Source organism: Notechis scutatus, chromosome 1, assembly GCF_049901735.1.
Source record: "Notechis scutatus isolate UNSWTSFEM ecotype Mainland chromosome 1, rNotScu1.2, whole genome shotgun sequence".
NCBI lineage: Eukaryota > Metazoa > Chordata > Lepidosauria > Squamata > Elapidae > Notechis > Notechis scutatus.
Window position 1 is genome coordinate 319,931,853 of NC_142009.1, and position 144,179 is coordinate 320,076,031.

At 38.5% G+C, this 144,179-nt stretch overlaps 5 protein-coding genes and 1 non-coding gene across 15 annotated transcripts; 3 read left to right on the plus strand and 3 right to left on the minus strand.

Annotated features, from left to right (window-relative positions):
• Window positions 1–6,523: 6,523 nt before the first annotated feature.
• On the plus strand, window positions 6,524–21,918 carry FKBP3 (FKBP prolyl isomerase 3). 3 transcript variants are annotated; one of them, XM_026670882.2, is made up of 7 exons: window positions 6,524–6,737; window positions 8,002–8,103; window positions 9,509–9,616; window positions 10,298–10,433; window positions 10,991–11,058; window positions 11,719–11,841; window positions 21,877–21,918. In XM_026670882.2, the coding sequence occupies exons 1-7, from the start codon at window positions 6,636–6,638 to the stop codon at window positions 21,901–21,903; spliced, it is 666 nt and encodes a 221-aa protein (XP_026526667.1). In that variant the 5' UTR covers window positions 6,524–6,635; the 3' UTR covers window positions 21,904–21,918. The 3 variants fall into 3 exon arrangements, with proteins under 3 accessions (XP_026526667.1, XP_087808604.1, XP_026526666.1); XM_087952478.1 differs by lacking the exon at window positions 21,877–21,918 and adding an exon at window positions 20,912–21,023; XM_026670881.2 differs by lacking the exon at window positions 21,877–21,918 and adding an exon at window positions 12,841–13,050 and having other exon boundaries at window positions 11,719–11,816.
• Window positions 13,602–40,167, minus strand: PRPF39 (pre-mRNA processing factor 39). 2 transcript variants are annotated; one of them, XM_026670880.2, is made up of 14 exons: window positions 40,012–40,167; window positions 35,777–36,140; window positions 32,706–32,831; window positions 31,928–32,046; window positions 31,146–31,313; window positions 27,548–27,716; window positions 25,995–26,102; window positions 23,532–23,696; window positions 23,084–23,210; window positions 19,625–19,893; window positions 16,751–16,935; window positions 16,411–16,485; window positions 15,009–15,123; window positions 13,602–14,284 (listed from the first exon to the last, which is right to left on the minus strand). In XM_026670880.2, the coding sequence occupies exons 2-14, from the start codon at window positions 36,104–36,106 to the stop codon at window positions 14,228–14,230; spliced, it is 2,013 nt and encodes a 670-aa protein (XP_026526665.1). In that variant the 5' UTR covers window positions 36,107–36,140; window positions 40,012–40,167; the 3' UTR covers window positions 13,602–14,227. The 2 variants fall into 2 exon arrangements, with proteins under 2 accessions (XP_026526665.1, XP_087808603.1); XM_087952477.1 differs by having other exon boundaries at window positions 39,783–40,112.
• LOC113414235 (small nucleolar RNA SNORD127) lies at window positions 19,482–19,565 on the minus strand. Its single transcript, XR_003371150.1, has one exon. It is a non-coding gene; the product is annotated as a small nucleolar RNA SNORD127 (small nucleolar RNA).
• A 6,080-nt stretch (window positions 40,168–46,247) lies between the features above and the next one.
• On the minus strand, window positions 46,248–78,944 carry TOGARAM1 (TOG array regulator of axonemal microtubules 1). 7 transcript variants are annotated; one of them, XM_026670884.2, is made up of 22 exons: window positions 77,604–78,881; window positions 74,698–74,749; window positions 72,760–72,894; window positions 71,602–71,898; window positions 69,772–70,034; window positions 69,079–69,311; window positions 66,481–66,581; window positions 65,901–66,068; window positions 65,108–65,206; window positions 62,773–62,948; window positions 61,546–61,702; window positions 61,062–61,139; window positions 60,247–60,406; window positions 59,869–59,974; window positions 57,233–57,468; window positions 54,881–55,039; window positions 53,790–53,916; window positions 52,970–53,085; window positions 51,824–52,013; window positions 49,182–49,401; window positions 47,976–48,062; window positions 46,248–47,405 (listed from the first exon to the last, which is right to left on the minus strand). In XM_026670884.2, the coding sequence occupies exons 1-22, from the start codon at window positions 78,747–78,749 to the stop codon at window positions 47,152–47,154; spliced, it is 4,560 nt and encodes a 1,519-aa protein (XP_026526669.1). In that variant the 5' UTR covers window positions 78,750–78,881; the 3' UTR covers window positions 46,248–47,151. The 7 variants fall into 7 exon arrangements, with proteins under 7 accessions (XP_026526669.1, XP_087808598.1, XP_026526671.1 ...); XM_087952472.1 differs by having other exon boundaries at window positions 60,247–60,385; window positions 77,604–78,875; XM_026670886.2 differs by having other exon boundaries at window positions 60,247–60,400; window positions 77,604–78,875.
• KLHL28 (kelch like family member 28) lies at window positions 78,888–88,858 on the plus strand. The gene is made up of 5 exons (XM_026670887.2): window positions 78,888–79,373; window positions 81,011–81,909; window positions 83,423–83,866; window positions 86,592–86,800; window positions 87,647–88,858. Exons 2-5 carry the CDS (start codon window positions 81,011–81,013, stop codon window positions 87,808–87,810), a joined length of 1,716 nt encoding a protein of 571 aa, XP_026526672.1. The 5' UTR covers window positions 78,888–79,373; the 3' UTR covers window positions 87,811–88,858.
• An 8,003-nt stretch (window positions 88,859–96,861) lies between these two features.
• TMX1 (thioredoxin related transmembrane protein 1) lies at window positions 96,862–107,761 on the plus strand. The gene is made up of 8 exons (XM_026670888.2): window positions 96,862–97,064; window positions 98,171–98,286; window positions 99,903–99,948; window positions 100,983–101,111; window positions 102,607–102,652; window positions 102,819–102,920; window positions 103,009–103,078; window positions 104,661–107,761. Exons 1-8 carry the CDS (start codon window positions 96,877–96,879, stop codon window positions 104,819–104,821), a joined length of 858 nt encoding a protein of 285 aa, XP_026526673.1. The 5' UTR covers window positions 96,862–96,876; the 3' UTR covers window positions 104,822–107,761.
• Window positions 107,762–144,179: the final 36,418 nt, after the last annotated feature.

Genomic DNA, 144,179 nt, shown 5'->3' on the forward strand with positions numbered 1-144,179 from the left:
CCCGTTTATTACTGAAGCGCCTGCAGACATGCAACTAAGACGATGTCTGTTTCAACGAATCACTTGCAAGACTTTGTCAAAGAACTGTTAGGAATATCACAGGCGAGCATTTGGCTTTTTAACTCTCCAGAATCTTTTTCCGCTATGTATTCAAAATATAGTGTGATTAATATATATGTGTGTGTGTGTGAGAGAGACAGACAGACAGACAGACAGAAAGAAAACGTGTGTGTTCATGCCCTCTCTCAAAAGAATATATATATATTCTTTTGAGGGTGAGCATCAGAATTTCATTTTTAATGTGTGCCAGTGTGCTCACAGAAAAAAGTGTCAATAAAGGTTACGTTATCTTAAATCTCCATTTCTGACATTAAAAAAAACCTCAGCTATTAACATCCACGCTTAAGTTTTCTTACAAAACTATTGCGCAAGTCTTGACGGGAGTCAATGCAGGAACGGAGTACGCTTCCTAGCATACCTTGCGAAGATTCCCTGTTATTGTTGGGGCGATTTCTCTGGTAGCTTGGTTTTGCGTTTTTGATGCCGTGTACCGCGCAGTCCCCCTACAACAGAAACCAAGAAGTAGAAATATAAGGTATGTGGAAAGGGAACTTCACGAGGACAGTGGTGACACTCAAGCAGGAAAAGCCCGAGGGGAACATCAGGCCAGCCATAGAACAAACTTGCATAGGAAAAAAAATTTAATAAAAAGTATTGAAAGGAGCCCCCCAGACAAAAGCCAAGTAGTTAAGAAAGCTAGGGAAACAAGGAAAAGAAAACCCTTACAGGCCCAATCAGCAAAACAAACAGACAAAAGACACAGAATAAATTACATAGGAAACAGACAGGAGATTGCCAGGAAAACAAATAGAAAAACCCATTATAAAGGTAAAAGAGATTAAGAAAGAACCGATAAGGCAATCAAGCCGCCCCGCAGAGTTATTTTCCACACCTTGCTAAGTATGCCTTCCGGGGAAAATTAAACTCTGACAGGATTTTAATATCTAAACATTAAACACTAAACGAACATTCACACACAAAGGGAGAAAAAAGGTATAAAGAACCAGGAATTCACCATTCAAAGTTAGCTAGCTAGCCCCGGGAACGCAGACTTCTTGCTGTCTCTTGCCTTCCTGAAAAAAATAAAACACTCAGCTTTCAAGCAGTTTGTCTGAATCCTTGCATTAGAGTGCTCTCAGCAGGAAAAACCGAATCCTCAGAAGAAAGGCATTTTCCAGCCTTTCAACAGGTAGAACTAGGATTTTTTAAAGGGAACAACCAACCAAGCGAAAGATAAAGATCAAGCCAGCCCGGAGACAGCCCGGAGGCGCAAAGGAACAAAGCAAGAACAAAGGCAAGCGGGCGAAGGCCGGGAGTGGAGGGGGGACGCCATTTTAACCGGGACGAGCCTCGCAGACAAAGAAAAATCCAAGCGGCGGATCCGCGTAAAAGCAAGGCTCGTTCTTGCAAGGGATCCGCTGTAAATCCAAGTTAGAATTTTCTGTCCCGAAGTTGGTTGGGGAGACGACGGGCAGTGAGGGAGGGAAAAATTCGGAGGAGACACCGCTGCCGCTACCACTGCTACCGCTTCGCTCCGGAGAGAGAAGGAGGAAAGCCCGAGGAGCGCCAGAAGGAGGAAAGCCCGAAGAGCGCCGGCCGGGTGAATCGCTCCCTGAGCGAGAACGCTCCAAACGTGGCTTTTTCCCCAACTTTGAGAGTTTTCCCCAACTGCTGAGAGAGAACACTGTGTTACAACTTCCTGTTTACAGAGTAATAGCGATCTGCTATTCAAAAAGCGATAAATTCCTCTCATCAGCTGCTAGTAAAACAATCAACCCGTTCCTTGCAGACTCCTAATACTACCTCATTACCTCAAAACTTACAACTTCTCTACATCACCTATATCAACGATTAGATAATCAATTTCTATAAAATATTTTATTAATGGTTTTATTAATTTATTGTTTTTAATTGATTAGTGTGATTAGAGTGTTTAGTGCAAACAGTGTGATTACTGACTAGATTAAAATATCAAAATTCATGTAATTTAATTGAATAGCAAAATCATTGATTTAGTGAATTTAAATGAACAGTGTGATTAATAATTAGTGTAATTAATTGATTAGTGATTAGAGTAATTAATTGATCAGGCTGATTGTTGCTCAGGAATATTATCTGACTTGAGAGATTACTACAATTGATTGTTTGATATTGCTTGATGTAATATTGGCTATATAGATTACCCAAAATTGTTCCTTTAATTAATTCAATCAACGTACTATTTTACCAATCCTACCATGCCAAAAAGTAAATCCTACGTCAAACCACAACCTAAAGAGAAGATAATCCCCACCAATGAGCCACAAGACTCCTGCACATGCCTTAAATGCTACAAAAGTCTAAAGGATAATAAATACTCCATCATATGTTCTCTGTGTAAAAAATACACTCATCATGACTGCTTGGGATTACCTGAGCAAATGATTAAATACCTAGAATCATCCAATGAGTATCCATATTTCTGCAAATCATGCATACCCAAACTGGATCTGTCTGAAAGAGATGATACCATCGAAACCATTGAAACATCCCCAATCATCGAAACCATTAAAACATCCCTCAACACCATAGTAGCATCCCTGGACGCCGTAAAAGAAAGAATAACCAACCTTGAAAAAAAAGACACAACGCAAAAACCTGAACATCAAATAGCTACAAACCACATCTCCACCCATCAACCACAATCCAATCCAAAACCCAATCCACAAATAAACACAACCCAGACAAATATTGATATCCCAATCCTCATCAGAGAAGCTGTTGAGCGTGAACGGAAACGTCCAAACGCCATCTTATTTGGACTAGAAGACATCAATGTCGATGACATCACAACTGTCCGAAACATCATCAGAGATTATCAAGCATCAACCATCTCCGCTGATGAAATACTTGACATTTCCCGCATCGACTGAGAGCTCAAAAATAGAGACGGCTCTGTGGCCCCACGCTTGTGCAGGGTCATTTGCAAAACGAATCAAGCAAACGTAAATTCATTTATACTATAAACTCACTCGCCAAAACCAACACCAACCACAAGAACCTCCGTTGCCGCCCTGACCTAACCATACAGCAACGTGCCCGCTCCCGTGTACTCCGCATCGAACTCAAAAACCGTCTAGACAATGGAGAGAAGGACCTGTACATTGACTACCATGCTGACTGTATCAAAAGTAAGCCACGCAACCCAATTCTCAACTTTTACCCTCAACCACAACCCTACCTCAACCCATCCACCATCACCCAAGACTAGGCACGCGCGCCCCCAACTACCTCAATTCTAACTACTGCCGGACTTAAATGCAAACTACTCAATACAAGAAGCCTCGTGAATAAAATACCTGAATTTCTCATCCTCCTTAATACGGCTAACTTCGACATTATATTTGTCTGTGAAACATGGCTCAATGCATCTCTCCCCGACTCCATTACCACAGTAAGAGACTATCATGTTTACCGATCAGATCGTGAAAATCGTCGAGGAGGTGGTGTTGCTATATTCTATAAAAAATCCTTACATCTAAAAAATATCCAAGTTACCCAGGAGCTTGCCCTTCCTGAAACCATCATCTGTGAACTATCCTTAAATATCACAATTCGATTCTTACTATGTTACAGAGCACCTGATTATGACATCGAACATGTAAACAAGCTAAATACATTACTAACATGGGCTACATCCTGCCCATACCCTTTTATCTTTCTTGGAGATTTCAATCTACCTCATATCGACTGGACCCTAAATAATTGTACAACTGAAATCATACACACAACCTTCTACAATGCTATTACAAATCTGGGACTGGAACAACTAGTAACCAACAACACTAGACTAAACAACTGCCTCGATCTCATCTTCTGCAATAGTTTGAATTTAATTTACGGAATACAAACTAAAGAACCCTTTTCCAGCAGTGACCACAATATGATTGACTTTTGTCTCAACATATGTCCACACAAAAATCACCTCAATGATGTAATCCCCAATTATAACTTCAAAAAAGGCAACTATGATCTTATAGACAACGACCTCTCATCCCTTGATTGGCAATCTCTATTCTCTGGATGCAATACCGTTGAAGACCATTACAACATATTCTTACTTGAAATCAAAAGAGTCATCATACTATATGTTCCAACAACAACTCCCGAAACAGAACAAAAAAGAAGATTACCCATATCAATAAGGAAACTTCAATCCAAAAAGAGATCACTCTGGCGGAAAAACAAATCTGGTCACGTTGCCAATTTCAAAAACCGATACAAAAACTTATGCCACCAGATAAAGACCGAATGCACCAATTATCACATTAAACAAGAAGAAAACCTTCTAAGCACCAATTCCACCCGTGCTTTTTACAATTTTGTAAACAACAAACTAAAAGACTCAAGGTCCATCCCTCCCTTGATAGGACCTGATGGTAAAGACTGCAACCACGACACCATTAAAGCCAACATCTTTAACACATTCTTCGCTCAGTATTTGTAAACAGCAATGGATCTTGCCCAGTATTTCCTAACCGTACCACAGATAACAACAATGACCTAATACATATCGATTTCACAGAAGACAATGTTGAAAAATCACTACGCAATCTAAAACCATCCCTATCTATTGGACCGGATGGAATATGTGCCTACTTCTTAAGAAAGCTATCCACTGCCATAGCCAAACCTCTAAGCATAATCTTTGAAAAATCTTTCAGGACCAGCTCCTTGCCTAACCTATGGTCACAAGCCACAGTCATCCCCATCTTCAAAAAGGGAGACCCAAGCCTAGTTGAAAATTACAGACCAATCTCCTTATGCTGCGTCACCTGCAAAGTCATGGAATCAATTATTAACCAATCCATCATCCTCCACTTAGAGACAAACAACCTACTCTCCAATAAACAATTTGGTTTCAGAAAAAAACTATCCTGTAATCTGCAACTCTTACACTGCAAAAACATATGGACGACACAACTCGACCAGGGCAAAGCAATAGACGCAATCTACATAGACTTCTGTAAAGCCTTTGATTCAGTGGTACACGACAAACTACTCCTAAAAATAAAATCCTATGGTATATCTGGACAACTGAATAACTGGATAGAAGCATTCCTATCAAACAGACAACAAATGGTCAAAATCGGGAGAGTCCTATCAAATCCAGTACCTGTCAATAGTGGTGTCCCTCAGGGCAGTGTTCTAGGACCAACTCTCTTCATACTCTACATAAATGACCTCTGTGATCATATTAAGAGCAATTGCGTTCTTTTCGCTGATGATGTAAAGCTGTTCAATACTACAGACAATACTACTACCCTACAAAAAGATCTTGACTATGTATCCGAATGGTCAAACAAATGGCAACTTCAAATCTCAACAAATAAATGCTCTGTCTTACATACTGGCAAAAAAAATCAGAAAATAAAATACAAGCTGAATAGTCAAGACCTTGTTGATGACCCAAGCTCTGTAAAGGACCTTGGAATACTCACCTCTAATGATCTGAGTGCTAGAGCCCACTGCAACTACATAGCCAAAAAGGCATTAAGAGTTGTTAACCTAATCCTACGTAGCTTTTTCTCTGGCAATATCACACTACTAACCAGAGCATACAAAACATTTGCTAGACCAATACTCGAATACAGTTCATCAGTCTGGAACCCTCATTACGTATCTGATATTAGCACAATTGAGAAAGTCCAGAAATATTTCACGAGTTCTCCACTCTTCTACTCGTTTTAGAATACCTTATGCCACCAGACTTGAAATTCTAGAACTAGAAAACCTTGAATTACGCCGTCTTCGGTCTGACTTAAGCATGGTATATAAAATCATACATTGCAATGTCCTACCTGTCAATGAATACTTCAGCTTCAACCATAACAACACAAGAGCACACAATAGATACAAACTCAAAGTAAACCGCACCAAACTTGATTGCAGGAAATACGACTTCAGCAATAGAGTGGTCAATGTCTGGAATACTCTACCCGACTCTATAGTCTCTTCCCCAAACCCCAAAAACTTTAACCTTAGACTGTCTACCATTGACCTCACCCCTTTCCTAAGAGGTCTGTAGGGGGCGTGCATAAGCGCACCAACGTGCCTACCGTCCCTGTCCTATTGTTTCTCTATTCTTTTATTTTTCTTATATGTACCCATCTCATGTATTCACAACTATGTATACACTTATACTTATTATCTTGTAAACAATTGACAAATCAAATAAATAAATAAAATAAATAAAATAAACTTTCAACGAAATTCCGATGCCGATTAGTGTACATTCAAAGTGACAATAAAGTTCTTCTGTCTATCTAATCTATTTTAAATTACAATCTAAATGCATCGGAAATTGCTCGGTCTGGTCTGGTCCAGCCAATCACCGAACAGGAGCCTCTGCTTTCTCCGGTAAACTACGCTACCCAGCATGCCCAACGGGAAGAGGCGAACGGAACCGCGTATGGATGGAGGTGGCGGGGCGCGCCGAGTGTGCTGCAATTGTGTTTCGTGCTGTGGGCTTGTGAGGAGCAGCTGAAGAGTTCCCAGACGTTCTCCGAGTAGGCGCCCGCGCTTGAGGCGATGTAATGGCGGACCGCGCGCGCCCTTGGAGCCTGGAGGAGCTGCGGAGCGAGGAGCTGCCCAAGCGGGAGATTGTCCACTTTCTGCAGGACCAAGCGGCGCATAGGGTGGGGGATCCGAGGCGCGATCTGACGGGTGGGCAGGCTCCACCCATGCGGGTTAGCCTGGAGGCGTGTAGCTTTAATGTGGCCAGAAGATGTGTGCAAAGTTGCGAAGTCCCCTCCTCTCCTGCCTTTTTTAGCCCTCGTTGCCCAGTTTCTTTTAGTCAGGGCTCCCTCTTTCTTTAACCCTGTCCCGCTCTTGGAAGCGAACCATATAGATCTCTCTTCGGTTGTGATGAGAGCCTTTCGGTGGGACTGAGTTATCTTACCTCCCCTTTTTCATTTCACGTGGCTGCGGCATTTCCACATGCCAGCTTGGGTTGTGGTCGTAAGCATAGGGGGGAACAGCCTTCCTACGCTTGAGGGGGGCGGTTGGGTGGGGATAGGGATTGCTGATTCCATTACTGACAGGCCAAGATAAAGTAATTTATAACCATAGATTATAATTCATTCTTGCAGATTTTAATATATTGATTTTTTTTCCTTGTGATTTGTTGAGTGATCATTGGATGCCATTTGGCATACTTTGCTTTGAATATCAAAGCATAGCAAAACATTAAAATAATGCTGTTAAAGGCAATAGTCTTTTTTTTTTTTTTGAAATGCAAGAAAGCTGCCCTTTGGATTATGTATCAAAAACAAGAAGTAGGCCTTGGAGAGGGCTTCCAGTAGCCATTCATCTGTTATCTGTGTTAATACAAAAGGAATTGCTAGTGGATAAAAAATAACCTAATTTTTTTTCAAATTGAAATAGTTTAGATGAATCCAAGAGCAAAGGAGAAGGGCAGTACCTTATATTTTTAATTTAAGCTGATTTAGATTTATGGAGATAAGATCATAGATATTTTTATTTGGAATATTGTGAAATTGTGATTTGTTTTTAAATTTAAAGCTGATCTGCAATTTCATGGTTTACTTACATTGCAAATGAATTTGTTTATCTTCCATAAAATTGTCAGATATGAAAAATCAAGAGGAAGAGAATAGTATTCTTTTCAACTGTGTGTTTTGCTCTTTTTCTGTCTTATGATTGGGTTCTGTTCTGCAGTTTGCTGTGAATTAAATCCCTGAATGGATTTCTTGGTATAGGAATCACATGATTTTGGATTTCAGGAGCAATAATTGGATTTATTTGATGTTATCAGAAACTTTATATAGACTTCAAGTTTCCATTTTGTAAAGTGTAGGTACTATTCCAGTTCACTTTGCAGTATAGGAAAACTTGTCATTTATTACAGGTAGCTGAACTAATCTTAAGTTTTGTTTGTAGTTTCTTGCAGAGCACAAGTTGCTTGGTCAGATAAAAAATGTGGCTAAAACAGCTACTAAGGATCAATTAATAACAGCATACAATCAACTCTTTGAAACCAAGGTAGGTCTTACTTTACCAGTGCTTTATTTGTAAACTGAAAATGAATGAAAAACTCAGTGGATAGATCTAGTATTTTTTAGACAAAAGGTGCTTGAGAATCTCTACTTAAAAAGACTGCTGTGCTGAAGAAATCGTCTTTGGTTTTTTTATTGTTGAACTTTCTGTTTGAAAGAAAAAATAAAACTGATTTGGGTTTTGATTATTCAGTAGATTTTGATTATAGAAGTGACTGGTATTTTCTATTTTAGATAAGTAAAGAGTTGATATTATAAATATGTATCTTACTGCACTGAAAGAAGTTGGAAATCACTTTTTGTTTTCTTTCTTCACTCTTTCCTTTTCTTCCCCCCTTCATTTCCCTCTTTTTGTATTGTCTTTATTTCTATTTCTATTTTATATTAAGTAAAAACTTTTAATAAAGATATTTTTTAAAAGAAATTTTTGTTTAAATACCTATGTGTACTGCTTCCAGTCAGACTAGGTTGAGTACATAAATATGGTCAAACTAGCTTTTAAAACTTGTGTTACATGAATGTTTTCTGCAAAAGGTTATTTTAATTAAATGTCATCATTTTATCTTGGACCTGCTATATAGTATTATACATTTTATATGGCAGAACTATGACATTTTAGAGAAGGTTTTTAAGATTGCACCAAGAAAATGTAAGTGAACATTCAAAATATAATAAGTAGGATTACATTCATATTATTCAATATTATAATAATATACCAGGGGACAATAGAGTAGAACAGGGGTCCCTATCCCCCAACCCACACCCTGGTATCAGGTCCTGCTGCTTCCGGCTGTCTGCAGAGGAGAAGTTGGGGATTGCTGAAATAAAAAACAAACAGTTGGCAAAAATCACAAAGTATCAAGTTCTAAAAATTGACATTGAAAGGTTCCAGTAAATGGCTATCGTGGTCCAAGTGGCTATAGTCACACTGTCTGCAATATTAAAAAAAAAAAATCTTGGTTGGCACTTATACAAACTATATATTGACAAAAAACCCATCTGTCAATTGCAAATGGCCACATTACTTAGCTACATACATATACTAGGACGATACATTACAACATTCTATATTCTTGGTAAGAACTTGATGTTTGCAAAGGACAACATCAGCTAAAGAACTGGCAGCTGTGACTTCATATTGTTGTGAACAGATATGCTCAAATGGCTCCTTTGCTAGATGTCCATTCTTGATCCCCTTTATCTAGAGTTGTATAATTGTTTTTATCATATTTACTTTTTAATCTGGATTTTATATATTTATTGTTTGATTGTTGTACAGAACCTAGAAATGTGTTTTGTGAAATGGGCAGTTGTAAAATTTGATTAATAAATACTTTTCATAGCACTATTATAACTTCCTTAGGTAGATCACTAAAATGTATATTTCCCAGAGCTTTAAAGACACAGAGAACACTGAACAAGTAGCAGAACAGCTAAAAAATATCAAGATTGATGAAAACCAGCCCAAAAAGACAAAATCTGAAGAAGTTGCTGATGAGGTAAGTTGGGAAGTACCTCAATCATGTTTTTCAATTTCTGCTAGGTGAATAAATTAAAAAAAAAAACATATACAAATTAGAAAAGACATTAAAGAATAACAATACATCTACCATAGCCAAGATATGTAAGAGACAAGTTATTTGGTCTCTTGAAAATGTTGCTGTAATTATAAAAATATTCTGCAAAATAGGTCAATCCTATATAGCTGCTTAAAGTTAAGTTCTCTGATAGTTGTGTCTGATTTTGAGCTGGTAGTGATTCTATTATGCTCATTCGATCTTTTGGAGTTCTGACTTCTGAAATTAGTTGCATTTTCCATATATATAACAACATGATCAACTCAAGCTTGAACACATAATTATTTTAAAATAAACTTTATATGATCAAGCTTAGTGGTATATGTCACAAACCTCCATACATATTTTTAAGAATAAAGTCTATTATAGAATACTTTTCTGGATATGTGCGACCAAAATGATACAGTTTATATATAGTTTTACCCTTTTGGGGACCAGCTACAAAGTTACTTGCAAAGAATTTTCAGTTCAATAGTGAACTGAATGTATGAAAAGGAAAGTGGACTGTTTATATCCTTCTAAAGATGTACCATATAGAACTCTGAATATCTGTATTTTTAAAATAGCGAAATTTAGTGTTTTGTTTCTCCATTTTCATTGTAGGCTTCCCCAAAATATACAAAGTCAATTCTGAAAAAGGGAGATAAAACCAACTTTCCAAAAAAGGGTGATATTGTTCATTGTTGGTATACAGGCAAGCTGCAAGATGGAACTGTTTTTGACACTAATATTCAGTCAAGTAAGTGCTTAGATAGCTTTTTAAAAAAAGCTGGCGAAGTTTTTAAAGAAGTTTTTAAAGTGGTCCTCATTGAAGGCAGGGTAATGGGAGCTGCAGTGTCTCTCAAACAATAAATTGGAGCCGAGTAAGACTGTAAATGTTCTACATTTAGCATTTGTTCAAGCCATGTTGGAAAAAAGATGGAAAGACTTTTTTAAAGTGTTTTATTCCAATATTTTTATAAGTATAATTCAAGGTGGCAAACACACCTGATATTCTCTCCTATTTTCACAACAGCAACCATGTAAGGGAGTTGGGCTAAGAAAGAGTGGTCCAAAATCACTGTTGGCTTTCATAACTAATGTAGTATTAGAACTGAGTTTCCTGATTTTTAGCCTGGTGCCTTAACAATCTACAGCAGGCTTTAGACTTTACTAGAAATCTTGTGAATCAAGTCTGGTCTTCCTTAGAGTGTATTTTGTACCCAGAAAGGAGAAAAGATGCAAATACTCTGTTAAGATTTGAAATTGGTAAGCATTCCCTGTTAAACTGAGTTTGCAACCAAATCTATTTTTCAGGTTCGAAGAAAAAAAAAGCATCTAAACCACTGAGCTTCAAAGTTGGTGTCGGAAAAGTGATTCGAGGTGTAAGTGTGCTAATGTGGGTGGACTGAGTGTATCAGGTTCTCATACCCTTTCATTATTAGAAAATAGTTTTGGCTCTGCAGCTGTTCAGCCATCTGTTTCTTTCAATAAGACGAGGCATTGGTATATATGATCCCATGAGCCCTTTAGATTCTTCTATCCTTCCAGGAATGAGAACACCGTTGGATGTCTGCCCATACATTTTCTGCAGATCTTGGGCCAGTGTCCAACTGTCATAGAGGTTTTGGAAGAGGGCTATGTATCATACATATATACATCACATGCATGATGTATATCATGTTTGCAGATGTCACTTCTGATGCTTTCCTTAGTTCTAGTTTTGGGTTGTAGGAAGATTGTTTACTAGTTCTGCATCTCTACCAAGACAAGAGACTGCAATCTTCAGGTTTGTAGATCTGTATTCGTGACCTGTGATATTGCAGTCTCTGGGTCCAATTAATCGAGTCCAATCTACTTAATTTTCAGAGGAATTTTGTAGGCCTGATGAAAGTATCTTGTACTATTTCTAAATAATATCTAAATAATGTGTTGTGTGGGAAATGTTAACAGAAAGGCTTCAAGCAGCAGTGGAGAATGAAAAAGGCTTTTTATCTGACCTTATTGATACTGTAACCAGAACAAGTTTCTTTTCTATTTTTCAGTGGGATGAAGCCTTACTGACAATGAGCAAAGGAGAAAAGGCTAATTTGGAAATTGAGCCAGAATGGGCTTATGGGAAGAAAGGACAACCCGATGCCAAGTATCCTGCTGACATTTCTCATTATGTAAATTGCAAAAACCATTTTTCCTATACAATAGAGATTGATGACATTCCCCCACCATTTTACAGTATTGCAGAAGTCCCCATTGTTGTCCATAATATTAAGTGTCTTAATTGACATCAGTGGGATGGATCTTCATTGACATATCTCTAATTGTAAAAGACCTGGAAAGATTTCTCAGGGGTGGGGAGGTAAGGTGAGACAGAATAAGGCAAAATTCAAGTGGTAATCTTCAGTATTCTCATCTAATATTGGATGCAAAGCAGAAAGGGGGAAAACTTGTTGCCTGATTTTTATCACTAAGTTATCTTTGTCTACAGTAATGATTTGACTGGGGAGAGGGAGGGAAGACTCCTTAAATTGAAACATCTAAGGATTAAAAGGTAGAAAAGGAAAAATGGACATTGGTGGGTGGTTAGAATATTTCATATTTTCAATTTCATGCTTACATCCTCTGAGGGGCATTGCTTACACAATGTCTAGGTACTTTTCATTTATGAGCATTCATTACAGGTAGTCTTCAACTTGGGACAATTGAGCCAAAATTTGTTGTTAAGTCCATTCTACGACGTTTCTTGCCATGGTTAAGTGAATCACTGTAGTTATTAGTCAACTGGTGTTTAGTGTTTCTGGCTTCCCTATTGACTTTGTTTGTCAGAAGGTTGCAAAACGGGATCATGACCTCGGGACATTGCAGCCATCATAAATGAGCCAATTGCCAAATATCTAAATTTTGATCATGTGACCATGGGGATGCTACAATGGGTGGAAGTGTGAAAAATGGTCATGTCACTTTTTTCAGTGCCTTTGTAACTTTGAACAGTCACAAAATTGACTTGTTAAGTCAAGGACTACCTGTACATGGTTGCCAAAGTTCCCATCAGAGTTAAACACTGAGTAAAAATAACTTGCAACTTAGAAAACATTACACCAGCTTTTCGAGTATATATACATTTGCAACCACAATCTACTATATAAGAATTTCCTTAACTTCTATTTCAGGATTCCACCCAATGCAAAACTTTTCTTTGAAATTGAACTAGTAGATATTGAATGATATATTGTCTCCTCTTCAGTCTTGAATATTTGTGAAGACACAATACTTCCAATTTCAGGGAAATGCAAATGTGGCCTTTTATCAGATGGAGGAATCAAGACTCTTATTGCAATTATAGTACAATGTCTGTATTACTAAAAACTACTTTATATGTGGCTTTGACTGATGTTTTGTAGCAAGGACTTGAAGAAAATTCTCTATTTAAGTATTTTGTGCTGTCTATGGAAAGACATTTTAAGATCAGGGTTCCTGATTTGCTGCGTTAAAATTTCTATCCCTTTCAGCCCAAATTACCGCATTTTGCTAATCTATTTTAGTCTACACAAAGAATGGGAGATTGTATGTTTAAATCAGTTATCTTAATCTCGCAGGCATACAATATTGGAATAGCAGGGAGTAGGGTGGTTAATTCAGCTGGACAATACATATCCAAAATAGATGTACATCATGCTGTATTTCAGCAAGGATGTTCTTATTTTGAAAACAGATTAATGTAAAAGAGCAGTTAAGGATTTTTGGACCAAATATGCACCTTGGCTTTTGCAACGCATTGTAATACAACTTCCCTACATGCAAAGTTTCAAAATCAACGCATAAAGGAAACATGGAACCGAATAGCAGTACAGGTAAAACCATCAGAAAGAAACTATGTTCCAAAATAAATTTGATAAACAGACCCCTAAGGAAAAGCTACTGTTCAGAAAAATTACACAATTTGATTTTATTACAAAAAGGCATTTTAAACAAAAAACTAAACCTACACATGAAAATTCCAATACAAAATCCATCCTAAGACAGAACATGGTTCTAGTAACACACTTCATTTTAGTCACTCAAAGAGATACCCTATTCATTATGCATCCTCATCAGTTAACATTTTTCTAAAAGCAGCTTTTGGGTGCTGCAATTGTAAACTGGTAAAAAAAACCCCAAACAGATGCAGGAAAAGAGATATGGAACTTTGAAAATATTCAAGCACATTTTACTGCAGAAGAAAAGGAAAGTATCTCCTGGCTTGGATGTCTGAGATTGCTGGGGTAAACGTCGGTATTAATACATGTTAATTGTTGCAAATTAACTTTCCCAATTAATCATCAACACTACTTCATATAATAATTTGATAATTTTACTATTGAGAAAGTTAATAGCTCAGTAGCTATAGAATACAGCAAGATACCAATGAGTTTGTCACAAGAAAAATGTGAAAATCAACTCATCATACATGCAAAAGACAATCACGTGACAGTTTGTTCACATCCCTATTTCTTTCTCTTTTACAAAAGAAAAGCATTAAAACATTGTGAAACTCCGTTTGTCATTAAATTGTTCTGCTCAGGTTGAAGATGACTGATAATATTGTCCATAATTCCATGCATTTGAGTAATTGTACTAAAAAGGGAAAAAAATAAGAGAAAATTAATACCCTCTATAGTTAATGGGGTAAACTCCAGTACTACCCAGTATGAAGCAGCTAACAATTATTAAAATAACTTGAAAACTAAAATTCTCAAGGTGTAAAATACACGGCCCTTTCTTAATCAAATTTGAGAGTTGATAACTCACTTAAAGCTTATGTCAAAGCAGTTCCAGCTGCCATTGTTAACTGAATTGTGCATAGTCACAGTATCCCAGGATTCCCATTTGTGACCTGTCAGTTTGCCCATTGAGTTTGTTGGAAACTGGCAGTGAAGATTGCAAATGGCAATCACATGACCTTGGAATGCTTCAGTCGTGGTAAATGCATGCTAGTTGTCAAATGTCCAAAGTACAACCAGAAGGAATGGTTTTAAGTCCCCCCATTCGGAATTGTTTTGAAAGGTTGCTGAATGAATGATTGTTGAGCAAGATTACTACCACAACTGGGCTGTAAATCTCCAGGGAGCCATAGATGGCAGCCATGTGATACAAACCCTCTGTTGCCATCTACTGGTCATACATATTTTTGCATGCTGGATTTGGGAGCTCTCAATTGTAAAGCCTGTACTAAGGTATACAGACCCACTCTTGTAGTATAAGATGGGCTACATTTTTAAAATTAAATAACTTCAGTTGAGAGGAAACAGGCAGAATTTTAAGTATTTAGTCCAAAAACCTCCGGATAAATGATGCTCACCTGATACCAGGCATTGTAGTTGTAGGCTGCCTGATTTGCTTGCATATCCCCATCTGCTGCTTGTCCAGACATTGCTTCATCACTGTGAATTCGTTTTTCATCTGGTTCTTCACAGCTGCAAAAATAGTTTGTGTCACTTCTTTATGAAGCAAGACCCTTGCAGAAATTTTTGATTTTTTTCTACCAATAACTATGAGGAAATGTTATACTTTCCTACATGCTGAACTTGCCCATACATTTCCTATCCTATTGTAAACTCTGAAAAGCACAGTCACTTTTAATCAAAATGTAATCTCTCAGCAGTGGGTGCCAAATGCGGAGTTCATCACTTAAGCCTTTTTCAGGGCCCTTCCTGCAATCTTGAATAGAAAGATGGTGACTGTATTTTTAGGCAGGTTTATTTGGCACAACATTCAACGTTTCCAGAGTGCTACGGCATTACTGAATAACGAATTTTAAACTGAAGACTGGAATTCAATATACCACTTTACACATAAACTTTGTACATTAAATATGTCATGCAACATTTAAAGTCTTAAATGGATGCATGGGTCAAAACAAATTTTCCTTAGTTTTCTTCAAGACAATAGATCATTATTACCAATTCATTTGAAGAAATTATGGGAGGCCTTTTGAGCTTCCTGTTTAATCTTAAATGACATCTGTAAACAAGTCCCAATTATTTTTTTCCTTCGACAGAATTAAAGATTGCTTATGTAAAGGGCATGCAAACATATTTTAGTACTGCTGCCTATAAATTATTTACTTAATTAAGTAAAAAGTATATTTAAAATGTGAATTGTTCTATTCATATCAAAAATGATTATAACAATCTATGATCACATCAAGGAAAAGTATTTTTCTTGCTCTTGTTTTCTGGAAATATGATATAGTTCTTGACTTGTGACAGGTCACTTAGCGAGCAGCCAAAGTTCCGCGGGACCTACTTATGGACTATTTACAACCTAGATTCAAAGTTCTGACAGCGCCCCATACCTGTGTTCAGTTGAGTACACTTTGGATGCTGGGCAACCAGCCTACATTTACAACCATTTGCAGCGCCTGCAATCATACTACATTTTATAGCAGCTTTTGTCAAAAACCAGCATATCCGGTTTTCAGCAAGACCACACCATAGCAAACCACTGATTAGTTTTAATGATTGCTGCAAGAAAAAAATCATCTGGTTGTTTATGTGACCAACTTGTTTTATAACTATCACCAAGTTATGACCATGCTCAAGGACCACCTGTGCACAATTCCTCTCAATATATAATTAATTTACATTTAATCAGCTCGGACATGTACTAGCATTAGTAAGGGTTCAAAAATATAACAGTAAATAACAGTTATATTTAAAAAAGCAATCCAGTACTTGTAGCTAGAAAGAAAATGTGTGTACCCATTCTCTGCTTTTCTTTTTAAACATTCTTGTTCCTTTAGAAGGGCTTGATGTTCTTCATAAGCATCTAAAAGTCTACCAAAAGAAAAAAGGAAAACTATGAGATTCCTACTCCAAACATACTATGCAACAAACGTAACTCCCGACACTGGTTCCACTTTGTCAATAATAGCTGGTTTTTGAAAGTACTATTATAATCAGAGTAAAATGGAAAATAAATTTTAGGATTGGAATTTCTGGGACAATTTATAAAAACTAAGCTTGATCATCTTGATCTCTGTATATAAACCATTCTTGAACCCAAAAATCAAAGGCTGCAATCACTAAAAATAAACCTTACTTGTTCACATCCAGGCCAAAATCTTCAAGAAATTCTACTTTGCGCTGAGAAAATATAATCCTCATTTTTATAGGCAATGTTCCATTAATAGCGCTGTCAAAACACAGAATGATGTTCTCCTCATTCTGCTTTAGATCTCCACTGTATTCAATTTCCAACAAATTGAGATACAGTTTTGGATTATCCTGTGCAAAAAACAATACAATTCAAGGTTAATTTTATGTTTACACGTGTTAACCGACCATTATTTGAGAACTATTTTAACAGTTATGCTTAATCTACAGGTTTCCTCAAATTTCTAAATGTACATCAGATAACAAACCTAAATAAACCTAAAAATATGGTTTAAATTCTGGCTTACTATGTATGAATGAGAATCTAGAGTAACATAGTATTTTAAATGATTCCACAACTCTGAAATTGACATAATATATCTAATTACTTTATGCAATTGAAACCACAGCTTGAGTTCATAAATCTTATCATGTATTAATTAAATTTCTATGCTAACTCCCAACAAGTGGGGCAGTTCAAAATTAAAAAACAAACACACACCCCCCCAAATCCAAAACAATAATAAGGAAAAAAGAATAGCAAAAACGACACCTTCAACACCCAGAATGAGATTTCAATCATTTTTATCGAACCGTTCTTCAAGGCCCTCAAAACGTTTTACAAATTTGGGCCATATTTTATGCTATGTAAAACAACCATGTTACAACCATGATTTACAACTTAACTATATATAAACTCAGTGTGGCTGTTCAGTAAATCATGACTTAGTATATATGAACTCAGCCAAAGTCTCTGAGGTATGTAAATCCATTAGTTGTGCTCTTTGTGAAACTGCTTGCTCTGTTCCTGAAGGCTTCCTACGCAATCTACATTTTAAGACAAAGTATACAAAAGAGATGGATTTCCTAGTTCAGTTTCTCCAGTGTGAGGAAAGTCAGATCAGATGCCAAGAAAACAGAAGGGCAAATAAAGTTTATGCAGCCCTATACTTCTTACTAAGTGAAATCATTAGAGGATCCAATGCAAGACAACTCGTTATCTCCTTGTGTCAGCACTGCACAAATATGCTTTTTGCAACAGGTTTCAAATTACAGCAACAACTTGAGGCTAAAATATTAGGTGTTTTAATAGTAGGAATGCTTCTTGACAGCTGACCCAATGCTTTGGGAATATGTATCATTACAAGCCCTCTATCCTACTTCCATCAAAGAAATTATCAGCAATTTTACAATACCTAGAAAATTAAATGGCTAAACTCATCAGAATATACTTCAGTAAGAGAAAGAATACCGTAGCAGAAAGTCTTTATTCATCATAAATATACGCTTGCAAGAACTGGTTAATGTCTTGCACCATAATCAAAACATTTTTTTTTTTAAAAAAAACCTCCCTTTTTATAATCCTGTACTGGATAGAACTGAGCTTTTACTGGTTGGATGCCCTGATGCCTATGTGGAGTTTGCATTAGATTTTTTTTTTTTTTGGCATTGTAGGAGAAAATCTGCTGCTATGTATGATTGAATTCTCAACCTTCTGAATGGGAGGTGAGCATTTTCACCACTAAGCCACTATGCTGCTTTCGATCAAAACATGGTACATACTGAAAATATAAGGCCTTGGAAGCTTATATGTTTTGTCCATGTATGGCCACATGTATTGTAGCATCTGAATGGAATCTTGTGGATTAAACAAGCTCCACGATATTCAACATTCTTCTCTAAAGATAAATATCAGAGGAACTACCTCAAATATGGTCTCAGGTAAGGGAACACATATCTCAGAATAGAAGTGTAGGGCTGAAAGGGATGTTAGAGGCCCTCTAGTCCAGCCCCCTCCTCCCTCTGCAACCCAGACAAGAGTCCTTATATTATCCTGCACAAATGGCTGTCCAATCTTTTCTTGAAAATCTCTAGTGATGGAGCACCCACAACTCTGAAAGGGTTCCACTGATTAATTGCTGTCAGAAAATTTCTAACTTCTAGGTTGAATCTCTCTGATGAGCTTTCACCCATTGCTTCTTGTCTTGTCCTCAGATGCTATGGAAAATAAATGAGTGCCCTCTTCCCTGTGGCAGCTCTTCAAGTATTGAAAGACTGCTATCGTGTCTCTCCTAAGCCTTCAGTTAGGCTAAACACCCTTGTTCTTAGCATTTAGACTTTAGACCTCTTATCTTTGTAGATTTTCTCTGCACACTTTCAAGGGCCTCAGCATCCTTTTTGTATTGTGGTAATCAGAACTGGATGCAGTATCCCAATGGCCTCACTGGTGCAGTATGGAGTGGTATTATCACTTCCCATAATCTTGATGCTATCCCTCTGTTGATGCAGCCTGGAAGTGCACTGGCTTGTTTGACAGCTGCAGCAGTGATCCATCAAGATCCCTCTCAATTTCTATTATTGAGCTAGGTATTTCCTATTCTATGCATTTGGTTTATCCTGCCTAAGGGCAGGAACTTACTTTTCTTGCCACATAATCCCACTCTCTCCCAGGAACATTTCCTACTGTAATATGGAAAATTTGCATTTTTATCTAAAAATCTGCACTGCTTATTTTAAACACAACCAGTTCAAGTACAGTGACCTACCATTTTGGCCACATGATACTACCAAGATATGATATCACTATGCTTTCAATGCCAGGTAGTTCCCCATGCCAGAATAATTTTCTTTGGAAGGGAAGCCTGAAATTTAGGGACAAACCAAATAAATGGTAAGCCAAGCAACATCAGGTTAGAGGGACTGTTGTCTCCATACTGCAGCTACGTGCATTGCAGACTTTAAAGGAATCATCACAGTTGCCAGCTATAATTACTTCTTCCTAAGATAAGACATATAAATGAATAGTCGGGAAATTACATACCCTGTCTCTATCAATGGCCTCCAAAAGAACTTTCCTGGCTTTTGGAAGATTCTTCTGAATTTTGAAAAGGTGTCGAGCAAGCTTTACAGCAAAGAACGAGGCTTCATAATTTGATTTGGCATTTTTCACAGCTTCCTCAAGCAGGTGTTCAGCTTCTTCCATGTTTCCATGTCTCCGTTCTAAACTAACTCTTCGTAAGCGAATCATGGCCAATCCTGAAACATTCTCCTCAAAGATCTTCAGAATTCTTCTGGCTTCATTGATATTCCCTAAAAGTAAGAGAGAGAGTATGTGAGAACTTGGAACTGCAAATTGATACGAGCTCATCAAATCTTTTAGGATATCTCTCCACCCTTCTTTTACTCTTGATGGAGTATATTATATAATTAATATTACTTGGATTTTCAGCAATCAAGAATCTCTGCTTCACAGAGCCACAGGGGGCGCAGAAAGAAGGTACACAGATAAAAGAAGCAAATAGGTACTCCAATTTAGCATCAATACAGAACCTCACTTCATTTGTTAGTTTCAAAAATCTAATTGACAGAAATAGCCTTAACTGAAGCAGAATTTTAAGCAGCCAAGTACAGATGATCCACAGCTTATAACTATTCATTTAGTGATCGTTCAAAATTACAACAGTGCTGAAAAAGTGACTTGTGACTGTTTTTCACATGATGGTTGTGGCATCCCTGTGGCCACGAGATTGAAATTTAGACACCTGGCAACTGGCATGTATTTATGATGGTAACAGTGTTTTGGGGTCATGTGATCACCTTTTGTGACCTTCTGACAAGCAAAGTCAATCCGGAAGCCAGATTCACTTAACAACCAGGTTACTAATTTGACAACTGCAGTGATTCACTTGACAACTCTGGCAAGAAAGGTCATAAAACGGAAGAGAGTTCACTTAACTGTGTTTCTTAGCAGTGGAAATTGTTAGTTTTCGGCCATTTGAGCTCAAATTGGGTTCAGTTATGGTTGTAAGCTGAAGATTACCTGTAATGAACTTTCTATGCAACTCTTTTTTCTACCCTGAAGGGTATATCTTTGTCTAGGTTGCTCTTCCCATTGGTTCCGGGAATAATTTTTTGTTGCACCATATGGTGACAATAAGAGAGCAATTCGTAGCAAATTTAAAGAAAATATGTCTTCAAGCTAAGTTGATTTCTAGTGAGTGTGTCTATGTATTTTTCTTGGCAATGATAACAAAAGTAGTTTGCTGCTACTGTAGCCTATATTGTCTTTATAACTTTATAACCTAACCTAGAGTCCTGAAATTTCCAGATTACTCTCCATCCAACCATACCGATCCTATTTAGTTTCTGAGATCAACCAAGTTTCGCTAGGACCTCCCACATCCTGAGCTTAAATACTGGCAAGCAATGGAACAGGAGACGCTTATGGGAAGGACAAAAGATATCAAACACAGAAAAGATGGTTTCATTCAGTAAGTCCCGTGTTCCATTTCCCTACATTGTCTGAAGAGCAGCCTCCACAAGTAGTTCTCAACTTTTGGGAGTTGTCTGGGAAGTTCTACTTACTTGTGGAGCAGAAATTGGAATGTGGTTCTGTTTCACATAGAATTTCAGTTTCATAGGAGGTTTCAGCTGAGTTCTATGAACTAAACTTGCAGGGCTTAGAAAGGAATTGATGGAGGACCATCTTGCCAATCTGTGCATGTTGTTCAGTGGCATCGATAAAAAAAAAGACTACATTTCTTGTGGAATCAGCTATGTTACCCGTTGTGGCCACCTTTTATCAATAAGCTAATCAGGTACAGGTTCGCCTGGTACTCACAGAAGGTACCTTAAAACCAAAGACAAGTGACTGGAATGAGGGTGCCAGTCCTTAGTTCTCTTGAAGCAGAGACTGACTGTTCTCCAGATAAACAACCTGCAATACCGTTTCTGTGACAGCACGGAAGATTTAGAGAAAGCAGCTCTGCAGGATATACTATAACTTGGATGTGAATCTCTATGGAGGCCTATGGATTAGAGAGGTCTGTTTGAATTTATTGCCAAGAGGAAAGCCATTTTCCAATGAACACAGTTACTAAGCAGAGGGGTTTGAAAGGCCAATACACTAGTTTTGTAGGGTTATGAACAGTTAAGTTAATCCTGAGAATCTGAAAGGATCAAAGCCACCACTGAAATCTGTGCTGTAACATGCTAAATAATTAATACCCGTTTAAAAAAAAGGCCAATATCTCAAGAAATGATCTTTGTGCCACTTCCTTTTCTCTTTGGCAGAAAATGTGCCAGGTGTTTCAAGCTTGAATATTGATGTTTCATGGGAGGCCAGAGTGGTCTGGATGGAGACTGAGTCACAATCTAGAGTCTAAAAGAACTGTTTATTTCCAGATGGGCAGTTATAACCAGCTCAAGTCTGAATGAACCTGGCTCCTTGGCTGAGATTTACTCTGAAAGGATGCAAGACTTCAATGACAATCAATAGTTCTATGGAGTTGTATTTTAGAAAGTGTTTGGACAATGGAATTACTGTCAGGCAAAAAGTGGTGGCTGTTGCCTTGATTATTAAAGCACCAGTCCTTGTGAACATGGATCATTGTTTGTCACAATGTGTAGATGATCTCCATCTTTTGAGATCATAGTCTCTAAGATGAATGCTTACGCATCCACTAATGCCATCCTTAAGCCAGGTCTTTAGTGCGTTAGACTTAGGAATAAAGCCTGCCAAACTTCAGAGAGAAGGGGTGTCTTAGGGCAGGGGCTGGCACAGAAAAGACGTGCTTCCTAGCTCCCATCAGATGACAATATTTAAAGAAAGGGACTAGGAGTGTGCTCACTCCATTTAACCTGGTAGGATGGGTAGATGTCCTTAAGGAACTGCAGCCACACAGATAACCTGGCATTGTGATTAATTTAATTGATGCAAATCAAAAACAATGTTCAGCAGGACACTGAGGTATGTGAGACAAGATATTATGTAGACATATGCAAACCACTCTATGCATATAAAATTCCATGCACAGATCAATTCATGTCAGATACTGTGCCTGAACCAAAGTAGATTTGTGTTTGTCGAGCAATGGATCCAGAATATGTGCAGTACATGAAGTTATCTTTTGACGACAACTTTTTCCAAGTGCTGGTGGGAATTTCTTTTCTTTGGAAAAAAAGAATTTGGGGAGGGGGGGTGTTGCACTGTGCCTATGACACTGGAATGCTAATAGTCACTCAAAGTAATTCAGACAAGTGAGAAAAATCAAATTAAAATATTTCTAAGAGCTATTAATATGTGAAAGGGTGTTTTATATGGGGAGGTGATTGTTTATTTTTGTGCTTTCAAATGTGTTTTTTGACTCCTGGTGAAAGCCTGGATTAGCAGTATTTCTAACATCTGCCTTGTTACATTTTGGGCAATAAGAAAGGGGAGATGTACGGTATGATCAGAGCATTGTGCAATTAGACCCTATATGCCCAGTCTACTCCTCACCTTGCTGTTCTTCAAAAGCAGCCCAGAGCAAGTGCACCATTGGTTTCTTGGAGAGGTGTATCGTGCAGGCCCGGCTGTATACGTGCCTCACCCCTTCAATGCTGTGGTTCTCCATATACTTGGCATACTGCATTTGAAGACAGAGCAGAGACTGAATGATTCCCAGCTTACTCTGGGTTACTAAATACTTGAGAGAACTGTAAAATTCTTGTGTTTTAAACCCATTCAGCACCTTTATTGAACCATTAGACTAGTTTCTGTAAGGAAGGACGAAGAGAGGCAACGAAGTTGGCATATGCAGCTGTCAAATCTGGTTGCAAGCAGACCATCTCCTAATGCAACAGATATAGTTATACATGAACAACATTCAAACAAGAGTACAGAAGGTTAGTCACTGATCATCAATGTTTGCAAAGAGTAGAACTGGCATAGGAGAAACGCCCCTTACCTTGATCCAGAATTCTTCATAGAGAGCACAGGAGATCACGCAACGCTCAAAAAGAACCACTACTCGTTCATGAGTTCCATTTTCAATCTCAAAGTCCAAATACTCCTTCCAGTTCTTCAGCTGGGTTTTCTCCAAAGGTTTAACATGAAAATAAGGTCGTTTTATCTGAAAACGGACATGACATGGGAAGTCATGAAAACATGCTTCATTTTACATAGTGTTCCTCAGTTATTAAGAAGCTGAATCATCTCAGCAAACCATATTTATTTTGATCCCAACTACAGTAGTTTTTGTCATTCTTGAGATCTTTATTCTTTGTCCCTTATTCCTTTAAACTACCCAGTCTCTGGAGTCAGGGAGCACGTACATTTAATATTTTTTTTAAATTATTACTTTCATAACCTTATATATTATCCTCAAATGAAACCAGTTTCTTTTTTGAATATATAATATCCAAATATATCCAATTTGGATATAGCTTTCTAAAAATAAAGGAAAAACAAGAACTGAAACAAAATATTGTGTAAAGCGACATGTGTGGCTCCTGGACATGTGTGGTTTTTTCACAAGATTGTAAGCATTTGCAAGGTGGTCAGTTGTAAGAATTAGCTAAGCAATATAAGCAACTTGTAGACAAGCAAGGAAGTCATTCAGAAATAAAAAGGTCTGTGTAGATACAACAAAATCATTTCGTCTAAAGAAGCACTGAACTTTCACAAGATTGTGTGTGATGGCAAGAATAAAAACTCCAACCTTACAGAAAAAGAGAAGATATCTTCTACAAGACAATGTATGCCCAAATTTCCTCTATCTGGTTTTGTGCTTATTCTGGTCTAGCCAAATATTCTGACAAACAGTCAGAATTCTCTTCTTCCTTGAATTTCTTCTGTTATAACAAAATCCTTATTAGACAGAAATAGTTGGGAGTCATAAATGAAAAGCAACATGCAAATAAATAAACATGCTTGCTGTGTGGCCCCAGTTTAGTAATTTAGCACACACAGTTGTGAGAAGAACAGAAAAAATGTTGGATAATTAAGATTTTTTTTAAAAAATGAAATATGCAAGTAAAATATAATGATTCAAGAACCCAAACTTGTCTTTACTGTAAAGCCATTAATTAATATGTGCTGACTGCAAGAAGGTAAACGGAATACAAAAGGATTTGGAACCACACCTAGATCACTGAAAATTATTTGTAGTATATATTTGTTCTGACTCGCCCATTTTGAAGGATCAGGCAGACTGTAATGAATCCCATTCAGTTGATACTTTGAAACCTCAAGCATGTCTTCAAGCAACATTTATGCAAGAAGCTACAGACATAATGCCTTTTGAAAAAAGCATACTACTAGGGCTAGAGATGCCAGGGATAGAATAAGAGTTGGAAGGGATCTTGGAAGTCTTCTAATATAACCCTTTGTGCAGGCATGATCTTATTCCTATCTGAAATACGTCCTATATGGTAGACAGCATTTTAAGGGAGAAAAATCACATTGGGGCCTTTGTGGTTATATGGAGTCACATCTGATAAATTGCAAACAGTAGAAAATGAGCAAAGATGTATGCTCTTCCAACAAAATCCCATATTTAATTAAATTCTTGAAGTGACCCTAAAATTATAGCATTTTAGACTTCTCTAGCACTGGAAAACAGATAAGCAGCGTGTGCTGAACTTTCAAAATGTTCAAATAGATTGACAGGTGTGTAAGGGATCCCATATATGGGAAACAGATTTCTAACTTCTCTCTCACTATAGTTCTTATCAGCAGAACAGCTGTCCCTGTCTGATTACCTCCATATATTTTAGGTCTAACTCAATACTGTACTATAGGCCATTTTGCTGGGAATTGTAGTATTTCTAGTACAAATACATTTCTATGGTATAGACTGAAGAATTGGCCTAAAGATAAATATGAAAACTTGGCAAAGTCCTGTATTTTCTTAAAATACTTAGAAAGAAGTATGAATGAGGAGACAGTAATTATTAACTATCTAGCTGCAACCTCTAATTTTGCAAAATGAGAACAGATTATTTTTCCTCCATGCCCCATTTCAAATGCAGTTTAATGTACAAAATGAAATACCTACGTACATTCAACTTTGGCATCCAAAAATATATTCAATGTTTTCACTAAAGTTGGCACATTTGTTAATTAGCAATGACCAGATATTGTTTTGTGAAGCCACAAACATGCAGCTAGCAGCTTCCTTTATAACAAATGCCAATGTGTTACTATGGAAGAGCCAAGGCAATGTCCCATCAACTAAATAGCATAAGAACATTGTTTTCACTGATGTGTAGAAAACAGAAATAGATAAACCTAAAACTTTTTAAAACTTCTGCAAAGCCACTAACAAGGGGGCAGCCTAATTCCTAGAGGAAGGTTTTTAAAAAATGCAATGCCATGACAGAAATTGTATGAACCTCCAAATTTGACAAGATTATTCAAATGAACTTACCCCTTCTTCAAAAGTCCACCGCTTGCTAACTTCATGCTCATTGTGATTGAATATTTCTTGATGAATTTCAATGATTCTGTGACGCATGTTTTCTATTTCAGTGATAAGCTAAACCAGACATTGGAAGAGTATTAATACAATTCAGGCAAGGGGGCATTTTTTTTAGACATTTCTGAAACAAGTACCTACTCTGGATGGGAATAATAATAATAAAATTCTAGTGGGGCTGTGAAGTATGATGTATTCCAATAGAACTGCTGGTATATATTATAGTTTAATATGAATAAAAACCCTAAAACTAACAATCTAGTCCCACAGCCTTTTATCAAAATCCCCAATCACATATAGAATGGAAACACCTATAATGCACTTTAAGAATCCTAAAGAATGATTCACTTTATAGTATTGTGCTGGACCATTTGTCTGTGGCTAAAGTATACCAATAGCGAAACAAAATGTAGTTTTCCTTTGAGTCTTAGTGTGCTTCATGGTTCATGGCTTTACATGTTTTGGAAACCCAGCGACATATAGCTTATTCAATATACCATGTTAATATCCTACTGCAATATCTAAAACAGGTGTGCAAAAATATAGGGAAGATGTTTTGAACTTGAACAAACCATCAGGTTCCAAATGTTTTGCTGATCAAAAATTATCCTGTAGTTTTATCACAATTAATCCAATAGGAAGAATGAAAATGGTACAGTAAAATCAGTACACCCTACCACCCAGAATGGGACAAATTGTCATAGCCAACTTGCCACAGCCAATTCAACAAATAAATTTAATTATTCAAAATAAATAAAAAATGATTTTATTTTTTGTCATTCACATTCCACTTTGTCTCTCCTTTTGCATCCTTTCTTTAATGATTCTATTCCACATTTTCTCTGATATTAAGTGTTGGCTGTGGCGAATTGTCAGACACCTTCCATTTCATATTCCATATTCTACCTTTCCTATTCCATAGGAAGTAAGTGACATGTAAGCATAGGGAAATGAAACTGCATACCTCCACCTAAAGGTACTTTCAAATAAAGTACCAAACTAGGCAGAATTATTAGCTTTACCTCACAGAGTTCTGGTTGTGTGTATGAGTGTGTTAAATACTGAACTAATTTACCAGAACAAAACAAGTGTTTAAAAATATTTCCCTGAACTATATCTACAGTAGTGTTTGTAATTGATAAGTTTTTACAAAAATGTGGGAAAATGACAAGCTGCTTAAAAGATTGTGCACTAAAGCAGGACACTAAAATCATTACATGACATTTCAGAAACATCCAGTGAAAAGTATGGAAAACCAAAAGCACCAACCGATTTTGAAGGCAGAAAGACAAAGAAAAAGAACTGGCATACACAGAATGTGTGAGTAAATGTGCATACATTGGTGCTTCTGTACAGAAACAATTTTCTGAACACAACTTTTAATAGCACTTTCAACAAAAACATTTCCAAATAGCTGACTAAATTATAAAAAACTGCTAGCCCCAGAGAAATTGTCCACTGTACATTCCAAACTGCATACTTATTCAAAAATGCTGATTGCTTACTTTAGCAGGGTCAGTAATATCTTCAATTCCAGTAGGTTGGTTATCCTCAGGTGTTTCATCCTCTCCATTATGATTATTGGCAGTGGAAGCAAGTTCTCTACGCAGCTGAATAAATTGTTCAGTGGTAAGAATGTCTCGAGGCAGATTATTTTGGACATGATCTTTGAACCTGCAATATATCAACAAAAACAAGGAATAGAAAATCTTACTATTTTAGCTTCCAGTTTGCAGGGCTTCGGCGGCAGCCAGGAATCCGCGATCTTGCGCGGTTTCTGCCTGGGCTCGCCGCTGGAGCGCCCCAAGCCAGCTGGCTTCGGGGCTAAGCCACCCTGTAGAGGTGGTGAAGAGGGGGGAGATCGCCAGCAGGGTCGAGGAGAGCTGCATCTCTCCTCCTCAGCTGGTCAAACTCCCTTTCCTGAAGGCGGTAGGAGCAGTGGTCAGAAATGGCCACCTCAAAGAAGCACTCAACCTGAAAAGAAAGTGTAGGACGAAGATAAGAAGTGAAAGTTTTGGCTGACCGGGATAAAAAGCAACAACTAAGGTACCCTGGAATTTAAATTTTATAAAAGATAACATCGCTCCCAAAGAAGAGTCGGAAGCAGCGAAAGAAAGTGAAACGGGAAAGTTTTTTTTCTTTTCTTCTCTCTCCTTCCTCACATTGACAACGAAGAGAGCTGAATAAGAAATCGGAAAAATCCGCTTTGGCACCAATAGGTAATTAAGCTGAAAATATAATTAATGCCAGATGGACAATAAAGATTTCTGGATATTAAAAAATCCTTTTTTTCTATAAGCAGGAAGGGGGAGGAAAAGAATAAGGGCAGGATCTGGAAGGAGGAGACTGCCTGGACTTCAAAATAATCTAAAGTAAAATCTCAATAAGACTTCTAAAAGATACATTTTAACTGGAACTTTGTAACCAAATAGTAACCCCAGGAAGAGAAAGTGAAAAAAGAAGAAAGTGTAAAACGAAACAACTTGTGTGTATTTGGATTGCTTGGTGACTTTTGGATTTTTGGATATTATATTTGAATGACTAAAAACAATTGGGTGGTTGTTTAAAAAATTCTACAATGGCATCACCCCTGGATGAACTGAAAATGGAATTTAAAAAATATAAAGAAGAGGCACAAGAAGGAAAGGGCTCCTTTGGCTCCGTTTTTCAATTCTTAGAAATGGTGATCTGTAACTACAAGAAACTACAAGATTGTGCAACAAGAAGATTGGGACAAAGAAGAAGCCATCTTTGAACAAGTAGCTCTATCTAGGGAAGAAAGGGGAAAGGGGGGAAAGAGAATGGAGAATTTAAGACTTAAAAAAACAGCCAAAAAAGGGAAAAATAATTTGAAAAGTGGATATAATGTTGGAAAGCAACAGAAAAGGGGAATACAGAAGAGGGAAATGGAGGTGGAGAGATGGGGGGGTGTAAAAAGGGGAGAGAGAAGAAGAAAGGGAAGAAGGAAAGGAAGTTACAAAGGTTTAGAGCAAGATGTAAAGAAACAGGACCTATTCAGAGATAATGGGTGAAAATTTAACTGAAAAAGGGATTCTGTGAAGGTACATAAGATTGTATTGTTATATCTGTAATAGAAATAATGTTAGAAAATTGGAAACAACATATGATTTAAAAGAGGGATAAAACAGTCAGTGTAACTTAGTGAAACTTTTGTGAACAAAATAAATGAAATAAAATAAATGAGAGAATTGAATTAAGAAGGAACGGGAACATTTTAATTACTCAATGTTCTATAAAATATAAGTGAAGTGGGGGGGAATTAACTATGGAAAGTTTATAAGTGTTCCCGTAGGAATATTGTATTTATCTGAAAAGTAATGTGTAAAATGTTAAGATTTAAATGAATATTAATATTAATGATAGAATTGAATTGGAATGGATTGTTCTTTTAATTATATTGTACATTTATATTTTTTTCTTTTTTCAAAATAGTGTGTAGCTTTAGAATGTACCAAGCAGAATCCGAATGGAAGTTATGTATTATATTAAGTGTTATAATTTTAGGGGAAATATATAAAGGCATCATACTCCAATCAGTGATTACAGGAGAAATTTTGTTTAATGAGAGATAGTAGACAGTTGAAACAGGACAGACAAAGAATATAAGTATAATGATTTGAATTGAGATGAAATAAATAAAATAAAATCAAGAAAGTTAAAAGAGGGGAGAAGCTATATAGAAAATGTAGAATAGTAATAAGATAAGGAATGGAATATAAAAATGAGCATAAACTTGAATTTGTGTCTGTACGAAGAGATGTAACCCGGGATTATGCTGCTTTCAAAAAAGATATTTTATGTTTTGTTTATGTTTGTTTTTAAAAATCAATAAAAATTTTCAAAAAAAGAAAAAGAAAATCTTACTATTTTGTTCACTTCTACATAATACAGGGGTCAAGGTGAAATATTAGCTATTCCAAGCTTACTATATACACCCCTGAATTTCCAACAAGGTTTCCAAACCTGTTAGAATATTTTGGGGGAGAATGGAATGCAAGGGTGCTTAGAAAAACAAGATATTAATTTCAACAATCTATGAGTGGACAAATATAGTTAGATATAACACTCCACCAGTCCTTCAGATCCTTCTATTGAGTCTAAGAACAACTTAACCCTCTACAAGATTTCAGAACAGGTCTGGTCAATCTGAGACCCTACAGATTTTCTCATGTAATTTACTGCAAATGTCACCCAAATCTACTCATTAGATAATAGGGATAACATCTTTGGGTACATTTTCAGCAATACTAGCAACTTCTCAAGAGCTTGTCCAACAATTGATATACAGGCTGCTGGAAGTAAATTCCATTAGAAACTAGAACACATTATGAAATTAAGATAATTTTTTATGCTCTTTCTTTGACAAAATGAGTTATTTTTTATCTGTTTATGAAACACAAAAATAAGTGTTCCTGGATTAGCACCACATCCTATGCCCCAAAGTCAAAAGTCTTAAACAGTTAACAGTTCTTAAAATTGCTTTGGTAAGAGTCGTAAAATGGTACTCTTTTGAAAAGCACAAAAGCATTTTAAAAATGATTTGGATAATACTTCAGTGTGAAAACACAGCTCATTACAGCTCATTTATTATTATATTTTTATTCTGCCTATTATATATTTGGCCCATTTCACAGCAATGAAGATACAGTAGAACCTTGGGTCGCAAACGCTCACAACCAAATTGGGTAGCAAACAAAAAATCCACCCATTTGTTAATTCAGGTCACGATTCAAAAATCAGGTGACAAGACCAAATCGGATTGTGACTGGAGTCCGGGAACAGATTATTGTCATGACCCGAGGCTCCACTGTACCTAAAACTTACAATTTCCACAGCAACCCTGAGAGGTGGATTGGTCTGAGAGAGATTTTCAACTCAGGAAAAATGTACAGAACAATATTGTAGAATATGGTTCTCCTTGTAATGTTGCAAAAATATGACTGGAGAGAAGTTCAAAAGCCCCCAGGAAAGGAATTCTGCCTTGTTCTGTAGGTCAGATTATAATGCCATGTAATTGTAAAAAATGTACCATACAATTATACAAACAGAAGAACACTACCCAAACAATTACAATCCGTATACCTTTGGAAGTGATGACTATATAGCTGTGTTGGAATCCCAAGAATGCGATCAAATATAGTAGTCACTGCTCTCAGGTTGCCTTCCTCATTTTCCCAATTGATATACATTTCCCAGAGTTTGTCTGAGCGGAAATCTGTCCCTGCAGCAAGCACAGCATGCTCATATGTCCTAGGTTGTAAACATAATCAAGGAAGTTTTTCATTAGTACAAAATACATCACATAACAAATTAGCAATATTTAGAAAAGAATGAAGCCACTGAGATATGATTTTTGATTATTTAGCACAGAATACCTTTTAAAGTGGAATACAATAGTTAGTACCTGCATTGTAACTGGAAAATTGGCAGTCTTACAACAGACATCTTTCCTCAAATTTAATCCTTTTAGTGTTTTGGAACTTCTTTCAGTCCCAATCAGGATATCAATGGCAAGCATGGATATGAATTATAATCTGATGCTATGGTATATATTAGGCTGTTAATTATTTTTATAAAACCACATATATCATGCATAGGAATTCTATTCACATGTATATATGCTAAGGTGTTCTGAAATCTGAGCAGGCTTTTAAATCCCCCATCTGGCCTTCAGTAAACTAGTAAACGAGTACACTTCAACTTTATACATCATCAGTTTTTGAAGACCCTGCTATGGCATTTCTAATTTCAAGCTTCTCCTTCAGGCCGAATATTAAGGTGTCTTTTTGTATGATCAAGTACAGCCCTAAGTACAATTCCACTACACAGGATGCACACATTAAGGTTCTTTTCAACCAACTTACCCTCTAATGGTCCCAATGGTTTCTACGTCACTGAAATCCAGTGTTTCTTTGAGGAAATTTATATAATGAATCCAGAGATCAACGCTAAGAGGTATCGCCTGGAGTCCTCTCCGATACACCTAGAAAAGAGAACACTAAATAGCTAGACTTTGAATCTCTAGATGGGTTACATGAGAGAGGCAACACTGTGTTATCCGGTGAACCTTATGAAATACTAATGTACTGGAATTTTGTTTAAATAATCTACCATTACCATTTGGGTGGAGGTTGGCTAGAACATGGCAATGCTCTGATCTCCACGTGCGGAGTCTTGATCTTCAAAGCGCAGCAGTCCCTGCATCTGACCAGGCTGTGTGGGCAGGCTTTGGGGTACAGATCATAGGGCACAGACCCTTTAGAGCATCAATGTCAGCGTCTGACCAAAAATGTAATAAGATGTAGCAATGGTGACCAGCAAAACCAACCACAGCGTTTGAATTTTGTGAATAAATGTATAATGTAAGTGACAGAAAAGCCCTGCCCTACTTGTTAAGCTGCAGTGTAATGCAGACGCTTGCACTGCAAAGCTTGACAAACTGTAGTAGAGGTTTAACGCACCTGCCAACAAAGAGAGAAGATATTAGCTCCAAAGGCCATAAGGAGTGACAAGTGTAAATAGAAAACCCTGAATGAAAGTGGCAGGTACTGGCAGCCAAAGAATTTCTTACAACGCAGTGGTTTGGTCATCATTTGGCTCACAGAACCCAAGGGCAACAACTGCATGCGTCTATATACATACCTCATCTGACTGCTTCATGTTACTGTGCCGCTTCTCAAGGTCTGCATATTTCTTCCAGTAGCCATAACAATAAGGGTAATGTGTGAAAAAACTGTCAAAGGCTTTCCTTGCAGCTGGTAAATTGTTCTGTGAAAAAATATAGAGGGCAGGATTTAGTACTTTTAGACTCTGCAGTAGATTGGAAGGGGAGGGGGACCTAATTTGTACATCATCTGCCTTAATAATAGAATCAAATTACAAATCTTGAGAAGGAAGTGATTGCAAAATCTATTTAAAGTTCAAGAGCCCCAAATCCAAAGCACTGCTACAGGTAGTCCTTGGTTTCTGACAGTTAGGACAAGAGCCTCAGTTGTTGAGCAATTCAGTTGTTAAGTAATTGTTTCATTGAACAACCATAATCCTGGCTCTCCCTGCTACAATTGTGAAGTGGCCACGTAGGTCATAAAGTAGACAGAGTGAAAGAGCTCCTTGCCAAAGGAGGGCAAGCAGTCCCTCCATATGTATAAGGGAATTCCTGTGGCAGAGAAATAAAGCTGGGATCTTTAGGATCCCAGCATCATTTCTCCACCTTGCCATGAGTTCCCCTCCCCTCTGTGAGTTGAAACTTCTCTGGTGGGATGCAGAAAAGAAATTTAGATCTGAAGATCTAAGCTTCATTTCTGTAGCTTGCAGAAGGATGTCAGCTGTCCACCATAAGCAAAAAGGGAACTTCTCCCATGGGGTGGAGATGAATCTTAAATCATGAAAATCTTAAGGCCCTTTCTGCACTCCACCAGAAGACTTCCCTTCAATGCATGAAGAAGAGCTGACATCATTCAGTGGAATGCAGAAAAGAAGCTTAAATAGTGAAGATCTAAGATCCCTTCCTTCACCCCACTGAAAGAGTTCCTTTCTGTGTATGGAGGACAGTTGATGGGGTGCAGAAAAGTTTAAAATCATGAAGATCAAAGCTCAGATCTTCACAATTTAAACTTCTTTTTCTGCATCCCAAAAAAGGATATTAGTTCTCCTCCATGCATGGAAAGGAACTCCTTTGGTTGGATGCAGAAACAAAGTTTACATCATGAAGATTCCAAGCTCCATTTCTGCACCTCAGCAGAGTAGTTCTTTTCTGTGCACACAGGAGAGCTCCACAGGGTACTAAAAGGAAACTTTGATCTTCATGAGTTTCACTGAGTAGGGAACTGAAGTGATTTACGAGATTGAGGAGTGCTTTGGTCAGAAGTAAGAACAAAATAAAATGCAATCATGTGGTGGATTGTGGTGCTGTTGAAACATCTGATAATAACTGGAAGTCTTCTCTACATGTTATAAATCAACAATTCTGAAGCTATTGTAACTATGTAAATGACAAGTCATTTTACCAGTTGTAAATAGAAATACATTTTCTCTGAAGGAAATTTTGTTATCAGCAACCAGAATTAATTGGTTCAATTAAGGTAACATTAGACAAACTAATTACTCTGATAATTTTTATTCTTATTTTTGAAGAATATGGGATTGGATTGGCAAGCTCAATCAAGAATTATCTGCTATCAAGAGGCAAGGCTTTAAATTCTAGATTCCACATGGTTCACCAAACTATAATAAAGCCTCACTTTATTACATTAGGAAGTATTTGCTATTGCCTATTATCCAATAAATAAGTATTAAATAATTTATAGCATTTGAATTTATGTCATAAGAGCATTACATAAATAGGTGCAACTGACATGACTCACATTATTTGCATAAAAGTCTTCATACATAACACTCGTTATAACATTAAGGAAAAGTTAATATAAATTTAAATGTGTCTCTTGATCTACTGTGAATGCAAAGGACTAGTCTGCAATTTCTGAGATGTCTGTACAGAAATCCTGAAGTTTGCTAAATATGGAGTTGGTTAAATCAAGATCTCACTGTATTTTAAAATACACATATTTCATTATTCCAAAATATTAACAGTTTTAGTGTCCTATTTTCACATATGTGATGAAGAGGATTCAGTAGCTTAAAGCTTTAAGCATATTAAACATCAAACACGACCTTGAAACTTCAACAGATAAATTAGATTCCTGGGATTCATAAAACATATTGTAGCAGTACGCCTAATTTCTATACTTTTGCACTGTGCCAAATTCTTTCTTAAATCTTGGAGTATTGTACATATTTTTAATTCTATGTTGTTGTTTTTTACTGCAAAACATTTCACAAAGAAACCATGCAGGTTTTCAGGGACAGCAATTGTTTAACTTAACACTTGCATCACCAACACCCATATATAGAAACTTATTCTCCCTTCATACATATGGGAATATTTTATTTCAATTCAGTTTTTCCCAGTTACAAATGAAGATAGTTGAACTCCAACAGAATGGAGGACCAGAGACTTAATGCATGTATCCTAAGAGCCACAGGCAGTTACACATTTAATGGTCCATTCACAATTGTCTTCCCTTTCTCCACACTTCTAGATTACCTTATCCACATCGTTGTTATTGTCACCACTACCACTGCTGCTACTGCCACTCCTTTGTCCTTCCATATCCCTATTCTTTGCTATTATAGACATTAACGTTTTGCCCCCCAAAACAGTTTTCCTACACTTTGATAAACTGAAAGAGATACAGCCACAATTATTCTGCCTGTAAGAGAAAAAAACTGCTGCTCTAGGACCCTTTCCCATACTTTCTAACCCACCCACCCCCCCAAAAAAAAACCTATCACAAGAATTTTTGAATGAATACTGAGAACATTTTAAGAGTGCTAGAACGTTCACTCACAATGTAGGTGAGTGGAAGAAATTGTATACTAAAGGTTATCTTCTGGGGAAATGATGGGAAGAAAATAAATATTTGAAAGTTGAACAGCCCTCAATTGTATATTCATTTTCCACTCAATTCATCCATTTCTTACATGTGGCACACAAAGCATTTTACAATATTGAATATGATGTGTTAACATGACTCCATTGAACCTGAGGGATGATATAATGGCTAGAAGCATGAAGTTTAGAATTCATACATTCAAGTATTGGACAGCAGAGGAGAAAAAACACTACCACTGGTCCAAAGTATATAATTACTTACCTCTTGTTCTACAAACTGAAGGAGGTAAACCCAACCTGTAAAATCTTGTGGGTTAGTTTCAACTACTCTCCAAAACTTGTCAAAATCAGCAGGGAATGAATTTTCAGGATCAGATGTCTTTACAGTTTCTGTAACTGGTATTTCAGTGTCCTGAACAGTCTCTTCCTGGGAATTGGCAGCAGGAGAATTGTCAGGGGACTGCTCCATCTCCATGACACTCATGATCTCTGTGCTAAAGTCAGCTGGCTGCTCATTCTTGGCCTCCGTGTCCTTACCCATGTTCTCACTTTTCAAGTTGCTGTTGTCTTCTGTATGTTCTGAACTCTGCATAGCGACTGATACCTTTTTATCTTTATGAAATAGTCTGTAAATGCAGAAAACGATTAGCATCAGTACTGTCCATTGAATTTTCAAACAGTACATAGGCATCTGACTTTTTTAAAATAAATGTAACATTTGATAAGAGTATAATTATTAAAAATAATTAAAAATTAAGATGAATCAAAACTGAATGAGTCAAGTCTTTCTAACATATAGATTGACAGCAAAGTATAAGGCAAATATCAGAATAAAACCATTTTCCAGCCCATTTTAGCCCAACTAAACTACCGAGTGGCTAAAATTCTAACTGAAGTAAACAATTATGAATAATTAATATACTACTTTAGCATATCTCTATTCTGCACAAATTCCAAGAAAAGGGGAAATATTTGCATTGTATTTCATAAATTAAAATATCCAAATAAAGTGCTACATTAATATAACTCAGTGGTCCCCAACCTTTTTTGTACCAGGGACCAGTTTCAAGCACAAACACTTTTTCAAGGACCGGGGGGGGGGAAGAATCCGAGTTTGGTGGTTTGCTTGCAGACGTTTCATTACCTGACTAGGTAACACCTGATGTTGTTACCTAGTCGGGTAATAAAACGTCTGCCAGCAAACCACCAAGTTCAGGGAGCGCCTCGGCCCTGCCTCCCTCAGCCCCATCCCTCAGGTGTCTCCCTCCCTCCCTCAGGTGTCTGCCTCGTTCCTCTCTCAGTCGCTCTCTCGTTGCTCCACCAGCCCAGGAAGAAACTGCTTCAAAGAAGCCGGGGGGGGGGGGTGGCTTTCCTGTCGCCGCAGCTCCTTCGAAGCGCCCGTTTACCCCCACCCCGCCCGCCCACGCACGGTTCAATCCGGTTCAATCCACAGTGCTCCGTTCTGCCTGCCTTCTTTGTTTCGAAGCAGCTTCGGCTGATAAAAAGAGGTGAATAGTTATTATTCTCAGCCGAAGCTGCTCCCAAACAACCAGACAGGCAGAACGGGGCACTGAGTTGAAGTGCGCACGGGCGGGCGGGGTGGGGGTAAACGGGCGCTTCGGAGGAGCTGCGACAACAGGAAAAGCCCCCCCCTCCCGGCTTCTTTGAAGCAGTTTCTTCCTGGGCTGGTGGAGCAGCGAGAGAGCGACTGAGAGGAACGAGGCAGGAGGAAACCGAAGCCGCTGAGCCGGAGAGCAGGACAGGCTTTGGTTGCTTCCTCCCTCCCCTTCTTTCATTTGTGTCCTTGATCCCCGATCCCAGCAGCATTCACCGAAGGCGAAGAAAGGCGCCATTTTTTAAAAAAATTTTTTATTTGCGGCCCGGTACAGAGTGCTCCACGGACCAGTACCGGTCCGCGGCCCGGTGGTTGAGGACCCCGATATAACTGATAGTACTGCTTTAATTTTCCATCTCTATTTCAGAATTTCAACAGAGAAGCCAAATATTTTTATCTAAGTATCACCTTCTCTAGTCTCAATTACCAATCAAAACAAATGAATGAATTATTATTTGGATCCAGTTTCCTCAGTCAACTGAAACAAATTCCAAAAAATTCAACTGAATGGGGAGGGAGGGACAAGTGGCAACTAAGCCTGTCATACAAGAGATAACTTGCTCATTCAAATCATTGGCAGCAGCTTTCATAACAAATTAAGATACAAAAGGGCAAATCAGGTGCCCTAATTTACAATTAAAAAGTGGCAAGAAGTCCAATCACATCTCACTCCTTAAAGATCGTGCATCAGCTCTGATAATCCCTAACTGGTATACAAAGGCTCAAGGGAAGCATTACCTGCTAACTTCAGTCAAGTTGGAACTACTTGATAGACTTTGATGTGGTATCCTCCCACAATGCTTCTGAGTTTGTTGATACTAGTTAACAACAATAAAATCAAGATCTTTCTAGATGATAAATAGAGCAGTCTATAATTGGGATAATAGAATTATCTAAATTCCCAAAATCATTCTGTAGGAAATGGATTTTAAGTATAATACTTTTAGAACACAAAGAAACCCAAAAGCTTTTTAAGATGTCTATGTCTGCAGAGAGGTACTTGGTACTGAAAATATACATAACCAAGCTGAATGGAAATACACACAGAGTGTGAGCTTGGTTATGTATATTTCCAGTATCAAGTACTTTTCTGCAGACAGACGTTAAAAAGCTTTGGGACCCCAAGGACGCTTCATATTTACTTACACACACACACACAAAATGCATACATATATACACACGTGTGTATATATATAATTTTTGTATAGTATTTGTGTGTGTAAATCTGAGGAGTTGCTTTCTGAGCTCGGTTATTTTGTTGCAGATGTTTCATTACCCAAATTTGGTAACATAATCATCATATAAAAGTCTGTCAAGATTTAGTCACAAGAGAATTCAGATAGTGAATCTATTCACTAGAACTGAGATTTCACAGGAAATTACAGTACTTATGAAGAGGTGCGAAGCGTTGCCTTTTAGAGAAATATTTTGGCTATTCAAAGGCTTTCCTCTCAATTCCTCCAAAATAGGAAAAATGTAAAATATTTCATGGTTCACAGAAAAGGTGAATACAAATAACCATAATTCCCAAGTTACAATTCTCACTCAGTATGTCAGAAGTAAAACCACCATTTTTTGAATTGCACCCAGAAGCTGATATGAGGTGTAGTAGAGAGCAAGAATGAAAACCCAGTAAATGAATAATACAAGTTTCTTCCACGCTACTTCTTTTTTTTAAAAAAAATCCCTTCTCAAAGCCGATTTTTTTTTCATGACGTCTTTCCAAACGCCCAGTTCCTTACAAGTCATTTTAGGCATCTGCAGTTGAACAAACTCCTCCCCCCCCCCTTTAACTCTCCATATCGTTTCGTTTTCAGTGGCAAACCCACCGGCCACGACGCCCGTTCTCCTGAATTCCTTACTGTAACTTTGACCGTTGAAAACTGTACCGAGTTCAGGGTTTAGAAAGTTATGTATCCAACCGCTCTGATTAGGAGGAACGATGCAAGCGAACTCTGGGCATAATTACGCCCCCCCTTTTCCCCCATCAGGCCCTCAACCAGCTTTTTCCCTCAAAGCTCCTTTTTTTTTTAAGAGAGAGATCACAACCCAAAAAGCCACATGGTTGGAGATCAACCCGCGCGACGTAACACACACACACACACACACACACGAAAAAGCGCCAATTCGGGGCGAAATATTGACCTCACCCCATTCCTAAGAGGGGCGTGCATAGATGCACCATCGTGCCTGCCTTCCCTGTCCTATTGTCCCCATTTAATCGTACCCATTTTCTGTATTCTTACTCATGTTTATACTTACACCTATTATTTTGTAAGCGATTGACAAATCAAATAAATAAATAAAAAGCAAAGCAATCCTAGTTAAGAGAGAAATAAGGCTGGGAGAAAGTCGCTAGATAGGCAGAGAGACTTCTTGACTGAAGCTCCGTCAGTCATTCCGTCCCGAAGCCTACAAAGAAAAGGGAGCTTAAGAGTCGGCCGCCCTCTTGAAGGAGTGACGACGCCAGCAAATTCCTTCCTTGGTTCGCGCTGCTCCTTCCACCACAAAGAGTAGCCGAGAAAGAGCAGATTCCCCCACCTCCTCCACACTCTCTTTCGCTCGCTCGCGCTTGGTTCCCCCTTCCCCACCACCACCACACGCGCGCGCGCCCTCGACCACCGGAGGCCGAGGGTTGGGGGGGCGTTTTTACCTCAGGCCGCGCCAAACTCGTGGGGAGCGGGGAAAGAAGCCAACGGTGTGGAGGGGCGTGGGTCGGAAGGAGCGAGTTCCCCTCCTTTTTTTCCTCGCTGCCCAACCGCCTTTGCCTCAGAGAGAGCGTGGCTGGGGAAGCGGGATTTTTTTTTAATTTGTTTTAATTAAACCTTTCCTCAGACCTCTTAAAACGCAACACCAGTTCTTTCGCCCGTTTCCCTACAGACCTGGCTCGTGTTCTCTGCCATCAGTCCCGCTCGGCCGTCGCTTTGACTCTCTTGAGCGGCCTCCGGTCTGCCCGCCGTCCGAAAGAACGTACTACGCAAGCGCGTGGGATCTAAGGCCTCTCTTTTTGGCCCAATCTGACTTGCGCCGCCGGCGGGAAGAAAGAGGCGCATGCGGGGTAGCGCGCCCAGCCGGAGGCCCGGAAGACAACCAGTTGAAAGAGCATGCGCCGGAAGGAGATGCGCTCGGCCTTCGTTGCGACGTGGCCGTTGCGTGTCTCTCAGTGAGAGACGGTCTCGGTCTGTGAGCCTGTTCTGGGGCTCTTTTAGAGTTAATTCCTAAGTCCTTTCTTATGCGTTACTCCAAATGTGGACGCTGTGTCGTCCTAATCATCTTTAACTAAGATGGCGGCATAACCAGACATGAAAGTTCATCCAAACGGCACCTCTGTCACTCTACCCTGATAACAGCTTAATTTCTTTGGGAGCTGCAAACGGGCGATTATTTTGGTTGGTGCAAAGTGCAGAATTGGAAGGCGTAGCTGACATGGGAAAACACCATAATTTTGATGCTATTGGCTGAGTAGATGAAGGAAGGCGTCCTAAATCCTCTGTGGGAAGCCCACCCCCACAATAATGAAATATTTTGGGAAATATTAAAAAGGTAAGAGTATTATATTTCCCCCAAAGGGAGAAATGGAGAAACATGCTCTAAGACAGAAAGCAGACTCAGTCTTTCTTAACAGCTCCCAGCAAATATTTTGTGCCCATTGAAAGATTGTGCCAGCTTATTCACAAGAGAAAAGAACTTCAGCTCCAGGATGATGGGATAAAGGACAAGACATTGAGAAAAGTGGAAACAATATCTGTCCATTAAGAAAGGCAGGTTAGAGGCAATAGATAACAAATCAAAAACACATGCCTGACAGGATTAGGACTAAGGAAATGATAATTAAGACCCATCATGAGCAAGTAAAACCAACCAAATAATAAAAACACAAGGCAAGCCTCCAGATTACAAAATGCTGTAAAAACTATAAAAAGCCCATGTAAAACCAAACCAGTTTGCCAGCTGCACCAGAACCACAAATCCTGGTGGTTCTGTTCATCAATAAATGGACGTTCTTTCCAGTCAGCTTCCAGCCTCTATGTTGTTTCCAGCATCTTTCTCCAAGCTTGAAACTGAACCAGATGGATTTTTCTTCCAACACCTATGAAGGTGTAACTGTTTCTAGCTTGTAACTAGAAACGTGATTCTGATCATCTCTTGAGCTACTGAATAAATACATTGGAAAAACTAAGAAGTACCTCTGCAAAGTTCAACCACTGCCAGAACAACTGTGCTCTTCAAAGACTTGTTCCTGTCATTGTAATGTGCCAATTCTGAGTTACTGAAGAAGGAACCTAGCTGATCATCACTTATATTTATTACAGTAAAATAGTCATTTTGCTGGAAGTTATCAAACTCTGTACCAAACAGTCTCATCCAATCATGGCTAACCTTTTCGTCGCATGCCGAAAGTGTACACGCGCACAAGTGCCTGCACCCATAATGCAATATGTGCATAACACACACACACGTGCCTCTGTGCATGTGTGCGCATCCCCCCTGTGCATGCGTGGCAGATACCTGACAAGTTGACAAGGTGGCATGCGCAGTGTATCTGTTCCAGGTGACAGCTCGCATGCTGGCAAAAATGGTTCTGTGTGCCACTTCCGTCATCACAGGTCTCATCTGTCTCCTATGCTGAGTGACTTCAGTCACCTTTGGTTTCCATTTGCAGGGGTGTCAAACTGGCAGCCCATGGGCCAGATGCGTCATGCGCAGGACACATCCACCTCAGCTCCGCAAAGGCAAAAAATGTGATACATTGCAATGTTACGTGAGGCAATCAAGTTTGACACCCATGATTTAGAGTGAAGCATGCTTAACAAAGACAACTGATCAGTCTTGTATAAAAATGTGTGCAGATTATACTTATGTGGCTGACAAGGGACATTGGAAAGGAGTATATGAAGAATGGATGCCGAGAGCAAAAAGGGAAGGTTATGTCCTGACCCAGGCTTCGTAAACTGTAATTATTCACAAACTTGTTTTAAAAACAAAACTTATTTTATTGCAACGCTGGGAATGGTTTTCATTCCCAGGCGGAATTAAACTCAAACAGTCCCCCAAGATAAGCACACACCTTTCAGTTCTGTGAAGTGCTGCCAAAAACAAGTATCGAATTAACTAGAAAAGAAACCAACCAAAGTACAAGAAAAACTAACTGAAGTACAAAGAGCTTCCAGGATGACTTGGAACCGATGGAACTACTTTGCTTCCTGCAAAGGTTTCATCATTTAGGCCTGACTTTTATCCCTTATGGAAGGGGCAATCACCTCCCAGCCCTATTCCCGAGTCGCCCCTTTAGTTTCAGCTGCTCTCGCCTTATAGCAGTTCTGTGCACGTGCACTGGGAAAAGGCTGTCCTGGGTCCTCTGCCTCGTTGCTGCCAGACTCCAAAGGCTCCGAAGGCAGCGCCCAACTCCCAGATAATCCTGGCCCCATCTCTGCATCGGACACAGTACCGTCGTCCGAGTCCTCTCCAGACTCCCTGACTGGTCCCCGTTCTTCTCACTGTCCGATTCTGCTACCGACAACAGGTCGATGAGAATCTTGGGGGGTGGGGGGGCAAGAGATAAGTTTAAAGAACAAAAGAAGAATATATGAAATGACATATGAATGTGATGGGACCAAGGATGGGAATGAATAGCATTGGAATAAAAATGTTTAGCTGTATTTCCCTCTCATATTTGTTTAACAGATAACAGATAATCAGAGTTGGAAGGGACCTTGCAGGTCATCTAGTCCAACCCCCCGCCCAAGCGGGAGACCCTACACCATTTCTGACAAATGGCAGTCCAATCTCTTCTTGAAAGTCTCAAGTGATGGCGCTTCCACAACTTCCGAGGGCAAGCTGTTCCATTGGTAGATTGTTCTCACTGTCAGAAAGTTTCTCCTTATTTCCAGGTTAAATCTCTCCTTGTTCAGTTTCCATCCATTATTCCTTGTCTGGCCTACAGGCACTTTAGAAAATAGCTGGACCCCTTCCTCCCTGTGGCAGCCCCTCAAATATTGGAAGACCGCTATCATGTCTCCCCTGGTCCTTCTCTTTACTAGACTAGCCAAGCCAAGCCCAGTTCCTGCAACTGTTCATTGTATGTTTTAGTCTCCAGTCCCCTAATCATCCTGGTTGCTCTTCTCTGTACTTTTTCTAGAGCAGGGGTGTGCAAACTTTTTGGCTCAGGGGCCTCATTGACTTTTAAAATTTGACAGACAGGTCGGGTCAGCACAAGGTACGATACATATAAAAAACTGCAAAATCTCCGCAAAATCAAGTCACTGTGCCTAATGCGCTACCTGGTGTCGAAATGCCTGTCATTACAAGTCAAAATCAAATGAATGCAATCATTCAATCATTCATATCAAACCTTAATTCTGTACCAATCTTCGGCGGGCCGGATTAAAAAGACCAACGGGCTGGATGTGGCCCGCGGGCCGTAGTTTGCCCACCCCTGTTCTAGAGTCTCAACATCTTTTTTATAATGTGGTGAGTAAAACTGGATGCAGTACTCTAGGTGTGGTCTTACAAAGGATTTATAGAGTGGTATTAGTACTTCCCTTGATCTTGATTGTATCCCTCTGCTAATACAATTTAGGATTTCATTAGCTTTTTTGGCTGCTGCTGCACACTGCTGGCTCATATTTAGCTAGTTGTCCACTAAGACTCCAAGATCTCTCACAGTTACTGCTATTGAGCCTGGTTTCACCCAGTCCATATGTGTACTTTTGGTTTTTCTTGCCTAAGTGTAGGACTTTACTTTTCTCTACATTGAATTTCATTTTGTTAGATATGCCCCAGTGTTCTAGTCTGTCAAGATCCATCTGGATCTTGAGCCTATCTTCTTGGGTGTTAGCTATTCCTGCCAGCTTAGTATCATCTGCAAATTTGGTAAGTTCCCCTTCTATTCCCTCATCTATATCATTAATGAAGATATTGAAGAGTACTGGGCCTAAGACGGAACCTTGTGGCACCCCACTGCTTACTTCCCTCCATGTAGACTTAGACCCATTAAGGACTACTCCTTGAGTACGGTTTGCCAGCCAGTTGTGAGTCCATCTAGTGGTGGTGCTATCTATTCTACTTTTTTCTAGCTTACTAAGAAGTAGGTTGTGGTCTACTTTGTCGAATGCTTTGCTAAAATCTAAATATATTATGTCCACAGTATTTGGCTGGTCTACTAATTTAGTCACTGTGTTGAAGAATGAAATAAGATTGGTTTGGCATGATCTGTTCTTAACAAACCCATGCTGACTGCTAGTTATTACTTTACTTGTTTCTAGATGTTGGCAGATCTGTTTTTTTAATTATCTTTTCCAGTATCTTCCCGGGTATTGATGTTAGGCTGATTGGTCTATAGTTTCCTGGGTCTATTTTTTTCCCCGTTTTTGAAGATGGGAAACACATCAGCTGTTTTCCAGTTCTCTGGTAGTTCCCCAGTGCTCCAGGATTTTTGAAAGATATGGTGCAGTGGTTCTGAGATGACCTCTGCCAGCTCCTTTAAAACTCTGGGATGAAATCCATCAGGCCCCGGTGATTTGTTTTCAACAAGATCAGACAGGTATTCTCTTACTATTTTTTGCTTATTTTAACTTTTATTTCTGGTCTGTCTTTTACAGTTATGTTTTTGGTGGGTTGAGCTATAGTTTCTTTTTGCGTGAAGACGGATGCAAAGAATGAGTTAAGCAGTTCTGCTTTCTCTCTGTTGCCTGTTACTTCCTTGCCATCTTCTCTCTTTAGTGGACCGACTGTTTCCTTGATTTTTTTCTTGTTATTGATATGTTGGAAGAAACTTTTTTTTATTATCTTTAACTTTTGTTGCAAGTCTTTGTTTGTTCTGAGCCTTTGCTATCCTAACTTCGTCTTTGCAGATTCTGGCTATCTGCTGATATTATGACTTAGCTGTACGTCCTTCTTTCCATTTTTTGTACTTGTCCTTTTTTTCTTTCAATTTGCCAGAGATCTTTGTGTAGCCATGCTGGTTTCTTCTTGGATTTCTTGTTTTTCCTTTCTCCGTGGTATTGCTGGTCTGGGCTTCTATGATGATACTTTTTAGAGTTTCCCAAGATTCTTGAGTTGTTTTTTCCTTTAGGATTTTCATCCATGGAATCTTTCCCAAGTTCTCTCTGAGTTTATTGAAATCAGCTCTTTTAAAATCCAAGACTCTGGTGTCATTATGTTCTGTTGCTTGTGTTTGTGTTATGTTGAATTTTAGTATGACATGGTCATTCTCACCCAAGGTTCCTGCAGTTTCAACTCCCTCTATCACTTCTTCTCTGTTTGTAAGAATTAAGTCCAGTACGTCTGTCCCTCTAGTTTCACCCTCTACCTTTTGGACAACAAAGTTGTCAGCTAGGTTGGTTAGGAACTTATTTGATTTCTCACTTAGTGCAGAATTAGTTTTCCAATTGATATCAGGATAATTGAAGTCTTCCATTACTATTGTTGTGTGTTTCCTGCATATGTTTGTTAGTTGGCTGGCAAAAAGGACATCTATTTTTTCTGCTTGATTGGGTGGCCTATAATATACGCCTATGGCCATGTCATTCTTTTTTTCTTTTATATTGACCCAAATGCATTCTAGGAGGTTTTCATCTTTGGTTTCATGCATTTCTGTAGCAATATAGTGGTCCTTTACATACAGTGCAACTCCACCTCCTCTTTTATGTTTTTTTTTTTAATAGTTTGTATCCTTCTACCAGTATGTTCCAGTCATGGGTTTCATCCCACCAAGTTTCTGTTATTCTAACTATATCATATTTACCTTAGTTCGAGTTCACCCAGTTTGTTCCTCAGACTTTGTGCATTTGTATATAGGCACTTGAGATCTTTATGTCTGACACTGCGTTTACAATTTTAGTCCTTTTCTGTGTAAACTAGGAGGGTTAGAATTCTAGTCCTCCCATAGGCACAAAGCCAGTTGGTTAACTTTGGCCCAGTCATGCCCTAGGAAGGAGGTGATTGCAAATCACTTCTAAAAAATTTTCCCAAGAAAACTGTAGGGACTAGTCCAGGCAAGCTCTGAAAACTGGACACAATTGAATGACTTTTTCAAAAGAAATCTGTCAAGTAGTTAGAACTTAAGTTTTAAAAACAGTAATCTTCAAGACAAATCAGGAAAGGGAAATAAACCACATTATTTACAGAAATAAAGCCATTTATTTTTATAACTTTTTTTTTATCTTTCAGATGAATACAGTACTTGTAGGTGTCATATTTTGAGAGCAGAACTGGCACTATATTGCTGAGGATTGCACGTAAGGTCAGAAAAGTTAACACCTTTATAAATTTTGGACAGATAAAATTCAGTAATATTTTTCACACTAAAATATGGAAGCTATATTCAACATGTGCTATCTCTTTTAAGACATGTTCAAAATCTGTAAAAAAAATATTTTCTATAAATTGTGGTCAACATGCTTCATTAAAACCTTTTCCAAGTTTTACAACAATGTGCAGATAATTATGCTCAACTGTCAAGCAGATGTAATACATCAACAGCAGCAAAAGCAAGCTAACACTGCACAATCATGAGTGGGACTGATTTTTAAAATACATTTTTTCCACAAATATCACACAAAACCCTGTTCTTCATGTCTCTCCAAAGTCTCCCCCTTTTAAGGCTATATGAGAAGACACGTCATAACATGATTTCATGATTAAAACTATTTCTAAATTTCATCTTTGTTAGTACACATAGGGCACCATGCCACCAAGTCAAAAAGAGTGCAAAAAAGCAGAGTTGTCTTTGCTTTCACAGACATCCAATCCCGATTCTACAGAATCTTGGAACAGCACCAGGACAGGAAGTACGCTTGCAAGTGCCATACTGATTTTGGTTTCAGCCTAGGACTTAAACTGGAAAAATAAAGTCCTAAATGGTTGGTCATTAAAAGCAGTCACTCCAATTTCACTTCTGTGTGAAAAGCACAAACATAATAAAGTCAGGCTGCTTGAAAATGATCCATTCCAGCCCATGTAAAACTGTATGCTGTTATACAGAGCCTATAATAATCTTTATGTCCATATCAGGGTCTGCTTCAGGTAGTTTGGTCAAGGAATTCCTCCAGAGTTCTTTTTATGTGTGGGGGCTGAGATGCAGCATAGATCAACAGATTCTGACCCATTTGTGCAAAAAGTGCTTTTGACAGTTTAGCAGTGGCTGCCCGAATATTTCCACCAGCTCCAGGTAAGGAACCACTGTTTGTCATGTTGCCCAACAAATGCCATAAAACCACCAAGACTTTCTGCTCCACTGCATGAGGCTTCCGGGGATACAGCTCGACAACAAGTTCTGAATGCAGGAAAAGAACCAAGGGAGAAAGAGTTATTTTTCATACAAAGATATGGTAAAATGCGACTCCCCAGATTATTTCCTAAAACTGAAAAGAAATTCTATCTTAATATAGTCTTTTTAAGAAGGCTATTGTGCAAATTCAGAAGCACAATGTTGTGAACTATGAACTTACATACTGCACACAAAAAAGTCAAAGGATCTTCTAGAAACATGATAGATATTGGAAGAACAAATACGTTTTTACCAAACAAATTTGTACCAATAGAAAACAAATCTCTATTCTGATTTCAAACACTTCAATGGAATAGAATATTAATAGGCATATTATATTTGCTTTTCAGTTTCCTGTATTGGCCATGAGTTTCAGACTAAAATTCATATCTACTGCCAACCCTGCAATACAGAAACTCTTTATTAAGTATTACCAAATATGGTAATACTTAACAAAGTGTAAAGATTTGAAAATACATGATAGACTTATTCAATATAGATCAGTCTTAACCAAGAAAAAAAACACTGATGAGAAAAAAGGACATGAAGCATAAAGAAAACTGCTGAAAGCCTTACCAGCTAGTTTTTCAGTTATGTCTTGTTTGGCTTTTCCATTCAAAAACTGGGCCTTAGTGCAGAATGGCTGGAGAAGCAGGTAATTGTCTTGAAGCAAAGGAAACAAAGACATAAAACACAGGATTTGCTTCAGGAGATTTAGCTCTGAGCTCTAATAACAAGACTTTGTATAAAACAATAAAGATGAAACAGAGTTTGAAAAATGGGATAGAAAAATTTAATCTCAAGGCCCAGAAATCTCAGACTCTCAATGAATTTACATTCTGCATTAAATCACAGTATAGTTTATTTGGATTCATTTAGCGTGTTGGTTAATGTAGCTGTTGTGTGTTAAGAACTACAATGTTTGGGGCTGGATGGGGTAGAGAACATTCCTTTTTCTTTGTTTTTAATACTAAACATTCTGAGAAACATGGCATTGCAGTGATATTAGAGAATGGCTGAGAACTTTTTAAAAAGTATTTTTTAAATTGAGTTCTAATTGTGGCAGTAGGGTTATAGAAAGTAGGCAACACTTTACCACTTAAATTGAAGAGGGGATAGAGGGACACAGAGAGAAAAAATAAAGGTATGGTATCAAAAACTGCCTAAAGTTCCCTGGGTGACTGAGGCAGCGTACAAATAGATAAAAATAAATACTGGTCACCACATTTCAGTAGCACCATCTAGTATAATTGGGAGCTACAAAAAATAGGAAAAGGTCCCCAACCACTTCCACTTTGGACATGAAAGCCAGCTGGATGACCCTATGACAGTCATTCAGCCCAATCTCCTTAAAATGGGAAGGATATTATTTATGTTTGCTGCCTTGAGTTATTTATTTTATAATAATAATAAAGGCTCAATGAATAAATTCTAAAAAAAAAGTAGCACATGGGCTAATAGTTTAATTTGAGTGGACCTTTTTGACATGATAATCAACAAACTATGGTTAACCCAAACCATGTCTCAATATATGTGGAATCTATATATGATTTTTCCTACATCCTGCCAAACTTCTTAACTTGCCCTAAAGTATTGTTGAAATGAGACTGGTACATTATAGGAATGTTTACAAACTGAACCAATCAAGCATTAATAAATCCACATTTGTATTATAAGCGGATAAATAAAACCCCATAAATTCCAAAGTGTTTAGTCCCCTCTTTTATCGCAATGCTGCACCTTAAAGCTCAGTATAGCAGATGGAAGAAAAAGTCAGTTTACCTAAGTGTTGACAAAGAGCCTGGATGACATTGGTGGCAGCAGCATAGATGCCTGGGTTCTTAGAATTCAGATTGTTATCAACCAAGGCAGGAATTAACATATTGATAACAGGAGATAGTTTCTCTTTCAACAGAGGAATCAACTGGTGCATGGTCTCTAGAGCAACCTGATTGACTTTGCTATTTGAGTCATGTAAGCGAGACTTGAAGGCATCAAAGATCTAGACAGACACAATTACAATAATTTGAATTATTTTATTTGACCAAATATATATTTAAACTGTCAGGTTTAAAATGTGGAATCCTATGGAAATGTGCTCAGATCCCAACTTTTCTAGTAATTTCAATGTGAACCCAAACAACTTCTTTTTCTTTCATATATTGCTGCACTAGTGGAATATCCTGAAGAATTGTTGGTCAGTCACAGGATAGCAAACCGTTTTGCAAATCAAGGATATACAACTCATATATAAGCCATGTTAAAGTTCTTTAATCAATATGCTTTTGCTCAAGAATACCTAAAACCCCCAACTATTAAAGGAGCTTGAACTCCAAGAGATAGCCATTTGCTTAAAGAGTATCTGACAAAGAAATATCACACAAAAGAAATAGATAATAAACAATTATACTTAGGATGATTGATCTGCTCATTTAAGGCAATTTGCATTAATAAAAATATATGAAGAAATACTATGATTGGTGCTGGGCAAAACTAGATTTAGCCAATTTTCTTTTTTATTTCTTGACTCCCCCCCCCCCTTTTATTTCTCATTCATTTTCCATACTTGATATAATTTTGTTTACACAACATAATGCAATAGGCATGTATTTATATTTATGTTCCACCTGATAGTTATTTTACTTCATTACAAAACTGACAAGAAGTAACCTGATTCATGTAGCTGTCATTTTCTGTATAAACATTTAATACTGCAATATATACATGGAGAATATTGACATATTACTCATGAATATCTTACATTACGGTTTTATCAGAAGTTTAAAAATGTAGTTTAATCTGTTTTCTGGCTAAATTGAGTGTCTCATAATATTATTTGTATCAACACAATTCTGTGAAAGCTATATTTAAATGTTTATAGAATTGAACTTTATTGCAGTATGTTTACAAAGAGACAACTGAAACATGTGTTATTCAGTATATTAAATTCCAACATGCCTGGAGCTTTTGAAGAAATAAACTGTGGCTCATTTGTACAAGATGATGTAATTGAAGTTATTTATGTAGCCTATGAAACAATGAGCTTGAACTGCCCTATCCTGATAAACTAGTAAAAGTCATTTTGAGTAACATGAAACTATTTTCCTATAATCATAAATTGATATAACAAAAAGGTTTACTGTGTGTATTGAACACTTCAAATAATGTTTGAGGAGTAGAATGAGTTGCAATGATTTTGCCATTGGAAGTAAAATTGATCCATGGTGACAACAACAATCGTGATAACTCCAGTCCAAAATCTGGAAGTAACTTAACCATTGAGACCATATTATTCCAACTCCTGAAGATACGTTTGATTTTCTTGGCAATATTTCTAGTATCTGGAATCTATCAGGGCACAAGAATCAAGAATGTACTTTTTTGGAGGTGTTATATTTATCTTTTCCAGGCATCTCTTCCTTTATTTTGTATTCTCACCATTATTAAGTTTGAAGTTTCAATATATTAATATTGTTTTAAGTACATGTATTTACATTTTTTCTTGTTAGCTATTTTGATATAGTAAAATAAAATACATTTTAAACATCTCAAGACTAAAATTAAATTCTAGAATAACAATGTGTTGTTGAATGTGGGTCCAGAAAAAAAACCAAGGTACTGGCAAGTTTTATGTCTTAAGCTTAATCAAATATTTTATGAGAAAACCATGCCTTAATTACATCAATAGTCTTTCTTATGTTGCACCTGCCATCTTGAGGCTACCAAGAATACATCCGGTAGGAGGGTTCCATGTACTAACAAGATATGTGCTGGACAGCTGCAGTATGACAGATACAACACATGAAATATATTCTACATAATCAGCTGTTTTCACACTAGGGAAGCTCAGGAAATGGAACGCAAAATAACATTCTTGCCATGCCATGTTCTTGCTGCCAGAACAGACAATACTGGGCTATGTGAACCAATGTTCTGACACCATATAAGGCTTCTTTCATTATCTTTGCTCCCTCCCTACAACTATAACTATGATTCTATCTACTGGGTTAGTGATTTGATTAATTTTTTCCCTTATAGTCATTTGTTTCTTGTATTTCTATTACATTTGTCAGTGTAAATAGCATAATTTATCACCTACGTCTGTGATGGCGAACCTATAGCATGTGTGCTGAAAGTGGCATGCAGAGCATTTCTGCTGGCACGCAAGCCATTGCCCGGAACAAATCAACTGCGCATGTGCACACACACCCTGCCAGCCAGCTGATTGTCGGGTATCAGCTGTCGGGTATCATGCGCGATGTGTGCGTGGGAGACGTGCACGCATGGGGGTTGCGCACAGAGGCGCACAGCGCGGGGGAGAGTCGCGCACGGATGTGGAGAGGTTAGCCATCACTGACCTACATGCTTTCCTGTCATCTCTAGAGAGAATACTGAAGGTTCTGTTGTAACCTATATAATGTTACCTTCACAATGTTCGCAACAACAAGGTCTTGGTTGTTCTCTGTGTCTGCTAACAGTTGTTTAATTCCATTAATTCGATCGCGGAAATCTTTTGCATTTAGTAAAGCTGTTATAAATTTTACATATTCAGCACTTTCCAAAGCATTGCGAGGAACTAATTTCCTGGATATGTCACGTATTTCTCTAATCTCTCTGTTGAGAAAATAATGAGAGCATTCTTTAACTGTATACTCCAATCTCCTCTATACTCCAGTACATATATAGAAAGATTCATAGTCCATGGATCTTTCTATATATATATACTCTATTACTTTAATAGATATAAAGTTATTAAATTTATTAGCTTCTAAAAGGTTACAGAAAAACAACAACTGAGTTTTCTTGGCTCCTACAGATATTAGGTCAGTTATAACATTAGTTTCATGTGGATTAGAAATCAAATCCTGAAAATGTCTGTTTGTAACATGAATACAAAGAAGTGTATCTACTACTGAGAGCTTAATGCAACAGTGATTGATATAAAAATTAAGTGAGAAAGAGGGACTCAGAAATTATCAATTACAAATCCAGTTCTAGGTTTATACAGTCTGAACTGAACAATTTTTCACTGATCTGGAAAATATTTATATCCTTTAGATCAAATAGTGATTATGGTGAAATCACAAGCAATTCCATTAAATGAAAAACCATCTACTATAGAAAACTGCTACTTTAAAAATAATTATATACCTTGGATTTTACTTAGCTACAAGCTTTGCTTTTATAGAGTGTCAACAGTGACAAACCATTTTTAAAAAACTTGTCAAGTACTAACATAAGGAAAATATTATTTAACTTTTTGACTTCTCACAAACAAAATGCATAAAACATGACAATTTAGTTATTAAAAATAAACAATCATATCATACACATAAGAAGAAAGTTCTGGAATGTTAATTTGGTATTTTCTTTTGTTCCAATTTTTCTATACCTAGTTTACAACATACTCCATGTTCAATTTTCCATTTATAACAAGAAAAACTGTCATCCCTGTTTACATACAGCAACTGTATAATTTTTTTCAGATAAACATTATTTTCTTTTAGATTTGCAACATCTGAAAGATGCTATTTTGATGGAATCTTTGAAGCAGGAGGGCACAACCATACCTGTCACTAGCACTAAGTACTTCACGTGACATGTTTGATCTTGAATTGTCTATGTTGCCAGTATGAGAACGCCTTCCTTTGGCTGAGGGTGTAACTATTGGCATCTCCCCAAGTCCCTGAAATTATGTAACAAGAATAAAAATGTTTATTTCAATTATCTTTATATTGCCTCATATCTTCATTTGTCTCTAATACAATAATATCAAGAAAGAAGGACTCATTTATAAAATATGGGTTTTTGTCTCAAAAAACTTCAAACACTTGTAAATACGTAAACACAGGAGAAAGTAGAGGAACAGAGAAAATGTAAAATGTAAAACAATAAATGAAAAAAGTTCTCGTAAAAACAGTTTACATGCTTCTGATAAAAATAGGCTTAATGAAAACATTTAATGTTTGCTCTGTGCTAAAGCAAATGATTTGATGAAGTTCCAAGACAAAACTTATTTTCAAATTGAAATCCAAGCGCTATGAAATAGGTGTTCAGCCTTAATAGATCTCAAAGATTAACAGATTCTAATTAAATAACAAAAGCATAACCAACAATCAGGGATTGCAAAAGACATTACTTGAGAAAAGTTTCCCATTGAAATGCAATAGCATACATCTGCTAAAGAGGAACTGGAAAATAATTTTAAATAAAATCAAAAGGCAGAGAGATATAATGATATGTAAAATACTACACTTTTAAAACATAAATGTTATTGTAAATTTATCCAAGCCATATAGCAGCATGTTCAGTTCATTATCACTCCCCAGATAAATAGGAATTTATGTCTTATTTTTATTCAATCTTATTTTGGAGTGTTTTTCAACATACCTTCTGACGCAAATTGCTGACTGTCTCTTTAACATAAGGCAAGTCCTTTGGCAGCACATGCTTTTCAAGCATTTTATCAAAGTCCGTGTGCGTCATCAAAGTGAAAAGCATCTTTCGCCCATAATATCTATAAGCATCACAAAATCAGTTTTATTAATACATATATTCATGAAATTAATCAAAATAGCAATGCAATAAAAAGAAAGGGAAGGAAATCATATTGACTGAGCTTTTCTGAGTCTGGCAAATTTTGCGTCTTAGAGTACAACTTCATCCTTCATACTAAATGTACTTTCTTTAGAATACAATCATACAAACTTTGGATAATTTGTTTTTTCTAGATATTCCAGATTTCTGCTTTCTGGAGATGCCAGAAAGCAAAAATCTGGAACATCTACAGTAGAAAAAGAAATATAAATCTACATACTAACCAAATGTGAGTGATATGTAATTCTCTATCTTCCTACCATTCTTGCATACTTGGAAATCAATGGACATATGTCACTATTTACTAGTTTGTGAAATAATAATCTGCAAACAAATCTGTGAACACACATAGTAGTATCAGATGTAGGAATTTATATTTTAGTTCCATAAAAAATATCTGAAGACATCATTTTTCCCATAAAAGTAACAGCTTAAGCAGAAGGACTTAATTCTTTAATGTGATGGGCTAAAAACCAAATATGCAACAACTTTTCATTTTTTTACATTTTTCCTCACATCAGTATTTTGCAATTTCTCAGCTTTTGTCTACAAACTTTTCATTTTTCCTTTTCTTATGTAAAATATCCCATAAATGAGACATCCAGAATGGAGAAACAAAAAGCCACCTTTTATAAAAATCTAAGTCAGTAAGAAACTACAGAAACTTAAATCAGTGTTTTCCTGTATGGGATAAATTTTCATACCTGAAAACGCCATTTGGGATTCTTAGTTTTTCTTTGATTTGTCCTTCCAACTTGATATTTAAGAATTAAGACAGAAACTTAAGCTTTCATACAAAACAGAGTCTAAAACATGTTCATGTCCTTGTTTATTTTAAAAAATCATGCCATTCAGCATTTTCCCTTCACTCTGCATCTGCTCACCTTGTTTCTTGTGAACCATCTTGGACAAATTTGGCCACAGCAGACAAAATCTTGTCAGTTATATCCTTAATTCCGGACAATATACGTCCTGGTCCCATGTGCTCTACAACATCTGACAAATGTTGGGCAGTGCATCTTCTTACTGCTGTATTTAAGTGGCTGGTAAGAATTAAAAAAGCATATACAGTTTAGAATAATACATGATTATTATTTATTCAACAGTGATGCTGAAAGACCTTTTTAAAATTTTTATGCATGTTATAACTGAATCAAGATAACAAAGGCATAAAATTCCAGATATCTGGAGCTAAATTTAATGCATTTGGCTAGTAGCAATGCAAGGCCCCTTATGTAGTAGACCCGCTCCAAACAACACAATTCCAGATTAAAATGCAGGTGTGCGGCAGCAAAAGGAAACTAGACAAGGGTTTTTTTGGTCATTAAAGCTAAGGAAATGTTTTAAATAAAAGAGAAGAAATAACAATAGAACTCTTGCTAATAAGCATGCTTAAATATTTTCTTGGACAGCCATTGTTTGCTTATGTCTTGTCTTTCCACTGTGGCTTCCAAAATGGATTACTTAAACCAGCTCACATGCAGTGCAAGAATGGAATAAAAATAGTTTATTAAAGACATAAGAAAAAAAAATACAGGCAAATCTAGTTTACTCCTGAACCATCCATTCTACCTTTCCGTCTTCGGTTGTATCATGTCTGTACACCACTTCATACATTTTTCTCTCCTTTTCAAGAGCTATTCAATTCTATCCATCTATAGCAGAGGTGTCAAACTCGCAGCGTCATGCCACCATGTGACGTATCGCAACTTTCCCCCCCTTTGCTAAAACAGGGTTGGGCGTAGCCAGTGCATGACGTATCCAGCCCACAGGTTGTGAATTTGACACTTCTGATCTATAGTATATGATAAAAAAAAATGCTTCACCATAACTTTTTACCGTGTTTCTCATATAATAAGGCCCGGTCTTATTTTTTTTTTGAGCCCCGAAAAAATGGCTAGGCTGTCTTTTTTGGGGGTGACTTAATTCCCCCCCCCCCCTTGCATCTTCGGGCGGGCCGGCGGCGACGGCTTGGATGTTGACCTCGGCATTGGTGGGGCATTTCGTATCGGGGTCAACGCAGGCAGCACCATATCTGGGTGTGCAACAAAAGTACTTCCTAACGGCAAGCCCCCCCACCATTCCCCCCCATTTCGCATGTTTTAATATAGGCCTTAATTTGGGGGAGGGGCTTAATTTCATTTCATTCCTATAAAACATGCTGGGACTTCCTATTGGGGGAGGCTGTATTGTTGGAGAAACAGGGTAGATACTGTTCAATTACTTTTACTGTTTTTTCTCATTCATCCAGCACTCTCATTCTTGACCCTATTTCTTCTTGTTTTACCTCATACACTTCTTGAGTATATCATACAAGAGTAACTTCTTATGTAGTCACAAGGAATGACACAAAAACCAAATCAGCTTTTCACTAAAAATAAAGATAGGTGGAAATCATTGCTCTCATCTAATGAGAGTGGTTTCTAGCCTATACATATTGTGGACAAGAAAAAGAGGCGGAACTGTTATTTTCCTATATTCCTATTTACAAAATATTCTAACAAGGTACATACATTCATCTAATTGCTCAATTTTTTCACAATTTATCTACAGCTTATACTCATTCCATTTTCCCTATTAAACATAGCTATCTTGGTCTTTGCTACATAAATCATGCAATCCACCGCTCACTGCATATCTTTCATGTTTTCAGACAATAAAATATCACTTGTAAGCAAAAGTAAATACACATTCATATTCACAACCACATTATTATCTTCATTATCAAGTGTCTTTATACATTTAACCTGAAGTATTTTAAACTATTATCACACATCCTTAACTTATTTGTTGAATTATCCACTAATTCATTATTTTCATGCATGCATTACTTCCATGATATATTGCTGTAACCATGTTCAGCAACCTTGTCTCAACCCAATAGAAATGCACAATGTTCCATAATTTGAACAGATTCACTTTACAATATGCTTTCTCCAAATCAAGAAATGTACACTTTCTTTTTCCCATTCATACATTTCTCAATGTCTCATTCTAGAGATAAAATATGGTCTGTACACTCACTAAAAGCACATAAAACCACATTCTACTTTTCAATTTTTCTCATTTTATCTCTCATATCTATGTATAAAGGAAAAGAAAATTCTCATAGAAGAAACATCAGAACTGTAATAGGCTGAGCTGACTTCTGATAATGATTAGATTTGCTTGACAGTTCTATTTTATTTTAAGCAGAGTCAAGAAAGCCACTGAAAAATCATAATTCAAAATTCTACCTTTGACCTCCATTGATCAGAGAAGAAAGAGCACGTGCAGGAGTCACACTATTAACCATAGCTTTCAGTGCTTTGTCCACGTCCTCCCTAATGAAGATGTTTGATTCCCCAGCCTTATGCAAAAGGACTTTAACTGTATTATCTAGTTCTTGATCCATGCTCTTTTTCAAATAGTTGAATAAATCTCCTAAACAAACAACTGCAGCTCGGGAAACAACAGAACGTAAATTTTTCACCTACAAAAAGAAAAACCTGAATTAGCAACAGTTGGCAAAACACTATTGCTGATTTTGAATTCCCCCCACCCTACCCCCCCATCAAGTTACAATACATAAAATTATATGTGTATGCAAGCATGGTATATGGAATATCACAATAAATGCAACAATATAACATATTACACATTAAGCTGGATTAACCAGGTTTAACTCCCATCTTCTAGACCTAATAAAGAAGGCACTTGCCAAGAAATGGTTATACTTTCAGTAACTGTGTTGGCATTAGTTGTTTAATATCCTACTACAAACATGGCTGTCCTCTTGGAATTTACAGTCTGTAAGAGGAATGAGTGCTGAAGTGGGTCAGCAACTGTAAATTGATGTACCATTGGCACACACAGACAAAAAGTCAATTATCTGAAAAGGCCGCCTGAGATGCAAGTGATTGGCTAGGATTTTTTTTTTTTTTTTTTGCAGGATAACTTTAGAAAAATATGAACCCAATGTGCCACTATTATGAAAATGGCAAACTCACTGCTGTGAAAATAAGCAAATGTTCCCTATAATTTAAAAAAGGAAACTGTATTATCTGACAAACTTTAGAATACTATAATGAGCTCTTAAATACCAGATATCAAGAAATGGTATTAAAGTTTTCAAAATGTTGTTCTAACTGTCATCCCAGAAAAAAAGAAAAGAAAAGAAAAGAAAAGAAAAGAAAAGAAAAGAAAAGAAAAAAAATATCCAGGGGTTTACATCAATTCTTACTGGATAATATGAACAGAAAGGTATTAACTCCATTCATGTCTTTAGATTTCCCACACCAGTTTTGGTGATCATTGTAGCATAAGAATACTTGAATCGAAAGGCTTTTCTCTGTTCTAGCAGATAAGCACTATGCTTAACAGGGCTTAGATACAGGTAGTCCTTGACTTACAACCACAGTTAAGTCCAGAGTTTAGGTCATTAATTGTTGAGATTGTTAAATGAGGTGTCCACATGGCTATTTCAGCTCTCCTCATTGCAATCATTAAGCAACTGAGCAAGTCATTAAGCAGATGGAACAAAAGAGCTGCCTGCCCAGGGGAAGTGGGAGAGGCAGCTTTTCTCCCTGCTCAGAAGGGAAGTTCAGTTCTGGGCTGGAGAAAAGAACTCAGATCTTCATGATCCAAGATCTTCTCCAGCGTGGTGCTGGAGTTCCCCTCCCCTCCAAGCACAGAAGGGAATGATTAATTTGAGGTGTTGGCATGATTGGCATGAAGTGTTTGCGGCATTGGGCATTTAGAACCAGTCCCCCAGAAATTAGAAAAACCCTCTTTTCACCCATCCTCCTCGATGGCAAAGGTGCTGCTTAACAGATTGATAGAAAATCTCTCCACCAAGCAGCACTTTTGCTCTCAAGAAACTGGCTGAAAAAGTCCCTCCAGAAATCCAGGAAGTATTTCCTGTTTGGATTTTGGAAGGGACGTGTATCAGCCAGTCCCCAAAAACCAGAGGGTTTCCTTTGGGTAGGTGGCAGTGACTTGCAACCATTGTCTTTACGGGGAAGCCAGCAGGGAAGTACATGGTGACCAAATGATCACAGCCCTAAATATGAATCAGTTGCCAAGCATCCAGATCACAGTCATGTGACTGTCAGGGCACTGCACTTTCATTCAGTGCTGTTGTAATTTCAAACACTTGCTGAATGAATTTAAGTGAGGATTACCTGTATAGGTAGCCCTTGATTTATGATAGCAACTGGAATTTCTGTCACTAAGCAATGGAGTTGTAAAGCATGAACGCATTGCTTAGCAATCTCTGTGATCCTAGTTGCTGTCATTAATCAAATTTCATAGTAGTTAGATAAGGCAGCTTCCTGCCAACTTCCCACAACTCAAGCAAAGAGGGTGTGAAGTTGTGTGAACAGCATGGTGTGGAGCCCACCATTTGTTCAGCAATGTCATAACATGGAATTCAAGAGTTACCTGTATATGCACACAAGGTTTAGCTTTAAGGTATAGATTTAGTAGAAAATATGATAAATCAGAAAACGAAAACCTAGATAATTTTGTAGCCAGAAATGCTACAAGAAAATTTACTTTATGAACCATTTTCTAACTAATGTCTTCACTAAAATGAAGATACAGCCAAGCAAAAATGAATTTATTTATTTTTTGGATATTGATATATATTTTTTGCATGCTCTTTTTGTTAGATGCTTTGGAGGCCTTGAGTCACAGTTAATATATTGGGAAACATTAAAAGTTGAGGCCATAGGTATTAAGACTATTAAGTTATGGAAGCAGCAAACTTCATGAATAAGGAAAACATTTAAAGTAAAAAAAAGTACAAATTACCAAAAAAAAAGCAACTAATAACATCTTGTCATTTAGTTCCTCCCGCAATGAAATCTGAAGAAATGGGAGGAAAACTTACTTCTTGCACAACAGCCAAACTGGTTTCATGCAGCTTTGCAGTTAGAGCATCAGAGTGATAAGCAGAAAGGCACCTAATTGAATTGAGGCCCTCAATTTTCTTCTCCCTATGTTGAAACAAAGGATGAAATATGTATATTGCACAGAATAGACAAAACAGCTCAGATTCATGAAAAATTTTCAACTTACGCATTTTTAATCACACTTCTAAAAAAATAACTAAAATCACCAGTAAAAAATAATAATATTTTACATTAAGAGTAAAATACTGTGGCAATTGCTTTTTATTTAATTATGTCCAACAGGATTTTTTTCTGTTTCAGCCCAAAGATGAAGATAATGTAAAAAGAAAAGAAAAGATAGAGACTGAGAAACATACCAATCGTTATCAGCAAGGTACTGCAAGGCTTCCAAAAGAGCAAATTCAGGCTTGGGGAAGGGTCTCAAATCTGAGGGTTCCATGATTTCGGAACTGTGCGTGACAGATAACATCCGATCCTTAAACGGCATCTGTGGACCTGGAGAGTCTTCACCTGTAACTTCATCCATTTGATTATGCAAAAGTGACCTAACTCTGTGATGTGAATAAGCCATTTATTTATTTATTATGCTTATATGGCCGCCCAATTCAGACGTGACTCTGGGTGGCATAGAATAGCTCATCAAACAAACAAAAAAAACCCCAAACAGGACATACTGTTAAAAATGGACTACGACAATAACACAGCAATCAGAAGTAAAGTGTACTATAGTTCATATGTTGGGGAATCCGTTTTTCCCAATCCAAACATCCAGGGAAAAAATACAGTTTTTCAATACCGCTCCAGAAGCCTTCAGGATTGGGGCAAACAGTATATTGGGTGATTAAGGAAACAAGGTTCCTATATTGGCTAATATATACATTATATATTACAGATTGGGCTTTACTACTATTGTCCTGCTTAGAAATCTAGAGAGGATCTGTTTAAGATCCCACTTCTATAAGAAATAAAAGAGATGTGGACTAGAAGGCAGGCTGGTCTTTAAAAAACATACTTTTCAGTAGATCGTTGGCTCCTAACATGATGAAGGCACAAATCTTTATTTATATTATTCGGTCTAGTGTTTAATGACAATTAGAAAATGTTGTTTTTGTTAATGCTGTATTTTAAAAAGAGAAGAGAGAAATATTCAATAAATAAATAAAATGATTACCTGAGTCTAGCAAGATCAAAGGCTGTGCTTTTTTAATACTTGATGTTCTTTTCAACAAAGGACTGAAAGCAACATTTCCTTAAGGACAAAGGAACAAACAAAGGCCGTTTTAGAATATTTCCATAATGCTCTCGTAAATGTTCAAGTACAGAAAGCAACATTTTCTACTAGGTATTAGAAAATTATTACAAATTATCTTGTAAGGTTACAGATAAAACTGATTAATGCAAACAACAACTATCTGGATAAAGGAACAATCGGATTTATATCTAACAGCCATGCTGTTAGATAATTTCTTTTCAAACTGTAATTCCTTATGGTATGTTTATTTGCCTGCAGCAGCACTTAACAAAATCATCCTCAAAACTAGGAAGTAGCACTTAAAAGGAAATCAGGAATACACCTTGTGTGCGTGCTACATAACCTAAGATGGCAGTCATTTTGGTAACCATATTAAAGAACCATGAAGGAAATAATGGATTACTGCTGTCGGTTGTCATCTTTTCTGATTCACTGATCTTGAGCAATTCCCAAGGGTTGGATTCCGTTTTCCCCAGATCTCTAATTTGCTGGTGCTCCTTCTCCTCTCTCTTCTTCTGTCTCATTTTTTCTCGGGCAGACTTGGATAAGGCAACTTTCATCTACAACAGAAAGTAAAATACATTCAGTATGGGATGAATAAATGTAACACTCAAACAAAAAATAATAGTGTCAACATTTCTTTTCCTTTTGAGACACAAGATGCAAACCCATGCCAATATTTCACCCGGATACTCTCAACTGCAATATATAATAAAAACTGATTATGTGCCTTCAAGGCAGTGGCGACTATTGGCAACCACATAGATTTCAGATATTTCAATTATTATAAATGCAGAAGAACCTTTGGTAGTATATATACAGTTAGAATGAAATGGAAATGAGGGGAGCCCAAACCAAGAATTCTTAGGAAACTAAATGGAGTAAGGATAAAATGATGATTTAATATGTGAGACTAAATAAAATACCCATCAACTGTCCTGTGAGAAAGATTTTAAAAATTTGTTTTCAAATAATAATGTTTATCTAAAGATTGAAGGCAAATGGAAAAAGGGGATGGCAGAGGATGAGATGATTAGATAGTGTTATTGACATAATGAATATGAATTTGGACAAACAGTGGAGGTCAGGGCATGCTATGGTCCATGGGGTCATGAAGAGTCAGACACAACAGTGACTGAACAATTGTTTTTTTTCCTATTGTTACAAAGTAACAATAGTAAGCTATATTAAAAATACTGTAATCCTAAATATAAGAATGTAATAAAAATGAGTAAAAATAAAAATGAACAGTTTGCATTTGTTTATTTGCTGAACTCCCTCAGAAGAAAACACACAAAAAATATGCATTTGTCAATGTGCTATAGCAAACATCAGGAACGATATGCAATTCACTCAAAATCCCATTATGATACACATATGTATCATATGGTCATGCACACCAAAGTGAGATAAAATTAATGGCTGGCATGTCAAATTGTACATTTCTGCTTTCTCATTTGATTAATATCTGATATCCTGAAGATACATGTTTGATAATTATATGACATACTTGGAAACACATCCACATGTAGCCCCCAATTTCTATAGGTATACTATATTATAAAATCCGAAAAAACATTATGCGACTTGACTGCCCCTCTTTCTTAAATGATGGAATGTCCATTCTTACATCTCTTTCATTTTCCACATCTAAGCAAGGTGCAGAACTCTGCTGCTGGACTGCTCTCCCATAGATGCCAGAAAGTGATTCCATTTTTGGTTTGAATGAAGGTGCATCTCCATTCTCCATGGAGAATATTATGGACTGACCATACGTAGGAAGTGAAGAGGGGCTTTCAAACATTCCTGAAATGCATAATTCATTGGATTATCAAAAAAGAAAAAGAAAAGTAAAAGTAAAGGTTTGCTTGTCCAGTTATGACCAATCCTAGGACAAGGTGCTCGTCTCCGTTTCTTGGCCAGTGTTGTCCAAAGACATTTTCTGTGGTCAAGTGGCCCGCATGACTAATATCAAAGCTTAATACTGTTCCATATCTGTAGGCAAGGAATCTAATTAAAATGTAGTTTTAAAAGGTAATAGTTTTTGGAACCGAAATAACCAAAAAGTAACAGTTCCATGTCTCTTCAATGTGTACAAGTCCTTTGTCTTTTTTTTTTTAAATGTCCTTTTTAAATACATTGTTCAAAAAAATAAGGGGAACACAAAAATAAAGCATCCTAGATCTGAATGAATGAAATATTCTTATTAAATACTTTGTTCATTACATAGTTGAATGTGCTGACAACAAAATCACACAAAAATTATCAATGGAAATCAAATTTAGCAACCCATGGAGGTCTGGATTTGGAGTTTCACTCAAAATTCAAGTGTTAAAAAACACTACAGGCTGATCCAACTTTGATGTAATGTTCTTAAAACAAGTCAAAATGAGGCTCAGTAGTGTGTGTGGCCTCCACATGCCTGTATGACCTCCCTACAACGCCTAGGCATGCTCCCGATGAGGTGGCGGATGGTCTCCTGAGGGATCTCCTCCCACACCTGGACTAAAGCATCCCCCAACTCCTGGACAGTCTGTGGTGCAACGTGGCGTTGGTGGATGGAGCGAGACCTGATGTCCCAGATGTGCTCAATTGGATTCAGGTCTGGGGAATGGGTGGGCCAGTCCATAGCATCAATGCCTTCGTCTTGCAGGAACTGCTGACACACTCCAGCCACATGAGGTCAACATTATCTTGCATTAGGAGGAACCCAGGGCCAACCGCACCAGCATATGGTCTCACAAGGGGTCTGAGGATCTCATCTCGGTACCTAATGGCAGTCAGGCTACCTCTGGCAAGCACATGGAGGGCTGTGTGGCCCCCTAAAGAAATGCCACCCCACACCATTACTGACCCACTGCCAAACCGGTCATGCTGGAGGATGTTGCAGGCAGCAGAACGTTCTCCAGACCCTGTCACGTCTGTCACATGTGCTCAGTGTGAACCTGCTTTCATCTGTGAAGAGCACAGGGCGCCAGTGGCGAATCCGCCAATCTTGGTGTTCTCTGGCAAATGCCAAACGTCCTGCACGGTGTTGGGCTGTAACCACAACCCCCACCTGTGGACGTTGGGCCCTCATACCACCCTTATGGAGTCTGTTTCTGACCATTTGAGCAGCCACATGCACATTTGTGGCCCACTGGAGATCATTTTGCAGGGCTCTGGCAGTGCTCCTCCTGTCCCTCCTTGCACAAAGGCGGAGGTAGCGGTCCTGATGCTGGGTTGTTGCCTTCCTACAGCCTCCTCCATGTCTCCTGATGTACTGGCCTGTCTCCTGGTAGCGCCTCCATGCTCTGGACACTACACTGACAGACACAGCAAACCTTCTTGCCACAGCTCGCATTGATGTGCCATCCTGGATGAGCTGCACTACCTGAGCCACTTGTGTGGCTTATAGACTCCGTCTCATGCTACCACTAGAGTGAAAGCACCATCAGCATTCAAAAGTGACCAAACCATCAGCCAGAAAGCATAGGAACTGAGAAGTGGTCTGTGGTCATCACCTGCAGAACCACTCTTTTATTGGGGATGTCTTGCTAACTGCCTATGCTTTCCACCTGTTGTCTATTCCATTTGCACAACAGCATGTGAAATTGATTGTCAATCAGTGTTGCTACCTAAGTGGACAGTTTGATTTCAGAGAAGTGTGATTGACTTGGAGTTACATTGTGTTGTTTAAGTGTTCCCTTTATTTTTTTGAGCAGTGTATTTGGTCTTCAGCAAGCAGAGTGCTGAATGCATATTGTGCACTAACCAGTAAGGCTCAAAGACACAAAACAGATTTTTAAACGTTTAATTCCTAATTGCTTATCCACAAATATAGCACACTTCATCAAAGGCATATAAGAATCACTGTTCTATTTTGGTTATATTTAATGTTTTCCTTTAACTGCATTCTGATCATGTTCACTGAAAGGCAGGATAATCAAAGATATAATAAATGTAAATGTAATTGTTTGAAATACCTTTTCCAACAATAACTACAGAGTCTTCAGACAAGGCACTCGGTGAAATGTATTCTAGACTATTCAAATGATGTAAACTTGAAGAAGGTCCTGTAAATCCTTTAAAAAATTATAACACCAGAATTATGTTTTGAACTTTGAGCTTTTTACAGTAAGATTTCTTGATATGAGCCTACTGAAAAAAATCATTCTCTAAAGAACTGAGCAGCTAACAATTGTTTATATGCCAGAGAAATGGAAAAAAAAGAATTAATATTTTCTGTACTAAACAAAATTATTCTTGCTGAATATAAATTACATATAATGATAGATATATAATGATTTAGGTAAAATGCTCCTTCAGTAATTAACAACTGAAGTTTCCAAAGTGCAAAATTGAGAGATTATTATTGAAACTGCATAGGAAAAAGTGATTTGATAACATAGTCAACTGCAACTATCCAGTTCTAGTAAAGTCTTTAAAAACAACAAGTTATTTTAATAATTTTACCATAGGAAGCTCTGGATTATCAATAAATACTACTGCCTGCAAACAGCATAACTCTAATTTGTGTGATTCTTTCCTCCATACTCTGAAGCTAACTGCACCTTAATTTTAAAACAGAAAGCTAGATTCTGCTGCTCCTGAACTATGGCATGAAGTAATTACAGAAAGTGAAGAAAAGGAGTAGAAAGAAGTTAGGCAGATATGGCTCTATCCAGAAATGTAAGCAGCAGGTCATTAAGTTAGTGCTCCATATTCTCCTCTCAATTCTTCTACCAATACTGTGACATTCATAATTAGGGTATTTACCTTTTGTGGATTTACAGTGCATTTGATACTCTTTGCTCTGCCCTTTCAGACTGGCAGGAGACAAAACTTTCTGTTTATTATCTTCATAATCTCCTGATCCATTTCCACAGCTCAGATGATGGCCACTAACACTTACATAGGAAGTTGGTTTTTCATGAAACCTTGTTCCTGAAGGATAAGTAAAGGTCAGTAGAAAATGCCTAATATCGCACCTGTAGAATTATTTCACACACATTTTACCCATCAGATACAATCTTATATTTGTAGTCTATGCACAAATGCACCCAGACCCACACCCACACCCACATGCTTTGTATTATAGAGATGAATTTGTCTGGGGAAAGGATCACATTGATAAATTAAACTTGACATTAATGTACTCGAGTACATGTACAGTAAAATATAGTAAAACAGTAAAATATAAATATATGCCTGGGTATGTGTCTATATATGCATTTATACATATAAATGCATATACGTACACATGTTGAATATACTAGAATGATATGGTGTATTACAAACAACTAAAATGTCTTTATTTTACTAAATCTAATATTTTCTCCTCTTCTCAATACCATACCTGCACTGAGATTCTGCTCCACAATGATAGAGCTTCGATTCCGTGCAGGCGAGAGCTTTGTAGGGCGGGAAGTACTTCCAGGTAGAGAAAAGATATCTGATCTATTAAAACAGAAAAATATTTAAGATTAACATAGATCAACTTTGTACAGACACTCCAATGCTGACTATCAAATTATTCTGAACAAATTATCTTGTGTGCACAAGAAAAATTTAATTACTTTTTCAAAAAACACTAAATGTAGCTGGCATCAAAATGATAAGTTGAAAGAAGTACTTCCAATTAGAAATTCAACAAAGTGAAAAAAGTGATTCTTTACAAGATTCAACGGGACTAGGACAATGAGTTTTATACTTATTATTCAGTCATAAAGCTACAGCAGTTGCATAAATATGTTGTCAGGAATGTTCCCCTCCCCTGTTGTGTAAATGGGAGGAATGGGAAGTTGCCACAGATACATAATTAGCATATTAAAATACCTAACTGTGTATTACAGTATTCTTATCTTCAAAATTCAAAATTCAATTACCATAACTAAGTGTCAGATTACCTGCTTTGTATACCCAGGTAAGGTTGAAAATATCATTATATGAAATTCTGAAAAAGTTGCTGTTGATTAAGGTATGCAAACTTAGCTGAATTAATCATCTTCCTCAGATATGGGGTAAATAGCTATGCTTCACCAACAATTAATGACATTGACAAGTAAAGCTTCAGCTATCTCAGTTGCAGGTAGTTAAAAATTTTGAGCTGTTTTACATTATTCCAAATCCAACATACAGTTCTTTAAGACCAGTGCATATACTCCAAAAGTAGCAAGTGTAGCCAAGATAAAACATTACTTTTTAAAATATGAATTGTGTTTAATTAAAATTAAATTCTGTTAATTCCCACCCTGTCAATTATTTACTCAGAAGCTACTATAATTTCTTAATAAATATCTCTGAGGGCTACACACAAATTGGCCCAGAGGTGACTAAGAGGACTTAGCACTGTGTTCCTCTGATCTAAATAGTGTAAGAACACTTCCAGATCATCAGTCCTTTATAAGTAATTGACTGCTTGGTTGAAAATCAAATTCAGGTAGCTAAACAACACTAAGGTAGCTTAGTGGAAACAATGATCAAGCACAATCTTTTCCCCAAAGTTAAATATATATCTCTATCTCTATCTCTATCTCTATCTATCTATCATCTATCATCTATCTATCTATCTATCTATCTATCTATCTATCTATCTATCTATCTATCGATCTATCTATCTATCTATCTATCTATCTATCTATCATCTATCTATCTATCTATCTATCTATCTATCTATCTATCTATCTATCTATCTATCTATCTATCTATCTATCTATGTAGGTCTAGGTATGTTCGGGTCTTTTCCCGTGTAAGATTAAGAGTATCTTGGCGACGTTTCGGCGAGGTCCCACTCGCCATCCTCAGGCTGGTGCTTTCGGCTTCGTGCCAGTGCAAGCAGTGTGTGATTGGAGCTGCCGTCTCTCTCTATATACTGGTGGTGGGGGCTGGTGTGCTGGGCTGGCTAGCTGCGCTGCTGCCTCTTGATTGGTTGATGGAGTTGATGTTGGTATAATGGGCTGTGTGATGGCCTTGTGAGTTTTGTTGTGGAGATATCCTGGATCTTGCTCCTGGGTCGTTTGTTTTGTAGTGATCTTTTTTCCATTAGCCTCCTGTGTTTTAACGGCTTGGGTAATGGGTTGTGTGATGGCCTTGCGAGTTCTTTTGCTGTGGTATCCTGGGTCCTGCGTTGTAATCTCCTGGGTCGTTTGTGTTTTTATCTCTTTTCCATTAGCCTCCTATGTAGTAACGGATTGGGTAATGGGTTGTGTGATGACCTTGTGAGATTTATTGCTGTGGTATCCTTGATATCACAGCACAAGACCAATGATACCACAGCAATAAATCTCACAAGGTCATCACACAACCCATTACCCAAGCCATTACTACACAGGAGGCTAATGGAAAAGAGATCAAAACACAAACGACCCAGGAGATTACAACACAGGACCCAGGATACCACAACAAAAGAACTCGCAAGCCCTTCACACAACCCATTACCCAAGCCATTAAAACACGAGAGGCTAATGGAAAAAAGATCACTACAAAACAAATGACCCAGGAGATTACAGCACAAGATCCAGGATATCTCCACAACAAAACTCACAAGGCCATCACACAGCCCATTATACCAACATCAACTCCATCAACCAATCAAGAGGCAGCAGCGCAGCCAAGCCCAGCACACCAGCCCCCCCCCACCAGTATATATAGAGAGACGGCAGCTCCGATCACACACTGCTTGCACTGGTACGAAGCCGAAAGCACCAGCCTGAGGATGGCGAGCGGGACCTTGCCGAAACGTCGCCAAGATACTCTTAATCTTACACGAGAAAAGACCCGAACATACCTAGATTTACATACCTGCACCTGTGAAAATCTACGAAAACAAATATATATATATATATATATATATATATATATATATATATATATATATATATATATATATATATATATATATATATATATATATATATATATATTCATTCATTCTTAACTTTTGAATAAAACTCACATTGTTCTTAATCCTTGGGGGGCTGTAGACAGTGGAGACGTTACAGACTCAAGACTATAAACTCCACTTTCACTGTAAGAACTAGTACTTGGAGATGACAAGCAGGAAGGTGACTCTGAAGTTAGATCAAGCTTCAACACAGAATCAGGGCTTTCAAGATCAGAAGTACTGCCGTTCAACTTTGCTCTCTTCTTAGCTGCACTATTACGAAGAGACCGAAGAGAACTATGCATCTAAAGACAAGGAACAACACATAATCCATGCTGTAAAGAAAAGCATAAATCCAGACAATGTCTATTACTTCTTCATTGTAGGACATTTGAATGAATAGCACAATTATTTGGTAATAAGGTTCAATTCCTCTTGATGTTCTTCTGCTATATGGTAATATATATATTTTTAATAAACACTTTCACTGCAGCATTCACCTTGAGTTAATAGTACTACAGCAGAAGGTAAGCAAGAACTCCAAAATCATCTATAACATGACTTTCTAACTATGACTGTAAAAGATAAAAAGGTATAAATTACCCATCGAGTCACTCAATAATGTGATGGATGGCATATAAATTTAATAAATGCAATAAAATAAATAAAGGGCAAATATATCATGTTAACCATGTAATTATACCACATAAGAAGTCCATGAGAATAAAAAGAGCAGGCAAATTTATTATTAATCAGTACTCCTACCTCTTCCTCATCAAGTTCTCTTTCATTGATGTTTAACTCTGAAAGATCAATGGCCAATTTCTTATCCCTTTCATTTAGCCACATGTCTTCTGGCTCCCCGTTCTTTTGTCCCATTGAACTGATTTCTGTTTTATCAGCCAAGGGGCTAACCCCCCTAGGGATTGGAGGCACTGGCTTTGTTCCACTTAGGCCTCTCCTTGAAGCTGGGGTCCTCACAAAGGCAGGTTTCAGCTGAATAGGAGGAGTATCTTGAGGTTTCACCTCTGTATGAAAAGATTATATAGGGCATGTTAGCAATGTGCTGCTGTTGTCCTAATAGAAGCACTTACTGATTAGTACAGAATGGGATAACTGGACGGATATTGCATTATCTGCAACAGCTTCTAAAGTTTTCAATTAATTTGTTTTTGCTCTGGAACCTGCCTCAAAGCACTGGGAATATCACCACACCACATCCAGCTCATTCAGTCATTGTGTTCTGACCAGGTAGCCACTGTAAGAATGGAATATGGAATGCAGACACAAAATAGTTCAGGATTGAAAAATGCACTTGGCAAAGTTGCATCGTCACTTACACTATTCAACATGTACACAGAAATAGTTATGATAAATTCATATTTGGAGGAATCTACCATTGGGGTTAAAATCAGTGGTAGGAATACCAACAACCTCTGATATTCAGATGATACATCATTACTCATAGAAAGCAAGGAGGAACAGGAGTGGTTAATTCTGAGAGTCAAAGATGAAAGTGAGAAATTTTGGACGGTGCGTTAACATCAAGAAAACAAAGATAATGACAACTGTAGAGAACACAGACTCAGGTCAGACTGAAGATAGACAATGAGATAGTCGGAAAAGTAAAGGAATTCATCTTCTTGGGCTCTAAAATCGACCAAAGTGATGACTGCAGCCCTGAGACAAGAAGGCCTATAGCACTTGGAAGAACTGCAATGTCTGGCGTGAATAACATCTGGAAGAATAAAGATATCAGCCTCACAACCAAAAGCAGATTAGTTAATGCAATAATTTTCCCTTTGTTGCTTATGGCTGCAAAAATGAACTCTGAAAAAGGCAGATAGTAGAAAGGTAGATGCCTTTCAACTGTGGTGCTGCAGTCCCATGGACTGCAAAAATTACAAGGAAAGATGTCCTAGACCTAGACTGAACCACACCAAAAATATCACTTGAAACCAAAATTGCCAAACAGAGGCTGTTTATACTTTGGTCATGTCACTAGAGCTGACTCACTCAAAAAGTCAATCATGCTGGGAGCAATCAGTGGAAAAAGGAGAAGGGTCTACCCTAGTATCCACTGGCTGGACAGTATAAAAAGACGACACTGGGATGCGCATGGCAGATCTGAAGGAGGTGGTGTGAGATAGAGGGGCAAGGAAAATGCTAACGCAGAGAGTGGCTGACAATCGGACATGACTGAATGGCTAACAATGATAATGACGATTATCCCTAGGCATAAGTGGAAGAGTCTCTTTAAGCATGCTCCTTGAAACAAATGCTTACCAGTTTTTAAGTTCAGTTCCCATGAAATGTGTTAAATCCTGAGACCAGTACTTCTCTTAAAAGCAGTTCAAGACAACTTTAAAGAAAATTCGGTAGACTAGAACAACAATATATAACTGTTCATGGTTTCTTTTGTACAAAGTTTTATAAATTGGTTGCAAGCTAAAAAAATGTTTAGTGTATCAAAATTAAATTAGTCTAGTATCAGACTTTTTGTCTGTTACAAAGAAAAATAAGATAAAACTGATATTGGATGGTAATTTCATGTGCACATTATTGGAAACAGCAGATTATTACTAAGGATGTTACCTGCTTCCTCTCCTGATATTGTGCTGGAAAACTTCTTCTGATGTGTAGGTTTTGGAAGCCCTTCAAAGCTCTTAAGAGGCCAGGAATTAGAAAAATTAACAGCATGATCTTGTGATTTCTTAAGTGAATCTGTTGGTGGAGAGGTGTGCTTTGGACTCTGCCTGGGTGATGAAAATGGGTAGGATGGAAGAATGAATGTTCCTTGGCTAGTATGACAGCCCAAGAGAGGAGAAGTATGCTCAGGTGGGCTACAAAAGGTCCGCTGAGGCTTGTTGGTAAAATTGAGGCTAGTACACACTGGAAAAGACACAAGGTTGCATGAAATAATTTGCATAAAATAATCCTGGAAAAACAATACCATTGGCAATAATGTCTGATCATTAATCTTTAAGGAGAAGAGCATGGAAGATTTTTATTTGAGCTCCTACCTAATTCTATCAAGCAGAAGTGTTTTTAGTATTTGTTAGTCCAAATCAGGTTATGCTAACTTTTCTTTCCTGGAATATTTTAAGGAGGGGGATTGGCTCTTCAGATATTACAGAACTATAACTTATAATAGTTCAGCCTAATGGCAACTGGAATGTGGCAACATATGGAATACTACAAACTGCATTTCCCTGATCTATATAACAGGATAGATATAAGACTATTTAAAAAATAAGTATGTTTTCCCAACACAGGTTATAATGAGCAAAAATAACAAAAAGTAAAATTAAGTATTAAATTAAAACATAATTTAGAAATTTAAAGATTAAGAGAGAAGCAGACCAGAAACCAATCTGACATCACAAGATATTCTAAGAACAGAACTGCTGCTTTAACTTAGTGGTTATGATACTTGGCACAGGTAAAGTCAATCTGATTAAGGATTTTAATCTGCAGTCCTGGGAAAGTGTTTTGTTATTGGTACCCAGCTAATTAGGCTAAATATCAAAATCTGTACATCTTATTGTATTGTATTGTAATTATTTGGATGGCTAATATCAAATAATTAATCTGATATTATAGGTGAAATATTGATGGAACACCTTATTATCCACAAATATATCTATGAATACTAGAACCCATATGGAGCAGACTGAAGTAGAAAAGTAATGAGGAAAAATCTATTGTCACTGAATGTTGAATAGTATCCAGGAAAGTCATGCTATTCAATACCTTTATCTTGCCATGGACTGCTAAGTCCTAGAAACTGTAGATCAGAATCCACACTACCACTTTTCCCACGGCTATGAGAGAAACCAAGTAGATTGGATTTTCCTGAAATATGTGGCTGATGAGAGGCCATCACACCTTTCAAGCAAAAAACAAAAGATAGCCAGATATGTTTCCATGTCCCATTGATAGTAACAAGTTTAATTCAAATTTTAAAATATATTTTAGTGTAAAGAGGACAGCATGAAAGAAAGCTGTAAAAATCCACTCTGAATATTTTCTAGCAAGGTGTTTTTATAAGATAGAATAATATATCTTATGTAGAACAGAAAAGATAGAACCCTTTCCCCTCATACATATCAAAATGTTGTATTTGTTTAAATATCTCTTTTAATAGGATATGTACAGTTTTCAGAATAGGAGATACAAGAAATCAACAATATTTATTGTATTTGTAATAACTGCTCACTTTATTAAACCCTGCTTGGTTTACAAAATCAGAAACAATAAAAGCAATTAAATGCACATAACAACAAAAAAACATGCAGTATGGACTAAACCAATCAGAAAGATAATTGATATAGATACAATAGGAACCTATATATATGAATAAGCATATTAACATCAGGCCTGGGAACAAAATCATGTGAGCTGAATTATGGAAATAAGTCGAGGGCAACCTATATATCATTATAAAGATCTCATTGTAAACATTTTTCGTTAAGATGCTATGCAAAACATATCAGTTTTAAATTTCCTCCCCAATATTACTTGCCAATTTAAATTTCCAGCTTTCTGTCCTACTTAGCAAATTCAGAGCAAATTGTAAAAAATGTCCTTGACTAGATTTGTGTTATAAAACTATCAACGGATAGTAAAGTTTTTGTAGTATTCTATTTCTAGACACCTCCATTGGCTTCCCAAGAATGGTAGATGGAATTCAGTGACTTTTGGGAGTTGTAAGCAACAGGAGAATATTAGAATATACAACCCTTACGTGACATGTGAATGCATACATTAGTAAGTATATTATAATTAATTGCATTTTCCTTCAAAGACCACTGTTCCACTCTGGACCATTTTAATATTCACAATTTCCAGTAGCCATTTATCACTCTAACCAGGATGGCAAGGCAACAGGTGTTTTACAAAAGAATATTACTGTAAGAGTTACAAAAATACTACTGTAAGAGTTTAAGAGAATTAAATTGGCTATATCAATATAGTAATTACATATCCCATATTCATTCTCATTCTTCACTGGCTCTTTTTTATATCTACAAAACCCATCTGCTATTTGGTCCAGTTGTCACTCACAGGTGAGAAAAAACAAGAAATATAGTATTAAAATCAGCTGCATTGCATAGTAAAACAAACAAATCCCCTAGTTCTATTTTTCCAAGTTAAAATTTCAGTTGATTTTAATTCTATATTTCTTTGGAATATTCCCTGAATCACCTTCTCCTACATCTTTTTAGAGACAATAATGTTTTGATTAAGTTAGCATACAAACTGTAAAAATATTCTCATATTTTCTAATAACTAGGCAGTCAATGCAGTACAAGTTCTTGTCATCTCAGTCTCATTCTATTTTCAATACTTAAATAGAATCTTTTCCCAACATTTTAAAGATGACAGTGAGCGTACTGGGGGGGTGGGGGGGTGGGGGGGGAGAGGAGGAAACATCTTATTCTTTTGAGCTATGACTAAGTGAGACAGCTTCAAAAATGTTCAATTGCACCACACTTCAGAGTAACTTAGCAGTTCTTTGTTCTGTCTCACTCAGGCCACACAATAAAACAGAATGGAGGAGAGGGCACAACAGGTAACTGGGTGGCAGAACCCTTTCTGTACTGTACCCTCTATTGTATCATCTTATCACTATAAATGACTCTGATGTTCTTAAGAGCTCTATACATACTTAGTATTTCACTGGCTTACCTTGAGAAGTTCTTAATTTAGGAGAGTGAAGAAAATCATTTGATGTCAAGCACTAGAAGAGAAAGAAAAAACAAATAGTACTACAGTATAATGTATTTTTTTTTTTCATTTGTAAAATTGAAAAAAGAGCACTGCCAGAATATAGACCCTGGATATAGTATGGGAAACCATTTAAATTTTCAAAAAGGATATTTTAACTAAATTAAGTTTTTAAAGTCTGATAATATTTGATAGCCACTTTAGTCTGGGCATAACTCCTCTCCTCTACTGTTCTCAGGACAGTGCAAATTTCAATAGATACAAAAACGAAAGTCAACTTAAAAGACCATCTAGTCTACAAATATTAGCCTTTATCAAACACAGTTTTTTTAAAAAAATATCAGTACAAAAGACTTATTTCTGCACCTGCTAGTTTCCTGTATTGGTCCTTACTATTACTGACCTCCTATGAACAATGCTGACTTCACAAATTCCTTGAACTGCTGTGGGCTACTTACGTTAATCTGTAACAAAACTGAGCTCATTGGAATGTACCTAAATGTAATTATTAATCTTCAAATCCTGAGAAACTTTAGCTAAAAAATTAAAGACTGTGAAAATTAGGTTCATTTACTTTTCTTTGAACTTATCCTAACTCAAATCCAAAGATTTATCTTCAATGATCAATATAACATACTGGCTTGGCCATTAGGAAATTATTCTGAACCGTTTAAGACACTTCCATCTTATGACCTTTCTATTTAGAAAGGCATTGTTCAAAGTCACTATCAGTTTTACCCAATTGTGTTATCCACTGAACTGGATTTGAATTTTGTTATATTTATTTATATATCATATATAACTTCCCCTCTTACAAATGCTAATAGGTCTGAAACAGATGAGGAAAATAAAAGGCCATAATCATATGGAAAACATACTTGTGATATAGTGGTATCACCGCCATTATACTACACAAAAGAAATATCCAGGGGTGAGGTCTAATTAAGCAGGGTTCCCTGACTCATGAGCCATCGACCTGTACCAGTCTGTGATCTGTTAGGAACTAGGCCGTAAAGCCGGAGGTGAGCAATGGGTGGGTGAACGAAGTTTCATCTGTATTTGCAGCCGTTCGCCAGTGCTACCATCACCATCTCAGATCACCAGGTATTAAATTTTCGGAGGAGCACGAACCCTACCGTAAACTGTGCATGCAAGGGATCTAGGTTGCATGCTTCTCCTCACCACCACCACCACCCCAATCCATGGAAAAATTGTCTTCCACCAAATCAGTCCCCTGTGCCAAAAAGATTGGAGACTGCTGTAATAAAGGATGGACATGTATAAAACTGCTTGAAGAACAGAAATGTACAGAAAATTTAAGCAGCAGCTTTTTCTCTTGATTCAAAAACTTTCAGAATGCTTTCTACATATGAACAATCAAATCTTGATTAGCCATAATGGCTTAAATAAATCTATCAAATTCAGGCCATGCAGTCTCCTGAAAGTTAGTTGCTAAATCCAAGTTCAGCTTTCCATCAATGCAAATATTCTTCCCTACATACAACTGTTAAGTTCTGCATAAAAATAAATTTTGAATAGGAGAGCACAATTTGGGAGTATAATGCATGTGCCTGAAATTCATCTATTTGAGTTTTATTTGAGTTCTTAAAGTCTGATGAACCATTTTAGTCTGGCCTAACAAAACTACTCCTCCACTGTTCTTGGGACAGTGCAAGTTTCAATAGATTTCAAGTTCCAAATTGAAGACATGACTTGTGGCAAACCTTGACAAGCTACAAGTATTCCTTGACTTACAGCCACAATTGTGACCAGAATTTCCATTGCTAAGCAAGGTGGTTGTTCAGTGAGTTGTGCCTGATTTTACAACTTTTTTGCCATGGATGTTGATTGTTAAGTGAATCATGTGGTTGTTAAATGAACCCCACTTCTCCTATTGACTTTGCTTGTCAGAAGAGATAAGAAGGTTGCAAATAGTAATAATATGGCCTTGAGTTGCTCAACTATTATAAATACATGGAGGTTGCCAAATACCCAAATTTTTATAACTTGACTGTGACGGTCTAGTTCAAAGTGACAGAGAAGAAAGCCTGTCTCCAACATGTCATATTAGTAAACTGGTAGTTTGAGAGCATCATCAAAAAGACCTCTCAGTGTATCTTAATGGCAGAAAAAAAATCTTAACAGTAAAACAAAGTCTTAACAAGAGTACCAGAAAGTCTGCCCAGTTAACAGCAAGTGGTACAGATTTTTCAACATAGGCAACAATCCTTTCTAAATGCTCTATTTTCTACTTTGTTTCCTTTAACATCCATCAGATGATTAATAAGACTAATTAATTGTGAAGCATGGTAATCGTATTCAGCAAATACATTAAAAAGTATCTGTAGTAAGTAACTAAGAGGATTAAATCAGATGATCTGACAGCTAAGTCTTGAGAGGCTAGGTGAAAGAATAAAATTAGAGTTATGTCATTTTTAATTTATTTAACCATATCCTACCAATATTGTACTATGGCCCTAAGACTACCTGCCAACAATTAAATCACAATTATGCACTAAACAGCACTAAAGTGCATAATATTTTATAATATTATTTTCCATATTAAAATAAAATACAAGCCATACAGTATTAAGAATATCTAAAAGTAAGTTCACTTGGCTCGCTCAAATTTCTGGGAATGGTAGCATGAACTTCAGCTAAAAGACAGAGCTAGAGTTTTAGTCTTTATTCTTTAACAGAATACAAACTAATTTCCCCTAACCTGGTACTATCCAGATATGTTGACTTCATATCCTTTCAGCTGTACACAGCAAAGTTAATGCAAATGCTGGCCGGTGTAAGTTTTGGCCTGAGGACACCATATAGGAGAAGAGTAATGAATTTTACCTTACAATGATTTTACTTACTGGTTCACTTCCTTTTGCAAAGCAAGTTTGGTTCCCAGGTCGTTCGCTCTCCCAAGGCAGTTTTCCTTTCCCAGCACTTAACACACGCCGGGGACATATTCCTTGGTCCGCAAAAGGGGTAAAAGACCCAGCAGTCTCTCCAGAGTAGCTGTGGGCACTCTGGATACGGTTGCCCTCCAGGAGCCAATCTGTATCCGCTCCATGAGGCAAATGAAAGCCGCGCCCGTTTGCTGAGGATGGCAGGGGAACAGCATACTCCACAAACCACTGGTCGGTCAGCTTGGGAAGAGTTTTTCTGGCCAACCGAGCCTGCACGGCACTCATGACGCCTTCGCAATTATCCTGAAGTTCAACCACGTCCACTGCCTTGAAGATGAGGCTGGTGCGACCGGGGCCCAAGGCCGAAGCCAAGACAGCAAAAGCCTCCAAGGCGGCGTGGCGAACCCGGCGCTTGCTGTCCGCCAGAGCAGGGGCAAGTGCAGCCACCAGCTTGGGGAGCTCGAAGTCCTCGCTGGGGAAGGTGAGGAGGGCAGCGATGGAGATGGCCAGGACAACCTCGCGGACACGAGAATTGCGATGCTGCAGGTGCTCGGGGCGCAGCAGGAGATCCAGCACGGGCTGAGGGCCGGCTGCCCGCATCAGACCCAGAAAGAGTTGGTGGTACTCCTGGCGGATGGCCAACTTAGCGTCGCCCAGCACTTTAGCTGCGGCCGCCACCAACGGCTCCAAGCGGGACCGGCTCCCCGCCGCCGGGCCTAGGCGGACAGCCAGCAGGCGCAGCCCTTCCAGCGCCCCCAGCGCCACTTTAAAGTTCGAGTCGTCCAGCAGAGCCCGCAGCAGGCTGAGCAGCCCAAGGAGGCTGGGCGGCGGCAAGCAGGCCAAAGCCGCCCCCGGCGCCTCTCCCAAAACCCGCTTTAGCTGCTCCATGGCGCCCACCCGGCCTCGGTAGTCATGCTGGTCCAGCAGCCGCGCGTGCAGCTCCGACGGGACCAGCCCGAAGCGCAGCGGCGTGGCTCCCGGTTGGGTCGGCGGCGGGACGCGGCCTGCAGAAAAAGAAGCGGCGGGCGTCTCCCATGGCTCCCTGCAGCCGCCGCCGTCCCCTCCTCCGCCGGAGGCACCCCCTTCCTGCTCTTCCTCTCTGGCCATGCCCCTCTCCAGGGCTTTGCCCGGCTGCCCCGCCAGCCCGCCCCGAGGCCGCCGCCGCCGGGCCCCTCACAGGGGAGCATCGCCGTCTCCAGGGAAACGCGTCACCGCCGCTTCCTTCGCAGTCTCGGCCACGACGGAGGTCTCAGTGCGCGTGCGCACGACGCCCAGCTGGGCAGGAGAACGGCAGCAGCTGTCAATCGTTTGATAGGAAACGTAGAAGAGAAGGCACGAGGGGTGGGAAGAACGTTCTGGCGAGTCTCGCGGGCGAGATGTTCGTGGAAGGCCTCGGTGCGCAGGGCGCGCCGGGGTATGTAGTCCAATCCCTCACGAAACAGGGCCGAAGGCCTAAATAGTGCTATAATTATCTACACCCAAGGAAGGTTTATTTTTGCTTTGTTTTAAACGTAAAATTGAAACATACAATTGTGGTAACACCTCTCTCCCCGTGAATGGTGAAAAGGCTGCCGGGAGTCGAAATTTTAGAGGAGGGAGGAGTCTGTGGATCGTTAGCGGAAATGACGCAGCCAGCCGTCGCTTCTCTTCCGCTGCGTCTGGCTGTGTTGTTGTACCTGAAAGGAGCCCACGGAGGCCCCCGCCCGACTGGGCTGCAGTACCCTGAGTCCGGTGAGTGACCCTCCGCCCCCGATATTAATTGTGAGGGAATGGCCGGAATGATGGAACTTGGGCCAGAAATAGCGTGGCTCGAGGGGGAAAAAATCAGCATAATATGAGACGGAGGTTGGAAGGGGTGACTGGCTGCGGGAGGTCCTTGTTTATCTCCGTTCTTTGTCGTCCTTCGCAACGAGTGTGATGGATGTTTGCTAAAACGTTTTGGGCAGGTTAAGGTGCCTTTGTCGTCTCTAAGTGCTCGGTAACTGTTCTCTCCCCATAGTATTGGGAACAGTCGTCCGGCAATTGGAGTTACTAGACCTGAATGCAAAAGAACAGAAAATGGTTGACTTGGTTTTCAGGTGAATTGGTAGCAATTTATATAATGTATAGTATGTCTGTCATGAGACAAGAAAAGTTTGCCTAGGACTGAGGTTATCATCAGATATACACTCTGTAAGTTGCTGGTTTTCAAATGTACGGGTAGGTTTTATTTTTATTTTGGTGTAATGTAGGGACCTGTAGTGATTCTAAAACATTCGGGTTTTACTAATTATTGTGATAATGTCTTTCAAAGTAATCCTCTCCAGAAATGAGTGAGCATTCCATAATCATAAAGTTTCACGGAGCACTTAAGAGTTTGTGTAAACTTTTATGATTCGACACTGAAAAGAGCAATGGGAACATAAATGCAGCCCTATAACAGATATATTACTTTAAATGACTCACTAGGTGTTTGCTTTTCTGTACATTCTAAAGCAGCTTTTTAGAATTTTAAAGTGTTGCTTAGGTAGAGCACATAAACCAAAACAATATAAGATAGAGAATATATAGTCATACTATGATTATTGTCTTATTGCTAACTTTAGGCAGACTTGTTATTTTCTGCTTCATAGTAGTAATGTTTCAGACTCAGATTTTCTATTTCAGTACAGTTCTTTTCTTATGTTATTCAAACACATCAGTAAATCACTGCAAATAAAAAGTGTATGTATATGTATATATAGGTGTGTATGCCTGTGTGTGTGAAAGGAATATAATTTGGGTGTGTAGACAGAGAGAGAGAATATGAAAATCTCTATACAATAGAGTTTCAGTATTTCTATCCAAAAAGAAGGCAGAGATGCTGATATAAATTGAAAGAGATAAAGAAGCTCAGTGATTTTTAAAAATAGGAATGATTTGAAATAAAATGCAGAGAGAATAATCTGTTGACATTCATAATCTCGAGAGCAGATATTATAATGATAATACCATATTGAAAAACAAAGCACATTTTGGGTTCCATTCACTTCATATGCAATGAACTATCCAAACAACTTTTGCAAGAGACCCTTGAATGTGTCAAATCTGTTTGGAATACATAGGTACCAAGCCCTGTATAAGTCAAACTAGAATTTTAAAATTCACCTAAAAATCCATTGGTAACCAATGCAGAGTCCACAAAATTAGTATAACATGAATCAAGTGGTTCAAATAAACAGACTGCTGCAATTTGCACCAGATGCAGTTTTTGAGAAGTCTTCAAAGTTTCCCTATTAAAGATATTGCATTGTGACAAGAGCAAGAGTCCTTATATTGCTTTGTATGTATCAAAAGTATATTAATTAAAATTTATGAAAATGTGTTTTAAATTTAATTTATTTTAACAGATGGACCAGTCATCTCCAACCTATATGATTGCTAATTTAATACCCCTGCATTCAGAGCAACTCCTTCAAGGCCTGAACTTACTCCGCCAGCACCATGAACTTTGTGATGTCATCCTTCGGGTTGGAGATGTCAAGATCCATGCCCATAAAGTTGTGCTTGCTAGTATCAGTCCATATTTCAAAGCCATGTTCAGTGGCAATCTGTCTGAAAAAGAAAACTCCGAAGTAGAATTCCAGTGCATTGCAGAAGCAGCTCTGCAGGCCATAGTGGAATATGCCTATACTGGGACTGTATTCATATCACAGGACACTGTGGAATCACTTCTGCCTGCTGCCAATCTCTTGCAAATCAAGCTTGTGCTGAAAGAATGTTGTACCTTTTTAGAAAGCCAGCTGGATCCTGGCAATTGTATTGGTATCTCCCGTTTTGCAGAGACTTATGGCTGTCACGATCTGTATTCGGCTGCCAATAAATATATTTGTCATAACTTTGAAGATGTTTGTCAAACAGAAGAGTTCTTTGAACTTACCCATTCTGAGCTGGATGAAATTGTTTCCAATGACTGCTTGAATGTAGTTACAGAGGAAATGGTTTTTTATGCGCTGGAATCTTGGATCAAATATGATGTGCAGGAGCGTCAGAAATTTCTGGCGCAGCTGCTTCACTGTGTACGGCTGCCTCTGTTGAGTGTTAAATTTCTCACAAGACTTTATGAAGCTAATCATCTCATTCGTGATGACCATACCTGTAAACACCTGTTGAATGAAGCCCTGAAGTACCATTTCATGCCTGAACACAGGCTTTCGTATCAGACTGTACTAACTACACGTCCTCGCTGCCCTCCTAAAGTGCTCTGTGCAGTGGGAGGAAAAGCTGGACTCTTTGCTTGTTTAGAAAGGTGAGAAATAACAGCCACAAGAACAAAAAAAAATCTGGATTTAAGCAGGCTTGTCTTGCTAATCTCTTCTGTTCACAAGTCAAAGTAGCTAGTGGAGTTTAACTCTGAGGAAAACTATACAGGTTTTGACAACCTTCAGTTGCTTGTCATACCAAAATAGAAGGGGAATATTCTGAAATGCAAAGCAGATAATTGACCAGGGTATTATGATTTTGAATATTCTTCATTTTGCTGCTGTTTTGACTGTCACAGCCTTGTAAGAATTACTAGCATTTTTTTAGTTCAGGAATTTATTTATATCTTAATTATCAATCTAATAATTTATCCCATTTACTGAAAAGGAAAGAGATTTCAGGTTTTTTTTCACAATTAGGTATAAAGTGGAAGTGTAAGAACTGCAAATCTAACTTCTGTTCGAAGTATGGTCTTATTTTTCTTTGTCAACTGTTAGAGTTATTACAACAAAGAAATATGCTGAGGTTCATTATCCTGTAATCAGCTTCATTGCCTAAATTTGCTAGCTGTAAAAATGTATGACTGAGCTCATATGTAGAAAGTCAACAGCTCACTTATTCCCCTGCCTTGCCTTTTAAGGGCTATATTTTACTTGACTATTTCCAAATATTGAGTAGTAGTCAGTTTTATCAAAGCACCATGGAATGGATACCGCTATTAGTTTAAATTCCCTTTCTTATAATCCTTTTGCTTAGACCATTCTAAAGATTTAGGAGATCTTGCAGAGTAAACTTTGTATGAATTCCTTATACATTTAACCTTTCTTTGCAGCAGCAGTAAATTGAATGATGATGAAAGATAGATGGAGAAACTAGCTAGAATGGGTTCACTCTCCAAACTTTGCCCATTTAACAGAATCTAAGATTATGTATTTACTGAACAAATTTATATAGCTGCCCATCTCACATAAAGATGACACTAGTAGCTTTATAACATTTAAAAACACCCACCATATTCCACTTTCACGGCAGCAATAACACAGTCAGCCACTTGACTGCCTTCCTGTCCATATCGTGGACCATATTTTTAGGGCCTTTCAGTTCCTGTGAGCAATCTTTTCATTAAGGAGGTGAGCTGTTTTTCAAATCAATAAAGCTCTGCTTTGGTAAAGTTTGAGTCTTATGATTTAAAGATTGGTTGCATACCTCACACTGAGTAGTGGTTTGTTTGTAATTAATTTGCTGAATATACTACAGAGATCACACTTAGCTGTTAAACCATCAGCTATTATTTACAAGCCACAATGACTTAGTTTACCCAAAGCATTAAGCCCAAACCAACCCATATATGACTTAACACAAAACATTAATTCAATTACAATGTTTTTGTGCATAGGGGTCCATTTAGAAGATGGTTCAGTATCAAGCAACTCAAAACAGCATTTTAAAATGTTTGAAATAGAGACATAGGATAAAAGTATTTAAATTCCATTTGAGATATCAGCTTTTGATATATTGAAATTCCGTTTTGCCTCATGATTGTTTTTTGTCTTCTTCAGTGTTGAGATGTATTTTCCTAAGAATGACTCTTGGATAGGCTTAGCACCTCTGAGTGTTCCTCGCTATGAATTTGGAATCTGTGCTCTTGATCAGAAAATCTATGTAATAGGAGGAATTGCAACCCACATGTGTCAAGGCATCAATTATCGGAAGCATGAAAACTCTGTGGAATGCTGGGACCCTGATACAAACACTTGGACATTGATTGAAAGTATGAATGAGAGCCGAAGTACTCTGGGTGTAACAGTTTTGTCACGAGAAATTTATGCCTTGGGAGGTTATGATGGGCAGTCCTACTTGCAATCAGTGGAGAAGTATAATCCAAAAGTGAAGGAGTGGCAACCTGTTGCACCAATGAACAAAACCAGGAGTTGCTTTGCTGCAGCTGTCTTAGATGGAATGATTTATGCCATTGGGGGATATGGTCCAGCTCATATGAACAGGCAAGTGCATGTTTTAAGCTTGGCAACTTGTTGTTATTATTCATAAAATTATATGGGCACCCTCTCATGGAAAGTGACTCTGGGTAGTATACAGCAGAACAATAATATGCAGGACCCTCTACCTTATTAATTATTCCCAGTGTAACAATGCCTTCATAATTCATGCTTTAGGTAATTTGTCTAAGAAATTCTTTGGGGTTGTTAAAATTGAATGTGTTTTTTTTTTTTCAAAACTTGGGGAGAAGAAATCTATTTGGTTAGATCTTAAATCATATTGTGGTATATATTGGTCATGTGCATGTACATGCCAGAAACTAAGTGTTCTTTCTAATTAAAATCTCCCTTTATGAGAGCAACTGGTTGATGATGTGAGATTAATTATATGGTATTCCAGCCTTGTATAGAGCAACATAATTTCATTACTGTAGCCTGGGGTTGTATTATTGAGATAACAGTACACTGAAATGCTAGCCACATTTTTGCAAGTGTATTGTGTAAAGCAGGGGTCCCCAACCACCGATCCGCAGACCGGTACCGGTCCGCGGAACAAGTCCTACCGGGCCGCTGGTTGCTGGGCGCCGCCATCTTTTTTTGATGAAAAAGTGCTTCCGGTGAGCTTTTCCGGGTAGAAAGCTCACCGGAAGCACTTTTTCATCAAAAAAAGATGGCGGCGCCCAGCTGATGCCAGTACCGGGCCGCGGCGCCCAGCTGATGCCGGTACCGGTCCGCGGCATAAAAAAGGTTGGGGATCACTGGTGTAAAGTGATCGAGGCTAGTTTATTGTTGAGTGTGTACTGTTAATCCAATTTTCTAAAGTGTTAGGGAAACAATAGTTAAATTAACTATGGGTAAGAGAATATTGTGAACACAGCCTGGTAATTTTCCCTATATGTCTGCTGGTTTAAATTAGAGCAAAAATTCCCCAGATTACACACATACAAAATTAGAGTCCAACTTGCCAACTACAGTAGACTTTGATGTCATTTAACTCTAACCCAATCCAATCTGCAAACCTTTAATAGGCAATCCTCATTAATAAAAAGTTAAATCTGAAGTTAAAATTGTACTAAAACTTAATCAAAACTTGGTCATGTAAAGACCATCACAAACGTGGAGTAACACTGCTGCAGTATAATGTTCAAGTCTCTTGTTGTGGAAAAATAACATCACAGTCATCTAGCACAGTGGTCGCTAACTGGTGGGCTGCAGAGAAATGTCACCCCCAGAGTACCCTGCAAAGCAATTGATCCAGGCTGCGTGGGAACACAAGGCTGCGCCGCCCACATGGCCTGTAAGAACACATGGTTTGCATCGCTTGTATAGGCTGCTGCTTCTGCTTCTTCTTTCTTCTGCTTTTGGCTGCACGCAAAGAAAGCAGCAAAAGTATTTATCTCTCCCAAACTCTGCCAGAAATGAGTCTTTGGGGCCCTGCAAGGCATCCTGCTCCAAGAGGCTGCACCGGCAAAGATTCATTTCTGGTGGAGTTTGGGGGAGAGAAAGAAAGACTTCTGCTGCTTCTGCTGCTTTCCTTGCATGAAGCCAAAAGTCTCTCTCTCTCTCCCCCTGAGAAGGGAGCTGGAAACAGTATCCTGCGTCCCAAATAAAGAACGATTGATCGGTAGGAAAACAGGGTGCGGAATTTTCCTGCAGACTTTTCCTGCAGACTTTTTTGGGGATTTCCCAGGGTCTCTGCAAACAGAGACCCTGGGAAAATCCCAAAAAAAGTTTGCAGGAAAATCCCCCACTCTGTTTTCCTACTGATCACGGAATACCCCCCTCTCTATCCCCCCTCCCCCTGAGAACGGAGCTGAAAAGCAGGTTAGGAATGTGGCTGCCTTGGAGGGGTGGGATATGTGTGAGGGACCTGTGTGTTTGTGTGTGTGTGTGTGTGTGAGAGAGAGAGAGAGAGAAAGAGAGAGAACATCATCAGCCCTCCGAGGTTAGATCGGATTTCCCCCTCCCTGTGAGAACAGAGCTGAAAAGCAGGTTACGAATGTGGCTGCCTTGGAGGGTGAGTGTGTGAGGGACCTGTGTGTGTGTGAGAGAGAGAGAGGGAGAGAGGGGACATCACCACCAGCCCTCCGAGTTTAGATCAGATGTCTCCCTCTCCCCCCTCCCTCCCACCAATGTCAGCAAGCCACCATCAGTCAAAATTCATATTACTGATTGGGATTTAAAATTATGAGTTTGGTGCTCCCTGAGATCCAAAAGGTTGGTGACCCCTGATCTAGCAGAACATAAATTAGTATGTGATTAATACTAAGACAGCTTGAAAGTTCTTGAATAAAATGAAGGAACCTCTGGAAGCCAATGCATTACCATAATTCATATTCAATGTTCATATTCAATCCTTTCTCTCCTTTTGGTCCCTGATTTCCATCTTGACTGTAGAGCAGGGGTGTCGAACTCACATCGTCACGTCGTCATCACGTGTCCTATCGCAAATTTTTTCCCCTTTGCTAAACCAGGGTTGGGCATGGCCAGCATGTGACGCATCCGGCCTGCAGGCCAGGAATTTGATAGCCCTGCTATAGAGTTTTATGTACTATCAAAATATCTTGCCTATAACTTGGCTTATAGACAATCTCAAGAGGCCACAGAAGCTGCGTTCATGTGGGAATTGCAACTTGCTGGTTATCCCTCATGAACGCAGCTACAATACTAACTTGCAAATAATCAGTAGAAACTCTGGTCATTAAATGCTGTTGTTTGTTTCCATCTGCAGTGTGGAACGTTATGATCCCAACAAGGACTCCTGGGAAGCAGTTGCACCAATGGCAGACAAGAGAATAAACTTCGGTGTTGGGGTTATATTGGGCTTCATTTTTGTAGTTGGAGGGCACAATGGTGTTTCTCACTTGTCCAGCATTGAGCGGTATGATCCACACCAAAACCAATGGACTGTTTGTCATCCGATGAAGGAACCCCGAACTGGTAATAAACTTCTCAGTTTATTATCTAAACTGCTCCTCTTCGACTGAATTTTGTTCTTTTTTTCATGTCACTTTGGGAGCAATTAAGTTTTACTTTCAACAAAAAAATCATCACTGAGTTCTCCCTTACTGTGCTACTTCTATGCAAATGGGATATCGTGTAAGAATGCCCCAACGTGCTATTCAGTGATCTTTCCCTAAAAAAAACAAAAACTTATCCTTGCTATGATAAACCACAAAACCCTGGAAAAGGGAAGAGAGAGATTTACTTGAACAGCATTTATATCATGAGTACATTAAAACACGGGCAAACTTTACAACCAAAGACTGCATTTCTTTTTTTTTTCTTTGAGAGCAAAAGAATATAGTGATTATTATATTAATAAAGATGGTGGCATAAAATTTTGGACCCTTTAATAAGGCAATGGTGGGATTCAATTTTTTTTTTACTACCGGTTCTGTGGGCGTGGCTTGGTGGGCGTGGCTTGGTGGGCGTGGCAGGGGAAGGATACTGTAAAATCTCTAGTCAGAGGTGGGATTTGCCGGTTCTCTGAACTACTCAAAATTTCCGCTACCAGTTCTCCAGAACTAATCAGAACCTGCTGAATACCACTTCTGATTTAGGGTTTTGGAAGGCTTCCTAGCATAAAATAAAGTAATCTTAGTTTTGCGGGAATATGGATTTCGGCATGGAAAATATAGCAGAGTTAGAGTTAGACATTTTGGTGAATGAGTAATTATATTGCTTAGGTGTTTTTTTTTTTAGTTTGCATGTTTTTCTCATGAAAAGGACTTGATTTTGTAATGTTAAATATATAAATATACTTTCTTTTTTCTTCTCCAATAGGAGTTGGTGCAGCTATAATTGATACGTATCTTTATGTAGTTGGTGGACATTCAGGGTCGTCCTATCTTAATACCGTACAGAAATATGACCCTATATCTGATAACTGGCTGGACACTGCTGGTATGATGTACTGCCGTTGTAATTTTGGCTTGACTGCACTTTGAAGAATATATTTGAGGACACAAGTAGCACTGAAGATGCCTGATCTGTACAAAGCAGAAGCTGTATTTCTTCAAGATGGGAGAAAGGAGAGATGACTTAATAGTAATGCAAACAGGTGAACCCCAAATAAGAATTGGATATTGTTGATGGAAAAGAAATGGAAGGAGGGAATATGGAAATGTTTTTCTAATGGGGATCCAAATTGCACACTGTTATTGATCTGAAATAATTTTATCTTGATAAAAGAAGCACTGTGTTGCCTGCAATAGGCAAAGAAACTCCTAAACTCAGAGCTTTGATCTTTATCTTCCTGTGAGTGGCATAGGTAATATTGCTAAAGGGGTGGGATCATTTGACTGTGTTGCACAATCTTACTAGATGTCTGTCTCCATATTTACAAAGAGACCATGATTGCTTCACATTTTTTATGAACCGTTAAAGGGCTGCTTTTTGCCTCCATCCATTACACAGGTTTTGTAAATAGCTGATACTGTAATTTGTTTATCTGCACTTCCTATGCCTCATCCTTTTGGAGTGGAGGAATAATTTACTGGAGGATAAGGATGGATAAGCTATTTTCAGCTCAATGCATTTAAAGTTTTATTTTTATTCTTATACTATTTGGACCTGTCTGTCCATCTAAAAGGTAACCCTTCTTGCCCTTTATCCGAAAACCTAGAGTTTTTAAGCTGGTAGAAGAAAGCCCATGTGGCTTGGGTTTTATTAAAATAATGCATAATGATACGCCAGCACCTGTATAAATGTTCCAGAAAGAAGTATCTTCCACCTCTGTGTATAAACTTATGGCATAGAGCCACGAGTGACTACAAAGAATGTACAACTAAATTTTTAGTGTGAACTGACTTTGATATGGTGCTAAACAATTAGATTGCTGAGATTGCTAGAAATATTAAGAGAGATTGATTGAATATGTACAGCATTGGACTTAAGGCAAATTTTTGACTAAAGTAATACATTTTTGTCATTGGTGATCTGCAAGATATGTAATGATAGCTACTAAATTGAAATATAAAACTATTTTTTCTTTTCTATTGTTATGAAATTATCAAGTTTTCCTTATGCTAATATTTCATAGATGAGCATGTTTGGTGAACAGAATCCTGAACAGATTAGAGAATGGAGGGAGTATTGATTTTTTTAGAGATAGTTCTCCTTAAAGAATGAATTAGGTAACAATACTGGATAGTTAACCTCTGCATTCTTAGCAGCTCCCCCAAACATTGCTTTGAGATATCCTAGAACTCAGCAGAACATTTTAGTAGTGATTGGATTGTTCTGTAATAGGACAATTCCTCTAATAAATTGAAATTTGAGCATCAATAGATCATCCTGAAACTCACTGTTAAAGTTCTAAGAGAACAAAGCATGACCTTATTTTTTAATATTATTTAACATAGATAACTGAAACTGTTTCTGCAGTTTTCTCTTTCAGGTATTTTTAAATGTATATTTCTGTTTTGTTGAAAGAGTTGTACTTCAATTTATCCTTGTCTGCCTTTACTCCCTTTGGAAGTACATTTCTCCTCATCTCCCTTTAGCATGATTTTTGGTAGTGTTCACAAACATGCAATAATAAGATGTGTGGCTGACCTGTATTTTGAGCCTTTTACTTCTGTCTACACAAAAGGGGAGATTATGGACTAGTAACTTGTGCTCTGTAATAAGAATGGCAGCTAACCAAGCTGCAAAAGCTCTTCTTCTTCCATGAGCTAATCAATGTTCTAATTAAAACCAGAAGAGCACATTTCTTAAACTACTTAACATCATTTTTCTACCAACACTTGAAGATGTTATCAAATCCTAAAACTCTTGTTTAGATATTTGTGAAGTTAAGCAGAGTTTTGAAGCAACTAACTATGAAACAAGCAATTTGTAATATGCTAGTTGATACCTATTATGCAGCAATAATAGTATAATGCAACATGTACATTGATTTTTTTAATGCATGGAATTGTGTGCTTAGGACATTCTCATTCATTTCAGTGAAAATTGAGAGATCTGGATTCTGAAGAAAGCAATCCTATGTGACAGTAGAAGCAATTGCTTGTTGTGGATCAACGGCTATTCAGTTTGCATTCACAAAAATGCAAAGTTAAATTGTTTTTTTGTCTTAGGTCTTTCTTCAAGCTGCCTTTGAATTTAGAAAAAAATATATTGATGCTTGGTAGTTGAGAAGCTCAAATAGTGAGATTTTGGGAATCGGACAGAAACAGCTCTGAACAAAGAGAGAGAGAAAAGTGATCACGGAGTGGAAAATGCTAAAAAACAAATCCCATTGTAGCTGGCTTAAGGACTTAAGAAGAGTTCACTTGGTTATCTGCCTTGTTCATGCATGTTTTGCAAAGCATCCATTCAAACTGCTTTGACTGGCAAATCTGAACATCAGAGTTAAGGATGTTTTTTTGCTTCTGTTTTTAAAAAAAGGACTGCAGATCGTGACATTCTTTTATATTCTTCTGCACCCCTTTTGGGTGATGACATGTACCCAGTAAGAAGTCAGTTACTCTAAATATAGCACTTTTTATTATTAATCTCCAGGCAGTTTGAGGGTAGCCCTTATTGTGCAGTTTAGCTAAGGACATTGTTGATTTAGTCTATCTTGATATTTGTCCATAAGGAGATTTGGTTGATTAATTATGTAGACCATCTGTATTAAGAACAACTTAAGGCACAAATAGCTATTTTAGTCACAATTAGATTAATTCACTAGTGCATTAGATACTATCTCTGTAGCAAATACATTTAAATAAACACATCATAGTCATTTCTCTTTCACCAATCACTGAACTGCTCAAGTGTAGATAAATTGGACAACCAATTTTAACATTTGTAGGCTGCAATAAATTGCTTATAGCTCAGCATTACAGAGAAAGACTTTCCTAAAATAGTACCTACCTTAACATCCAATTCCACAAAACCATTCAAGTGACTTACTTAATGATTAAGCAAAAGCACTTTAACATTTCCTGGGTGTTTATTTTTAGGTTTTTCTTTAGTTTGGAAGAAAAATAGCCCACAGCTTTGTACATAGGGTAGCATTATATGCATATCTAATACAAGTAATCCTCAACCTTACGACCACAATAGGGATGGAATTTCCATCGCTAAATGAGGTGGTAGTTAACTGAGTTATGCTCAATTTTATGATCTTTTTTTTGTTGTGGCCATTAAGCAAATCACTGCAGTCATTAATTGAAGCTGGCTTCTCCCATTGAATTTGTTTCTCGGAAGCCAGCTGGGAAGGTCTCAGATGGTGGTTATGTAACCTTGGGATGCTGCAGCCATTGTAAATTAATATGGGTGTCAAGCACTCAAATTTTGAGCATGTGACCATGGAGACACTGCAACAGTCATAAAGTATGAGGAGCAGTCATAAGTCATTGGTTTGGTTACTAAGCAAATGTAGTTAAGGACTACCTGTAATCTTGATTGAAAGCACAACTCCAGAACCAGACACCGTTTCCAGTGCCAGCATCTGTTGTTATAAAAGAATTTTTCTTCTCATTACTATATCTTTCCATTCATGATAAATGAATATTTATGAGAGATAAAGAAGTTGGCAACTTGGCTGGGTCTTTTCTTCAGTCAAGAAATATTAAATGGTATAAAAGGGTTCCTGGAGATATGTCAGCTAGAGCAGTGGTCACCAACTGGTGGGCCACAGCCCATGGGTGGTCTACGAGAAAATTTTGGTGGTCCCCCCAAAGCAATCCAGGCTGCGTGGGAACACAAGGCTGTGCCTCCCTCATGGCCCATGGGAACACAAGGCTTGCATCGCTTGCACTGCAAACAACACGTAGTGAAGGGAGTAGGAAAAGGGCAGAGGGGAGGGAACTTGCCCCACTCACCCCGCACGCCTGGCCTGGCCTGGCCACCAGGCTGCTTCTTTCCTCTTCTGCTTTTGGCTGCACGCAAGGAAAGCAGCAAAAGTTTCTTTCTCTCCCCCAAACTCTGCCAGAAACTCTGCAAGGCATCCTGCTGCAGGAGGCTGCACCGGCAAAGACTCATTTCTGGTGGAGTTTAGGGGAGAGAAAGGAAGACTTCTGCTGCTTTCCTTGCATGAAGCCAAAAGTCAGTCAGTGTCTCTGTCTCTGTCTCTCTCTCACCCCCCCAGAATGGAGCTCAAAAGCAGGCTAGGAATGTGGCTTCCTTGGAGGGTGTGTGTGTGTGAGAGAGAGAGAGAGAGAGAGGTTAGATCTCTCTCTCTCCCTCCCTCCCTCCCTCCCTCCCTTCCCACCAACATCAGCAAGCCACCGTTGGTCAAAATTCATATTAGTGGTCCGCAGGATTTAAAATTATGAGTGTGGTGGTCCCTGAGGTCCAAAAGGTTGGTGTCCCCTGAGCTAGAATGTAAGATTGGAACCCCGCAGTGGTTAAATACTTTTGTTATGTGGCAAACTTAGGCAGTCTTCTCTCTATTTCTATTTTTTCTTCTCTATTTTTTCTTCTATCCCATCTACCAAGGTTCATTTGTTAACTCCTTCCATTCTATGACAGAATATGAGCTCACTCTCCTACTTGCCTTAAATCTCCTTTCATTCATAAAAGAACTGAGAAAGAATTCCGTTTCTTTGCCTTACATGCTATTCTGTGTTTTTACTTCTGTCACCCAATTCTAAACCTTCATGCACAGTAGCTTTTGGTAAGATTCTAACTTGCACAGAGGGATTTATTGTGGATGTTAGGAGACAGGCAGTGTTGTTTTATGTTGCATTCTCCTACCAGTGGAGTTTCATGGTCTTTCTCTGCCATCTTTCTTTACAAAGATGGTAGTTGAGTAGGAAGCCACCAGATAATTTTCTCCTTTGTTTGCTAAATGTGGTCATGTTCTGTTGTTATTGCTACAGTATTTCATTTGAATGTGCACTGTTTACTAAATAAATTTATGAAGGCAAAAAAAAATTTGATTGTAATTTTTTAAATATCTAACTTGATTATCTTCATCTTGAAATACGACAGATAAACTTGAAATATTATTTAGTAAATACATTTTTACTGGGGGGATTGAGAGTTCAATCAAGCTCACAGCCATAAAGCAGCCTGTAATGGACATAGGATCTGCAAAGTATCACTTTTATAATCACAGTTGCATGTAATCAATTTACAATTAAAGAGGCAGGTTAAAAGAAAACCAGTTAATAACTCAACATTCTTTTTTTTAACAGTTTTTTTTTTTTAGACATATATACATAAACACAACATAAAAACATCAAGCCATCTTCCACTTACGCACATACAGTGTGTCGGTTGGTTACAAATTGTTTTGTGCATCCACTCCATAGTCCTCACTTACAATTACTTGTATATATTCTCATATTATCAATCAAATATTCCTAAGTACATTATTATCATTGTTACTCAATCATTTGACTATACTATTATTCATTCATATGCGAGATATTCCATATTTTTAAATTGATTTATCTTATAGTAATTCATATTATCAACCTAAATCCATTCCATAATTATAATATGATAATATATCTTTATATATTCTATATAGTTCTGTTCTAAAGTTCTACATATTTCATTACCAATAACTCAACATTCTTTTTGGATAAAGAAGTATGGAAGAAGGGGAAAGGATATAAAGGATTTACAATTTTCAGCAATAAGTTTAACAGGAATTAGATGTCAGAAGTTAAAAATGGATAAATGGGACAGTAATTTTGAAATATTAAATTTGGTGAAAGTGTTTTTTTTAAAATATTGAAATTAAACAAAAAAAGAACAGATCTGACTTTCATGAGCCCATTATTTGTTTAACATTAAGAACAGACAATTGGTACATTTTACAGGACAAAGATAATGTGAACCAGATTGTGATAGTGACTGCAACTATGGAGTGCCATTTTAGATGAATGAATCAAAGTTGCAGGGAAAAAAAGGAGGTCAGGGAGGAGCCTGCATTTTACTTTCCCTCTTGTAACTGAGACACTTTCCTTTCTGGATTGCAAAATTAGAATGACAATCATCAGATGAGCAGGAAAAACAGGAGAATGGGGATTGTTAGCGCAACTTTCAGAAAGGAATTACACCAGAATTACTTGAGAAAATGTTTGAGGATTTACATAAAATGACTTCTGAATCATGAGGAGCTTTTGAAGAGAGGAGTGACCAGACATGTAAAACAAATGATAAATAATTTTTGAAAAGCAAGACAAAAGTTATTAATGGAGAGATGAAAAGATGAAGAGGATGCAGAGGCAAAAAATGGCAAAGTTCATAGAATTTGCAAAATTAGGAAGGGTTGTCCTGCTCCATTTTGTTAGGAAGAAGACAAGAGACTAAGTTTTGTAGAAGCATTTTAATGCAAGATTGAAGATTAATAATACAGATGCATTTGTTCTTAAAGACATTCGATTAAAATACTGCATTAAACAAAACACTGCTTCTTTCTGACAGATAGACAATCAGAAAAACAATGCATTTTGATGGAACAAACTGGAAGAATTTTTTTTTTATTTTCAAACAACATAGGTTTTAACTGAATTCTGTGCAAGAAAGCAAGGGAACATTTAAAAACATTCAAAACACTGGAGACAATACAAATGGGCGTGATAGGATGAGTATACACAAAAACCTTTACAAGTGCAATTGGAAAGTGAAAGGGATGGTCCTGAATTAGTTATTATAGATATTGACTTTTCTAAATTTTTGGCCTCGTTATGCTTAATATGGAATGTAAATGAAGCACATACTCCTTAAAAGAGAGAAAAAACATTATTCAAAAAAATTAAAACAAGATATAATTGGATAGAAAATAGGATATTAAATATTTGACTTACAAAAATTTGGGTGAATAATTTATCTCAGCAGGAACAAAAAAGAATTTCTAGAAAAAGAATTTTTAGATACACAAAAATACATCCCAGAACAGCAAACCTTCTGGGCAAAAGCCAGCTTTCATTTTGTACTAGATGTAGTCCTTCACTTTTAGAGCTAGTCCTCCACAATTGAGCCCAAAATTTCTGTTGCTAAGCAAGATAGTTAAGTAAATTTTGTCCCAATTTACCACTTTCTTGCCAGAGTTGTCAAGTGAATCATTGCAGTTGTTAATAACACAATTGTTAAGTGAATCTGGCTTTCCCATTGACTGCTTCTCAGAAGGTCCCACAGGACACTGCAAAATTCATAAATACATGCCAGTTGTCAAGCATCTGAATTTTGATCACACAACTGTGGGAATGCTGCAATGGTCATGTGAAAAATTATTGTCACATTTTTCAGTGCCATTGTAACTTTGAATGGTCACTAAACTTGTAAGCTGTGGACTAGGTATATATTACTCTGATAAACTCTACTACCTACCATAACAAACTCAGTCTCTGAAGATGAACATTATTTAGATATTTTGGGTGGAGTGCCCAATTAACTGTCTCATTCAAATTAATTTCTTAGATTACACCTTTACACATAGTCTTCATGTTGCAACCACATCCGGAATTATGTCAGCCTTCAAGATTTTCTCCCTTTGCTTTGCATCTTTTGGCTGTCATAAGTAATGGGGGGGGGAGGGGGGAATAGTTATGGGAAGTGAGCTGGAGTTGTTACAAACCAGAACTGTATAAGCTGGGGGGGTAGATTCTTGCTTAGGTTTCTATCCTATGCGCAGCTGCAACTCTTTATCAAAATATGTCAAGGTCAACGGACAGAGGCCTCATCACCACCTGGAGATACCCACATGATGATATACACAACTTTTAATTGGATGAGCCAATTGAACTATTGGGGGTGGGAACGTTGTCATTACTTTGTATATGTGATTTAAGCGCCCATTTTCTCAGATTCAGAATTCTTTTGTTGCTATCTTTTCCAGTAAGAGTAAAAGATATCTTTTCTCTGATTAATGGAGTCTAAGTCTTTCTTGGATTTTGAATGGAACACCAGCTGACATTATCAGCAACACAGTTTTATGTACCTGTGAAGGTAATAAATGCCAGTAGTAGTTCCAAAATTACCTTTTTGTCACTGTCATAACTGCAAACCCTCCCATGTAGGAGGCAATCACTAAGCAAGGATAACTTAAGGTCCCACTTACACTTAGGAAAAGGAATTTGGAATTTGGAAAAGGAGTTTGTTCTGAAAAGGTTCTGAAATCACCCCATTTTCACTGGAATAGAATATAATTCTTTATTGGCCAAGTGTGATTGGACACACAAGGAATTTGTCTTGGTACAAATGCTTGTGTACATAAAAGGAAAAAAGAAAAGATATATATATGTATATTATATATGTATATGTGTATATATATATATACATATACGTATAGGTAGGTATACATATATAATACATATACATACACACACACACATATATATAACATAACTAGCCATACATCTTCAAACCCCCAAAACTTTAACCTTAAACTGCCTACAGTGGACCTCACCCATTCCTAAGAGCTCTGTAAGGGGTCGTGCATAAGCGCACCAGCGTCCCTGTCCTACTGTTCCCATTTATTCGTACACGTTTATTATGTATATTCTTATACCAGTTTACACTTATATGTTTATATGTTATGTTCATACTTGTTTTCTCATACATGCTTAACAAACTAAACTAAATAAACTAAGCAAAAGTGCCCTATTCTTTGAAGAAGTAAACACAACAACGCGGGAAATATTATTTCTAAAACATGTCGTGTTTTTATTATTCCTTTGAAAAGAAAAGAAAAAAAAACAGCTGGTCATAGCATCTCTCGATTCATTTTAATCCGTCTGGAGCTGGAGTTCCGTCGCCTTGAAAAGTCGGCGAACGAGCGACACCGAAACTATCACGAAAACCGCTCCAAAGCTGGGGAAGCAGAAGGGAGGGGCGGAGGGCGGGGCGAAAGGATAGAGGCGAGTCGTTGATTGGTTCGCTGTTCTCCAAATCAATCAAGGACGGGGAGGAAAGGAACCCCCCCACCCCGTAACCACGGGCAGCGGAAGCGAGGAAACGCCCGCGAGCGCACGCCCTGGTCTCTTTCCCAGGGATGAGTCGCCTCTTTTCCCGGCATCCTTTCTGATTGATTTCCTGGCGCCCTGCCAAGGCGGAAGTAGTCCGAGATGATGGCAGCTGTTATTCCTTTCCGTGCTTCCTCAGCGAGGTCTGCTTGGGTAGCGCTCGCCTCGATGCTGCTGATGCTGCTGCTGCTTACAGTGCCAGGACCCTCGTTGGCCGGCAAGAATCGAGTCAAAGTACTGACTGACGGAGCGTGGCAAGAACTGCTGCAGGGCGAATGGATGGTGGAATTGTAAGTCAAGGGCCGCTATTTTCCCTGAAGTGCCCGGGGAATCGTAGGATGGAGAGGGGACCCCCAAAGGCCATCTAGTCCAGCCATCTAGAAAGGAGAATTCTGTATCTGCTCATTGCTAACTCTGCTCCACCTTTCGATTAGTCTCCTCCGCCCCGTTTCATTCGCCAATCAGGAGAACAGTGGATGCCCTGACCCTTCTATCTCTTCCTTAGGGATGTAATGATTGAGAGCAGCGTTTGTCAATATTAGTTATTTTAGGATATATTGACCCTTCACACTCAGAATTCCCGGCCAGCTTGCATGTTGCTTGGGGAATTCTGGGAACAGAGTCCATGCATCTTAAAAGTAACCAAGGTTGAAGGACATGGGCCAAAGGGAATTTTGCATCCTTGATTTGGTAATCCATAAAGTGCTTTTTCAAGAGGCAACTAACTTCCTGGTTTTTCTTTGAAGGCGTTTTGCTTCTCATCCAAGAAGCTTCCTCAGCTCTTCGATTGGGTAATTCTTTGGGGGAGGGGAGTTTCTACCCAGTACAAGCCAGTATGTCTCAATGGGAGGGACTCTGCTGTTTCAAACCAGCCACTGTTTTACAGAAGTGAAAGCAGAAGCACATAGTTCCAACTTTTGAATGAAACAAAAAAAATGAGTAGGTCAAGACTGGTGTGCAAGTCACAGTCTCTTGGTGTGCCTATATGCCCCATTTTCTCCATGCTTTGTTTAGTGCAGTATATCCCATTAGTCATCTCCCCTTTGTTCAGTGCAGTATATCACATTTTCTCCCTCAGCTCAGCCATTGCCAATGTACTGACTTGTGCATCCAGTCTAGGCAATTAAGAACAGGAGTCCCTGTCTCCCATCAGCACCATCATATGTGCTTCTTGGCCCCCTCCCACTATGCCATAAGATTATTCCCTTAAAATTTTGCCCCTTTTAATCTTAAATATTTATTATACTGTAACCAGTACTGCTCTACTATCATAGATGTTTGGCACTACAGTTTTCATAAATCCTATTAATATATAGCAAATATGCACTCCAAGATGCCTGTAGTTTTTATTCTCAGTTATGGGAATAAAATGGGTTTGTTTTTTTAAAAATTTCAGCTATGCTCCTTGGTGTCCTGCCTGTCAGAATTTACAGCCAGAATGGGAAAGCTTTGCCGAATGGAGCGAGGATCTTGAAGTGAACATTGCCAAAGTGGATGTAACAGAGCAGCCAGGTAAGTTGTTCTTCCGATGTGAATTGAATAACGTAAAGTATGTTTCATTGCTTTAGAGTAAGTTACACACAGTTGCAAGATAGGCTAGTGAGTTCTGGGTATGGCTTAATCATGTTGGAGATGGTCTCTGCTCCATTGGTTCAAGCTCTACCACTGCGTGGCGGGATAAACTCCCATCAGTTGCCTCCGCTTCTGCCCACCTTGCAGTTCAAAACATTTGATGGGGAGAGGAGTTGAGGCAGTCATTGCAGGCAGGCAGATTTCTGCTAGCTTTGAGCCTTCCAGGTTGCGAGGCCCCTTTGTGAAGCAACTCCAGAGAAGGGAGGGGGAATCAGATGCTGCTGCAGGAAGAGCTTTCACAATCTTTCTGGTGTGAAGCCAACTCATCCTCCTGAGATGCACCATAGGAAGTGTGCAAGCCTGTGTACTTGATAGAGCGGGTAAATAGACAAACCCTGCAACTATTATTATCATGATCATTATTATAATTATATGGCATTGTTGCATTACAAATTGTACTCTCCTAGTTAATGTAACAATGCCATATGCTAATTATAATAATAGTTGCAAGGCTTGTCTCCAACCTGAAATGTGCCTTCAGCACTTTTATTTATTTATTTATTTATACCTTTGCCTTTACCTGTATATGCTGCCCATCTTTCCTGATGCCAACTGTAGGCAACTTACATTCAGTGTATTCATGATGTAGTGTGTATGTAGCCTCAGGCTTTTTCCATCAGATGGCTTCAAGCTGTGTTCTGAGGATCCTGATAATTCTTTGGAAACTTTTTGGGAATTTCTTAGTGAGAAGTAAATTAATGTTGAAAACTCTTTCAGGAGTCAGATTGGACGACTAGCATGCCTGGACTGAGGATAGATAAAATAGGATTATAAATTCTCCCCTTTATCCCTCTGAGCCTTCTGCTTAGTTGACAAACTGATGAAAGATTTTTGGAGGAAAATTCCTTTAATGAGATATAGCAAGGGTTGTACGTGGAAAATTTTGCATTCAAAATTATTCCTCTCATGAACTATGTAGCCTAGAGCAAATTACATGGAACTAGGAACTCCCAATTTTTGTTGTGATATAGAAACAATGACAACTGCTGGTTTGCTGAAACATGCGTACTGCTATTGTTACAAATTTGAAAATAGCAAGATATGAGCTGGGAAAATTGAACAATGTACTAGCTTGGTAACAGAATATAGCACTTCAATAGCTTGTTAGAAACTGATTGGGATAATGGCTGATAACATGTTTGAAAAGTGAAATATTAATTTCATCACCTGAAAAGTTCTGATCAGTTCCATTTTTGTCTGCCTGTTGAATTTTTCATAAAAACAATATAATATATACGAAACAGATGGTTTTTACTGATCGAGTTCTGGGTATTGCTGTTGGTAATATATTGTTTGTAGGATGCTGGGGATGGGATGGAGTAGTGTAGTCTTCAGTAATGTTACTTATAACTTTGTCTCTTTAAGTCACCTGCAATTGTATGCATAATTAAAATGAGGAAACTTAACTTGAGCAAAGTTAATGTATTTGTGACTGGTTACCTTGAAATACATCTACCATAATGAACTCCTCATTTTCTCTTTGGATCTTTATATAGGACTAAGTGGAAGGTTTGTCATAACAGCACTTCCCACCATTTACCAGTAAGTACCTTAAAACTGATTGAGTTGCTGTAACTCCAGTGGTTTTTCCCTCAAAAGCAAAATAGGAAAATATTTTTTCTATTGTAGTAGATTTAATTCAATGAAAGTAGCTGTTTGGAAAATGATAAAAGACCTGGAATTTAAAATCATTAAGGGAATGAAACTTTAAAGTTATATCAGTTAAGTTCCATTTTGTCATTAATCTAGAAATACAGTAGATTGTTACATAATTAGCTTTTCCTGTTAGCAGTAAAGGAAGGAGATATTGTGGAGAGAGATGGGTGGCTAAGAAGGAGAGAGAGAGAAAGAAAAAAAGAAAGGAAAGAACTATGGTTTATCTTACTTTATAAAGGCCTCTTGCAGAAGTGAGAATAAATTTATAATTTCACCTAAGTTTTTGTCCCTTAACCAGCTGAGATTAAATCACAATATCTCATTTAAACATTTGAAATCAGTTAGTTAGCTTGTTTTAATACAGTCTTATCCTTAAAAAGATCGGGGTTGTTGATGGAAATATAACCCATGGTAATTGAGCCAGTTTGGTGTAGTGATTCAGATGCCAAGCTAGAAACTGTGAGACCAGGATTTGTAGCCATGGAAGTCAGCTGGGTGATTTTGGACCAGTCACTCCCTCAGTCCAACCCACTTCACACGGTTGTTGTTTTGGAGAAAATAGGAGAAGGAAGGAATATTAGATGCTTGTCACTTTAAATTGTTTATAAAAGTAAAAAAGACAGGATGTTAAATAAATAAAATAAATTCATTAGGTGATCTTGTCTACAGTGTTGCTAGGTGAGACATTGTGAGAATTTTTTTAATGGTTAAATTGAATACTTTATTTAAAGAGGAAAATATGTTTTTATGTGGATATCATTTCTGGAATTTGTGCTTGTGAAGAAAAAAATGAAACTTTGGTTTTGTTGATTGGAAAGGTTTGGCATTATAGAAATGGCTAGTTATATATTAACATGTAAAAGCAAAAAGTTGAGATTGTAAGAATTTTAAGTGCTTGACATGGCTCTTATTTTGGACAGTTGTAAAGATGGAGAATTTAGACGGTACCAAGGTCCCCGAACCAAAAGTGACTTCATCAATTTCATCAGTGAGCGAGAATGGAAGTCTGTTGAGCCTATTTCTTCATGGCTTGGGCCATCTTCATTTCTGTAAGTATCAGCAGAAATCTTTCTGCTCTCTAATAGGCTTGGCAAATAAATGTCAACGCTTGAATTCTGACTTTAGATGAATCCAGTTAATTTACAGATCATCACTGTAGTCATCAGCACTGATTTAGGCAAGCTACCTGGGAAATTTTAATCCTGTCTGTCTGTCTCTCTCATTTTCATTATCTCTCTCTCTCTCTCTCTCTCTCTCTCTCTCTCTCTCACTATGAAGCTGATATCAAGTTAAGATCTAAACTAATGATTTTTGAAAACAGTTATGATCTCGATTGAGTTCATTTATTTTATATTTTCATTCTTTTCCTTTAAGAAGCTTAGGGTAACAAAATAGGTCATAGCCAGTCGTTCCATTTTATTTTGCACCGCTCCATTACCACCTCATGTACTGGGCCCAGTTGTGAGCACCTCACTTAAAAAAAATAAAATAGGCTCAAAGAAAGAAAGTCAGTGAATTTGGCCAGAGGACTAGAAATCCTTTGAGTTGGGTGTATTTAAGTTTGAAAAGAAAGGATGACATCTAAATGCTTTGCTAAGGTTAGAGTACACTATGTACAAGCTGTGTCCCCAATGCATTAAAAGTAAGTAATTCTGTCAATAAAAGCAACTGGTTTTGTGTCCAACCCATACTGTCGCTTATTAATTGTCACATTCGTATCCACAGCTATCAAATACGCTGTTTAATAGTTTGAGGATCCTGTCCAGTAAAACATCAAACAGATAGATCTTTAATTTCCTCAGTTGTCTTTCCCTCCTTGTTTGAAGATATGCACTCCAGCAGTCTTTTGGAATGGGATCTCACCATTTTTCCAGGAACTCTGTAAATATCTTTGCCAGTTCTTTGAATGCCAAGAACATAATTTCTCTGGCCTTGGAGATTTGAGTTCATTTAAATGTTTCTTCTTGTATATCTGAGTTGCTTCTCCTTCATTTCACTAGTAGCACAATGATGGCCAGCAAAGGCTTTGTTTCCCTTGGGGGGGGGGGGACACTAAAATCTTAATTAAGATAGTCTACCTTCTCTCTTTTACCTGTTGCCTAATTCATCCCTTTCTCTTCATAACAGAATCTATTTTTTCTAACATGCCCCTAAACCCCTTAAGTTGTTATTTTTGGAAACTTTTGCATGTTTCAAGCTCATTGTGTAATTACCATATTTTCCCCTTTGATTATTGCCTTCTTCATACTTTTGCTGTGAAGGTCCTTTTTTCTTCTTCTTTTGAGCATCGCAGAAAACTCTGCTTCTGCACTGATTTCTTTAGATGTCTCCCACTTTTTCTTCCAATAGGAATCATTTACAATTGGGTCTCCTTTATAGTTGAACATGGGAATTGATTCCATTGCAGTCAGATGGAAATTGCATGAGCAAACGGGCTGCTTAAATCACTGAAATCCACTGAAAGTTCTTTAATTGTAGATTTTATTTTTTTGCCTCTTTGACTGTAGAATTACCCCCCTTTTTTTCTCATGTGTTTCTTTGCAGGATGAGCAGCATGTCTGCCTTATTTCAGCTTTCCATGTGGATTAGGGTACGTACCACATATTCCTCTTAAGTCAGAAGGGAGATTAGGCTTGAGTTTATTTATTATATAAATAATATCTGTGGCTGCCCAACTTCACTCATGGTGATTCCAGGCAGCTTACAGAGTTGCTGTCCAGCTAATTCTCAAATTTGTGTTTTTTTTTCCCTTTCAGCAATGTCACACTTATTTCACAGAAAACCTTGGTATTCCAAACTGGGGATCCTATGCAATTTTTGCATTTGTAACTTTGTTTTCGGGGTTGCTGCTAGGCCTCGTAAGTAAACATGTCTCTTTGCACTCAGAATTAAAAGGAGAAGATAAAGCTTGAATGCAGTACTGAAGAACGTTGGTTTTCTTTTCAGATCATGGTGTTTCTGGCTGATTGTGTGTGTCCCTCTAAAAAGCAAAGGCCATACCAGCATCCTCATCAAAGTAAGTATATTGCTGCATGCCAGGTGCATTTCTTCTCAGATTAAGATAAGAAAAGGAAGCTTTAAGCATTGAGCCAGTATTGAAATTATCGCCTTTGTGTGGTTTTATCTTTCATTTTATTTTCCTGCCTTAATATGTTACCCAAGCTTTTCCAAAATTACTGTAAAAATCTGACTAAACTACCCATTAATTAAATAAAGGCATTTAACTGTATTTCTCTTAGCCCTGCCCACTTTCAACAGCACCACTCAGTGATCAAGTGTACTCTCTGCTCTGTCCTAGATCTTATTCCTAAACCAGAAAGAACAGAGGGAGGGAGGCTCTCTTAAAAGGAGATAGAAGTGCTATTGTGTCTGACTGCGTATTTCAGCAACAGACGCAGAAGGTTTCTCATTTTGTCTGAAGATGCGTTAATAAACGGCAGATAAGGAGGGAATAGTTTCCCCCAAGTTTGATAAAAATTAACTATTTTCTGGTTCTAGCAAGGTTGTACAACTTAGAGTGATGTTCTGAGACCTAAAGCTTGTATTCCTTCTTCATATTCAGAAGAAGTAGTGAAATTCCCTTGGGCAGGACCCAACTGGAGAGCAAAATTTTAGCAAGTGTAAATTTCACCTACAAGAAATCATGAGAGGGCTTTAGCAACCAGTTCTTTCCCATCCCTTTTATGTAGGATTGACATACAGTACCTAGCCTTATAAAATTCATTTCAGAATCTTATCCATGCAATGGTTTGAATCCTGAATTGCTTCTTTGTTCACAGACAGAACTGAAGGGAAGTAATTTGTTTATTTCTTAGACTTATATCCTTCTTTTCCTCCATGAATTCAATACTTGGGAATCTTAATTTTATCTATGCAGCAAATTCCAGGAATTAAATGGTGCAAAAGAGATTGGCCCAAAGTCACCCAATCCATAGTTCAGGATAGATTTGAAGCCTAATTATGCTTGAGTCACTTAATTATTACAGCAACTGTCTCTCTAGAGCCAGAAGCATGTATTTTTCCCTTTTTTGGTCTGCTTTATAACTTCAGGGCCACCCAACTCTCTGGTTCTAGAGTGATTATAGAAAATTGCAGAGGAAAATGAATGAAAATTGATTGTCTTCAATTCATTTTTATCAGTGAAAATGTCCTTTGAGTAGATTTCCATAGGCATGAATTAAAAACCAAATTAATGTTTGAGCTCTGCTTTAAAAACACAAGGTATTCTGCAAGTTGCTTTTTGCTGCATGACTTCTGCAGAACTGGAATGTAATACTTGCATTAATGAAGCTAAAATCCCACACAAATTTTGTTTTTTAAAATGATTGCTTCTAAACTCGGGCTCCTGATTTAGTTGGATTGTTACCTTCCAGAGTCTTAACATAAGATTTGCTTAGTTGAATTTAATGATAATTGCAATCCAACCTTTTTGTTAAAATTGGCAGCATGATTTCTGGGAACTCTGGAGATACTGTTAAAGATATTCGACCAGAGCGGATAGTAGTAGTCGGTTTCATACCATGTATGCAGATTGTTCACCCTGCTTCTTTACCATCTAAAGAGATAAATGGCAATGCTGAATTTTCTTCTCTTTTTAGGAAAGCCAGTAGAATCTGCTCAGCATTTGAAAAAAAAAAGTGAAGGACTTGATGGAGTCAATCTTGATGGTGAAATGGACCGCGGAGATCCATGTGTTCCTCCACCCAATCCAGTGAGACAACGCATCGCAAAACCAGCTTCTGAAGCAGAGCAGTCATAGCTCTTGCCAGCAAGCTCATCTTCTGGAGATCCTGGATGGATGCCTGATATTCAAATATGCAGGTGGGCAGGAGAGGTGGGAAAGCCCTCCTCTTCTGCCTCCCAAGAGAAGCAAGACTCAGAATCATATTGAGATGGTGAAAAATTGTTTCTGAATCTTTCAGTGGGACAAGTTTAAAGCGTGGTAACGGAAATGCTTTACCTGTCCCTCTGGAACAGGTGCGGGAGGTGCAAAGGGTTAATTTGCCTATGACACAGTGAATTCCAGAATTTCGATGAGTTACCAGTCTGCAATGCCGGGACAAACATTGGGCCCAAAACCGGACGATCCCTTCCGATGTAGCCTTTCCCTCCATCTAGAAATAAGGAGGAAAAATGCTTTCTTCTATTACTTCTTTGGATCCCAACTCAAGAGGTTACTTCTAACAGCTGGCTTGCTTTTACAAGTGTAAAATTAAAAAAAGCCTTTTTTCATTCTAATAATAATTTTTTAAAAAACCCTTCTAGCTAACTTTGAATACCCAGGAAGAGTTGAAGCCCAGATTTTTGAACAGCAGCTAATTCTCCCACAAAATTTGGATCCCATGGCAAAGAGGTTTTTTTTTTCCTGTTTTAAATTGCTTGTTATGTGAGGTGGTTATTTGAGAGACTATTCTTCCAAAGTGAAAGAGCCAAAGAATCCCTTTTGCCTAGCCTGAACTCCATCCTGTTCCCTAATGTTGCTTGATTAGACACATCAAGCTTCATACGCAACTAATTGGCAGGAAAAAGAAGTAATCATGTAAAGTTAGTTTAGTTATCTTATTCCTAATAGCTTAAAGACTAAGACTTAGAAGTTTATTAGATAATCCTGTAGAGGAAGATGCCGCTCCTAGCATAGTTGTCAATTTCTTTCCCTGGGGGGAAACTTTTTGCTTAGATCTTTGAATAAAATCTCATTTTTATCAGTATTTCAGGACATGTGGATTCTTGCAGCAGTTTCCATCAGCATACCATAAAGCCAAGAAATCCTGCCAGCTATCATTTTTCATCTGTTTCCTTTTAGATCTATTTCCCAAGACACAACAGTCTCAGAAAGGTTTCTGACAATACTTTCTTTTTTTACCACAAAAAAGTCATTTTGACAATTTTTTTGGTTAATCAAAATTAATCCTCAAGGAGGAAGACTCAGTGGCCATTTGACATAGCTGGTGACTCTGCCTTAACCACCTATTATGTTGACAAATCACAAGGCTTTTTTTAAAAAAAAAGTTTTAATAAAACAAGATATTTTTAGGTTTGAAAAGCTTTAGAAAAAACATATTTCCTTGCAAAGACAGTAGTGTACGCCCTTAGCTGATCAGTAGAATACAATGCAGTTGGCTTATGAAATAGGCTTAGAGCAGTTTAATTTTGTATAAAATATCTCTCTTCCCCTTCTTAAAGCTTCCTTTATATTATCATAAAAACTAGGAATTACTTGTCATTCTTTTCTGAACCCTGTCCAAGTTTTGATGTATGTAATGGGGAACTCACAGACCATAGCATTGCTTGTTTTTCCATTTGCATTTTCTGTATGGGGGGAAAAAAAATCACGTTTTCTTCCAAAGATGTTAAAAGTCAGATGCTGTGGCCAGTAAGCAGCCATCTCCCCTGCTTGTTCGTGGTTTTCCTGTTTCCTTAAAAGGTCTTCCAGCCATTGGGAATCAGGTTCTTTGGCTCTATATAGGTATGTTTGCCTCTGCTACAGAGAATTGACTCAGTTAATATTTCTTCCTCTCTACCCCTCCCAGCTGTGATACGAACTTTTATGAATGTTTTGAAAAGGGTCTTGTTTGTCTTTGAAGACCCATGGTGGCGCAGTGGTTGCAATGCAATATTGCAGGCTAATTCTGCCGACTGCCAGCAGTTCGATCCTGGCTATCTCAAGGTTGACTCAGCCTTCCATCCTTCCGAGGTGGGTAAAATGAGGACCCAGATTGTTGGGGGCAATAGGCTGACTCTGTAAACCGCTTAAGAGGGCTGTAAAGCACTGTGAAGCGGTGTATAAGTCTTAAGTGCTATTGCTGTTCAGCGCCGAGACAAGGATATGCAAAGAGATTGTTCCGTTGGTCAAGTTGTCTTACATTTAACCAGGACTGTATTAACTGATTGGAACAAGCTTCTCAGGCACCTGTTCTTGTTTCAACAATGGCTACATACTGACAACTGGGACTTCCATACTGAAGCATTGAAATTAATGCATATTTGCTTTAACGTGATCTGTATGGAGAATCAGTAGGTGTCCTTGAAAGCAGTCTGGCTTCATTCTGTGCAGTCCAGTCTATGGGAAATTGCTACTAACCTCCGGGACTTTCTGCTAGCTCATCTGCTGCTATTGCCCCTAAGAGCTCTGTTGAATCTGAAGCTAGTTTAGGTTTCTTGAAATGGAGATACTTCTCCCTGCAGGCAAACATCTGGATTTGATTGTTGAGTTTCTCTCTCAACAGTCTCTCTCTGGTCAACACAACCTCCACTGAAAGAAGCCTTCAGGCAGAATAAGTTGTCACACAATGGAGGGGGAGATAAAGTTCTAAGTGTACCTGTTCCTTGTTGCGCTGTCCTTTTGCGAAAAGTTGTCTGTTTACAAAGCAGGTACTACGTAAGCAATCTAAAGTCAAAAAGTCCTTTCTTACAGCTTTTTCAGCATTTGTGGGCTGGAAGTTAAATAACCTTTAAAACAAATTCAGATATGCAGGAGAGAAAGGGTGAGGTGGGGTCACGCTTGAGGACTATGCTGTGCTGAAGGAATTATTCTTCCTCTGTTTCGTCTTTGAATAAGCCAGTTTAATTCTCCAAGGATGTAAAGCATGTTCAGTATTCAGCTGTTAAGCTGATGTGTTTATTATAGTTGGTAAGTGTTTTTTGTCCCCTGAAGGAAACATTTCCAAGTAATAAAGTTATCTCCATGTCTGGAATTTTATTTATTTGTAGCTTGACTTGTTCCTTAAGGGTCACTTTTAGTATTCTCAGTCGGATAGTTAAATGTAGTACCAACTTTTCCTTTGACACAATTATCGGTGGAAAGGTTTAAAGCATCTCTTGAGGAATAATATGAAGATTGAACTAATTCCGTAACGGTCAAATAGTTGATTATTATAAGGTTTTTTTTAATAGAATTTAAAAAAAAACCCATTTCAGTGCAGATGTCAAAAATAATTGAAAGGCATGCAATGCATGTAGGTTGTCTATTTGTCTTTTTCAGATTACTTGCTAGCTGAAACCTCATGAGAAAATGTGGAAAACCAAGATTCAACTCTTTCTTCAGTTAGAAAATTTCTTGGTGCCTTTCCACAAACTCCCCCATCCCCAGTTATGTTTATTATGCAACCCTTGAAAGCAGTTGCATTTTTTCCCCAAGATTATATTGCAGCTGCAGAAGAAAACTATGCACTGCATATTTGCTAAATTATTTTCAAAGTGATGCATGCCTTATTAATCATGTCAGTAATTATACAATTCCTCATTTGCAGTTTATGTTCTGGGTTCAATTTGTCATATTGATTATATACACTTACACTATTATACAATGCAGAGTTTTTTGCACTGACTTGGCCCCCTTTATTTCAAACTTTCCTCCGTTTATTTTTTTTAAATTCCTGATTATGAAATGTTACTGTTAGTGAATTGCCATGTAACTGTGTATAAAACCACATACACTTAGTATATATAGACGCATACTGTATATACATTTATGTATTATGATTAGTTTCTATTTGGTTCAAGAGTTGCTTCACAGACTAGATTCTATACATTGCTTGCATTTAAACTAAGCTAGCTTCCTGTTTGAAGGAATTCATGATAAACTGAGATTTGGGCTAGTTGCCTAGAAATTTAACTTCTTCACTATGAGTGGAACATTTTTTAATGAAGTCTATTTGAAGAAAGTTAAAATTCCTTATTAACATGTAAACACATACCCTCCCCAATATTCTTTTCCCCCCTCAAATTTCTAGAGTGAATCAGAATCAGAATAGAGCTGGAAGGGACCCTGGAGGTCTTCTAGTCCAGCCCCCTGATCAAGCAGTAGATCCTATACTATTCCAGACAGTGGCTGCCCTGTCTCTAAAAAACCTCTAGTGAGGAAGCACCCACAATTTCTGGAGGCAAGCTGTTCCACTGTTTAATTGTCCCAGCTGTTTAGAAGTTTCTCCTTAATTCCAGGTGGCTTCTCTCCTTGATTAATTTCCATCCATTGTTTCTTGTCCTGCCCTCTGGTGCTTTGGAGAATAATTTGATCCCCTCTTCTTTGTGGCAACCTCTCAAATACTGAAATACTGGTATCATATCACCCCTAGTCCTTTTTTCCTCTAAACCGCCAAACCCAAATCCTGCAACCATTTCTTCATGTTTTTATCTCCAGACCTTTAATCATCTTAGTTGCTGCTCTTTGCACTTTTTCCAAAGTCTCAACATCTTTTTCGTAATATGGTGACCAAACTGGATATAGTATTCCAGGAGTGGTCTTACTAAGGTTTACTAAGCTCTTACTAAGATAAAGCGGTACTGATACTTCACATGATTTTGATTCTATGCCTCTGTTTATACAAGCAAGGATTGTATTAGCTTTTTTGGCTGCTGCTGCATACTGCTGGCTTATGTTTAAGTGATCGTCCACTAAGACTCCAGGTCACCCTCTTACTGTTTCACCTAATCTGTACTTCTACCTTTGGTTTTTTCCTGCCCAGGTGTAAAACCTTGCTTTTCTCCACATTACATTTCATTTTGTTGGATAGGGTTTGAAGGCTTACTTACCCATATAGGTTCTGCTTCAAATCATGACCTAGATCAGTGGTGGCTAGCCTTTTTAGGCTCCCATGCCAAAAATTGCGCTCACACACTCGCGAGCCAGCACCCAAAAGGCAATGTGTGCTGAGCCCCTCCCATGCCCCCTGTGCATGTGTGCACGACCCCCCCATGCACGCCATACAGCTCTGCGTGTGTGCACATGATCCCCCACATGCCATGCATCTCTGCACATGTGCGCATGTCTCCCAGGGGTGGAATTCAAAATTTTCAACAACCGGTTCTGTGGGCATGGCTTAGCTGGCGTGGTTTGGTCATGTTGGCTGGGCGTGGTCAACTCAATATCACTCACATCGAGACACACATCTCCTCGCCTGGCCTCATGACTGTGGGGATGCCACAACAGTCGTAAGTGTGAAAAATGGTCATAAGTCACTTTTTTCAGTGCCATTGTAACTTTGAATGGTCACTCCACACAAGCAAAGTACCAGCAAAGGAGGGGAAAAAAACTCCAGAGACGTTCCTGAGACAGGAAGTCTAGTCCTGTCAAGAATGTAATAAGGGATAAAGGAGAGGCAATTTCTGTAAGCAACACCAGAATGTTTCCTTCCTGCCTTCCTTACAGGATTAGGCCAGTAATTTCTTCTCACAACCGGTTCTCTGAACTGCTTAGAATGTTAACAACAGGTTCTAGCGAATAGGTGAGAACTAGTAGAATCCTACCCCTGATGTCTCCCATGCATGTGCACACGTCTCCCATGCACCCCCACCCCCGTGCATGCGTGCCAGATACCTGACAATCAGCTGTCGGGTGGCGGCACACGCACATGTGGGGCTCTTCTGGGCAACCTTTCACGTGTCGGCAGAAGTGGCTCTGCGTGCGACTTCCGGCACACATGCCTAGATTATTAATTGTGTAAACCCATCCATTGTAGCTCAAGAACAATGATTTATGGCAGGTCAAATTCACAGCATCATGTGACGTATCGGGCCTTTCCCCCACTTTGCTAAACCAGGCAGGGCAGGGCCAGCACATGATGCATCCGGGCCGCAAGTTTAACATCCCTGATTTATGGGGAAAAATAGAATGCTTATTCTCAGTCTCCATCCTGAAGTGGTATGGGAGGCACATTAAGTACAGGATAGAGGCCAAATAAATTCATATTAATAAAATCCCCTGCCCGATTTTCCTTGACTGGCCTGCTGATGAAAAGGTGGAATATGTTGGTAATGCAGCAGATGGCAGCAAAGCTCCATAGCCAAACATAAATATATTCTACTCTGGGGTGAGATCTGCAAAAACACTTGGAACAGAAATGCAAGCAGATCATTGGCATGTAATGCCCAAAAAGTGACACAGCAGCTTTTCTTGCTGGGACAGGCAGTATAAACCACAAAAGTTTCCAGTATGATATCAGGAATGAAAATGAGGATGAAAAAAAAAACATATTTCTGATTATGCAAAGGGAATTAAAGTCAATCTGCACAATTGCTTAGGCAAAGAGATCAACTCGAGAGGCAGGAAATGAACGCATTAGAGATCTGTAGCCTGCAGACAGCATATCATCCAGACTTGATCCCTGCTAGGCACTAGATCTGCATCTAGTTCTGCTACTGGGAATAAAACGCTGCACGGTCTGAATTTGTGTGTAATTCAGCAAACTGCTTGTTTTCAGATCTGCCTTCCCCTCCTTTGTTCTGAAGCAAATCAGTTCTGCATCCAGAGTGTCAAAACTCCCACTGAGGAATGAATATCCAGGGCTCCCTGGCTTATTTGTTCATTTAATTCAATTAATATGCCCACCTACCTCCACATGGTAGCTCTGGGCAGCTAACTATAATTAAAAACACACACACACAACCAACCATAAAAATAAAACCCATAACTGACAGCAGACATAAAAACAAACTACAACGAATATAACCACCTCACAGGCTCTGATTGACAACCCAACTGTAGCCAACTTTGTGAAAGGCCGACAAGAGTTGGGCCATTAGGGAGATGATGTTCTACAGGATGGGCACAATGACAAAAAGGCTCTCTTCATGGTCCTGCCAGATGACATTTCTTAATTGACAAGCCGTGCAACATGCCTCTGCCTGGTGTAGGTAAAAACAAGGGGGTGGTCCCATAAGTAGCCCAGTCCTACGGCATGATGGGCTGTATAGATGAGCACCAGCACCTTGGATTTTTCTGCAGTATTTGTTCCCTGTTTATTCCTTTTTTTGCTATAGATCAAGCATCTTAAAAATATTTCATTTATTATAATTGTTCATAATTAATAAGTCTTATTAATACTATTAGGTAGGAGTGGTGCGGTGGCCTAGAAATGGAGCTCTCTCCTCACAATCAGGAGGCTGTGAGTTCGATCCTAGGTAGAGGCAGATATTTCTCTCTGGGCACACTGAGAGTATATCTGCTGAACAAAACTCCACACTGGCAACAGGAAGATCATCCGGCCATTTAAACAACTCTGCTAGCTCCATTCCAGTTGCCCAGATTCCACCCCACAAGGGATTATGGGATTGTTAAAAGGAGATGATGATTAATACTATTAGGTGCTTGTTGGCCTGGAACTTGATTTAAATACCTTATAAATATGAACCACCAGTTGAGGTTTAAGTCATCCTCTGGATAAGTAGCTTATACAGGTAGTCCTCAGCTTATGGCGACAATTGAGCTCAACATTTGTTAAGTGAATTCTCCATTTTACAACATTTCTTGCCACAGCTGTTAAGTGAATCTGCAGTCTATACATTAGTAATCTGCTTGTTAAGTGCTTCCAGCTTCCCCATTGACTTTTCTTATCAGAAGGTTGCAAAAGGTGATCATGTGACCTTGGGACACAGCAAATGGTCATAAGTATGAACTTGTTGCCCAGCATCTGAATGTTGATTATGTAACCATGGGGATATTGCAACATTCATAACTCTGAAAAATTCTATTCTATTCTATTCCATTCCATTCCATTCCATTCCATTCCAATCCAATCCAATCCAATCCAATCCAATCTAATCTAATTGTGTTTTTCATCCTCTCCCTCTTATGCCTCCAGTGAGCCAGCCTGAAGTTCTTCTTACAGGTAGTTTTCAAGTGACAACTGTAATGGAGTCTGCCCCTTGTGGTCGTAACTCATGACTATTGTAAAATGGGTTGACTACATGACTGACCCAATTTTACAACATTTTTTGCAGTGTTAAGTGAACACCATGAATGTTACGTGAACCAATGATTTGTTATGGGAGCAATTTTGTCAAAAACCAGAGGTAGATGCTGGTTTCAGCAGAACATTTCTAAATTGCAGTCATGGGACCATGGGACCTTCAAGTTGCTGTAAATGTGCTAAAAGTGCATTCACGTGATTGTGATGGTGGGAAGCTGACCGTCAGAACTTTGAATCCAGATTGTACAGTGAGTGCCTTGCTGGTTGGTTCTTTTAAACTTTGAACAATGGCTAAGCGACCAATCTTAAGTAAAGGACTGTAATATTATCTCCCAGGCATAAGCAATGTTTCTGCCTTTGGGATCTCCACTAATTATGTAAATTAATCATCCTGTGGTCAGCACAAACCTCAAGGATTGTGGCATAGAACACAAATCTTTGGCACAGAAAGGCCAATTTCTGTGGATTATAACTAGCTAATACAGCTACATCACGACAGGCAAAAGTTGATCTAGGAAAGTCTGTTCTTTATAGTTCCACCTTTTTCTCCATTAGTGAATTACAGCATTCATTACAGGGTAATGAAATTCTGGAATTCACTACCATGAGAAGTGATGCAGGCTACCAGCTTTGCTGGCTTCAAAAAAATTGGACCAATTCATGGAAATTATGAGGATCAATGGTTGTTTGCCCTTATGGCAATGTGACTGTCTCTGAAAGCCATCTGCTTGAAGTTGTATTCTGTACTCTTCCATACAGCATTTTTGTAACTTTACTCAGTCATTACTGCAATGGTTTAAACAAATCTGTAATTTTGGCACAACAATAGTTGGGAGATGCTCTAAGTCTCTACAGGAAAAATGACCTTAGCCATTGTGTTGTAGATTAATCTTTCAAGGCCTAGCCAACAGCAGCAAGATGGGATGAATCGACATATTTTAGTTCCACCTCTCACCATTCCTCCTCATTGGTGGATTTCCACTGTTTTTACAATTTGGAATAAAAGTCTTTCAGCACAAGTATCTCTGAAGTATCTCTCTCTTAGTTCTGATGGTCTGTAGAATGATATGGACCAGGTATTTGTAGTCTGGTCCGGTGGCAAATTCACACAGCCATGGTAGCAATGGACTGAGTTCTGGTGTAAGTCATATTTCTGCTAGTTGTCTTCCCTCCTACCCTGTTATATCTGCGACTCTCTGATACATTTGGCAGATTACACTATCTTGTCTTCTCTGCTAAGGAGATGAAGAGGGGGAAAAATAAGACTTTAATGAACAACGTGTTTTTTTCCCACCATATAAACCTTCTAGAACTAATCTGTTCAGGTTTATAAAATTCTAGACATCCCCTCTTGGATCAGCGTTTCAGAGATATTTCCTTTCCCAAATAGAGAAGCAGAATAACAGTAACAAAGTTGGAAGGAACCTTTGAGGTCATCTAGTCCAATCCCCTGCTCCTGCAGGAGACCTATACTGTTTCTGACAGATGGCTGTTCAGTCTCTTCTTAAAAGCCTCCAGTGTTGGGGTGCTCACAATTTCAGAAGGCAATTTGTTCCACTGGTTAATTGTTCTGACTGTCAGGAAAGTTCTCCTTCATTTTAGGTCGGTTCTTTCCTTGGTTAGTTTCTATCCATTGTTTCTTGACCTGCCTTCAGGTGTTTTGGTAAATAAGGAGGAGATGGTCTACTCTCCTGCTTCTTATGTGGACCCATCTGAGTAGTAAATTATTATCTGTCTCAGTCATGTTTACCAGTTGGGCTTTATCTCCTATTACCACCATCATCTGCAGACAGAATTATAGGAGTTAAAATCTATATATATAAAAATGAAATACCACTCATGCATCATCACAAAATCTCCAGAACCGTAAAGCCTACAAACTTGAAATTTGGCACGTATGTTCCTCTTGGTGTTTAGGTGGATTTTTTTGAAATGACCATCAAAGCATTAGTATTTCGTATATTATTATTAACATGCTCTGATGCTAAGGAATTCTACTCTCCCTCCCCACCTGCAAAACACAAGCAGAGGAGAGGGGTTTTAGTTTCAGTTTTACTTTCACAGCACCAAGCAGCTTTAGAACAGAACAGTTGAGCTAAGCCATGCCCAGGCTCCTTCCTGTCTCCTTGCTCACACAGCAAACACTGTTTCAGTTTGCAAACAGCCCTCAACTCTCTGACACACTGACAGGAAGCTAGCCAGATGAATACCGATGGATGCTGGTAGGCAGAGGCAGAATTTTCCCCCTTATTTTCCTCCCCAAAAACTAAGCCCGATCACATAGTTTCATAGCGAAGCACCGGTATCCAGCTAGTCCAACACACTGGAAGGGCCCAGGACATAAGATATACATTCATAGCCTCCACAATGGCTGTCTTTTGTTTTTATGCATAAGCGTGGACTTTTTCTGGAAGTGCGAAAATGATTGCAATTATTTCGGAGTAACTGTACAATCTCCCACGCACGTGTGAGCCACCCTGGGGTCCTGTGATTTGCTTGTTCGCAATCTCTCAAAAAAGAGGGAAAGGAATTTGTACAGACTTAAAAGGGCGATATTTTCATCTTGGAAGCAAGGGCTGCTTTCACTCGTTCATTAGGGAATGCACAGAGAAGCAGCATTTAATTAATCTGAGATTAATTAAAACTTTGCGAAAACAATCACCTTTATTAAAGCCAAGGTTTAAAACTTAAGGCGACTCGGGATACAAATCAACATGTTGCAGCCTCTAAGGTACATAGGCAGCCTCTGAATAAAGATTCATGTTGAAACTTCGGCTCTTGGAAACTGATTACCAAGACATCTGCAAACACCCAAGGCTACTGTTGCAGAAAGGAAGCACTCACAACTTCTGAAGGCAAGGTGTTCCACTGGTTAATTGTTCTCACTGTTAGGAAATTTCTCCTTAGTTCTAAATTGCTTCTCTCCTTGATTAGTCTCCATCTATCTGTGATGACCCGGGGCGTAGCACAAAGGCAACACAGTCAAATAAGCAATAAGAGTCCCTTTATTATCTCCAACTTTTGCCCCCAGTGTCCAGGTTACCTTCTCCTGGAGAAAAAGTCTCCCAGGAACAGTCTTTTAACTGTAGAAAATTCAGTCCAAAAACAAGGTACATACAAACTGTAACTAAAAATCAAAAGAAACCAAGCTGAAGTAATTAACTTGACAGGGCAGGAGAAGGGATTTCAGATTTGAAAGCACGGCAAAACTCACATAGTTGGGAAGATGCCAGGAACACAGATAAGCCGTGAAGATACCAGATAAATTCATGATTTGCTCCCAACAGCTTGCTGTGCACAGCTTCCTCCTTTATATACTGTGTTCCCTGCTGCAGTTAATGAATCAGGACCCTTTCCTCCCTCATAAGCCACACAATTCACGTTGCTCCCTTCACTGTTCCTGCGTGCCCTAGGATGAAGAGGGGGTGGGCCTGGGTCTTCCTCTGAATTCCCTCTCCCTTGCTCTTCCTCTCTCCTGCTTTGCCCAGCTGGACTTTGCCCTTCCCCAGTTTCTTCCATAGCCAACGGAGCCACACTCCCACTCCCTGTCAGCTGTTCGGCTTCCCCCTCCAAGTCAGATTCCGACAGGGGCATGACACCATCATTTCTTGTCCTGTCTTCTGGTGCTTTAAAAAATAAATTGACCTCCCCCCTTCTTTGTGGCAACACCTCAAATTTGGGAATCATTGTCATTTTCGTTAGACTAGACCCAATTCCTGCAACCTATATTTTCATGTGTTTTCGCCTCCAGCCCCCTAATCATCTTTGTTGCTCTTTTCTGTACTCTTTCAGAGTCAACATCTTTTTTATAATATGATGACCAAAACTAAATGCAGTATTTTAAGTATGGTCTTACTAAGTCTTTATAAAGTGGTACTAGTACTTTATATGATCTTGATTCTATCCCTCTTTTAATGCAAGCTAGCATTGCACTGGCTTTTTAAGCTGCTGCTGCACGTTGGGGTCATATTTAAGTGATTGTCCACTAGGACAAAGTTCCCCAACCTTTCTGGCCTTGTGGACTGGTGGAAGGGAAGGGGAAGACGGGATGGTTCCATGTGAGTGGCTGGCAAGCATGTGTATATTCAGCTCCATTTGTATGAGCAGTGTGCACATGGACCTGCTGCTAATAGCAAATGGTGCAAATGTACATGCACTTGCCTGTTGCTTGTGTGTGGGGATGCACATGCGCTCACCCGCCATTTCTGGAACCCAGTTGCAAACATCTCACAGCTCACTAGTAGGCCACCGCCCAGAGAGGATCCCTGCACTGGGACTCCAGTGATCCCCCTCACAATTATTGAGCCAGGTTTCACCTAATCTGTACCTGTACAATTGGGTTTTCTTGCCTTAAATGCAAAACCTTCTTTTTCTCTTCGTTTAATTTTGTTAGATAGATCCCAGTGTTCAAATTTGTCAAGATCCACCTGGATTCTGCGTCTATCTTTATTTTATTTATTTATTTTTATTTATTTATTTATTTGATTTGTCAATTGCTTACAAGATAATAGGTATAAGTATAAACATGAGTAAGAATACAGGAAATAGGTACGAATAAATCGGGACAATAGGACAGGGATGATAGGCACGATTGTGCACTTATGCATGCATAAGTGCACAGACCTCTTAGGAATGGGTGGCTTGGGCTGTTCCTGGCAATTTAGTGTCATCTGCAAATTTGATAAGTTCCCATTCTATTCCCTCATCTAAGTCATTTATGAAGATGTTGAAGAGTACTGGGCCTAAGACAGAACCTTGTGGTATCCCATGCATGCTTCCCTCTATGTTGATGTAGTTCCATTAAGGACTACACATTGAATGTCGTTTGTCAGCCAGTTACAAATCCATCTGGTAGTGATGCTGGCTATCCCATTTTTTTTTAGCTTACCAAGAAGTAAGTAAGTCTATTTTGTCAAATGCCTTACTGAAATCCAAGTATATTAGAATCAGAATCAGAATAGAGCTGGAAGGGACCTTGGGGGTCTTCTACTTCAGCCCCTTGCTCAAGCAGGAGACCCTATACCATTTCAGACAAGTAATTGTCCAGTCTCTTCTTAAATTTTAAAGAATTTAAATTATTTAAATTTAAATAATTTAACTTATGTCCACTGAATTTTGCTGGTCCACCAATTTAGTCACTTTGTCAAAAAGAATGAAATAAAATTTGTTTGGCATGATCTGTTTTTGACAAACCCATGTTGGGTTCTGATTATAACTTTGCTTGCTTCTAGATGTTCACAGATCTATTGCTTGATTATTTTTTTCCAGGATCTTCCCAGGTATTGATGTTGGACTGATTGGTCTACAGTTTCCTGAATCTGTTTTTTTTTTTTTTTTTAAAGATGGGAGCCACATCAATTCTTTTGCAGTCGTCTGGTAATTTCACAGTGCTCCAGGATCTTTGAAAGATATGTATAAGGTCAAGGCCAGTTCTGTTAGTAGGCAGAATTATGTCAAATTCACCCTCCAGTTTTTGCTATTTTGGACTTGTTGTAGTCTGCCACATTGGATTTGTCACTATCTGCCATCACTGTTGAAGTGAGATTTTAGTGTCAGTCCAATCATCTTGTGTAGCTTGACTGAGGAGAGGGTGCCACATTTTCCTTCATTTTAAATTACAAACTATCTGGATCTTGATCAAAAGTTCCAAGCAGTTCAAATGGGTATAAAGATTTATTGCAAGTTTAAGCTCTCTACAAGAATCTGAACTACCAATGGCCAAAGGAAATTGGTGGTAGATAAGAGTCAATGGAATTCGAGGTGGGCTGGACTAAGGTATCTTGTGGGCATGAAGGGACTTGAGACTGATGATACATTTGACCCCTCCCTCGGGCTCAGCCTGGTCATCTCCTACAGGCACCAAGCATTTGTCTATCAACCACTGGTTTGTAAAGGGGGAAAGTTTGTCTGATTTTTGGAATATAAAGGAATCCACCTCCCATCCCTCCCCACGACTAATTTCCATGCACCATACTGCCAAGCTATGTTTGTGTTAACTGAGGAGAAATGTGCTTGGAAGAAGATGGAAGAAAGTAACCTCCAGGTGAATTGGGGCAGAGGATTGCCTGTACTTCTCACTCTTCTTTTAATACAGGACTCTCACTCTCTCTCTCTCTCCCTCCCTCTCCTCTTTCTCTCTCCCTCCCTCTCTGTCCTCTCCTTCCCTCCCTCCCTCCCTCTTTATCCTCTTTCTCTATATGTATCCCTCCCTCCCTCCCCCTCTCTTTCCTCTCTCTGTCTCTCTCACACACACATAGCTGTCTTGTACTGCAGCAGTAGTCATTATGGCTGATGTCGTAGGTAAGGATAGGTGAACCGTCAATTTCAATCTCTGTCCATTTTGAAAATACATCAAGTTTGATTTGTTGCTTTGAGTGAAATTTGCCTGTGTTATGATGCACAACTCTCCAAAGATGGAGACAATTATTGGTCTGCGTATAGGTTCAAAAATACAAAATTAGATAGTTTGTATCTGAATGCAAAGCTAAATAAATTTCTCTCCTATTCCTAGTCATAATTCATTTGGCCCTTTTCATACTACTGCCTAATCAACCCATTGCAGCAATTCCTTTGACATACAGCTAAATGAATGTATTCCCAGATATTCTTTTGAAAGCCTAATATTTCTTACTCTAAAAGACTTTCTAATATTTCCTTTGTCCTGACAGTAGCCAAGACATCTCTTCCTTTCAAGGCAAAAAAAAAGTTGTTTTGATGGTATCCTAGTATACTGCCAATTTTTTTTTTCATTCGATTGTGTTTTGAAAAAAAAAAACCTGAGGGATTTAACTGATGATTGTATTTACTGGCACTGATAACAGGCACAATAGTGAATCTCTCAAGCTTGATGTATTAAATGCTTCAAAAGATACTTGGATGGTATAAAAAATCTTAGACCACAACACTAAAAGCATCAAGGCCTTCTCCTTGCTATCCAGCATTTACCCCAAACTTTTTATTGCAGTAAACATGCACAATGTTTTAACTGTACCACAAGTCAAGGCACATAAAAATCCATTTTGCCTCATGTGGCACAAAACTCCCACAAGTGTCTCTTTGTAGGGTCTGGCGGTATAAAAAAATAACACTTAGACTTGTATACTGCTCTATAGTGTTTTACAGGGCTCTCTGAGCGGTTTATAAATGTCAGCATATTTTCCCCAACAATCTGGGTCCTCATTTTATCGATCTTGGAAGGATGGAAGCAGGGATGGGATTCTACCAGTTTGCTCCTATTTGCTAGAATCAGTTGTTAACATTCTAAGCAGTTCGGAGAACCAGTTGTTAGAAGAAATTACTGGCCTAATACTGTAAGGAAGGCAGGAAGGAAACATTCTGGTGTTGCTTACAGAAACTGCCTCTCTGTTAACCCTTATTACATTCTTGGCAGGACTAGACTTCCGGTCTCTGGAACTTCTCTGGAGTTTTTTCCCCTCCTTTGCTGGTACTATGCTTGTGTGGAGTGACCATTCAAAGTTACAATGGCACTGAAAAAAGTGACTTATGACCATTTTTCACACTTACGACTATTGCAGCATCCTCACAGTCACGAGAGGCCAGGCGAGGAGATGCATGTCTTGAAGTGAGTGATGTTGAGTTGGCCATGCCCAGACAGTCACATTACCACCAAGCCATGCCCACCAACTAAGCCACGCCCACAGAACCGGTTGTTAAAAAAATTGAATCCCACCCCTGGATGGAAGGCTGAGTTAACCTTGAGCCAGTCAGGCCCTTCTTCTGGACCCGACCAGCCAAAATTCCTTGACTGACAGAGTTTGCAGTATGCCCTTTGTGTTGGCATGATGGTATATAGGTCAATCCCATTAGGGTGAGATGGTTCCTCAGATAACCTGTACCTGTTTGTACTCTGCTAGTATTTATAGCTCTGTGCCTCAGTTGTATGGAGTTGTACAAAGATAATCCAGATTATGCCAGAACAATTACAAAGCTTCCTGGGGTTTGCTAACTTTTATAGACAGTTCATCACACAATTTGCAGCTATTGCATTGCCTCTAACCAATCTACTACGAACTAAGCACCTAGGTACTGAGAAGCCAAAACAGGGCCAGGTATTATTTTGGTCAAAAGTCTGCCAAGAGGCATTTGAAAACTTAAATGGTTATTCACCAGAGAACCTCTGTTAAAGCATCCAGATCATAATCACCCATTTATTGTTCAGGCGGATGCAAGTGACGTGGCTGTAGGAGTTGTGCTACTCCAACGGAATCAGAACGGGACATTGCAACCATGTGCTTATACATCCCGAAAGCTAAGTCAAACAGAGAGGGATTGGGTTATATAGGAGAAGGAAGCATTTGTGGTTTGGTGGGTATTACTGACATGGCTTATGGTTCACATGAAACTGTAGGAGTAGCTTCATCTGATCAAGAAGAAGTAGTCACCCTTCATGGCAGCATATGGGGCTGACTTGATTTTCTTCTGGCTAAGTAATAAAGAGCCAATGAAGGTCAAAGTTGATAAAGAGTTGGAGAATCACCCAAGGTAGCCAGCAAGTTCAAATAATACAAGAGAACAGCAAGGATGGGGTCTACAGCTTATGGTACGGTTCAAAGAATTGGTCATAGGATTCATTCTCATGTCCCAATAGCCACAGCAGAAACATGCTCCAGTTACCATTTTAAATGACATGCCCTCATGACACTCACTGGGGGCCACTTAAAATTGATTTTAGCTGTTCCCTCTTCTCCCAACACAATGTTTGTTTTGGGCATGATTAAATATAGTTAATTGACAATGTCCTTACAATATGCTCAGAGTCTGAGGTATGCTCAACTCCTCCTCTTCTTCAATCACCAGGTACTATCCCAAAGCTGCTTTTTCAGGAGGCAACTGGACTTTCTTGTTTTTTTTCTTTTGAAGACATTTTACTTCTCATCCAAGAAGCTTCTTCAGCTCTGACAGGATAATGAGGAATGGAATGCAGATAGCTGGTCATTTGCATCCTTTTGGAGGATCATGGAAGCACTTGGAGGGTCACCTGAGTGGTGCTCCTGATTCCTGTAGTCTGCAATTTTTTCCTCTGGAAATCCATTCCTACTCCCACACCATTCAAAGGATGTTAATCCCAAATTGTATAGCTAAAGATCTGTAGAGATTGTTATTCATGACTTGGATGACTGTGAATCTCTACAGACTCACCATGTACTGCTTTCTATGGTCAGTTTGAAATAGGAAACAGAGAGGGAGCAATAACTGCAGTGAAAAAGTTGGAGATGGGGAATCAGCAATGATGGGCTGATGTTCTCTGTATTCAGCTATTGGCTTATCCAACTGAGCAGTCATTGGATGTAGCAGTGTCCACCACCTGGAACAATGGGAATGTTGTGGCATTGTGATGCAAACCGTGTCTCTTTATCTGTGTTGCTACGCCACATGCATCCCCCATAGAGGCAGAGCTTGCAGTGTGATGGCACAAAGCTGCTTCCATTGTTCTGACAAGAGCAGCGTAATCCTGTGAATGCTACTTGGATGGAGGCCCTCTGTGTGAGCTGCAAACTCCCTGCCATATGGATGAAACCAGTGTAAAAGCATCAGTGATTCGCAAGGCAATAGAGATGAAAAGCAGATTGGATGCAAAGCACTTTGGGAGCTCTTTGCAGATCAAATGTGCTGTGTAGAGCACACTTCCTTGTAGCAGCTCCACAGGGCCTCATCAGAAACAGGACTGTCCTATTAATTGCTTCCAGATGTGGCACATACAAACAATCAGGTAAGATGTGGAAGAGAAACTTGCACTGCAGTAAAACAGAACGTACCTTCAAGGAACTGAATTAGCCCAAGGAAATTTATCACTTGTCTCAGTTGCTCTGCAAAGTGCTTAAGAAGGTATCAATAAAACTGCTCAAAAAGGGGATTCTTCTGGCTTTTCTAAGATGGTGGATCTAAAATAAGGGGACAACTCAGAAAAAGCCCCAGATGTCAGCCCTGAACCCATTTTCCCCTGGACCCTTCAAGACTACCACAGCGGAGATAAGTCAAGCTGTGGGAACAAGAGAAGGGAGGTAGAGATAGCAGGGGGATTGTAGCTAAAATAAAATTCCTCTGAGAACCAAGGATTTTCCCACTAGGTGCAAGGAGGTGGGATCTGAGACCAAGGGGACCCCTGGATTCTGACCTGATTGGACCATGTGATGGATTGCATGGGCAGGGGAAAGAAAACTTTACTTCTAACTAGGGGGAAACCTTAGGGGGGTAAGAGTTGGGTTTCCTCAAATGTGCCAATATGACATGCCTAATAAATCTATACTTTGAGGAATATGCCTGCGTTGGAGTTTTGATTCTGTTGGGTGTGTTACTTGGAACTCTGGCACCAGACATGAGTAACCACACAGCCTAATCCTGTTAAACAGTGGGCCATATAATATGTCTCTCTAAACAATAACACTAATTGACAGCATCATACAACAAGAGTTTCAGATTTCTTGTTATTAAACTATTAGTTGTTTTTTAGGAAAGAAACATCATCTTACATTCTGCTTGAAAACAGAATTGGGTATGGCTGATCCAACCCTGTCTTAAGTTGCCAATAAAATGTTTGCCTCTGTTTCTTGTACTAATTCATTTTCAAGCTCTTCCACGGTGGACAGGAAGGGCTGATCCAGATCATTTGATACCCACTTCAACAGATCATTATCCCTCAGGTTTCCTTAGGCTGCTGGAAGACTCCAGTCTGAGATTTGATTTGATGACAATTTAATCAACTCTTTCAATTAAAATGAGTTTCGGTTCACGGTTGCCAATTTGGGTGGAATCATCCAATTCATCCGACCTGATCTGTAAAAAAATTATTTTGTCTGATCAATCTCATGCATTTTCCTAAATTAAGCAGTGAATTCAGTCCTTCTGACTGTATGCATGATAGAGTATAAGAGCACTACAGCCAGTGGAAAGGGCAACTTTTGATTATTATCATTTAAACACACATAAGGTGTGAAATGGCAACTCCATAAATAAATGGAGAATGATATCCAGGTCATGGATTCTTTTCATTCCATCTGACTTCCTCTATGTTATTCTGTTCCAAACAACCCCAAGTCTGAAAGCGTCATTATCACCTCATTCACTTGTAAAGTTATTCCCAGGGAGTGGAACTGTGGTGGACTGTGGCCTGGATTACCAGGAGGGAGGGGGCTGCATTCCAGAGGGCAAAGAGACAGTGAAACACAAAAAGTTTGATTGGGAGGAAGAGAGTCAAAAAGGCTTCTCCCTATCGATTCCCAGAATATTGTTACAGTGATGTAAATAGCTTTGGTTTGGCAAAATTTCTGATTATGGGTGAGGAGCAATAAATTAACTGCTCAAAAGTAATACCCTGTGCCTTTGTTGGTTCTTGAGGCCTGAGTATCTTGTGAAACTAAAGCGACTATCTGCATCATTATAGATATTGGAAATCTCTAGGGAAGAGCTTTCTTAAGTCTCTTTCTCCCAGCCAAACTTTCCATGCTTTGCTGCCTCTTTGCTCTCTGGAATGCATCCCCCTCCCTCCTGGGAATCCAGACTACATTTCACCCCAGCAACAAAATAGGAAAATTCTTGTGATGATCACTGCACAAGCTCCTCCTTTACTTATGATTCTATTGCAGGCAGGACTTGCCTAGTAATGTGCTCAGACATTATGCAAGTTAATCTGATTCCTTGCTAATGCTGGTAAAGACCAATTCAGGCAGTCTGGTTTCTGTGATGATTGTCCATTCCGATTGGCATCTTATTGCAAGAAAAATAATCTTTTTCGAGGTGAGGGCACTCCGTGCTTGGGTTTTTCTTTTTTTCTCCTGAGAATTACATTCTGCAATTGATTTCATTGGCTGTGGTGTGGAGGAACAGAGAAGAAGCCAAAAGAGAATTCAGAAGGAAGTGCAGTGTTGTGTGAGGAATGAGCAAAGAGAAACACAAATCCTGCTGTAGTATTGGGTGGATGGCAGAGACTAGGCTGGTAGATTACTTGATATGCACATTAGTATGCATTTCAAGCCACATTATTCATAGAGGTCACCGTGGCAGAAGCTTGAGGGATTCCTGCTTGTCTCTCTTTCTCTGGGCACTTTCACAGATATCCCAGGAAATGGAGAAGTCAGTGGCAAGAAGTCCACGGTACAGAAGGCAGGCGGATCTGCATCATGCTGAGCATAATGTACAGCCATTGCAGGAAAGGACTGGAAATGATCGCCCAGATTAGCAGCTGATTCGGCAGCTTTGGAGGCAACCTGAGTCTGCAATTGGAAGGGAGCTTGGCTATCAAAGCACAGTGTGCTAATTTCCCTTTAACATGCAGAACACTTCAGATAAACTCTGACCCACTTGCAACCCATCCATTATTCATTGGGTGCCCTTTGAAACAAACCATTTTCAATATAATCTTCCACGTCTCTCCCTGGAAAGGCAGAGCAAAAAAAAAAAAAAAAATGTCAGTGAAGCCTCCTGGGCAACTCTGCAAGCAGGATTGTTGCTTGCTGCATCAGTAGCTCAACAGGGCTTAGCTGGAGGAGAATTGGGTACCAATGCTACTGGGGGCAGATCCCATTATCATGAAGTTGTAGTCCTCGACTTAACGACCAAAATTTCCACTGCTACACAAGACAATTGTTAAGTGAGTTAGGCTCCATTTTACAACCTTTCTTGCCACCATTGTTAAAGGAACTGCAGCAGTTGTTAAGTTAGTAACACAGAGTAGAGTAGAGTAGAGTAGAGTAGAGTAGAGTAGAGTAGAGTAGAGTAGAGTAGGAATAGGAATAGGAATAGGAATAGGAACAGGAACAGGAACAGGAACAGGAATAGAGTAGAGTAGAGTAGAGTAGAGTAGAGTAGAGTAGAATAGAGTAGAATAGAATAGGAATAGAGTAGAATAGAAAACAACAGAACAGAATAGGAATAGGAATAGGAATAGGAATAGAATAGGAATAGAATAGGAATAGGAATAGGAATAGGATAGGAATAGGAATAGGAATAGGAATAGAATAGAATAGGAATAGGAATAGGATAGGAATAGAATAGGGATAGAATAGGAATAGGAATAGGAATAGAATTCTTTATTGGCCAAGTGTGATTGGACACACAAGGAATTTGTCTTTGGTGCATATGCTCTCAGTGTACATAAAGGAAAAAATACATTCATCAAGAATCATAAGATACAACACTTAGTGGTAGTAATAGGTTACTAATAAGCAATCAAATCATACTAGGAAAACAAATAAAACAATGTAAATGGTAAAGAACAGAGTTTTAAGTGAATCTGGTTTCCCCATTGACTTTGCTTGTCAGAAGGTTGAAAAAGGTGATCACCTGATTCCCCCGGGATACTGCAACCATCATAAATACATGCCAATTGCCAGTTGCCAAGCATCCGATTTTCAATGATGGTTTCTGTTGTTTCAAAAACAAGCCAGGAAGCAGTCAGAAGCATTGGTTAGCCTAACACAGTTAACAGAATAACAGAATAAGAGAGTTGGAAGGGACCTTGAGGTCTTCTAATCCAAGGGTCCCCAACCCCCGGCCTACTACCGGCCCATGGCCTATTCAGAACCAGGCCGCATGTGTGCATTGGCCTCCTGCTCATGCAAATTGAGCTGTGCACATTCACACAGGCCGGCCCACCACTTGTGTGGCCCAGTTCCCCTCCCCCCCACCTATACTGTCAAGCTGTCACTTAACAACTCCTGCAAAAAAAGTTCATATGATCAGCCACGGTTACTTGCTGACTTGCTTAACCACAACTTACAACCATAATTCTGGGCTCAATTACAGTTGTCAGTCAAGGACTACCTGTAGCAATTCTGACTTGTTTTTCTGCAGGTTCCTATCCTTGTCAGCATGCCAATCACCACACTAACTGGACATTCTTGCAACATGCAACATGCAAGGATGCTTAGGAACAAGAATACATTACGTTGCAGGGCAAATCAAAGGATTCACAGTGTGAGACAGGCATTCTTTCATTTTGAAAGGAGAAGGACAGAAGATCAGCCGGCCTTCTTTCTGATTCATACAAATGTGCAGCAGTTTCAGAATCTCAGGATCTAAGAATGTTCAAAAACCACCAGATTCCTCTTTTGCAAAACAAGATTTGAAAATATATTGACTGCTTGTTTTGAATCCTTTTATATAGAAAATAAAAACCAGCACCAAGTTCTCTAAAAATAGGAGAATGAATCTCTCTCTCTCTCTCTCTCTCTCTCTCTCTCTCTCTCTTCTTTAAGGGTAGTTCTGAAAAACTATACAGGCTTTTTACTCCTGAATCAGGAGTAGAAGATAAGTTGCATTCTGCAGGAATCTGCATGGGTTATTTTGATGAAAGGTCCAGATGTAAGGATCAGTTTAGAACAGGGCTGTCAAACTTGTGTCATCACATTGTTGTCACGTGATATATCACAACTTTCTCCCCCTCTTCGCTAAAACGGGTGGGGGTGGCCAGCGCATGATGCATCCGGCCCGCAGGCCACGAGTTTGACACCCCGGTTTACAAAATCAAATGACTAGAGGAAAAGATTCTGCTTTCAAGGCCTTTTGGCTTTCTCTTCCTCATCCCATCCTACCTCACAGGGTTCCTTCTGTGTGTGTGTGTGTGTGTGTGTTGTGGGGAGAGAGGGAATGCTGCATAGATATCCTGGGAACCCTGGATAGGAACAGCTTGTAATGAATCAGGTTTGCATAAACCCAAGTTGAATAGAAAAAGCTGATTGAAAGACAGAAGTCCTGTTCTCTTTTAATGAGCTGGCAATGTAAACCATGATCATGATCAAAAACTACGCTGCGATGAGACTGGTGTCACTTGGGTGTTTGTAGGCTTCTTCCACAGCTAAGTAAACAGAAAGAAACATATCAGCAAGTGCACAACAATATGGAGGCCAGCTGTACCTGCCAATGTTTGACAAGTCCAATGGTGGGAGATGTCAGCTTGTTTTCTTTTTCCTCCTAGTTTTGGATTCCCTGTGCTTTTTCCATGCTGTTTGAGGAGTGATGAAAAGAAACAGGATAACAGGAGAGATTGTATGTTCAGATTGCATGGCTAACAGAATACAATATTTGTAGCTTAAACTGTGAGGTCCGAGGGCGGAGCTGGCGTTGCGACGATACGGCATGCGATCTTGGAGATCTGAGATCGCTGCCGATTTCTTTGCTCCTGGACAGTCCAAGTGGATCTAAACCGTCCCGAAGAGACAGTGAATGTAAAGAGTGCATCCTGTCGATCCCAGGGATATTGCAAAGTCCCTGGTAGATCCAGGAGAAGCTCTTTTTGCCAGCGGCAAAGAGGCAGCCATTAAAGCTGCTGAAGTTGGGACAGCTCCGAAACGAAAAAGAACGGAAAGAGAGAGTGTGAGAACTTTTTATTTATTTTAAGACTTGAAAGGACACCCTAAGGGAAAGAAAGAATCTGTAAAAGTTTTGACAGAAGTGATTAAGCAGCGATTTTAAACAGGAATGTCAAAGTAATATTTTTTTTTCTCATTGCTGGATTTCCTACACATGATCTTATATTTTGAAACTGGACTGGGTTTTTTTTTCTTTTTATATATTCTTCTCTCCTTTTTGATTTAATAATATTTTAAGTCAGAGACTCCCTTTTAGTTATTCTTTAAATATCTTTTTTCTTTTTTTAATTAATTCTTATTATATTTTGCTTGGAAAAGGAGGGAGAAAGTGAAAGCTAAAGAAATTTTGTAACACTGCCAACTAGAGGCTTGGAAATATTCTATTTTTCTTTTGACCAGACAAAGCTGAGAAAGAACTGAGACTTTGTTTCAAGGACATTGCCTGCTTGATAAGATAGAGGGAAGAGCATGGGAGAGTATTATTACAGGTGCTCTTCTGGGTTTCTATCAACAGCTGGAGTCTGGTGTTGAAGCTTAGGAAAAAGAAAAGGTGATAGGTCTTTGGAGAAGAGAGTTATAACAAGAGCCTTGGATAATCAAACAGAGTGCAGTGTGCTCTTTTTATTCTTTTTGAGCTGTGCTACCCCTCCTCATCAGTTTACTTTTTTTTTTTGCAATAGCTATTTGGATTTTTGGCTCTCTGGAACTTGTCTTTGTTTTTGTTTTTCTTGTATTTGGAAGTTAAATTTCTATGTCTGCTTTTTATTTTAAAGGAAAAGCAAGCAGCCACCTATATTGGACTATAGCAATACGGGAAGATGCCGCAGATCAGAGGTGGTATTCAGCAAGTTCTGACCAGTTCTGGAGAACTGGTAGCGGACATTTTGAGTAGTTCAGAGAATCGGCAAATGCCACCTCTGACTGGCCCCGCCCTCATCTATTCTCTGCCTCCCGAGTTCCAGCTGATTGTCTGGGTCTTCTTTTGTTGCCCTGCACAAGAGAACAGAGCTGGAAAGCAGGTTAGTGGGGTGGGGAGGGAATGGGATTTTGCAGTAACCTTCCCCCAGGAGTGGGGTGGGAATGGAGATTTTGCAGTATCCTTCTCCTGCCACGCCCACCAAGCCATAAGAAAAATGGAATCCCACTTTTGCCGCAAATGATCACCTTAATAGTAATAGCAAAGACATTGTTTCATACTGTGTGGGGAAAATCACTCCAAGGAAACCACACAAGTAAACAATATAAAACTATTGAGAATATAGTGCCAGAGGTTGGGCCCTTCATATTAAAATGGCCCTTCGGATTAAAATGGCACTCTACCCCAGAAACAAGGAAAAGGTTAGATTATTCTTATCAGGACTGTACAAACCCCCTTCTTCCTTCTGCACTGCCTGGTTTGACTCAACCTACAATATAGGTAACACTCAATAACTATAATTGAACCAAGAATTATGGTTGTAAGCCATAGCTGTTGCTAAGGGATCACCAAATGACTGTGCCTGATTTTACTTCTATTTTTGTGTATGGTGGTCATTATGCAACACTGCCATCAGTTGTGTGGCAGGAGAACATTTTGCTCTTTATTCTGCTACAAAACAAGAAAACACAACACTACTTTAATTTAATTCCACAATAGAGAAATGGGAATGAAATCATTTGAAGCATATCAGTTCAGGCTGGATACTTTATTTAACAAAACACTGCTGTTTCTGATACCTCATGTAAAAAAAAAATCCCCACCAAATTCTCTTTTTTTGAAGTTTTAAAGTTTGATTCTTTTGACCCCAAACATGTTTGTCACAATGTTTGTCAGAGAAACCAAACACATTGATGCTACTGGGATATAAAACACACACACCAACAGCCACATTCTGATAGTTAGCTCATTGGTTCATGTAGACTAGCCTTGCTGACCCAAAATAACACCAGATCTTTAAGGTTTCTGGAGAAAATACATTGGTGGTGGGGTGGGGAAGGAAAGGCTGCGGTTGTTTCTTTCACCAAGCTGCTAGAACATCCTGTTTCCACATATTTCCTTTTCAATGACACCTTCCATCTGTAAGACCAGTATTAATATCTTTAGCAGGTCTTTAGTATCTGCTAAAGACTGCCCTGGTTTTCATCTTCAATTTTCTAAGGTGTCTTGCTAGAGGGAATGTTTCCTCACCCCTTTCCTCCTCTCAGTTTCTTCATGCTTTCATGAGTTGGTATGATATATTTCCACCTGGAACTGAGTAAATGCTCTCATTTTTCATTCTATTCTACTTCCCATCTTCCTCCATTGAAGGCCATTTCTCTGAAATCGTTCGTGCCCATTCCAGTTTAAACCTGTCAGTGAGAAGATAAGAAAATGTGAACCTAGGAAACGTTCTACACAGCTGCTCTTCCGTTCGAACTAGGCTTTTAGTTCCACTCTGTGTTGAGAGTTGGGTTATGTAGAGCCCTGGAAAGGATTCTGAAACAGTGCTTCACCACAGATAAGAGGCAATGGCTTTGAAGAATGATGATGAGGGTCACCTTTGCACCTCTTTCTTCTCTAAGCCTTTAAAAAAAAAACTTAATCTAGGGATGTCAATCTGGCGACCCACAGGCTGGATACATCATGTGCAGGCCAGGCCCACCCCAGCTCCACAAAGGCAAAAAAACATCGTGACACGTCACGTGACATCACGTGACTCAATCGAGTTTGACACCCGTGACCTAATCACTATGGAAGGCACATCCCTAATCTAGACTGAACATCAACACACAGTTCCATGTGTTGCTGAAATTTCACTTAAAAAGAAGTAATCTTGAAAAATGAATGAGCATGATGGATTTCATGGTTAAATGAATTTTTAATCTCAGATGCATCACTTAAGGATATTGATTACTGGTTACAAATCCTGTTTCAAAAGGAAAGAAAATGGATGGAGATAATGTGAGTCAATGCACATTTCCTTAGCTATCTTACTTATTTGCCTGAATATTATTTTTATGACATTAATTTGCTTGGGGTAATATGATATTGTTTGCAGGGTTTTTTTAAAAAAATTAATTCTGTATTTGCCACTTTTTTCTCTCCCTCTTGTTAAACATATATCCTTAAAACTTTTTATCTATAGCCTATTTAAAAAATTCATAAATTTGATAAACTGGAGACAACTAGATTTTTAAAAAACAATAATCTTAAGGCACCATTTGAAAAAAGTCTTTGCTTTGAATCTTCCTCAGCAAAATCAATGTGGGTAGGATTATTTACAGTATTTATTTTTATTATTTATTTATTTTATTTGTCAAGCGATTATAAGATAACAGGTATAAGTATATAAGTATAAGTATGGTGTACATCTTGAACTGTTAAAGAGAGACAGGGTCTTTCTCTGGAAAATGTTGAGAAAGAACACAGATGGCCATTTTGTGACCAAATGGAATAAGGGAGGGATTGAGTAGCATTGGATTGGAATAGAGTTTCCCTAGTTTCTATGGCAACCAATCTAAATGAATGCTTCATTGCAAAAATGGATTTTCAAATTCAGAGATAAACACAAACATTAAAGAAACTGAGCAGATATCCTCTCTCCTCCCCATCAGCATCTGTATAAAAAAGTTAGGAAATGAAAGCAAATAGAATAAAATCAAGGAACTAGGATGTTCTGATAAACAAACTAACTAATATTGGAGGTACCAGGGACAACTGCACGTGTAGAGGAGAAATTTCCATAAACTGAAAATGATGGCTCCAAAGTACATGCTATTGTATGTAAAAAAAAGGATAGAATTTTAATTCCACGGTCGTCATCTTCTTCACTCTTTAGACATTCCCCTCCTCCAAGTGATACTGAAAATCAGAATTGTTGGAGTAACATTTCTGCTTTGCTTTGTGAAATCACAAGCTTTGTTTAATATTCCAAGCAGGGAATTGGGAGAAAGTTCATTTATTTTGCATTTTCAAACCAAAATAAGAGGTGAAACCTAGTTTTCATTTGAAATTCACAGCTCTCTAGATTTTGCAAGGCCATTAGTCCCTGATTTCTAAAAAGTTGATTAGGGAAATATCTGTACAAAAATGCATATATTCATGGAAATAATCATGTGCTACATGAGGGAAAGTTTCAGGCAGAAATTCTATATTATAAGTCCCTGGAAAAAGAAAGGTCATGAAAATGCATACATATTTTACAATTCACGTTTTTCTTCTTCTTTCTTCTTTCTTTTTCTTTTAAAAGCAGGCTTGACAACCAGAACCTTATAGTTATAAAAATGAGAAAACAAAAATGGACAAATTTGCAACATAAGAAACTGTTGCCCATCCCTGGTTTTAAGTGCTTTCCTTGAATAAATCTGCTTTTCTCTTTAGTGTTATGGTACTTTGCCTAGTTTCATCTCATCTTGCTACCATTTGTCTTAATTGTTGGGGGACTTAATGTTTTATAAGATGCTTTATAGCAATCCAGAAAGTGTATTATTATTTTTTCAAAATCTAAGGGTTTTTGTTCAAAGCCTCATATTAATCTTTTTGATCTCCCTATTTTTGTAATTTATTTGTCATTTGACTTTTTTTCTTCTTGCCACCCACCCATACCCTCATGTGCCCCACTCAGTCTTCTTTACAATGTAGTTGTAGTATTCCAATCTCTGCTGTTTATGTCCGCCCACACTATTAAATTGCAACTTCCCTGTCTTAATTTTTTTTTAACTGGATGAGAAAGAAACTCATCCAATGCCATTCTGCAATTCTGCCATTCCTTTCTACTTGCAAAATTTTTCCTTCAAAGTTTTCTTTCTTTTCAGATCCATTATTTATACTTACAGATATGGATACTCTGATCCAAGATCTACCTGACTCCGTGGTTTCTTCCCCAAGCCCCAAAAACTTTAACCTTAGACTGCCTACTATTGACCTCATCCTTTTCCTAAGAGGTCTGTAGGGGGCGTGCATAAGCGCACCAACGTGCCTACCGTCCGTGTCCTATTGTTTCTTTTATTTTTCTTATATGTATCCAATTCATGTATCCATAACTATGTTTACACTTATACCTGTTATCTTATAATTGCTTGACAAAATAAATAAAATAAATAAATAAAGATTTAAACCAGAAAAGGAAACATGTTCAGCCTAGGGGCTACCAACAGGCTACATAGTCAGAAAAGACCATGGTCTACTTGCAGATCCCATCAAATTATAGTATTTTTGGAATAGACTAGGATCTGTTTGAAAACCTAAGGGACAGAGTGGACAGTTTCAGCCCTTGCTTGGATATTGGAGGGCTGACACTTAACTGGTGAAAATGGTTCTTTTCCACCTATTGAACAACACAGTACATGGGGATGCAATTATTATTAGTGAGTTAGCTCCTTAGACCTTAATTATCTCCAGATGTCAGGGAATGTTAGTAATCCCAGATGCAACATTTGCTTCTGCCCAGTTTCTGCAGGCTTAGAAATGCCCAGGTGGTTGTCAGAAAGAGAGTTTCTGCCTGGTTGGGACAATTGGTTGCCTTCCTAGTTCTCAAACTAGCAAAGTATCTACTGACAGGATGCCTACAAAGGGAGGATCCTAAAGACTCAGACATAGATTGTCATGCCCCAGCATATAACATTTATATACTATTGTTGCTCTCTAGCCCCATCCAGTGGCTGGAGGGACAAATACCAAGTATATTGTTTGAAGCTGACCCCACCCCTTTACCCATCAGCCCGCACTCTCAAAACAAGTGCATGCTGGGAAGTCAAACTCCATTTCCTTTGGCATTTGGAGAAGGCAGAAGCACAAAGAAGAATGCATCTTAATATGTGGTACATAGTCATCCAAGGACAAATCCACATCCCACACACAGAGCATCGCTGATGAGATTTAGATTGCTTATATTTATTTATTGCTATGTTCAGCAGTAATCCAATACTACCTATCTTGTTTGATTCTCATTGTATGTATTCCTACTTTCCCCAGTTTCACCATATCCTGTTCTTTCAATAAAGCATTCAGATCTATGCACACCAACTGTTTTATTGGAGGATAAGTGGGTTTAGCTCCATGTCGAGCTGCACACAGACTTACATGTAGTGGGAACAGAACATAGATCATATTCCACTCTATCTTTCTGGAACATGTTCCCATGTCTTTTTTGTGAGCCAAAATTCAAACGGAGAGATTGAGTCAGGAATGACTGTTGACCCCTAGGGCACAGACAAAGGCAAGCTTTTGTTGCAAGAAAATGAGAAAATACCTTTTAGAAAGAAAACTGGGGGAAAGGAACATAGCAATTAAAAGTCAAAATTACTTGGTGAGAGTGCTACAAAGTTGAGAAGCACTTTGAAATGGAGGAGACTTTTGCCTCTTTCAAAATGGCTGAGTCAACTTATTATTTTCTGTTCCATTCAAAAGAAAGATTAAATTGCTGCACATTCTCTTTTCAGAAACATTGTTCTTTGTAAAGGTAGCATTCTTCCCACCCACACCTTCAAATTAAGGATACTCTATATTCAAGTGACCTCTGAATAACTATATCATTGATATGTCACATACCTCTCTTTAATTGCCAAAGTATAAATTGTATGGGGCACAGTATTGAACGAAGTGATCCAACTTTAGATTAAGTTTTTGTTTTAGTGCTTCTTTGCTTGATGCCTTATTCCTCAGCAAGAAACGTTGGTCAGTTCTCTATGTCTATGGAGATTCTCAGTCATCCAGGTCATGGTTATCCCAAAGATGCTTTTTGAACTGGCTGAAGAACTGAAGAAGTTTCTTGGATGAAAAGTGAAATGTCTTCAAGGAAAAACAAAGAAAGTTTTGAAAAAGAACCTGTGGGATGTCTAGCACTGTACTTCACTGATAGCCATAATTACCAATTGCCTTCATATCTTCTAGTTTTCAGCCCCAGATGGAATCCACAGGGGGGAAAAAAGAAACATTTCCCAGGGGATAGTATTATGGACTCTATTATAAGTTCCAGTAATAAAACTATTTTTAAAAATCATTTTCAAAAGTCCTTTTGTTGGGAAGTAGGGATCCATTATATTCTGATGAACATGCAAGATGATTTGCATACCAGATTGAATATGTTCAATTTATTTTTTATCTTTGCAAAGCAGATTTCTTCTCTGACAGATTTATGGCTGAAATTTTAATAAAATACCTGAACATAAATTAACTGAGAATTTTAAGAGCAAAGAGGGGGTTTACTTATTTTTCAAGGTGATCAAGGCTGTTGGTTTTCTCCCCCTCCTTCCTCCTTAGCAAAGTCACCCCAGACATTCACAGCAGTGGGGCTTTTTCACAGAGATTACATCCACTACACAATATTTTATGAAATAATCTCTGAGCACACCACATTTCTTCACATAAGGAAGAATTAGTGCTAGCCAAGCATAGGTCCTCCTGGCATTTATCCCACCAAAGTCCACCAGAAATCATCAACATAATTTGCTCCTTCTAAATCCAAGGTAATATTTTTAATCTCTTACAGAGACAGCCTGAGTATAATGCAAGAAGAAATACCCATCTGGTTCAGTTCCAAGCTGGGAGAAAGACACTGGAAACATGGAGGCTGATTGGAAAGATGGCTCCTCAGTTCTGAATAGGCTGACCCAATCTTTCTTAATGGGCACAAAATATCTGCTGGGGTTATTAAGAAAGACTGTGTGTGTTTCCTGCCTCTAAAAAAACAACAGCATTTTTCTCCATTTCTCATTTAGGGAAATATAATATTCTGCCTTTTTCAATATTCCTCAAAATATTTCATTCTTCTAGGAAGTGGGCATGTGCTGACTTTCTAAAGTAATGTAATGGTTAAGTTTCAGATGAAGACTGGAGAGATCCAGGTTTGAATCCTCCTTCAATCAATGAACCTGATTGGATGATTTTGGGTCAGTCCCTCTCTCTCAGTTCAGCCTCAAAGTTTTGTTATGAAAAGAAAATTGAGGAGTGAATAAGACATCACATTCCTGGAAGAAGGCTGGGATACAACTCCAATAAGTATACTTATTTCTAAAATTTATTGGCCGCTCATCTTACCACAGGGTAATTTTTGTGTATCTATATGTTTTATAATAAGTACAATATAAACGTACACAAAAGCTGATACCTTAGACATGTCATATCAAGGCAGTTAGCCACTATGAAGGTGCAGCTTTCTAATCAGTGGACTTTTCTTCCTTGTTATCTTTTTAGGAAAACCAAAAGTAAAAACTAAAGAGGCCAAAATAAAATTAATGTCCCAAGGGGTCTATAAGACACAGTTATCTATATTTGAATTCTGTGTGCTAGGACTGGCTTTTATTGATCATTAAGATTAAGATATAATGTAGTTATTTATTATTTATTATTAACATAATAAGAGTAGTTATTTCATACAATTTTAAATAGCCACACAACTTTGTTGGCTGAGTCCATTTGGACAGTCAATTGAGTGTAAAGGTAATGAAGGGTTAAAAAAATTGAATAAAGGGCAAGCTATATGAATCAGTTCTGGATTGCATAGTGCCTAAGTCATAAAATATGTTGTAACTACAGTATAGTTCAATGTTGGCCAATCTCTTACTTTCCAGATCTGCTGGTCTCCTGAAAATCCACCTGGTGTAGATGTGGTCACAAAACTAGCAATCCAACACAGCTGGAGGGCATCAGGTTGAGAAGGGCTGAATTAAGTGTCTCATCTTACAGAGTAAGATCAAATTATTTCCAATTCATCTTTTAATAAACCAAAAGTGATTATTTTTAAGTATGATTCCCACTGAGATCTATATTGTAAGATTTATTGAAATGAAAGGAACAGAATTACAAGAAACCCAAGAGCTGAAATATTCCCAATTTTTGAAAATATTTTAACTAATATATCCCCAAGTACATTAGGGCATAGATTTTTCTTATTCTTTTTCTAAAGTCTTCCTGTGATGCACTGAGCAGATAGCCTTTCACTAATTACAGAAAAACTTACAGCTGTTCTGACGAAGGCTTCCGAGACTGTAATTAAGCACAGGCTCAGTTAAAACAACTCTTGTTTTAACTAAGCATGTGCTTAATTACAGTCTCGGAAGCCTTGGTCATAACAGTTTGCTTCCTGAAAAGGTTTCTTCACCTTTGCCTGTCCTTTATACCTTATGGGAGGGGCAATCACCTCCCAGCCTTACTCCCAAGTCGCCCCTTTTGTCTCAGTTGCTCTTGCCTTCTAACAGCTCTGTGCACACGTGCACTGGGAACAGGCTCCCCTTGTTCCTCTGCCTCGCTGCTGCCAGACTCCAGAGGCTCCGGAGTCAGCACACCACTCCCAGATGGTCCTGGCCCCATCTCTGCATCCGACTCAGGACCCTCATCCGAGTCCTCTCCAGACTCCCGGACTGGTCCCCGTTCTTCCCCACTGTCCAATTCCACTGCTGTCTGCATAGGCTGCTGGTGAACCACAACAATAGCTCCCTGTTTTCATAATGGCCTCTTGAATTTTTATCAGCATAAAAACTAACTATTATAGAAGTAGGTTATAAAAACAATTATTTTGGTTTGTTGTTCTCTATTATTCAGTAATGTCCTGCTTTTGTATTGAGAACCAATTAGAAATATGGAGTGAAAGAGGAAGTCTGAAATAAAATATGAGTATTGGACGCAGAGATTCTATATTTCTGTAGTTTAAAAGGCTGCACTTGTCCATTTTCAGTATAAAATTTTTTCCCCCTGAGCCCCCTTTCATCAGATATATTAATCAAAGATCTCAAGAATGCAAGTGTCTCCCACGTCTCAGGTATTGTACCTGGATTCTTTCCAAAGTTTGCCACAGAATACTAATTTTTAAGAAGATGGAAGGAGAACAACATCTAAATTAATGAGAAATAACGTGAATTCTGTTTAGTTTAATTTAATTTAAATATAATTAGAGCCATGATGGCACAGTGGTTAGAATGCAGTATTGCAGGCTAACTCACTGTTCGCTCCAGGAGTTTGATTCTGATCAGCTCAAAGTTGACTCAGCCTTCCATCCTTTTGAGGTCGGTAAAATGAGGACCCAGATTGTTGGGGGCAATAGACTGACTTTGTAAACTGCTTAGATAGGCTGTAAAGCACTGTGAAGCGGTATATAGGTCTAAGTGCTATTGCTATTAAATATAATTAAATATAATCTGTTTAAAGGCAGTTTGTGGGGAGGTCAGTTCTTAGCAACTATTCAAATAACAATTATTCAAGACAGCCATTAAATCACCCCAAATTGTATACACTTAAATAATTCAGGATTGATGAAACAATAATTTGATAAAAACATCTATTAAGAAGAAATGTTTACAGAAAAGTACAATTTTAGAAAAAAAAACTTGATACAACAGTCATTAGTTTCATTTGAGATATGATGAATCTGCATACAGATGGGAGATTGAACAACTGGCCCTATGGTGCAGCCGGAACAATCTAGAACTGAACACACTTAAAACTGTAGAGATGATAGTAGATTTTAGGAGGACTCCTCCTATTTTACCACCTCTTATATTAGGCAACACAGTATCAACAGTAGAGACCTTCGAGTTTCTATGTTCTATAATCGCCCAGGATTTAAAATGGATACCTAACATTAGAACCATCATTAAAAAGGCACACAAAGAATATTCTTCCTGCTCCAACTCAGAAGCTCAGACTGCTAAAGGAGCTGCTGATATAGTTGTACAGAGGAATTATTGAGCCTGTTATTTGTATTTCTATAATTGTCTGGTTTGGTATAGCACCTAAACAGGACAGGTATAGACTTCAATGGATAGTTAGGACTGCAGAAGAAGAAGAAAAAACAATTGCAACCAGCCTGCCTTCCATTGAGGACCGGTCTATTGCACGGATCAGAAAGAGGGCTGAGAAAATATCTACAGACCCCTCACACCCTGGATCTAAACTGTTTCAACTTTTCCCCTCAGGATACTGCTATAGGGCATTGCATGCCAAAACAACTAGACAGAAAAAAAAGTTTCTTCCACCATGCCATCACTCTTCTAATTCCCACAGCAATATCTTATGCCTGGGAATATCTAACCATGTAGTAGAGCTGTATTATTATTATCCTTCTCATCTTTTCTATTATCTACTCTTATGTCTATCACTTTGTTGGTTGTATCTTATGATTTATGATTGTGTCTTATGATTTATGATTTATCAGTTGTTGCTTTTATGTATACTGAGAGCTTATGCACCAGAGACAAATTCCTTCTTGGTCAAAAAGGAATATTCTATTCTTCTACTCATAGTCAGGTGAGGATGGTAGGAACTATTATCTGACACAGACAACAGTTGCAAGAATTCAGTCTAGACTAACTGGTAGTGGATCTCCAGGACTCTAGACGAAGCACGAAATGTGGCAATCATGCTATTAGCCAAGATAAAATAAACTCAAACCTTCCTGTTGAGAGGAACTCATTTTTATGCCTTGCATATCCCTTCTAACCTTGCTTTCCAAAATCAAGGTTGATGCGTCCCATGCCAAATTAAATCAAAGAAGTATGCAATAATGAAAAGGGTAGCATTCCATGAAAATCACCACTTTCAGTTAAAGGAGCGATGGTTTTTTAAATATGCAGAAATTACAATGTCAATGTAACTTTGCAAATATGGTTCCCTTCCCCCTTCCTTTCTTCTCCCGAGTGCTTCAAAATTGCCTTGGAAAGAAAATACAGTTTGGAGGGCTTTCCTTCACAGTATGTTACCCTCTCCCATACTCTGCTGGTTGAAATTAGCCCTTTAAGTAGTAAGTTGGACAAAGCATGGCTTCTGAGATAACGGAATAGCAAGAATATAAATACATTCCAAAATATAAGAATATAAGTACATTTTTGGAATAAATTTGTTTCCTTAATCTTTTTTCCCCCTCTGCAGTTTTAGCTGTGTGTGCGGGGGGAAAAGAGTTGATTAGTTGAAAAGCTGTAAATGGCTTAGGGCTGGTTAGTCTTGATAGAAATAGAGAAAATTTATTTCATGGAAATAAGGAAATTGTGGTTTAGAAATAAATGTTGGGACATAAAAATGCTCACTAAAATTAATCTGGAGCAGAAGCGGGCATCATTTTGAGCTGTATGTACCTGTAAGTCCTATTTTTATTTCACCCTTAGAAAGATGAATAGAGTTGAAACCGGAATTGTTCTTGTTGGGATTAATTAAAGGGAAATATAGGAAAAAGATTAAATATATTTTACTACATGTATTGACAGCAATGAGGATAGCATTTGCACAACGTTGGAAACAAAATAACACGCCCTCAGAGGAATTAGTAATTCATTTTTTTTTTAGATTGTGCTGAAATGGATAAACTTATGTTAAAATTAAAGGATAAAGATTCAGAGTATTACGAAGTTTGGGACAATTGGTGTAAATGGTTGAACAATAGAAATAAGGATAATGGAAATAAGAAAATTATAGATAAATGTATATGAATGTATATGAATGTATATATTTATATGAGATTGGTATATGTAATAATGATGTGCTGTTATGACTGTTAATACCGTGTTTCTCATATAATAAGGCCGGGTCTTATTTTTTTTTTGAGCCCCGAAAACGTGGCTAGGCCATCTTTTCGGGGGTGACTTAATTCCCCCCCTTGCATCTTTGGGCGGGTGGGTGGCGACGGCTTGGATGTTGACCTTGGCGTTGGTGGGGCACTTCGTATCGGGGTCAACGCAGGCAGCACCATATCCGGGTGTGCAACAAAAGTACTTCCTAACGGCAAGCCCCCACCACCATTCCCCCCATTTCGCATGTTTTAATATAGGCCTTAATTTGGGGGGAGGGGCTTAATTTCATTTCATGCCTATAAAACATGCTGGGACTTCCTATTGGGGGAGGCCGTATTGTTGGAGAAACAGGGTATTAAGATTAAAATTTGTAAAATGTGAAAAAGAATAATAAAAAAATAAAAAAGAAAGAAAGATGAATAGCACAAACGTTATTGTGGGTTTTTTAAAAATCTTAAAATGGGTGCATTTGGCTTCCATTGCTGTTAAAGCAGTGATACAATTCAAATCTTTTTATTACCGGTTCCGTGGGCATGGCTTGGTGGGCGAGGCAAGGGAAGGATACTGTAAAATCTCCAGTCAGAGGTGGTATTTGCCGGTTCTCCGAACTACTCAAATTTTCTGCTACCGGTTCTTTAGAACTGGTCAGAACCAGCTGAATACCACCTCTGTGTTAAAGGAACTAGTTTGTTTAATCCTCACCCTTTAATGTTGCTACTACCTCATCAACGTCCCCTGTGGCCTCAGAGGAAAGAAAGAGTGTAAAAATGGCAATATCTGCTCAAAAAAGAATGTCCTCTCCTTCTTCTAAAGCTAGACAAGAACTAAAGTCTAAAGCAATATATTAAGCTAAGATGAACTTTCATTTACTATAAAGTTCCGTTTACAGAACCAAACTTAGAATACAAAGCCTTGATCTGTACGATCAAACTATTTAGGTTCCGTCTTAGGCCCAGTACTCTTCAATATCTTTATAAATGTCTTAGATGAGGAATAGAAGGAGAACTTACCAAATCTGCAGATGATACTAAGTTGGTAGGAACAGCAAACCCCTCCCCCCCCAGAAGAGAGGCTCAAGACCCAGATGGCTCTTGAATACTGGGCCCTATCTAACAAAATGAAACTCAATGTAGAGAAAAGTACACATATAGACTGGATGAAACCAGGCTTAATAGCAGTAACTGTGAGAGGGATCTTGGAGTTTTAGTGGACAACCAGCTAGCAGTGTGCAGAAGCAGCCAAAAAAGCTAATGCAATCTTAAATTGCATTAACAGAGGGATACAATCAAAATCAAGTGAGGTACTAATTCCACTCTATAAAGCCTGAGTAAGACCACACCTAGAATACTGCATCCAGTTTTGATCACCACACTATAAAAAAGATGTTGAGACTCTAGAAAAAGTGTAGAGAAGAACAACCAGGATAATTAGGGGATTGGAGACTAAAAACATATGAAGAATGGTTACAGGAACTGGGCATAGCTAGTCTAATGAAGAGAAGGACCAGGGAACACATGATAGCAGTGTTCCAATATTTGAGGAGCTGCCACAGAGAGGAAGGGGTCAAGCTATTTTCTAAAGTACCCGAAGGCCAGGCAAGGAATAATGGATGGAAACTGAAGAAGGAGAGATTTAACCTGGAAATGAAAAATTTTCTGACAGTGAGAACAATCAACCAATGGAACAGCTTGCCTTCTGATGTTGTGGGAGCTTCATCACTTGAGACTTTCAAGAAGAGATTGGACTGCCATTTGTCAGAAATGGTGTAGGGTGTCCTACTTAGGTGGGGGGTTGGACTAGATGACCTACAAGATCCCTTCCAACTCTGTTAATCTGTTCTTCCATACTGATCATTCATTTTCAATCCATATCAATTCATCCCAATCTCTTCTTTTATCACACATACCATTTCTACTGCATTCAACTTACTTCTCTTGAAATCCAACTTTCACTTCCTTAAAATGAAGTCATAACTAGTATGGTTTTCTTTTTAAAAGAAAATCCTTGTATTGCCCGCTAATTTAGAATTTGCAGTTTGAATACTGAAGCAGGAGGACATTAAAAGAAGTGGCAGTATTGGCTGTTTCAGCACCACTGGCCCTTCATCCATCATCCATGGTGAACCCAGGTGACAGGGATAGTCTTTGGAATTTGACTCACAAAAGGATTGCTTTCATTGGGCAAATTTTATAGTCCTCCAACCTCCCGCCACCCCCAGAGTTGCTTAGTTTAACATCAGCAAACAAGGGCTATACAGTATATTAATGAAGATTAAGTGTCTTTCAGGTAATGAGTGCCTGCTAGGACAAAAGAGGAAAATAATTATCTAATTGGGGTTAGAGCTTGAAGTAGTTATTTCACAACAGGCAGGAGTAAATAGGAATAGCTCCTTTGTTTAAGCAGCTTCTCTTTCTGGTGTTAATTTAAAAAATCTGAGTGAATCTATAAGACATGTGTCTTTGTATACACAGTCATGTTAGCTTCTTTTACAAACATTCATTTCTTGGAACAGGTCACTAGTAATCTGCACAAAAGTTCAGCACTCATTTCCATGCACTCTGATTCTGCTTCCTCTTCTAAGATAGTGACTTGGTAGTTTCCATCATGTGATGTATCGGGACATTTTCTCCCTTCACTAAACTGGCCAGGGCTGGGGCCAGCAGCACATGACACATCCAGCCTGCAGGCTGCGAGTTTGACACCCCTGGTCTAGGACAACTCACCATGGCCAACTTGCCATGGGATAACTCACTGCAGGACAAAAGTTACACTAAGATCGAAGAAATGGTGGAATAGACTTATTAAAGAAAAGATGCAAAAGGAGGGACAAAATGAAATGTGAATGAAAAAAAATTAAAATGTTTTTAAAATTATTTTAAATAATTAAACTGTTGAATGGCCCTGTGGCGAGTTGTCCCATGGCAAATTGGCTGCGGTGAGTTGTCCTATTCAAGGCTAGCACATCTTCTTCTTCTGGTATCATTAACCTCCAGCATGTGAGAAAAATGGGGCTCCTACCCCCTTCTGTCCTTCTGGTAAGTAAAAATGTAAACCTGAAATAATGACATTATTGTTATATTGCTGTATCCTGACCATAAAACATGTCGAGATCAGATTGGAGATATCATTTCTTTATTGTTAATATGTGGGGTTGCAGCTTATAGAGGTGCCCAATTTACAATATACAGCAGCTGACAAATAGATTAAAGAGATCCCCAGAGACCACAAGATGGCACTGATTTGCTATATTTCCACCAGGTTTTGAGTTTTACTGAATCAAATAATTTACCAAGGAAATATATATAATCTCAAGAGTTTTAAATGAAATAAATTATCCTCATGCACAACCAGGTATATTTTATTTTATTTATTTATATATATGAAATTTAGAGATCACCTCTCTCACTTACCCTCTGTGTATGAAAAACTAAAGCGTATACGATCACTGAGATTCTGCCATAGTATAAAGAACAGAAGTGCCCACAGTAAAAATAAATAAATAAATTTTAACATAGCTTCTGTCTATAACTTATATTTATTTCTTAAAAGGAATCTGGATCCCAACACAAACTTTCCTTTTTTCCTGGCAACTTCCTTGCTCCACAGATACTCTTTGACTTAGAACCTGTCGGTGTAGCGACCTTTCGAA

Excerpts from the sequence above, each read along its gene's own strand:
- PRPF39 (XM_026670880.2), bottom strand. The coding sequence starts at position 36,106 with ATGCAGAGTTCAGAACATACAGAAGACAACAGCAACTTGAAAAGTGAG. Across the intron at positions 27,717-31,145 it reads TATAGTCATCACTTCCAAAG|GTTCAAAGATCATGTCCAAA; the intron begins GTATACGGATTG and ends GATATATTGCAG. Across the intron at positions 15,124-16,410 it reads AAAAGAAAAGCAGAGAATGG|CTGTGAAGAACCAGATGAAA; the intron begins GTACACACATTT and ends CTATTTTTGCAG.
- FKBP3 (XM_087952478.1), top strand. The coding sequence starts at position 6,636 with ATGGCGGACCGCGCGCGCCCTTGGAGCCTGGAGGAGCTGCGGAGCGAG. Across the intron at positions 11,059-11,718 it reads TCGGAAAAGTGATTCGAGGT|TGGGATGAAGCCTTACTGAC; the intron begins GTAAGTGTGCTA and ends TCTATTTTTCAG. Across the intron at positions 11,842-20,911 it reads CTGCTGACATTTCTCATTAT|ATTACTCTCCATCCAACCAT; the intron begins GTAAATTGCAAA and ends TGAAATTTCCAG.
- KLHL28 (XM_026670887.2), top strand. The coding sequence starts at position 81,011 with ATGGACCAGTCATCTCCAACCTATATGATTGCTAATTTAATACCCCTG. Across the intron at positions 83,867-86,591 it reads GGTCCAGCTCATATGAACAG|TGTGGAACGTTATGATCCCA; the intron begins GCAAGTGCATGT and ends TTCCATCTGCAG. Across the intron at positions 86,801-87,646 it reads GATGAAGGAACCCCGAACTG|GAGTTGGTGCAGCTATAATT; the intron begins GTAATAAACTTC and ends CTTCTCCAATAG.
- TOGARAM1 (XM_026670884.2), bottom strand. The coding sequence starts at position 78,749 with ATGGCCAGAGAGGAAGAGCAGGAAGGGGGTGCCTCCGGCGGAGGAGGG. Across the intron at positions 55,040-57,232 it reads CTGATCAATGGAGGTCAAAG|CCACTTAAATACAGCAGTAA; the intron begins GTAGAATTTTGA and ends AATTCTTACCAG. Across the intron at positions 47,406-47,975 it reads CATAACTGAAAAACTAGCTG|AACTTGTTGTCGAGCTGTAT; the intron begins GTAAGGCTTTCA and ends TCCTGCATTCAG.
- TMX1 (XM_026670888.2), top strand. The coding sequence starts at position 96,877 with ATGATGGCAGCTGTTATTCCTTTCCGTGCTTCCTCAGCGAGGTCTGCT. Across the intron at positions 98,287-99,902 it reads GGATGTAACAGAGCAGCCAG|GACTAAGTGGAAGGTTTGTC; the intron begins GTAAGTTGTTCT and ends ATCTTTATATAG. Across the intron at positions 102,653-102,818 it reads AGCTTTCCATGTGGATTAGG|CAATGTCACACTTATTTCAC; the intron begins GTACGTACCACA and ends TTTCCCTTTCAG.